At 44.4% G+C, this 144,179-nt stretch overlaps 5 protein-coding genes across 12 annotated transcripts; 4 read left to right on the top strand and 1 right to left on the bottom strand.

Annotated features, from left to right (window-relative positions):
* Window positions 1-25,305: 25,305 nt before the first annotated feature.
* Window positions 25,306-65,009, top strand: trim9 (tripartite motif containing 9; the record flags this gene model as incomplete). Of its 8 annotated transcripts, XM_080532802.1 has the most annotated exons (11): window positions 25,306-26,145; window positions 43,434-43,529; window positions 45,596-45,718; window positions 53,528-53,638; window positions 56,291-56,444; window positions 57,180-57,325; window positions 60,369-60,507; window positions 61,688-61,726; window positions 62,933-63,236; window positions 64,034-64,196; window positions 64,932-65,009. In XM_080532802.1, 11 exons carry the CDS (start codon window positions 25,306-25,308, stop codon window positions 65,007-65,009), a joined length of 2,193 nt encoding a protein of 730 aa, XP_080388928.1. The 8 variants fall into 8 exon arrangements, with proteins under 8 accessions (XP_080388928.1, XP_080388930.1, XP_080388932.1 ...); XM_080532804.1 differs by lacking the exon at window positions 61,688-61,726 and having other exon boundaries at window positions 45,599-45,718; window positions 56,291-56,450; XM_080532806.1 differs by lacking the exon at window positions 61,688-61,726 and having other exon boundaries at window positions 62,933-63,182.
* Window positions 65,010-67,728: 2,719 nt separating this feature from the next.
* Window positions 67,729-78,735, top strand: pygl (phosphorylase, glycogen, liver). The gene is made up of 20 exons (XM_080545161.1): window positions 67,729-67,995; window positions 68,434-68,535; window positions 69,844-69,922; window positions 70,361-70,464; window positions 71,500-71,631; window positions 71,975-72,086; window positions 72,241-72,323; window positions 73,948-74,085; window positions 74,178-74,270; window positions 74,491-74,637; window positions 74,955-75,118; window positions 75,214-75,328; window positions 75,512-75,613; window positions 75,950-76,097; window positions 76,225-76,283; window positions 76,746-76,887; window positions 77,148-77,355; window positions 77,558-77,692; window positions 77,779-77,845; window positions 78,233-78,735. Exons 1-20 carry the CDS (start codon window positions 67,753-67,755, stop codon window positions 78,419-78,421), a joined length of 2,562 nt encoding a protein of 853 aa, XP_080401287.1. The 5' UTR covers window positions 67,729-67,752; the 3' UTR covers window positions 78,422-78,735.
* A 2,007-nt stretch (window positions 78,736-80,742) lies between these two features.
* On the bottom strand, window positions 80,743-98,849 carry LOC308158788 (lysophosphatidylserine lipase ABHD12-like). Its single transcript, XM_080532489.1, has 13 exons — window positions 98,714-98,849; window positions 98,088-98,209; window positions 97,750-97,855; window positions 97,306-97,425; window positions 97,083-97,113; window positions 96,910-96,955; window positions 94,666-94,795; window positions 93,824-93,861; window positions 92,859-92,938; window positions 83,047-83,129; window positions 82,219-82,297; window positions 81,680-81,813; window positions 80,743-81,492 (listed from the first exon to the last, which is right to left on the bottom strand). Exons 1-13 carry the CDS (start codon window positions 98,815-98,817, stop codon window positions 81,465-81,467), a joined length of 1,101 nt encoding a protein of 366 aa, XP_080388615.1. The 5' UTR covers window positions 98,818-98,849; the 3' UTR covers window positions 80,743-81,464.
* A 5,353-nt stretch (window positions 98,850-104,202) lies between these two features.
* nin (ninein (GSK3B interacting protein)) lies at window positions 104,203-133,211 on the top strand (the record flags this gene model as incomplete). The annotated part of the gene is made up of 28 exons (XM_080543968.1): window positions 104,203-104,391; window positions 107,057-107,150; window positions 108,642-108,796; window positions 112,095-112,140; window positions 112,409-112,584; window positions 113,112-113,258; window positions 114,824-114,991; window positions 115,276-115,412; window positions 115,737-115,877; window positions 116,300-116,474; window positions 116,836-116,946; window positions 117,290-117,379; window positions 117,760-117,898; window positions 118,294-118,415; window positions 118,541-119,640; window positions 120,124-120,923; window positions 121,479-122,502; window positions 122,982-123,080; window positions 123,162-123,222; window positions 123,489-123,674; window positions 123,988-124,101; window positions 124,735-124,881; window positions 125,226-125,405; window positions 126,038-126,187; window positions 126,847-126,948; window positions 128,238-128,339; window positions 132,448-132,561; window positions 132,996-133,211. The coding sequence occupies 28 exons, from the start codon at window positions 104,203-104,205 to the stop codon at window positions 133,209-133,211; spliced, it is 6,285 nt and encodes a 2,094-aa protein (XP_080400094.1).
* A 3,282-nt stretch (window positions 133,212-136,493) lies between these two features.
* On the top strand, window positions 136,494-143,604 carry sav1 (salvador family WW domain containing protein 1). The gene is made up of 5 exons (XM_080536910.1): window positions 136,494-136,634; window positions 137,110-137,604; window positions 140,518-140,788; window positions 141,342-141,497; window positions 141,978-143,604. The coding sequence occupies exons 1-5, from the start codon at window positions 136,541-136,543 to the stop codon at window positions 142,189-142,191; spliced, it is 1,230 nt and encodes a 409-aa protein (XP_080393036.1). The 5' UTR covers window positions 136,494-136,540; the 3' UTR covers window positions 142,192-143,604.
* The last annotated feature ends 575 nt before the right edge of the window (window positions 143,605-144,179 follow it).

Below are 144,179 nucleotides of genomic sequence, written 5' to 3'. Positions count from 1 at the left end.
GAGTCGGCGTCTAAAGATCGCAAGGTCGGCAGATCGGAGGTTCGAGCCCCCGACTGGCCACTTGTCGAAGTGTCCTTGGGCAAGACACTGAACCCCAAATTGCTCCCAATGAGCGGGGACGGCACCTTGCATGGTAGCTTGGCCGCCATTGGTGTGTGAATGTGTGTGTGAATGGGTGAATGAGAGGCCGTTGTAAAGCGCTTTGGAATAAGGCGCTATGTAAGTGCAGTCTGTTTACCATTTAACATTCACACATCCTAACATTGGTGCTGACGCTCCCTAGCATGGATGGCAGCTTTAATTGGCAGTTTTGAAGGTGAATGCATAGGTGTCAACCATGTGTGACAGGAAACAGTGAAGCAAATGGCATATTATAATTGACACTTCTGTTATCTCATTTACGGTTAATGACGCCGTTAATGACGCTGCTAATGACGCAACCTACAAATTATAAAGACTTTCAATTTCAACTAGTCTGGAATATTTCTTGTTGCATGTTGGGTTTTTAAATAAAACACAAAAGACATTTCTTACTATTATTTCCCTGTACGAGAAGTGTGTTTCTGTATGGATGTACGCACACATGTTAAAGTGTATACAGGATACATTTCATTGGCCTGTAATATTGATGAAAGTGTCCTGTTGCCCCTATATTCTGTCAGGCTGAGTTAATTGATCGGTTAGTAATAGATTTTGGATCAAAGGCTCAGTGTAACGATGGTCAAACAGGCAACCTTCTTTCATTCAATTCTTTTATTTGACCTGCAGAGAAGACACATAAAACACAATTCTTCTCTGTTCTGCAACTCTTGTAAATCTGCGCGTTCAAAATAACATACAATAAATGTTCTGTTTCACATCATCACAATACATGTAAAAACAAACAGCACAGTACTACACCAACATTTTCACCCTACATTACAAGATTCTCCATACAAACAACAAAACACGAGGAGCATTTTACATAGCGCACATACCCATTAAGATGGCGGCCATGTTCTGGTTCCACCGTAAGTACGGCAACAAGAGAAGGACAAAAGAACGCGCAGACCTGCAGTACACCCAAACTCCAAAGGGGGGGCTCCAACAACAACCAGGGCTGCTCAAGCACGGCGAAACTCATCTACATTCACCACAACTAAACATACATTCCCAACTCTGTTACACCCACCTCCCCTGAATTTCGCCAACCTTGAGCAGCAACTATACATTTAAATACTACTTTTTACTTTTTACACTATTACATAGGGCCGCCAAAGGACAGGACAGCCAACTTGAAAAGTATCCTATAAGGATGAAGTGGAAAGAGAGGTAACCTATCTCTCCAACCAACTACTGGCGGTAGGATGCGTTCTACACCCCACAAGACCCTTTTTTTTTCACTGTGTATTACTAGCCTTCAAGAGGCCACAACCTCTTATGAAACAATCAGAATAACGAACAAACCTATATGTCATAGGATGTCAGTGTGCACAGTGTATACATGCACTGAACTGAGCTTCGGCTTATCTAACTGTGGAAAGCCTGAAACACTGACCTACAAACAGCTCGAATGTTTGACTTAGTGTCTTGGATAATGTCTTGTCCTGACATAGTATAAATCAATCTGTCAACTGGTTTGATAAGGCGACCAAACTTGGACTTGACCTGTGTGACTGTACTAGGATGTTCACACTGTGTAACAGAAGCTAGTGTCAGTACGCTGTGTGTCACTAGCATCATCTATCTGATTCGTGTTACCAGAAACATCAGTACAATCATCAGCGCTAACCACAAATCTAGAATCAGAGTTAATGGACTGATCTACCATTTGCTCCTCAGCCATCTGCTCGGGAACCCTCTGAGGGGCAAACGAGACTGAAGACACTACAGTGTTAGTAGCCCCTGTCCGTGAGTGGTCAGGGAATGGTAACTGGGTGACCCACTCCAGGGTTCTTCCCTTGGGATCCTTGGGCTCTGGAACAGTCAAGGGAACATCCCTCTCCCGAACAGCTCTACCCCCATACTCCATGTCTTCAACCTCCCCTCCCTCACTCCCAGGACAGGAATCCACTCTCTCCGACTCGAACGCGGTTCCTCTACTCACTTCCCCAGGCAAGGAATCCTGTTCCACTTCCGACACGGACATGTCACTTGGCTCATTTGATGTATGAACAGCAGACAGGGATGAAACTGGGTCAGAGATCACACTCGTATCATACACCGGCAGAAAGTTCACCAACCACAATAGATTACGGTGGACTACCTTCTCTCGTCCAGTGACAGTGTCTTGTATCCTATATGTGTGAGTCTCAGAGTTCCTATCCACCACAGTGTATACAGTAGACTCCCAACGGTCAGCCACCTTTCTCTTTCCTCTCTCTCTCTTGTTCGCCAACAGCACACGGTCTCCGACGTCAATGGTGGGCCCTTTCACTCGTCTGTTGTAGAGCTCTGTGTGACGGTGCTGTTCTTTTATGACATGTTCCTGGGCTATGACCATAGCTTCTCTCAGATCCTTCGTGAGAGACATCACATACTTGTCGTAGCTGACCACAGCTGGATCATTCAGGACTGTCCGGAAGAGTATATCGACAGGGAGACGAGGAGTACGCCCAAACATCAGATAGAAAGGTGCATAGCCAGTTGACTCATGCGCTGTGCTATTGTACATGAACGTCAGAGTTTGCAAACGCCTCGGCCAGTTGATTTTTGCCTCTGGTTCAAGCGCTCGGATCATGTTATCGAGAGTTCTATTGAAACGTTCCACACTACCGTTACCCATCGGGTGATACGGGGTTGTGTGCGACTTTCTGACACCGGAGACTCTGAGCAGCTCACTCACTAGTTGACTCTCGAAGCTAGCTCCCTGGTCGCTGTGGATACGTTCTGGGAACCCAAAGACGCAGAAGAACTTGTCCCATAGAACTCTCGCCACCTGTTTGGCTGACTGATCTTTGCAGGGATATGCCTGGGCCATTCTTGTAAAATGGTCACATCTCGTCCAAAATGGCGCCGGTTGGGTGGCTGCCAGTGAAACAGCTCAGTCTTACTTCTACTTTTTAGCCCTTTTTTAGCCCTTTTCAACCTTTTATTTCAAACTTTTATCTTTTATCTTTTAACCGGAGTGCTCAATATGTGCCTGATAAACGGAGGAATGCGGGTGTATTCCAGAGAGGAGCTCATTGCCTTTAGGAGTCGAGCCGCCGCCGCTCCCCCTACAGGAGTGCCCAGCGAAATAAGGACACGCAGACGGGGAACTAGGGCTGGCGCGTACGTGAGGGCGAGGAGAGACAGACAAGCAAATAGGACCTGCCTGCCGTCTGTTCTTATGGGGAACGTCAGGTCGCTGGTCAACAAGGCTGATGAGCTCTCTGCTCTGATGAAGGGACAGGGGGAATATGGGAAATGCAGCCTGCTATTCCTGACTGAATCCTGGCTGAATCCTGGTATCCCAGACGGGGCGATGGAACAAGATGGTTTCACAATGGTCCGCGCGGACAGAACGAGAAACAGCGGTAAGATAAAAGGAGGCGGGATCGCTGTGTTTGTTAATTCCAAATGGTGCAAGCCAGGTCATATCACTATCAAAGAGCAAGTCTGCACTCCAGACATAGAACTGTTGGCGCTAGGTTTGAGGCCAGATCTCTGTCCGAGAGAGTTTTCACATGTTGTGGCTGTGACTAGTTACATTCCACCAAGCGCGAACCCGGCGCGCGCAAATGACGTCATCCATTCCTGTATCGCGGGGATACAGACCGCTCACCCAAACGCATTTATCATTGTGAATGGGGACTTCAACCATGTAAATATGGAAAAGACATTGACGGATTTTACCCAGTATGTCACATGTAAAACAAGGGAGAACAAAATACTAGACAAACTATATGCCAATGTGAAGGGAGCCTACACATCCACTGCCCTCCCGCCACTAGGGGCATCCGATCACAATATGGTCTGGATGGAACCAACATACACCCCTATCATAAAAAGGCTGCCTATCACCACCAGGACTGTCCAGCAATGGTCAGAAGACGTGGAGGAGGAGCTGAGGGCGTGTTTTGAAACAACCGACTGGGGGATGTTCCAGAGAGTCCACGGGGAGGACATAGATGGTCTGCTAGACTGTGTCACAGACTATATCAAGTTCTGCGAGGAGAGCATCGTCCCCATTAAAAAGGTACGGTGCTTTCCTAACAACAAGCCGTGGATAAATGGGAACATCAAGAACCTTCTGAAAAGGAAGAGGAGGCTGTTTAAGGCAGGGGACACTGAGGGAGCCAGGGCCACTCAGAAGGAGGTGAAGAAGGAGCTGAGAGCAGCCAAAGAGGAATACAGGAGGAAATTGGAGGGCGGGCTAGAGGCCCACAGCTCCAAGGAGGTGTGGAAGGGCTTCAAGAAGATCACGGGCCACAAGCAGCCACATCCTGTGGTGGAGGGGACCCGAGAGCAGGCAGATGACCTGAACTGCTTCTTTAACAGGTTTGACCAACCATCCCCCTGCCACCCCCCACAGCCCCCGACCCTGTCACAGCCCCCGACCCTGTCACAGCCCCCGACCCAGCCCCCGACCCTGTCACAGCCCCCGACCCAGCCCCCGACCCTGTCACAGCCCCCGATCCAGCCCCCGACCCTGTCACAGCCCCCGACCCAGCCCCCGACCCTGTCACAGCCCCCGACCCAGCCCCCGACCCTGTCACCCCCCCCATCCCCCTGTCACCCCCCACAGCCCCCGACCCTCTCCTCCCCTCTCCAATGTACCGCACCCCTGGCAACAGTAGCCCCCACTCCCCCTGACACCCCAGCAGCACCCCAGCAGCAACTGCCTCCCCTTACCAACACCAGGAGCCAGGGAGCATGCTTCACACCTGGAGACACCGGTACTCACAGCTTTATAACATCTGAGCAGGTGAGAAGGCAGCTTTCCAGGGTGAATGTGAACAAGTCCAGAGGTCCAGACAACATCAACCCCAGGGTTCTGAAGGTGTGTGCTGGAGAGCTGGCGGACACATTCCAACATCTCTTCAGTCTATCTCTAAGACTGAGGAGGGTGCCACAGCTCTGGAAGACCTCTTGCATCGTCCCAGTGCCAAAGAAGGGACGGCCCAGCACCCCAAACGACTACAGACCTGTCGCCCTGACACCACAGGTCATGAAGATCCTGGAGAGGCTAGTGCTGCAACACCTTAAGCCCCAGGTGAAGGACTTCCTGGACCCCCGGCAGTTTGCATACCAGGAGAGCATGGGGGTGGAGGACGCCATCATTTACATGCTGCACAGGGCCTACACACACCTGGAGAGGCCACAGAGCATGGTGAGGACCATGTTCTTCGACTTCTCCAGTGCATTTAACACTATCAAGCCATCACTGCTGGCTGACAAACTAGCAGTGATGTGTGTGGAGGACTCCCTGACGGCTTGGATCCACAACTACCTCACAGACAGGCGTCAGTATGTGAGACTGCAGGGCTGTCAGTCTGAGGTGGTGGTGTGCAACACCGGTGCCCCCCAGGGAACTGTTCTGTCACCCTTTCTCTTCACCCTCTATACCTCCGACTTCCAGTTTAGCTCCGACCAGTGCCACCTGCAGAAGTTTTCGGATGACTCCTCTATCGTCGGTTACATCACAGACGACAGGGATGAGGAGTACAGGGCCCTGGTGGAGAGCTTCGTGCAGTGGTGCGACACCAACTACCTTTTGCTTAACACCAGCAAAACAAAGGAGTTGGTGGTGGATTTTAGGAGGAAGAGAAGGACCCCAGCCCCCATCACCATCAAGGGGGTGGAAGTCGAGAGGGTGGACTCCTACAGGTACCTGGGAGTACAAATTAATAACAAACTGGACTGGACTGACAACACCGAGGCTCTTCTCAGGAAAGGGCAGAGCAGACTGTTTTTCCTGAGAAGGCTGAGGTCTTTCGGTGTCTGCAACAAGCTGCTGCAAATGTTTTATCAGTCGGTGGTTGCCAGCGTTCTGTTCTTCGCCGTGGCCTGCTGGGGTGGAAACATCTGTGCCAGGGATGCTGCGAAGCTAAACAAACTGGTGAAGAAGGCCAGCTCTGTGGTGGGGACCGGGCTGGACAGCCTAGAGGTGGTGGCAGAACAGAGGATGGGGAAAAAACTGGCGGCCATGCTGGCCAATCCCTCCCACCCGATGTACTGCGAGCTGGCAGGGATGAGGAGCAAGTTCAGCCACAGATTTGTTCTCCCCCGTCAAAGTACAAAAAGATTTGGACAGTCCTTTATTCCAGCTGCACTCCGACTCTACAACCAGGCCCTGCAGGGTGGGGGAGACCTGGAGATGGAACTTTTGGAACTTTTTACTTATTGAGCCTGCACTGTTTTATGTTTTTTTATTGAATGTTTTTCTGTTTTCTGTACTGAATGTTTTCTGCCCTAACTGAGCTGTTTGACAACAAAATTTCCCCATTGGGGACAATAAAGGTTTTCAATCAATCAATCAATCAATCAATCAATCAATCAACTGACTTGTTCCTTGAGTCCTCCGCTGACCAGAAATCAATGCAAACCAGCTGAAGTGGCCTGGTTGATGTGATACTCTGCAAAGGCGCCCTCGCAGCAGGTTCAACAGTCTTACTGACAATACACCGCTGGCAGTTACGGACGTAGTCTCTTACGTCTCTGTCGAGGTTGAGCCAGAAGAACCTCTGTCTGGCCAAGCCAAGACTCCTGAACTGACCTTGATGGCCGGCATGGTCATGAACACCTCTCAGAACTTCAACTTTCTTAGACTCAGGAACCACATACTGGCGGCGTTTTGACTTCACGACTTGATCCCTCGAGACTCTGTAGAGTATCCCATTGCTCACAACAAGTTTCTCCCAGTGCTTCAGGTACCTCATGACTGTGACTGATTCCTTATCTCTCTCTCTCCTGGAGGGTCTCCGATGTCTCTCCACATAGTACAAGACTCGAGAGAGAGTTCTGTCTCTGAGCTGTTCATCCCGGAGTTCCTTCTCACTGTAAGCAGGAAGTGAGTCCTGACCACCTGGGACTAACTGAGGCAAATGGTGCAAGACTGCTACAGCACGCGTTCTTGCTCCGACCTCCCACAGATCGTCATATGACTGTAGAACAACAGACACTTCATCCATCTCCATAGACTGAGCGTGGACATGCAGAGGTGATGGGACACTTTGAGCGTAACTCTCTGCCTGGCGTGGAGTGTCACCACTATCATTGGACGACCGGAAGGCGTCCTGTACAGAAGCACTCGACACATCCTGGACTTCGGAGAGGAGATTCTTGTAGGGCTCTTCAAGTAATCTGTGACTGACTCTCTGCTTGACGAAAGGCACACGACTCAAGGCATCAGCGACAACATTCTGTGGGCCTGGCACGTACTTGATGTCGAAGTTATAGCTCGCTAACTTAGCCACCCATCGTTGCTCGCAGCAGTCCAGCTTGGGCTTCGTCATGATATGAGTCAATGGATTATTGTCCGTCCAAACAGTGAAATCATGCCCCTTCAACCAATGGCTGAACTTGTCACAGACACTCCACTTCAAGGCTAGGAATTCCAACCGATGGGCTGGGTAGTTTCTCTGAGACTGAGAGAGGGACTTGCTGGCGAATGCGATTGGCCTCGCTCGGTCTTCACCCTCTTGGATCTGCGACAGGACAGCACCGATGCCATCAAGGGACGCGTCCGTTGACAGCATGAAGGGACGGCTGAAATCAGGGTGAGCCAGGACAGCCGTCTCAACCAGCGCCGTTTTCAGCTTCTGGAAAGCCTGCTCCGTTTCGGGGGTCCAGTCAGTAACCTTCAACTTCCTGCTTTGTGACCTTTGTTTGGACTGTTTCACCTTCCCTTTTCTCTTCTGGCCCGTCAACAGAGAGAAGAGAGGCTTTGCAATAGCGGAGAAGCTAGGCACAAAGTGCTGGTAATAATTGATCATCCCCAAGAAAGATCTGATTCGTTTCTGTGAGGGGGTTACACCGTCCGCTTCCATCAGGTCAGCACTTGTCATCTTTGCGATGCTCTCAACTTTGCTGGGATCAGTCAACACACCGTTGTCATTAATTATGTGGCCGAGGAATTTGACGGATTTCCGGAGAAAAAAACACTTCTTGGGGGCCAATTTCAGGTTATGACCACGCAGTCTACTGAACACCATCTCCAAGCGTTCCAGAGCTGTCCTCTCATCAGGGGCGTACACCAATAAATCATCCAGATAAACCAGTAAGCTCAGATAGTTCTGGTCTCCGAAAATGCTAGTCATCATACGCATGAAGCTCCCAGGACTATTACAGAGGCCCTGCGGGAGGCGATTATACTCATACAAGCCCATAGGTGTTGTAAAGGCAGAGTACTTTCTGTCATCCTCGTGTAGTGGCATGTTATAAAACCCTGAGGTTAGATCCATAGTACTAAACAAGGAGTTACCTCCAAGTGCAGCTAAGCAGTCGGCCTGGTGAGGGAGAGGGTGAGCATCCTTCAGGGTCCTCTTGTTCAGCCAGCGAAAGTCTGTACAGATACGGAGATCTCCGTTCTTTTTCCATACAAGAACCAACGGAGATGCATATTCACTGGTTGACTTCCTGATTATATCTTTCTCCTCCATCTCACTCAGTACTTGGCGCAACTTCTGATACTGACTGGGGGGCACTCGTCTGAATGGGAGCCGGAATGGCCTGTGATCTGAGAGGTGAATGCGATGTATGAAGCCCTTTGCCTCTCCACAATCCAGGTGATGGCGTGAGAAGATGTCCTTGTAGCGCACAACCAGGTCAGCCATCTTGCTTCTACACTGTTCAGACACGTCACAGGAGTGTATGTCGAGCCCACTCAATCCCATGTACTTCAGTTCCTCATCAACAGTGCGGGCCGCATTTTCACTGGACGGGGTTACTTGACAGCAACTGAGTAGTGGGACCTCAGCAGGTCCGGTCTCATCCATGTCCTCGAGCGCAATGCAGGAGAAGACGTCGGCCAATTTAGCATTGCGTCTTACCAAGACGGGCCTGTCGGACGAGTTGATCAGCTTCAATGGAACCCATCCGTCTCCCCACAAAGGAGTAACAACTCTGGCCACCAGAACCCCTCTTGGAGCTGAGCGACACGATGTGGGCTCTGTCATCACAGCGCTACCAGGAGACACAATAGTGGACTTGGGTAGCTTGCCCCACATCAGGTACTCCCGACCAGGCTCAAGACACACGGCTGAGTTGCACCTGACTGTGCCTATCTTGTCAGGTATGACGTCACCTCGCCAACGGTTCAGACCAGCGAGCATCGAGAGAAACTGTTCAGATTCTGGATCGCCAGCAGGACAGGGCGTAGACACAGCCTTCCAGTAGCCATCACATTGCTTATACTGCCGGAGGATATATTTAATAACATTGGTGCCTAGTATCAACTCATCATGCTGGCCTTCAACTACCAGAGTGGGAACCATAATCCTACAGCCATACACCTCCATTTCCACGTTGAAAGCTGACTCAGGCTTGACACGGCGACCACCACAGCCAACAAGCACCACATTTGAACTGAACTGGTTATGTTCTGTAGCAACTCCAACCTCTCTAAGCTTTCCCTCTGCCGTCTTACTCATTGTACAAGCCATAGACCCACTGTCTAGCATAGCATTCAGAGTCACTGTATTACCAACTGTCACAGGTGTGTAGAAAAGGCTGTCACTACCACTAATTGTATGCGTATTCTGATAAACAATATCTTCAGAGTTATCACTTGAGCTTTTGAGAGCTATATACACTGTCTCAGCACTAGATTCGTCCTCACAATGGGAGTTTACTTGGCGACCTATACTTTCTCCCTCTGAATACAGGCCACCTAGTTTCCCTGAGGCTGAGGTGCTCGGGACGACCTGGTGGAACACTCAACTTTTGTGTGACCTGGGGCTAAACAGACAAAGCACAGCCTCTCTGACATGCAGTGTGAGATGGTAGTGTGTCTACTGTCATCACAGACTCGGCAGGCCTTCTCACGGGCGCCACCCTGGTATCTTCCGCCACGAGGAGCACTGTCACGCTGCTGCACTTTCCCCATCATCTGCTCCAGCCTCTCCATAATGCGAGCAAGAATCCTGTCTTCAGATTGCTGAGTGTTCTGGGCCACAGCAGTCGCGGAGGAGTGGCACGGAAGCTGGCCTAAAGCATGGTCCTGGGAAGGAATGAGGGTAGAAGGCGGACACTGTGTGTGGTACACTGGACCATGGGCAGGAGCAGGGGGGTACTGGGTGGAACACTGCTCAGACACAGACTGAATCGAAGGCTCTGGATGAGACTGCACAGTGTGGAGGGCGGTGGCATGGCTCTTCAATGGCACAGAACTACCGGTCCTGCCAGAGGCTCTCAGCTCTCTCTGATAATTATCAATCTTCAACTGTATGTCTCGTGAGCTCCACTCCTCAATAGCCTTGCATTCCAGAATACGGGATAGTCCAGAGTCCGGGCAATGCCTGACAAACATCCGTGCTACCTCTTCACCCACGTTCTCCATCCTCCTACCTTGTCTGCGAAGGCCCTCACCAGCTACATCAGCTGCTTTGTTGATCCTCAACCAGTAGTCTACAGGGTTCTCATTGGGTCTGGGTAGAGTGGCATAGAAATCTGACAACGGGAGGCATGATGACACATCACTGAAGTACTTGAGAAGGATATCATAGATGAGATCAGGGTTCTGCTTCACATCAAGTGTCTGATCGCTACGCAAACCAACCCTCACGACATCCTTTGCCTTACCCATCAGCCTTGCCAGTGTCTCCTCAGCCTGTTCATGCATTGGACATTTCTGCTTTCTCAGATAAGCTTTAGACATGTCAATCCAGTCCTGGACTGAACACTTATCAGAACTATCACCTCGGAACATTGGTGGTTCCCTGTCTGATTTTACATTCACAGTAACGCGCGGAACCTCCTGTCTAACAACATTAGGATCAGTTACAGGATCTGGAGGCGATGTGCAGTTGAGGTGTGCACTGCTCATACTACTTGAGTGAACTACACCAGCTGAAATTAACTTGGTTACAATGGACTCGCCAATCTGAGCACCTAGCTGACCCATCATGTCTGAAAGGTGATGAAGAGCTTCAGTGTCATTAACACTGGGTGTGGATGTGGGAGGAGCCTCCCCTGTAAACTGTCCGACAGCAGCACAACCTGGGTCCTGACCTGACCCTGTGCCTCTACCACTGTCAGTAGACAACTGGGAACACCCCACCTCCCTACTATTCAACCCACCGATGACAGCACTGTCTGCTCTGCTCTGACATGCCCCCCATGCACCCCTCCCCATAGGCAACACTGGACTGGCAAAAATCTCATCATTAAAACCTGGCCTCTGAGCCATAGTGGTACAGACTTGCGTTGTGTAATATTACTGAATGAAAAAAATAAAATAAAAAATTATGTTTAAAAAAATATATAAAGTTACAGCAGGACATAAAAACCAAACAATCAAAGCACTTTTTAAACTGATGTAATCACAGACCTCAGACTGAATGACCATTTACTATAATACTCTGACCACACTTGATCTATCACACTAAGACCTGGCATCCACGCAGCATCCACGGAGATCGGCGTTCAGCTGATCTTGAGATCGACGTGTCACGGCACCAGTGTAACGATGGTCAAACAGGCAACCTTCTTTCATTCAATTCTTTTATTTGACCTGCAGAGAAGACACATAAAACACAATTCTTCTCTGTTCTGCAACTCTTGTAAATCTGCGCGTTCAAAATAACATACAATAAATGTTCTGTTTCACATCATCACAATACATGTAAAAACAAACAGCACAGTACTACACCAACATTTTCACCCTACATTACAAGATTCTCCATACAAACAACAAAACACGAGGAGCATTTTACATAGCGCACATACCCATTAAGATGGCGGCCATGTTCTGGTTCCACCGTAAGTACGGCAACAAGAGAAGGACAAAAGAACGCGCAGACCTGCAGTACACCCAAACTCCAAAGGGGGGGCTCCAACAACAACCAGGGCTGCTCAAGCACGGCGAAACTCATCTACATTCACCACAACTAAACATACATTCCCAACTCTGTTACATCAGCTCCCCCCAGGTCCTCTCTTAGGAAAGACCCTCGTTCAGCTCTGATCAGGTACCTGTCATGTACATGTTTCTTCCCACTACCAGTGTCGTGGAAAACTTTACTAAAATATTTTAAAATAAAATAAAACAGCTGGGTCGGCTGTGGCGCAGGAGGTAGAGCCGCCGTCTAATGATCGCAAGTTTGGCAGATCGGCGGATCGAGCCCCAGCTGGCCACATGTCGAGGTGTCCTTGGGCAAGACACTGAACCCCAAAATTGCTCCCAGTGAGCGGGCTGGCCGGCGCCTTGCATGGTAGCTTGCCGCCTTTGGTGTGTGAATGTGTGTGTGAATGGGTGAATGAGAGGCTGTTGTAAAGCGCTTTGGAGCAGCAAAAAAGGCGCTATATAAGTGCAGTCCATTTACCATATAAAATAACAAAGACCGGAGCTGTTGGTTTTCCCATAGACCTTTATTGCAAGCAACAAGGCCGAGTTGGTCTGGAGAGCAAACAAGACTCAGACCTCAGTCTTTAGACAGTTTCATGGAGACCCCTCCTTATATGGCCGTCAATAATCTTAGACAGGAGGGGCTCCTTACACAAGAACACTGATTAACTTCCTCTGATCAAAGTCTCCAAGGTAGTCATGTGACCATTGTCTTAACATACAACATTTCTGTGAAACCCACCATACCAGCTGAAAATGAGGCTTATATTGAGGGGAGATTTACTAATTGGTTTCTGTGCTTGTGTAAATGTGTATTGACATTACACATTGGCTGTTGAGCAATTAACTATGGGATGGGGGTGGTTGTATTAGCATTATCACCTCCTTAAGTCATCAGCCACTATCATGTCCATGAAATATGGAGATATGACCTCAGTGATGACCTGCAGATGACCCAACATAAATCAATATACTCTCTGTGAAGGAGGAGTAGCCGCTCACCACAATCATTTCTTTTTTAATTTAAATGGTTGGGGCATAGGCCAACTCTTTCACTATTTCCTGTATTTTTCAATTCAACTGCCTCATCCTTCCCATTTTGGCATTTCAGTAGAATGACAAACAAGACATATCGTGACGTTAGAATTATAAGGTTCTATCTCCATTTAGGGTAGTTCCGAGATATTGAGCGTCAAAGTTTTTACATTATGTTTTGTGAGATGGAACCTTTGTATTTTATTAATTACTAACTCAAAAATGTCAACATTTAAAAAAATAACACCACACAGGAATTAATAAACACCTAATGGATCAGATTATGTAAAAACAAATTGACAAAAATGGAGATAGAACCTTATAATTCTAACGTCACGATTTATATAAGAAAGATATCATTCATAGTTCATCCTTCATGCCCAATGCCCATGTATGTATGTATAGTATTGTACGGTCAGTCAATGACTCAATGAATCGATGACGCATTCAGTATTTTCGTGTTTCTCTGATGTCTGACAGAGTGGGAAATTCGGAAGCAGTCAGTGGGAGGGCAGGAAGTACAGGAATGAAGGAGACAGCTTGAATAGAGGAGGTGGGAGGCACATAATCACTCATAAGCGCACAAAATACACTCACTCATTTTTATCCCCGCAAAAAAATCATATTGGTTATGTAAGGTGCTGCCTGCCTTGGGCAAAACACACAAGTAAATCCTATCCCTTCACAAATATAAAGCCCTCTTTTGAAGCATTGTCTGTGTGACGTGGAGAAGTCTCCTCTTATAGCTCAATCTCCTCTTATGTAGAACAAGTCTCCTGCTAGGAATTTTAAGAATGACTACATTTGTGCTTAAGAAACGCCAATAATATACAGTAACATGTATATCTAACTATGTCAAATCGTCATGAGACGAGAGAGAAAGAGGAGGAAGTGAGAAACTGAAATATGAATGAGAATAGTGCCAATCCCAAAATAGAACACTCTTCCACAAGGATAGCCATTAGAGGTAAAAATGTGTGTAAAATGTTGTCCTTTCGTGCTTTCCTGTGTTTAGTGTAGTCTGTAGTGTCTCCCCCCCCCCTGCAAGTTGAATATAATAACACTGACGGGGGGAGGCCTGTCATTAAAATTTAAAATGTGTTAATCTCCGAGCTTTCAGTGTTGCTTAGTGTTACAGTTCCCTGTCCCTTTGGATCCTTAAAAGGAAAGTTTCTGAAACTCCTTTGGCCCAGTTAAGCCTTCTATTCTTGTATACTTCTCTCCTTAAAGTGGCCTCAAAGAGCATCTTTACCTGACAGGTGTGGCTTCAAAATAGTATAATACTGTGCACTGCCGTAGCACAGAGACTGACAATGGCCCCTGGACTGAGCTGAGTATGATTCACTTACTTAGTCAAATGTATTTGTTGTAAATCACTTTGGTATAAAGCGTCTAAATGCAAAATGCCAAAAATGTAAATGTGAAAATGTAAATGTAAGTAGCAATAACAGGGTTGTCGTGCAAGCCTGAGTGACTGTGCATCTGGCCACTTACACAGTCAAATATTACTCTCTCTCTCTCTCTCTCTCTCTCTCTCTCTCTCTCTCTCTCTCTCTCACACACACATGCCCTGCAGAGGAGGGTAAACTAGAGCAAGGCTATGCTGCAGCAAGGCTCTCTCTCTCTCTCTCTCTCTAGCCCATATACTACACGAGAGAGGGAGACAATGAAAGGGAAAAGAAAAGAGACAGATAAGATGAAATGGCAGAGAGAGAGAGTGCTGAAAAGGAAGCTTGTGTCCTTATGATTACTTCAAGGTTACTATACGAACAACCTATATACAGTATTGTATGTTACAGTATGTAATCTGTTCTGTCTTCTCCTGAGTCGTGGTCTTGACTCTACAATGGCTGGAGTGCAACAAAGAACATGTCCTCCTTGCTTGCAAAGGTCAGGAGAATTTTAACAAGCCCTTCCTCAATGTAATTGCTACGTCGGCCATCATTCCAACGAAAGTGGTGTTTCCAGTCTAATCTAACCCCCTCTGTGGTGCTGATTCCCTGTTCCTCTCGACGGCTGTGTTCGCCAGGGAGGTTACTGCTCCCCGGAGAGCTGGTCTGAGTTGGTGTTGCAGTCGAGAGCCATCAATAAGCAAACCACTGGAAGTGGATCAATGGGAGCTAAGCCAACATCTCTATCCTCCCAGCTAAGTGCATGTAGCAGGTCAAGTCCTACTCCCCCACACTATCACTGCACAGACCTGAGATTACAGGATGATTCAGGGTGGCAGTGTTAAGGCCTGGACTACACATATATGGATATTTATAAGGCCTGGACTACACGTATATGGATATTTATAAGGCCTGGACTACACGTATATGGATATTCTAAAAAAATAACTATGTCCACACCACAAAAATATCACGAAAATCCAAAACTGAACACGATCTGTCAAATACCGTAGAAGAACGCAGGGTTCGAGTTATGTGGGAGCCAATGGGAGCAGCTGAGCTCCCATAAGGAAGGTCTGAGCTCCCATGAAAGCAGTAAAATCATACATCTGTGGGGGTCGCTAATAATAGAGCCTTGTGTACTTGGCCATAGAGACCCTGGACTACACTGTGGATCAGAATCAAAGAGAGAGGATACATGCTGAGTTGCATGAAAGTGCTCTCGCTCTCATTACCACAACCATTATTTGATCAAAAATGTCAATGTAATGAGTATTATTTATATTTATTTATATGATAAATATTCTAAAATAAACACCTTTTCCAAAAGAACTACGCGCACCAGCATTAATCTCCTGTGAATGACAGTATGCCTTTGACTGCCTGCACTTTACCACCAAGACACTATGGGGCGCAGTAGAATATTGTGCAACAGCAGAATATGATCGTTGAGAGCTTGCGAACGTGATTATTGAGAAGAAAACATTCAGTAGCTAGCTATCATGCCGCCCCAAAAAAGGCCACTGCTGCCTACCGAGTCGACAAGCCTGGAAAGTTTCGGGTTTTCTTTTTTTTTTTTGTTTTTTTTCAGATTTTATCCCTTTTTCACCCAATTTGGTAGCCAATTTAACCCAACGTAGCATCCAATTATCCCCTGCCTATTGCATAGGATCCGCCGCACGACCCCGTGGCCGGCAGTCCCAGAGGAGGCCGCCAGGCAGACTAGGCTGACTGGCTCCTCGAGCCCAGTACCGTTATTCCGGCGCCCAGGGGGCGGTGTTGCGCGACGGATCCTAGTCCAGAAATACTCCTATACCCCCCTCGGAAGCGGCTGGCCAATATGCCGCTTCCCGTGTGCCTCGGCCATATCTGGATCTGGCGAGCCGGGATACGAACCCCGGCCCCGGTGGGCAGCATGCACTAGCGGCCAGTGCGTAGACCGCTACACCACCGCGGGGCAAGTTTCGGGTTTTCAACCAAGAAACCAAACTTGAATTCAGCTGCACCTGTTATGACACCCAACCCAACGTTGAAACTGTTGAAATAGCAGAGCTCAAACAAAAGCAAGTGCTTCCGAAGAAAGTAGCAGAACTCACCTCCAGTATGTATAAGGAGACAGCTAGTTCGTTCAGGGAAGCCTATACTGTCGCTAAAGAAAGGATGCCTTATACAAAACTGAATCCAATTATGAAACTTAATGAGATGAATGGCGCGACAGTTAGCCCCTGCTCACCGATCCGATCATTCATGTGCCCAGATTGTAGAGCACATTGCACAATAGATGAAACAAATTCATTTCTAATGTCAAATCACTTGATTCCCGTAGTAGCATAACATTAGATGAAAGCATAATCCATGGACGAGCATACATGATTATTTATGTCAGGTGCGATGTCACTGGAAATGGAGATGTGGACAATGTGTCGTGCTAACAGGGCAAGTGAATGGACTGTATAGCAAAAACAACAAAATTATTGGCCGAGATACCCGTAACTATCGCTTATAGCTGTTGTTTCATGTGGTGCTGTTGATGTGGTGAAATGAGTAGCCTATGGCTAATTAAAACTTGTAAGTCCCATCGCTGTGTGGGCATGATTCGTGCGCGTGCATGAGAACATTTCGCACTGTTATTTTGGAGACCCCCACAAAGCTCAGCTTATAACTCGAACCCTGGAAGAACGTTATGGGCATGCGCAGTCAGTTGTAATCAAACGGCGGCAGTGACTCAAAACGTAAACAGACCAAACTCTCGACAGAAAAGAAAAGTACAAAACAGACAGAAAAGTAAGATTATTTTGTGTGGTTGTTGCTGTTGACAACCGTTTTGCTTCTATGCGCATGTGTGAACAGGCTTGACGCTTGACTCTTGACGTCATTGCATCAACACCAGCTCCGTTTAACATAACCACACTGATCCACTCAATCGGATTTTTAAATTTTATTTCTTCACTTTTTTATCCGTTTCGAGAAATCTCCGTTTATGTGAGTGAGAACGCCGTGTTCATATGGTTGAGAGGCCCAATTGTACATAAAAATGTGCGTTTAGAAAAATATCCATATACGTGTAGTCCAGGTCTTTGGAAGGTAGCCCCCCTCCCCTCTCTGGAAGAGCTGTACAACACACGCTGCCTCAGGAAGGCCTCCAAGATCTCCAGAGACCCATCCCACCCTGGGTACGAACACTTTGCCCGGCTGCCCTCGAAAAGGCGGTACAGGACCATGGCCGCAAGGACAAACAGACTGAAGCTCAGCTTCTACCCCAGGGCCATCCAGGCCCTGAACACAGCAAAGACCTAGGTTCTGGGCCCTGGACAGTCTGGACGGATTGATGGCAGCTGCTGGATTGAAAAATCAGGTGTAGTGCTGAGGCACAAATGTGTACATTTCAAGCCTGCAAACTGCGACACTTGAATGTGCAATAACACTATTTGCAATATGACAACCCTAGTCGTTTTATCTGTACAGTATAGTATAGTGGATAGTGTACATAGCCTTTATTTATGTAAACCAGCTCCTTTCCCTTCTTGTTTTTTTTTTCTTTCCTAGCACCAGGGGAGCCACCCCTCCCAAATTTCGTTGTTTGGTACCTGTACTATAGCAATGACAATAAAGACCATTCATTCATTCATTCATTCAAGGTAGACTACACAGAAGAAGAAAAAAAGATTAGGGGTCTATATGAAGGGGCATCAAGAGGATCCAGTTGTAGGGAATGACATAATAAAGGGTAAACACGGCATGCTGTTGAAGCCACTGCTGGTGAATCCCCTTCATTTGACAATAAAGAGGCAGGACCACTGCTGACAGTACACTAGCTGTGGGGGGTTTGCTACAGTATACAATTGCTGCTTTTATGAGATTTAATCCCAGGGTTTTCCACCGTGGCGAGAGACGGAGCTATATTTTAACCCTGGTGTTGATGGGTCCTCGTCCTCGGATAATAAGGTTTCATGTGCGTAAACCCATGGGCTTTATGATGCGGAGAAAGAACCATATCTCTGAATTCCAGCTCCTGATGGAATTCACATGCTTTATGTCCACTGATGGACACTGCCAGTGGTGTAGTCTAGTTTTTTATAATCTGCGCTCCCTGTCTAACGTTATATATATCTAACATTTAATGTTATAAGGCTGATCTAGTGCATGATAGTGCTGCATTTTGACATATTTCATGTCGCATTTCCCCCCCCTTGATGGTATATGATGCTATAGTTAGTCCCAATGGTCCGAAAGTCAAGAGCTTCGTAACACAGACAGGGTGAATTTTATGAATGAAAGTGAAAGTTCTGTCACAAAACGCTGTTACATATCCTCGCACATTTTTAAGTGGGTATACGGAAATCCTTGGCCTTTCCTAGTGGGTATACGGCGTAGTCCTGCGTATCACGTAGACGACACCACTGGATACTGCCATACCATTTTGTTACCTGTCTAGTGCGGCGAATGTATGCTTGCAGCATTCCACCTTTAAGTGTACGATTGTCAAACCTATAGAAAGGTTTCCTAACGATTTATAGGTTTCCCCAGGGTAGTCATAACTGTACACATTATAACAGCCATGCACCATCATCCGCCAGTTTCTGCAGTAAATTCTGTGGTGTAAATTCTGACCATAAAGGATTCCTTTGGCCTACAACGTTGTCATTAGAAGGCCAAATGATAAATAGTGTACCTCTATTCCACACTGCAGTAAATTGGGTCTCAGTCCTGGCACTAAAAAGACCCTGTTTCATTACCAAACAGTGGCTGTGAGGGATGGGGGTTGGGAGGGTGCTGGGGATGTGATTTAACACTGCATCACATGACTCAATGATCAAGAGAACATTGCATGTTCAGCAGATGATCACCCCCAAGGGACGTGAATCATGCTGCCTGTTGTGAAATATAATACAATAGGTATGTAGCCAATAGTATATCCTATTTCTTTAAACTTGCTTGAATTTGAATTTTTTAATCAGAGCAATTTTTCTAAATAACGCTGGCAGTGATTGGAAGCCTGATGAGTTGGATTCGCAGTGGAAAGTGTAATACTTTGCGAAGGCCGTAAATACGTTTCTCAACATCATTTGTTTCCATTTTCTTGACATTTCCTAGTTATTCCATCATTCCCTGGAGGGAGCGGGGAGGTAACCCCTCAAGACTGACTTCTCCATGGGCCCACTTGAATTGAAAATTAAGCTTCAAAATATTTCATTAACTTTCTGTATACACACTGGCAACCTATTACATTACACATAGTTCAATATAGCTCTCTGCTGTCAAACAAAATACACCAATCAATAGAAAGAGAAAGGGGTTCCCAATTCCCAATTCCTCAGGTTGCCTGGCTGCCTGGGGTTAATAGAAGTTGGAGAACTCCCAATGCAACAGGAGAGCTGAGCTTAGTAACAACTCCCCAACCCACTTAGCTGCATTAGAATAAAAAATCATTAGGCTATTAATTGCCACTCAATTTCCCTGCAGAGCCTGGGTGGATTTGCACGGGGTAGTGGATAGCGCCTAGCCCTGCTCACATGTCTCCAACCAACACACACACATGCATACACACACACACACACACACACACACACATATATAAGTCCTATTATACTTATAGGTAAGTGTTGTTCTCCATTAGCCATGCAGCACGGCGTCGTCTATTCCAGCATGTGATGTGATGACATTAGTTTGTTCACATTATGGAGAAGAACAAAATCACTGTAACATCACATTTAGCTATCCAAAAGAATTGTAGTCTGTAAATGGTTTTTTTAAAACCACAATGACAGTCAATGGGTCCTATCCTTGCAACTCAGTATGGTTAAAATGGTCTAAATTATTATGATCACAGCAACTCATTACTTGCTTTGTTTCTTTTTCACTCAAACACAAATACAAATACAAATACAATTCTGTTTACATGATTGCGTCATAATGAAATAGGATTATTGAATTTAAATTCTGTCAATTCAGGAAGGGATTTGACTTCAGAATTTCAAAATAAATGATCATAATTCATGAGTTCATAAATCAAAAATCTTTTTTTTACTAAAACGTAAACATTTTGAAAACACTTTAATTTCTGCATCTGAGCCATGGGTCGTACAGAGTAGGTAGGACATACAAAGAGACAATTTCATTTCAAATTGCTTTGCATTTGATTGCTACTCTGCTTTTCACATGTTCAACTGTAAGCATCGATGTCCACAGCCAATGAGAGCTGTGATGGGAAACACATCACCATGACATTCTAGTCATCACTCTCATCTCCTGCCAAGGAAAAATGTAATCAGCTTCACCTACAAATTGATGTTTCATTTCAACATGATGAAAAAGGGAGAGATGCAAAGAGAGAGAAAACAAACAGACACCAGGCCACCATACTCTCTCATTTGTACATTAATTGCAATGAACATTGTGGATCAATGATGATTCACCTAATGTTCGTTCTGTCACTGCACAGTGCACATTCATACGCTGATGACTCTCAAGGGCACACAGTGACAGTATAAGGAAGCAATGTACCATGAGAGGAAGGGGGTTGTGGACTCATTTACCACTGGTACAGGGTTGTGGACTCATTTACCACTGGTACAGGGTTGTGGACTCATTTACCACTGGTACAGGGTTGTGGCACGAGGCGAAGCCGAGTAGGAAAACCCTGTACAGTGGTAAAAGAGTCCACAACCCCTGCCCTCCAATGGTCAATTGCTTTTCTACAACAGCCACCACATAATATAAAAAATAAATACACAGTTGTAACATTAAATTCATGTATTTACAATCATTAATCGTTTCAGAATACATATATCCTTCCGCCACAGAATATAGTCCCATAAACAAGATCAACGATTGCATTGTAGGTCAGCACAGGTGTTCTTAATCACATTGATTGGGAGGCGCATTGATACTGTAAATGCGGTCTGAACTGTGGGTTGTTGAGATATTTACCACTGTTGCTAGCCAATCAGAATCCAGTATCCAAACATGCTGTTGTAGAATAAGAAATATCACTATCTATGCCTGACTTAATTATGAAGACACTATCAATTTGTATATAATGATAAGATGATAATGACATGCCAGACTCATGTTTCTTTCGTGTCCATGGTACTGGAGTATAGAGTTGCTTTAGTTTCATAAGCTTGCATTTTCTAGATACTAATACCTTAACAGTATGCGAAAGAAAATGTGGTTAAAAATGATAATGAATGCAACACGTCACACTGTATATCCCATAAGACTGACCAACCAACATTTTAGGTATTCACAATTGGCAGACAAGTTTGCATGAAAATGCATTTTTCAGTGAATAATGAAGGGTATTGTCATCTTAGAGGAGACTTTGAGGCCACAGATGGTACTGAGAGATTTGCTAAACATTCTGCCAGCAGGATGGGAGAGGATGTCTGGGACGGAGAGAGAATGAGGGATCTGTCAGGATGTTAGCAGTGAGGGTTTGGGCTTTTGTTTAGCATGAAAGGTGCCTCGATGGTGACAGGACCCTGCCATACAGGGTCACAAAGCCAGGCGGTGCTAATTTGAGAGCAGTTGTTTTCTAGGTGACAGGGTAACCGTTACAGTAGGCACAGTAGTTCATGCAGTATCTGCAAGACAAGTTCATCCTGGGTTCTGTGTAAATATGTCTACCATTTATTGAAAATTATTGGAGGAAAAGAAGGTATTTGACTGGTTGAGCAGTGAAAAATATAACCACATTGTCAAGTTTTTGACTTGATTCAAGTTCATCAGGACATCAAACATGTTGACACTTCAATCACCTCTTCACTGAGATATCACAGACAGACAGACAGACAGGCAGACAGACAGACAGACGGGCAGGCAGACGGGCAAACAGACATGCCAAACCCCAGAGGCAGTCACGTTGACTCGGGTCAATAGGACAGCGGTTCTACTGTTCTCTGCCATACTCTGCTGTATAATTTTGGACCCAATATAGCAGTCCACTCCACAGTCACAGTAACTTCATACTTTTAGGAGCCAGTCTAGCTTCCGAAACCACTCTAACAAAACAAAACATTGCCATTTAAAGCTTGTCTGTTAACTGACATATTGTCCTTCATTCAGATACTAGACATAGGAGGCACCAACACAACACCATTACGTTTGGTATCTATCCTATATCCAGCAGGCCACAATGGTCAGACATTCTGTGTGTACATTCACAAGAGATCTGTCAGCTCAACGGTGGAGAGTGTGTGGTGGAGAATAGGGAACGGACTCTGAATAGGTCACAAAGGAGCCCATCTAGCCATAACAACGAAGGGCAAACCTAATAAACTACGTGACCTCCATCCGACCACACAGAACCGTGATGAGAATATAATTTACCCTGAGGCTCTGTGATTCTCTATTCCAAGGAGCAGAGTGAGAGACTTGAGTTCTGCTTCTTACTGTGTGTATCTGTGTGTATCTTCTTACTGTGGGGCGGCTGTGGCGCAGGAGGCAAAGCCGTCTAATGATCGCAAGGTCAGCAGATCGGCGGTTCGAGCCCCGACTGGCCACATGTCGAAGTGTCCTTGGGCAAGACACCAAACCCCAAATTGCTCCCAGTGAGCGGGCCGGCCGGCGCCTTGTATGGTAGCTTGCCGCCATTGGTGTGTGAATGTGTGTGTGAATGGGTGAATGAGAGGCCGTTGTAAAGCACTTTGGATAAAGGAGCTATATACCGTAAGTGCAGTCCATTTACCATTTATCTGAGTTCCCATTGGTTCTCACTGTGCCTCTTTCAAATCTGCTCAAAGACCAGTTTATATAAAAGTCTCCAGACTAAAGTTGGTACTTAAACCAAATGAGTAATTTTTAAGAGTATAATAGGATGTGATCTCTGCAGGGGAAAGAAGTCTGCAGAGATTATTTCCAGAGCCGAGTGTGTATATCCTGGCGGGATTACAGTGTTGGCAGTAAAAACAAAAGGAGAAGATACAGGGACTTTAACAGGATTGGCTACTTGCTCTGCACAAAGCCAGCAGGAAGAAGAATCGGGAGAAGACAGAGAGTGATAGAGTGCCCCCATACTAAGTAGATTACACACATAACGTCAACACCCTCCTAGTAGTAGCCCTAGAAACCATATACTGTATACAAAAATAACTACAGTACTTGTCCCTTATTTCTCTGTGCCAACAATTTGGTCAATTTTGGAATTCAACATTGTTATTGCACAGATATTACAATATTTCTGCCTTGACAGTACGACAGCTCGTTGTTTTCATGGATGTTTTACAGTGCTGTGCAGTGCCGTCCTACAGCATTCTCTCAACTCCTTCTCCAATGGTTTGACAATCAAACATAGAAATAGTCTAATTCATAAACACTAGGGGTGGCTGAGGCGCAGGAGGTAGTGCCGCCGTCTAATGATTGCAAGGTTGGCAGATTGGCGGTTCGAGCCCCGGCTGGCCACATGTCGAAGTGTCCTTGGGCAAGACACTGAACCCCAAATTTCTCCCAGTGAGCGGGCCGGCGCCTTGCATGGTAGCTTGCCGCCATTGGTGTGTGTGTGTGTGTGTGTGTGTGTGTGTGTGTGTGTGTGTGAATGGGTGAATGAGAAGCCATTGTAAAGCGCTTTGGATAAAGGCGCTATATAAGTGCAGTCCATTATATAAAGAGCACTGTAAAAAAAAAACTGAAAGAAGCCTATCTTTATCTGCTTATTTCATGCATGAAGACATATGGGCAATACATTTTTTAATTGCTAAAATAGTCGAATTTAAAACATCAACATAATCATCTAATCAGCACTGGGCGCCCTTAAATTGCGCTCTCTCTCTATTTTCACAAGCCACAGTGGAAGACTTTCTGTTGTATATGATTAAGAAGTACAATTTTCCTCTTTTCAATAGCCCCCTTCTTCTCAAGGCTAGATTCTGAGTTTGTTACCATGGACGCATTAGAAATGGATGCACTTGTGGCCCTGCTAAGCCACGAGCATTCTCCTCCAGCATCTCCATCACAGTCGGTTCACGGGGAGATCGCTCTATAGACTTTGTTTTCTCATACAATGTGGTTGTCTTTGTTTTCTTGAGTCCATCAATAGAGATTATTCTTGGTCCTCCAGGTTCATTATATCAGAACCTGGAGGACCAAAAAGAATAATCTCTTTTGATGCACAGGAGTTCCTGTACTTCCCGTGTTCACTTTCGAATTCCTCGTGAATGACGAATTCCCAGATTAATCACTAATTTGTTCGTGTATGGAACCCATAAGTGACGACACACCTTCTGTAGCCTACTTAAAGCAAAGATTATATTATATGAGAATTCAGAATATTATATTATCTCGTATGTATAACTACGTTGAATTTATTCAATTCATTTATCATTCTAAATTATTGTCTAAATTATGTTTTATTCTAAATTATTAAGGTGGCATCAACAATTAAGTATGTATGTCACATGTTGATACAATGTTGTTACTGGAGTAATTAGGCATGCATCATTATTACTACAGGTAATAACAAGAAGAGAATGTTAATTCTTAGTTTAGCATTTAGACAGTGTAATGTCTGCTTCTGATTAATCGTGTTCGGTTTCCAATCAATATCAATTAAAGTGTTTCGTGCCCAATAAGCATATGGAATGCCGGAGAGCGCACGTGACGTGACTGGACCGTAACCGTTCCAGTGACCGCTGCGTTGTCCAATGGCTGCTCGGTATTTCCTGGTGGTTTGCCATCCTGTCTGTCTATTGGCTGACAGTTTGTTGTCTCGGTTTGCTCCACAAGTAGCCGACAGATGCCTTTCCTCCAAGGTTGCATTGCTCTGGTGGATGAGACCGAGCGGGGCTGGACCGCGAGTGCAGAGCGCGTCTTCTAGCCGTTTGAGCGACATAACCAAAACGCAATAATTCGTATTTAAAAAAACGTTTGATTGAGAGATAGGCTTCTATTTCTCTCCGAAGAGACAATACAAAAATGGATGAAATGGAAGAAGAGTTAAAGTGCCCGGTGTGCGGATCTTTTTTCCGGGAGCCGATCATCCTGCCTTGCTCCCACAACATTTGCTTGGCTTGTGCTCGGAATATCCTAGTGCAGACCCCCGACGCCGAGTCTCCGCAGAGCAGTCGCGCTTCTGGCTCGGGGGTCTCTGACTATGACTACCTTGACTTGGATAAGATGAGCTTGTACAGTGAGGCTGACAGTGGATATGGCTCGTATGGGGGCTTCGTTAGTGCCCCGACCACCCCGTGCCAGAAGTCCCCAAATGGGGTACGGGTATTTCCCCCTGCCGTCCCTCAACCCCCTCCCCAACACCACCACTTGCTACAACACCCCGGCTCCCTACCCCCTATCCCCCGCAACTCCTGCATCACCTGCCCGCAGTGCCACCGCAGCCTCCTCCTGGATGACCGGGGGCTCCGCGGGTTCCCCAAGAACCGGGTGCTGGAAGGGGTGGTGGACCGGTACCAACAGAGCAAGGCCGCCGCGCTCAAGTGTCAGCTTTGCGAGAAAAGTCCCAAGGAGGCCACGGTGATGTGTGAGCAATGTGACGTGTTCTACTGCGATCCCTGCCGGTTAAGGTGCCATCCTCCCCGCGGTCCGCTGGCCAAGCATCGGCTGGTACCCCCGGCGCAGGGTCGGATAAGCCGCCGAACAAGTCCCCGAAAGATTTCCACATGTACAGAACACGAACTGGAGAATCTGAGTATGTACTGTGTACAGTGTAAGATGCCTGTGTGCTACCAGTGTTTGGAAGAAGGGAAGCACGGGACACATGAAGTGAAGGCTTTAGGAGCCATGTGGAAACTGCACAAGGTAATGTGTGCCAAATGTTGTTCCATTTTTAAAAACATTTTTTTACAGTTTAGCTACCTCTGTCAGTCTAATCATGTGATAGCAAGACAATGAGGTTATAAGTGAGTAGACCTGTTGTCACCAATTTAGTTAAATGTTTCTTTTATAATGCACTCCATCTCCATGGAATCAAATAGGGTTGGTCGTTTTACTGTGTGTCCTATTGTTGTTGGGTCAGGTCGGAAAAACGTTTGTGTAGCCTACATGTTCTAGGTCTCTATATAGTAACACGCACTGCGATACAACACCAAGACATCAGTAGGCTACATGATTGTACATGGAAAACAAACGTTTTTAAACACCAGAGGCACCATCGTCTCCCGTGCATAGTAAGTTGTCACTATGCATAAGTAACGCAACGAAGTCGAGGCCAGCAGAGGTAAAGTCTTTGAACATCAGTTCCAAGACGCAAAGTGCCAACAGCAAACAAGGTTACTTTTTTTCCTCTTGTAGATTTTGAAGTGTTTCTATATGTCAATATATAGCCTCAAGTCAACACAGCTGAGTATGTGTTCACTGTTCACTGTCACATAATACACCTTATGTCAGCCTGCTCTGGAGTCAGATGCTATTTTGGAGACTGAGGAGGCTGCGTTCGTAAATTCGGGGATAGGGTTCAACGTCATAAAGGAGCCAAGTAATTGGATTGGACAAGAGGCATTCCGTGAGTGCTGATCAGATTTCAGAGCGAATTTACAAACGCAGCCTGAGTTGTTGTGGGCAGGCGCAGGAGGATCCTATACTTCAAAGTGCATTAATAAGCCCAGCCTATATCCAGTGGCGTTTATCTACAGTACGCCTCCACACCATCAACCCTTACCTCCACACTCCCAGAGCCTAGTGGCTGATTGGAAGAGGAGGGTGTGGAGGAGAGGGCCAGATATAGCAGCTATCTCTGGCTCCTACTCACACACACCCACACACATACTGTTACTGTGCAGAAATGATGTCTATCTTTTAGCCTGGTAATATTGGACACTATGCGCAGCAGCAAAACCATGGTAACACAATCAAACGTACATTTTTACACTAAAAGGTGATAGAGCACACACACACACACACATGCACACACACACACACACACACACACACACACACACACACACACACACACACACACACACACACACACACACACACTGTTGCACATAGGTCCATTAAGTAAAAATAAAATAGCAGCAGGGTTAACATTGTTCCATCCCCCTTTCGCTTTATCCACTCCCTGGCCTAATCCATTCAGAGACAGGGTGGTTGGGCAAACACCTGTGATTATATCATACACAGCCTGATCACTATGTATGATCCAACCTTATTCAACCTCCAGGTTATTGGAAACCCCAAGAGGAGATTGGGGGTTTTGTCCATTCAAAGCAAATAGTCAACGCTTGAACCTTGATCATGGGTTTTTATTCTTCTTCATCTTACAAAATGAAACAGAAAGAAAGAAAGAAACATCTTCAAGGACCAAATAAGCGAAGTAGTGAACCATAATACCGGTACTGTACTATTGGCAAGTAGCCTGCCGAGTCTCCTTCCCTTCCCTGCCTGTTTCCATGGCACCTGTTATTTTCAGTGTTATTGTTTGAGGCTCCATTCTGACCTGTTATCTAAAGCTGTTGCGTATGGAGGCTTAACAGATGGCCGTGCTGGGGCCGAGCTGGCAGGACGGATGGGCAGCTTTCCGACCCCACGGGCATTCCTGACCTGGGGCAGTCCTCCTCAACAACTTTCTTAGAAGAGGCTTTTCCACCCATACAAGCTTTAGCTACAGGGTTCCCGCGCTGGTCTTAAAAAGCCTTCAAGTCTAAAATCCAGCAATCGATTTACCGATTTACAAGGCCTAAAAAGGTCTTACATTTCAGTTATTCGATGTAAAAATGAGGTGCTAGGTCTTAGAAATGAGATCCTGCAAGGAAAGTCAGTCCGACCACATCTATTTACGCGGAAATGAATCAAGCTGGAATCAAAAGAATGCCAATTCGCTTCCTTTTTTGTCTGTATGGCAGGGAAATCCCTAATTTCATCACCTCGAGGATGACAAAAAGCTATCATATGGTGTCGCGAATAGGTCTAAAATTATATTCAAAGAGGTCTAAAAAAAGGTCTAAAAAGGTCTTAAATTTTACTTGTTGAAACTTGTAGTGACCCTGTAGCGACAAAATACACTTGGACACACTAAGAATGCCTCACACACAAACTGTCACTAGTAGACACAATGACACACACAAATATGTGCACATATTGTGGATCCGCCCATCTTTTTTTACCACCATTTACTCTCAAATTATTGTCGACTCACTGTTGCTTCTTTGGGAGAGGTTGTGTGAAAGGCTTATAAAGAACTCAAACAGTCAGTGTCGAGTGGATCAGAGCTATATGCAAAGTTCCCATGAAGCACAATGTACTGCTTTGTCAGAAGTGTCTACCATCGCCATGTTGTCATGTTCCCAGGACCACCGGAGCATGGGCTAATAGCCCATTGTCCATTGTTGGTTCCCTGTATTTCAGTGAAACATACAGAATATTAGTACAACTACCAGAAGAGTATTTGATTTTTTTCTAATTGTACATTACTTGTAACATTTGTTTGTGATTTATACAATGATACGGTTGATATTGTATTCCAGTTACAATGTCACGCATTCTTGAACTGCATAGGTCCACCTGCCGCCATAGCAACCAAATCCCCTCTGATGATGTGTAGAGGTCTAAGATGTCATACCCTGGGAGGAATGTATCCCAGATGCATTCCAGCATACCCCCATATTGGCTGGTGTGTGCGTGCGTGCGTGCGTGCGTGTGTGTATGCGTTATGATTCAGATCATTAATCTCTCCCTCCACGCTCCATCTATGAGATTTACACACACGTCATCTTGATTCCACTGCCAGGCGTCGTCTTATCTGTGCGATGTCTTATCAGCCCCCCAAATCAGCATGGCTGAGTCTAATCTGCCTTGTTAATCAATTTCATGTCTCCAAAGTCGATTTCTGTCATGCTAAGCAAACCAAAATTCAAGGGGTTCTAGTATTACATATCCCCCTCCCTTTCTTCTCTCCCTTATGTTTCTGTACAAGTGGGTCCATGGGCGGGGGGGGTGGGGGGACATTTCCATGTCCCAAATCACGTCAGAGTTGGGCCAGAGAAAGACAGATCCTGTGGTGTGTTATTCAATGCTCCACATATCGTGAGCTTAGAATTATAAGGTTCTATCTCTGTTTAGGGTAGTTCAGAGATATTGAGCGTAGGGCTGCAACTAACGATTATTTTGGTAGTCGACTAATCTGTCGATTATTTTTTCGGTTAGTCTCGATTAGTCGTGTGGCTTTTCGCTGCGCGTAAATGGCGACGCAGAAGCATAAATCCGGCTTAACTAGCTATCTAACCTAACGTTACGCCAAGCTACAGCTGCTCACAGAGCTAGTTGATTGGCTAGCTAGCATTGCTGGCTAGACTACAGACAGCTCACGTTAGTAGGCTACGCTTGGCGCTGTTTATCTTACAGACAGCTCGCTGGTGGACTCAACATAATTGAAATAGCATTCACTTATCAAGCATCATTCATGATCATCCACCATGACTACCTGGTATTTTAATAGCGACCACCCCTCACTTCATTTCATCTCGCGTTCTCCTGGCTTCAACATGGAAAACCCCTGCTACGTAACGTTACATACTGTACAAGCGCCTCTGTCTGTCACACGCGTGCCACAGGGCAAATAAATTAATAGCACAAACGCTCATAGCATGTACAGCCCTGTCCATGAGACGTTGTTTTCCAACATGTAACAGTAAAGCTAACATAAACATTACGACCCTAACAATATAACGTTAGCCAGTTGGCTAACAACGTTAGCTAAAACTTACCCAGCTGATTCTTGCATGGCTCCCGTTTTGTTTGTTTTTTTTAATATACGATGCGTCGACACAAAAATTCCACGTCGACGAGTTTTTATGATCGACGTCGTCGATTATGTCGACTAATCGTTGCAGCCCTAATTGAGCGTCAACGTTTTTACATTCCATTATGTTCTGTGAGATGGAACCTTTGTATTTTATTAATTACTAACTCCAAAATGTCAACATTTAAAAAAATAACACCACACAGGCATTAATAAACACCTAATGGATCAGATTATGTAAAAAACTCAATTTTGACCAGAAATTGAGATAGAACCTTATAATTCTAACGCCACGACATATCAAGAGTCACACAGGACTCAAAATGGAATACGGCGTCACAGCGTCAGTTGGTTTTCTGTCAGTTAAAGGTGATTCATTTGTGTGATAAAAACAAACAGTGGTGTGGGTGTCACAGACAGTTGGCAGTTTACTCTGACAAGGGGAGAGAGATTGGGATTGAGCTCGACCCAGATGCCCCCCTGTTGTATGTCTTACCTCTCTTCTCTTCTCAGCTCCAGTAGGGAACTGCTTCTGGGCTCAGTAATGTATGGACTTTGCGGGGAGCTGGACATGTTCCTTCCCCTAGAACTCTCATATATGCCGCTCTTTCATGTTGCCAGGTGTTCTCATTCCCGCCCAAACCTCACGGTATCCAGAGACACCGCTGAGAGACACACTGCTGAGAGACATCATCTTACCCTATCACACAAAACTCTATAAAACACTCATCCTAGTGGCCTGGGGTGGTCCAGTGGTCTAGCAGTCTAGCGGTCTACAGTGCACACATATGCCCATGTCAGCATGGGTTATAATCCGGCCCATGCCCTGCTGACATGCCCTCTCTCTCCCTTCTTCTCCTTACCTACCTCTCTCTCTTCACTATATCTGTCCAATAAAATGAAAAATATGAGTGGGACTGCCCCACTCTGAAAAAAATTACTTAAAAGTAAAAAAAACACTCATCCTAGATGCCCTCTATATGTGAGTAATAAGGATAGACAGAAAGTAGGGCTGCACGATTAATCGATTTTAAATCGAAATCGCGATTTGAAATGATGCGATTAGCTAATCGCAAAGCCTGCGATTTGCCTGCGATTTTTTTTTTTTTTTTTTTTTTTTTTTTTTAAACCTTTATTTTACCAGGAAGTCACATTGAGATTAAAACCTCTTTTGGAAATTTGATCAGCACTCATGGAATGCCTCTTGTCCAATCAAATTACTTGGTCTCTTTATGACTTTGAACCCGGCGCTCTCAGAGCGAATTTACGAACGCAGGCATAGGTTGTGTCACGACAGTCAGTCCAATTATTATGAGACTTTGGGCTAACGTAACGGAGACAATTAGACACCACATGGCTTACTGGACGTATGATAAACGTTAGTATGTTATAATTGCGACAGGTAAGTGTACAATTTCACTATACTAACTGTACCAGCCAAGTGCATGTCGGTGCTGTTAGTCCAGCCTTAAACTTAGCTTAGCTAGCTTGTAGTCTTTGAGACGGTAGCTTAGCTTAGCTACTCATGCTAACCCGGCGTTAAAGTACAGACACAGAGTTGACAGTCTCAGCAACCTGCGGGTTGGTGTTTATATAGTATAGCAGGCTTATGGATACATGGAAGTTAACTGTTCTGTTGTCAAACATGAATGTGTCCTGTATGCATAACCTCATACCATTCGTTCATACCAGCCGGCTTTAAAGACGCAGAGGTTAGCCTAGCCTAGCCTTGGGCTGAAGTATGTCACAGATTCCTAAGTCAAGGTGACGTGTGTCTGTGCTCCATAGTCAGAGACCACCATTCTATCATTCATCAGTTCGACTGTTGACCGAGTCATCTAGATGTGGTCCTTTCAGTTATAGTCACAGTGTATCCCCAAATGATCATTTTAATAGCTGGATCATCTTAGAAAGTAGCCACCTGTCTAGATGAGATGAGGTTATCATATATACAATTCATATCTTTTAAGTTCTCATCCTTGCATTAGAATTAGAGCAGTTAATAGTTTGATGGTATCATGTGGTAATGCTCTCTGAAAATAGGTGATATTCATCCAATCACCTGCCAAGTATTTTTTGAAAGTACCTGCCCTTTTCCAAACAGCTTCCAATTAAGCTTTCCTAGATGGTTGTGTGAAACAAACCACCTGAGTCAGGTTAGTAATGCTCCATCACATGTTTTAATCTGAAGCTTGATTTTAAAGCAACCCAACTTTAAAGCAACCCAATGTAAGTTTAGTTCTTTCACTCGTAGCTCGGGCTGTGGGGGTGCTAGAGGAGGGAGCCTCTAAGTCCCCTGAAGACGTACAAACAAACTGCACGTTGATACGACCTTCCTAGCCGGAGATATGGCCACACTTTACAAAAACTCCCCTTTTTTTTTTTTTTTTTTTTTGCTATTTAAACAAATAATAATCGCAAATTAATCGCAATCGCGATATCTGTCCAAATAATCGCAATTCGATTTTTTCCCCAAATCGTGCAGCCCTAACAGAAAGATGACAAGACGAAATATTAAATGTCTTCTTTAGATTTTGCTGTGGTGTCAGCAGCATGACTGAGGTGATTTGGGGTTGATTCATTGGGAAATTGGGAAAAGGGAAGTTAGTCCTATTAGTCCTATCTCCAGTAGGGATGAAGAAAATCACTGACAAGTCAGACACTCTCAGCAGGATTCCCAGCCTTCTCACCAGCCTTCTCCCCATCTCTCCCCTGGTGAGAGAACAGAGTAATGGGATAGACTGTCAGTCTTGATCCTTTGTGTCCACAGCCCTTTCCACTGTGTAGATTGGGGCGGCTGTGGGGCGGCTGTGGTGCAGGAGGTTGAGCCGCCGTCTAATGATTGCAAGGTCGGCAGATCGGCAGTTCGAGCCCCGGCTTGGGCCACGTGTCGAGGTGTCCTTGGGCAAGACACTGAAACACCCAAATTGCTCCCAGTCAGCGGGGCCGGCCGGCGCCTTGCATGGTAGCTTGGCCGCCATTGGTGTGAATGGGTGAATGAGAGGCCGTTGTAAAGCGCTTTGGATAAAGGCGCTATATAATGGTGGAATGGTGGACAACCCAGAGACAGAGGTCAGAGGTCAGACGAAGACAAAAGGATACAATATGGTTTGTTTTAGAAACTGTAACAGATCAGTTTTCAATCCAAACGTGTAAAGCAGACTCTGCAAGCAGAGGGTTAACAGTTTCATATTCAGATCGGGGGGGCATTTCTGTTCAGACTTAACGACAGTGTCTCATCATACATACATAAACTGGGTCAGTATGTCCTTTTGGCTAAAAGTGTTTTTGATTGCAGCAAAACATAATTATCAGATTCTTAAAGATAGCGAAGGCTGATCCTGTGATGTGAGATGAGGCGGAGGACAAAGGAACACCATGGGAAGGGAATGAGACTCAACAGCAGGGGGTGGGATGTGTGAAAGCTGTGTGGTTTGGTACTAGGCCATAAGAAGCTGTGATATTTACCCCTCCGTCTGCCGTGTAAAGAGATTAACTGTGTAAACATAACTGGGAGAAGGTGACGCAGAGAGAACCGACACTAACAGGCCCCTTATGCCTCATAAACTGTAGAGGTGGAAGGCAGGTTGGTTTTATTTATACACTTAGGTAATGTTCTCACATGAAAGTCTGAATCATGACACGGAGCAAGTGGATGAGATTGCAACATTGTTGCATAAATTATTTCTCTGATTTGCGTTCTCACAGCCCTTTATGTAAACGAAGTAACATACGCAATCGAAGCAACAGTCGTAGGTAGTTGATTGGTCAGAAAATTGCCCTTCCGTCCCGCGGCTCTTATCCAGATCAACACACGTGCGCTGTTGTTTTCCTATGGACTGCCTTGAGCAGCGTTCTCACCAAAAGCGAAGTTGAAGCAAAGTGATGGATGCGTCGTTTCTAATCGGAGCTAAACCACCCTTTTCAAGCGGAGCATCCGTCGGTTGTTTGCTCCGGGAGTGACTTCGAATGCTCGTTCTCACAGCTCCAAATGACGCAGAGCAAAGCGAATTGTATCCTAAACTCCGATTCCAGGTGAAGCAAATGTTCTAGTGAGAACACACCCTGACACTCACCAATGAAGATTGCATGATAGGACCTGACACTGTCCCTGGATTTCATTGATTTTGGTCAGTGGATCAGAAAGCTGTCCTTTACATTTACCAGTGAGCAGCATTGAATACATTGTTTGTTTTTTGCAGCTAGTGGATTGTTTGTGACATCTGTTAGGGAGAGAAACAGAGCATCAGCTGAAGGTTTCAGCTTGCTAAAGGCAGGGAATTAGAGTAAACAATAAATGTCACAAAATCCACTTCATACCTTTTTTTGTTCGGCAGTATCTAACGACAAGAAATGAAGGAAGGAAGTGGGTTTTTAGGACAGATGATGAGTCCCTGAAAGTTGGTATCACAGTGTTCTCGTCTATAACACTACGTCGTTAAACAGGATGGTTTAGGGGAGGCTGTGGCGCAGGAGGTAGAGTCGCCATCTAATGATCACAAGGTCGGCAGATCGGCGGTTCGGCGGCCCTGGCTGGCCTCATGTCGAAGTGTCCTTGGGCAATACACTGAACCCCAACATTTCTCCCAGTGAGCGGGCTGGCCAGCGCCTTGCATGGCAGCTTGCCGCCATTGGTGTGTGAATGTGTGTGTGAATGGGTGAATGAGAGGCCGTTGTAAAGCGCTTTGGAGCAGCTTTGGAGCAGCAAAAAAGGCGCTATATACAGTAAGTGCAGTCCATTTACCATACGGAGTTCGTCCATTCTTTGATACCTTACCGTCCAGAATGAGGCCACTGGTTGCGAATGTGAAAATCAAGCAGCCAGCCTGTGAACTAGCTAGTGTTCACTCAACCCAAACCCAGCCCTGCTGCCTCATCATCACTCTTTGTTATTTCCTCTGATTGACGAGGCGAGGCCAAATGTGTTGGAGACATGCAGGCTGATCTGACTGAGTTCACTTGGCAGCAGAACCACAGGCTGTGTGTGAGTGTGTGTGTGTGTGTATGTGTGTGTGTGTGTGTGTGTGTGTGTGTGTGTGTGTGAGTGTGTGTGTGTGTGTGTGTGTGTGTGTGTGTGTGTGAGTGTGTGTGTGTGTGTGTGTGTGTGTGTGTGTGTGAGTGTGTGTGTGTGTGAGTGTGAGTGTGAGTGTGTGAGTGTGTGTGTGTGTGTGTGTGTGAGTGTGAGTGTGAGTGTGAGTGTGAGTGTGAGTGTGAGTGTGAGTGTGAGTGTGAGTGTGAGTGTGAGTGTGAGTGTGAGTGTGAGTGTGTGAGTGTGAGTGTGAGTGTGAGTGTGAGTGTGCGTGTGCGTGTGTCTCTAACACTTCTTGGTCGTCTTGGTGTCTGCAGGGGGTCGTTAAGAAGCACTTATGTAATTACACGCTTATCCCAGTTAGCACATGCAGCGGGACTCCTTTCCTGTCGTCTGAAAGTCCCAGGGTTAGTGTGTCACCAATGGCTGCTGTCGTCATGGCAACCGCAGTCACTCCTCCTCTGTGGTTAGTCCTCTAACCCAGGCTGTCCTCCTAGGCTCACACCTCCTCCTGGAGGAGGTTTGGTCCTCTGGGTTGGAACAAGGAACAGTGTGGTACGACTCTGCTGTTAGAAGGTAACACAGAGGACTAGCCTAAGAAGAGGGAAAACAAACCAGAGCACAGTACACTACCGTTTTGTATCAGGAGGAGCAACTATGAACTATGAAAATAGGGTAGTAACATTTTTCATTTTTTAAATGTTGGGCATTTAGCAGACGCCTTATTCCAAAGCGACTTACAATCAATACATTTTGACTAAGCAAGTGAATCAACAATCCACCAGTCGTAGCAGGAAGAGTAATCCAGCTCAGGCCTGGGGCCATTGGCAGTCTCAGTGATAGAAGGATTTTTTTTTTTTTTTTTTTTTTATATATATATATAGCAGGCCTCACAGCCTAAACTAACACAGTATTTACCACACAGCTACCAATAAACACACTAGCTTAGGTTAAACTCAGTTCCACTCACCAGCTAGAGACAGATGACAGCTAGAGACAGATGTGTTCACCCACTCAGTCCAAAATGTATACGGTAGTTAAAACCAGGTAGGGAACATAGAAACAACGAGGCTGGAATGAAATAGAAAATGAAGGAGACAGGTTTTATCAGGGGTGCAAACTTGTCACCTTTCTGCTAAATTAGCCGTTTTTATCTCAAAATAGGTCATCCATGTGAATTGTGTAGATCTGCAAAAAAAATATTTTGGGTGGGGAGGGGGGGGGGGGTCTCATCCAAGTCACATTATGCGCGAGCTAACTAATCTCCCTGTCTACTAAACTGCTGTTGAAACAACTTTTAGCTTCAGGGAGCTAGGTACAATTCCAGACAGCATAGAATTTACAGTCACGGTAAACTGTTTTCGAAGTAATTCTGCAGGTGTTAAGGTCACGGCTGCCGCTACTTACACACGCATCATTGTTGCAGTGGTGCGACACCAACTACCTTTTGCTTAACACCAGCAAAACAAAGGAGTTGGTGGTGGATTTTAGGAGGAAGAGAAGGACCCCAGCCCCCATCATCATCAAGGGGGTGGAAGTCGAGAGGGTGGACTCCTACAGGTACCTGGGAGTACAAATTAATAACAAACTGGACTGGACTGACAACACCGAGGCTCTTCTCAGGAAAGGGCAGAGCAGACTGTTTTTCCTGAGAAGGCTGAGGTCTTTCGGTGTCTGCAACAAGCTGCTGCAAATGTTTTATCAGTCGGTGGTTGCCAGCGTTCTGTTCTTCGCCGTGGCCTGCTGGGGTGGAAACATCTGTGCCAGGGATGCTGCGAAGCTAAACAAACTGGTGAAGAAGGCCAGCTCTGTGGTGGGGACCGGGCTGGACAGCCTAGAGGTGGTGGCAGAACAGAGGATGCGGAAAAAACTGGCGGCCATGCTGGCCAATCCCTCCCACCCGATGTACTGCGAGCTGGCAGGGATGAGGAGCAAGTTCAGCCACAGATTTGTTCTCCCCCGTCAAAGTACAAAAAGATTTGGACAGTCCTTTATTCCAGCTGCACTCCGACTCTACAACCAGGCCCTGCAGGGTGGGGGAGACCTGGAGATGGAACTTTTGGAACTTTTTACTTATTGAGCCTGCACTGCTTTATGTATTTTATTGAATGTTTTTCTGTTTTCTGTACTGAATGTTTTCTGCCCTAACTGAGCTGTTTGACAACAAAATTTCCCCATTGGGGACAATAAAGGTTTTCAATCAATCAATCAATCAATCAATCAAGTTAGACCACCGTTAGTGCTAGCGGTATCTATTTAACACCATTAGTGCTAGCTCTATCCCCCCTAAGGTTACCCGCAAAAAAAAAAAGTGTCATCTTTTTGGGCCATCACCAGTTTGCACCCCTGTTTATACTGTACTGTACTGTACAATGACCCTTGACCCCGGCCCTTGATTGCAACGAGCCACACCTGCTGCTGACTGAACATAATGGGCACAATTACCAACAAACTCCACCTTGTTATGAGAGTAACAATGCTATACTTTCACCTCAGGACATCTTGCCAACTCTCTCAGTTCTAGGGTTCTAGTTAGAGAGGGTCCTTTGTACAGTAAGTAGATAAAAGGTACATCATCCACACTGGACAATCATCACCAGCTGTCTAATGTTGACCACGGCTGTGGCGCAGGAGGTAGAGCCAGTGTCTAATGATCGCAAGGTTCGAGCCCCAGCTGGCCACATGTCGAAAGCGTCCTTGGGCAAGACACTGAACCCCCATTTTCTCCCAATGAGCGGGCCGGCCGGCGCCTTGCATGGTAGCTTGCCGCCATTGGTGTGTGAATGTGTGTGTGAATGGGTGAATGAGAGGCCGTTGTAAGGCGCTATATAAGTCAGTCCATTTACCAATAGAATATTTCTCTGTTCTAATTAGCAGCGAACCATCCCAGGTGTTCATCAGATTGGATCTGGATGTGTCTTTAGGCTTTTTAAAGCCTCCTTTATTGACCAGGGGGTGACATTCTGTGTGTGTAGAGTTAATGATTTCGGATGCATTATTGATGACTGCAGAAATAACAAATAAATAATGTATCGGCCACATAGGGTTTTCTTGTGGGGGAGGGGGGATACATTGTATCTGGTTGAACAAGGAGAGGTACCAGAAGCTGTGTTGATCCAAGATGTTAGATGATGTAAGCTCTCAATTTGTTAACATGAGAAGGTTCCCCAAACAGCGAAAGGCTTAAACTGGTCCACTTAATATTTCAAGCCAGCCTCTCTCATCTAAAGGCTGCAGTGTTAGCAAACAGTCGGTTCATCCGTTTGAGCAGTGCTACAGTATATGATAATATCAGCACTTCACAAATCAAGTGTCTAACAGTATATGCTAACAAGCTTATTTATCTGCATATTGAGTGCAAAAAAAAGCTATTTACCGGTACTTGATTTGTGAAATGCTGATATTTTTCCTCAAAAAGTCATCAATACCTCTATTATATATGTTCAACCAGATACAACAAATCCCTTAAAGAAAATTTGTATAAACATTAGGGCTGCAACTAACGATTATTTTGGTAGTCGACTAATCTGTCGATTATTTTTTCGATTAGTCACGATTAGTCGTGTGGCTTTTCGCTGCGCGTAAATGGCGACGCAGAAGCATAAATCCGGCTTAACTAGCTATCTAACCTAACGTTACGCCAAGCTACAGCTGCTCACAGAGCTAGTTGACTGGCTAGCTAGCATTGCTGGCTAGACTACAGACAGCTCACGTTAGTAGGCTACGCTTGGCGCTGTTTATCTTACAGACAGCTCGCTGGTGGACTCAACATAATTGAAATAGCATTCACTTATCAAGCATCATTCATGATCATCCACCATGACTACCTGGTATTTTAATAGCGACCACCCCTCACTTCATTTCATCTCGCGTTCTCCTGGCTTCAACATGGAAAACCCCTGCTACGTAACGTTACATACAAGCGCCTCTGTCTGTCACATGCGCACAGGGCAAATAAATTAATAGCACAAACGCTCATAGCATGTACAGCCCTGTCCATGAGACGTTGTTTTCCAACATGTAACAGTAAAGCTAACATAAACATTACGACCCTAACAATATAACGTTAGCCAGTTGGCTAACAACGTTAGCTAAAACTTACCCAGCTGATTCTTGCATGGCTCCCCCAAAAAAAAAAAAAAAAAAAAAAAAAAAACGTTTTTTAATATACTTTTTTTATGTGATTAGTCGACGACAACATCTCACGCCGACGAATTTTCGTAGTCGATTAGTCGTGATTAGTCGACTAATCGTTGCAGCCCTAATAAACATGTGCAGGTTCCTCTATTCAAGAACAGTAAAAGAAAAAACCTACACTATAGAATCTCTGTAGAGAGCAGTGAACTAATAAAGTGTGTTTAAATTTTTTTCTCTGAATGTAGCTTTTGGAAAAGTAGGTCATGGGAACTAGGAGCTATCTTTGCCCTCCAACTGTTGCGCTCCAGTCAGTGTGAGATGCAGGCATAATGCAGATAGCTACAGCAGCGCTTAATGAGTTCACAGAGCAGAAGGAAGGATTTCACTGCTGGATCTGTTTCCAGGCTTAATAAGTGACATTATTACACCTACACATTTCTGTTCTTCCTTGGTGGTACAAAACAGGCCACTTCCTGTTGGGGGGGTTTTATTCCAAATTGGCTCTGACACCTCCCTGACATCCACGCTTTTCCTGTGACAGATTCGCTTGTTCGCTCGACTGTGGAGGGAAAATGGAACATAGCAGAATGGCCCCAGAGCTTGGAGTGAATAGTGAATTATTCATGACAAGCACGTGTTCTATCTCAGGCTTAATTACTGAGATGATTACCCCCCCCACCCCCACCCCCCTCCCCAAATAGCAGGGACATCCTCAGGCCCCCCTGTGAGACCACGATTGGGTCTCGTTCCAAACATTCCAACATCCTTGTCAATGCCCCTAATGTGGCATACGAAATGTATGTTTATGTTTATGTACGCCTGTCTGCCATAATTCGACCATCCTAGTCGAAGCTAGTTTTTCTTGCCAGGGCTTAATGCGTTCTATTTCCCTCAATGAAATAAAAATGCAAATCCAAGGGATTATGAGATGAATATGTCATGTAAGATAAGCCATTGCTAATACCCTACCACTGATGAGTCAGTCTGAGAAGCCACTTAAAACCACTTAAACCACTTCATTACTGCAACCATCGCAAGTCAAACATCTGATCTCAAGCTGTGAAGTGAGGGTTCTACTACCCCGTCGAGATCTTCCACCCCTCCATAGCTCGAAGGTTGTTTTTTTCCGTACGCTGACCTGCCAACCATGCAACCAACTGTCATCTTTTCCGAAAACAGCCAGTATCCTTCCTTCATTGGTGGAGAAAAAAAACTGACTTTAACTTGCATCACACGTTTTGACCTGGTTTCGAGGAGGCGCGCGCATGCTTACTAACAGACACTGCGGAAAAACGCCTCCAGACAATCAACCCACCGTGTTCATTTCATCAGTGTGGCAGAGAGACTCTGTCTCTCTCTGCTCTGTCACCGAACGCACAGTGACTGTTAACAAGGCGAGTGCACCCGGATTTCGCTTGTCATTGATTCAGAGAGGGAGAGAGGGAGGGAGAGAGAGAGAGAGGGAGAGAGAGAGAGAGAGAGAGGGAGGGAGAGAGAGAGAGAGGGAGAGAGAGGGAGAGAGAGAGAGAGAGGGAGGGGGAGGGAGAGAGGGAGGGAGGGAGAGAGAGGGAGGGAGAGAGAGGGAGGGATGGAGGGAGAGAGAGGGAGGGAGAGGGAGGGAGAGGGAGGGAGAGAGAGAGAGGGAGGGAGAGAGGGAGAGAGAGAGGGAGAGAGAGAGAGAGAGAGAGAGAGAGAGAGAGAGAGAGAGAGAGAGAGAGAGAGAGAGAGAGAGAGAGAGAGAGAGAGAGAGAGAGAGAGAGAGAGAGAGAGAGAGAGAGAGAGAGAGAGAGAGAGAGAGAGAGAGAGGGGGAAATGAGAACAGTCTGGGTGAGATAACAGGAGGTCCAATAAAGCACGGCTGAAAGGGCAGATGTGCTGGACCGGTGTGCCGACGGACTGAGTGTGAGGAAGCGATAGGAGGTTGGAGGAGAGGCTGTTTTGGGGAGAGCATAGATTTGTTTGGGGAGTATGATTGACGGGATCTCTAAATCTTTGTTGGCTGCTTGCTTGGCGATCCGGTGGAAATGGAGTAGATTGAGTTTGTGATGCAGAGAAGGACCCAGAAAGAGACTCCTCCTCGGAGACTCACAGAAACTAGGCCTCACCAAAACGATCCTTGTGTCCAGCCAGTCTCTGTGTGTTTCATTTCGTCCCATGCCCCATAATCTACTAGTCTGCGGCTGTGGCGCAGGAGGTAGAGTCGCCGCCTAATGATCGCAAGGTTGGAAGATCGGCGGTTCGAGCCCCGTGTCGCCAGCCACATGTCGAAGTGTCCTTGGGCAAGACACTGAACCCCAAAATTGCTCCCAGTGAGTCCCAAGCCGCAACAGAGGAAGTTCTCTGAAGTCTCTACATGATACTTGAAGTGTACGTTCACTCTTTACACAGCTGCTGCCACTGACAGTCCCATGGCACATCGGGGTCACTCTTAGCAGCAGCTGCTGCCATGGTTTCCCAAACCCTGGGGGGGTCAAAGGCCATCTTCTCCTCCCTTGCAGACTCTGAATACTCCATAGACTTGGCTCACACGAGATGCCTAGAGTTGGGTTGACAGACAGTGAGGGGGGTGGGGTTAACATATAGAGGAGGGGGGGGGTTGACACAGTGAAGTGGGGTGGACATACTGTAGATAGAGGAGTTAGGTTGACATAGAGTATGATGGTTTGTTCTCACAGGGTTTTTCACTGTATCAGCTCGGGGCTGGTTTTATTGCTGCATTCCGGAACTACGGTTATGTTCTGGAACCGGCTAAAGCCTCGGTCTTTCCCTGAAAGATAACAAGCTCCTCACTTGGCGGCTTTCCAATCTACTCAACTGAACTGGGTTCCCAGCGCCGCGTTAGGAGGGTGGGGTGGCAGGCCACGGCCTCTCACTTCATCACCTCTGTTCACACAACCCCCGTCCGTTTATGTGTGTGCTCGACCTCCTCCTCTCCCCTCAGCTCCATGTTATCCAAACAGGGACGTTTGTGTGTCATAGCAACACAACTACAGCGAAGGCATTTCCTGTTACGTTCAGGATATGGAACAAATGTCAGCATCGGCGCGGGCTGCCCACAGAGCTCAGCTCGCACTCGTCATCCCTGAGGGAGGTCAAATATCGTTGGAATAATAATCGTGATGTTAGAATTATACGGTTCTATTTCCATTTTTGTCAAAATTGAGTTTTTTACATAATCTGATCCATTAGGTGTTTATTAATGCCTGTGTGTTAAGTAATTCATAAAATACAAAGGTTCCATCTCACAATACATAATGGAATGTCAAAACTTTGACGGTCAATATCCCAAAAATACTCTAGACGGAGATGGAACGTTCTAAGCTCACGCAATGACAAAGTGAAGCTTGTAAGGAAGCTTCACTTACAAGCACCCATTCACTTACAGCACCCATTCACTTACAAGCACCCATTCACTTACAGCACCCATTCCACCTGCATTCAGACATCGTTGCAGATGATAGTTTTGTCATGTTTTTTTTTTTTTTTTTTTTTATTATGAGTATGCCTAGCACTGATGTCCACAGATCAGAATCAGAATCAGAATGACTTTATTCGGCAAGTGGGTTTTCACATACAAGGAATTTGCTGTGGTAGTTGATGCAAACAGGCAACATATGAATAAGAAGAAGAAGGATTAAAAAGCAAGTAGTGCAAAAAAAACATCAAGAAGCATAGATATTAAAATAAAGTAAGATATAAATATGAGTGAATATTTACAATATATAGTGTCTATGGGGGCGGGGTAAGAGTCTGTGTCAGTGGGGGTCCCGGGCCTTGTTGATGAGGCTGACTGCAGATGGAAAGAAACAGTTTTTGTGGCGAGAGGTTTTGGTCCTGATGAACCGCAGCCTCCTGCTAGAGGGAAGTCGTGAGCTTAGAATTATAAGGTTCTATCTCCGTTTAGGGTAGTTCAGAATATTGAGTGTCAAGGTTTTTACATTCCATTATGTTTTGTGAGATGGAACCTTTGTATTTTATGAATTACTAACTAAAAAATGTCAACATTTTTAAAATAACACCACACAGGCATTTATAAACACCTAATGGATCAGATTATGTAAAAAAACTCAATTTTGATAGAGCCTTATAATTCTAACGTCACGAAGTGTCCACGTCTCTGCCTCTCCTCCTCCTCATGCTCTCTGGCTCTCTCCTCATGCTCTCTCCCCCTCTCCCCCGCAGGGCCAGCTCTCCCAGGCTCTCAACATCCTGTCGGACAGAGCCACGGAAGCCAAGGAGTTCCTGGTGCAGCTGAGGAACATGGTGCAGCACATCCAGGTACCGTCATACAGCAGCTCCTCCCTCTACATACTGTAGCTCATCCCTATTCGGTTGTTAAGTCTGACGTCAAACGTGACGTTTAGCAATTTCCGGGTCCAAACCAAAACTTCCCCGCACCAGAGTACCAGTGTACTACAGCGGTAGAATGACAGTTCAATCGTTTTTTTAGACTTGGATCTGTTCATACAACAAGGGACACAGCACTTTCCAGTTTTTCCCATATTTGTCAGCGTCTTTGAGCCTCGCAAAAGCGCTATACAAATATAATGAATTATTATTATTACTGAGGCATTTTCGAAGAGAGCGCCTCAGCCAACGTTGGACCCGGAAACACGTCACGACTTAACAACCGAATACTCTCCCCCCCCCGCCCCCCACCTTTCCATTTTCAAGCCCTCCTCTCCCCTCAGACTCTCCATCACTGGCATACTCCAAAAGACAGACACAAACAAACAAGCAAACAAACACCTCACCCCATATCACCCTGTAGGCGTTGTTTACTCATATGGATATTACATAAGGTCACTCCATATGTATTTATTTTTAATTAACTTTTCAGACTTCACTTTGCTCTGAGTGTTATAGAACCACTCAGCAACGTTGAATAAAACATTTGGGTGTCATACCGTATGTTGTGCTCGTCTCCCGATATGTCTAGTCTCCCGACATGTTCCACTGTGTGGGAATAAGGCCATCACACGGCCAGATTAGGAGGGTTGGGAATGGGATTAGATATCCTAAATATTAGATATCCACTCTGATCCATCTTCTTCGTCACACAGCCTGCCGACGCGCCGGGGCGACCCTTACTAGTGACGTCAGGGTGGGGAACATTGAAGGTGAGGTCACCACCAGGTGGAAGAGGAAGAGTGGAGAGGAGGAGTGGAGGAGTGGAGAGGCGGAGTGGAAAGGAGGAGTGGACCTGGGTGGGATGGCCAGGGCTGAACATACGTACTGATTCTACTACACAACACTATCAAATACCTTGGTGCCTCTTCACCTTGATGGTTGTTCTCTCTGCCCTCTTCGTATGAGTACACCAGATAAGTTGTCACGACCCCAACAGCTCTGCATGTACATTGAAAACCAATTGGCTCGTTCCCACACAGGGCCGAGGCCAGACACAGGTTGTGAGCTTAGAATGCTAAGGTTCTATCTCCGTTTAGGGTAGTTCAGAGATATTGAGCGTCAAGGTTCCCCCCGCGTGGGGGTACCGGACAGCCCACTCGATAGTTAGCAGGGTGTCCCCTCCCCTCCTGTTCAGTATTTAACATATAACAAAACAACAACGACAAAACAAAACCGGACACGACACGACTTCGGGGGGTAATCCACTACTACTCCAAACAGTATAGTCTCTTACAATCAATATCCTCAGGGGGGTTCTCTTTTAGTATGGCGTCTGAATCAGTTCTTCTCTTCCTACTCCTTTTTGAGTGTATCTGTATGTCGTCTGCCTTTACATGTTCTCTGTCTGGCCATGTCTGCTCAAGGATCCATTCGCCCCCATGTTTCTCTGTCAGAGTCTCTGCCTGTGTCTGTGCCTGTGCCTGTGCCCAAGCCCCTGTACTGTTGTACTACAGTGTCCAATCCTCCCCCCCCCCCCCCTCCACACACACATATGGTGTACAATGACTCTCAGTATCCCCTCCGGCCACTGTGATCAATCCAATTGAGCCTTTGCACTACTGCTAGTTGCACACAACCCTGGTCAATGTGATCACTCAATTACCCTTTGCACTACTGTTGTTTACAAATACTACCTTTGCACATACCATATTTTGCACATTGCACCTCTTTTTGATATAGCCTCTATTTATACATCTGTACATACCACACTGTACATAGCTACCTTAACTGTACATATATACATTGTATATTATACCTCTAACTGTACTATACCCATACTGTACCTATCACTATCACTGTTTTATATATCATGTTTTTCTATCACAATTTGCATGCTAAACTGCATTTCGTTGTCTGGTACTTATACTCGCGCAACGGCAATAAAGTTGAATCTAATCTACCGGTAATCTAATCTAATCTAATCTGTCCTGTAGGAGAACGGGGTGGAGTTTGAGGCCTGTCTGGTGGCGCAGTGTGACGCCCTTATTGACGCCCTGAACCGTCGCAAGGCCCAGCTGCTGTCCCGCGTCAACAAGGAGCACGAGCACAAGCTGAAGGTGAGCGGCCGTGGCCGAGCCCCGGGGCGTTGAAGGACTTCTGAATCTGATGAATAAAGAAACACACAGAATTACCATTAGCCCTCCGTTTGAAATGTCCTATAATGAAGCCTGAGTACTGTGTTATAAACTCCTCGACTCACAATTAGAGGAGTGTGGTACTGTAGGTGGGGAAGTCTTACTTCATACCAAGAAGATTTTCCCCCCAAGAAGAAAGATGTCATATTTATATTCAATGTCATAATTCATATAAGTGCAGAGATGGTAAAGGTAAATGGACTGCACTTATATAGCGCCTTTTTTGCTGCTCCACAACGGCCTCTCATTCACCCATTCACACACACATTCACACACCAATGGCGGCAAGCAAGGCGCCGGCCAACCCGCTCACTGGGAGCAATTTTGGGGTTCAGTGTCTTGCCCAAGGACACTTCGACATGTGTCCAGCCGGGGCTCGAACCACCGATCTGCCAACCTTGTGATCATTAGACGGCGGCTCTACCTCCTGCGCCACAGCCGCCCCCTAGATGTACGACTTGGAAGAGTGAGGTTCTCAGAACATGATTTTATAGCTCCAGTTTAATCCCCCAGTATTTTGTATCTCAAGAGTCGACACAAGAGGAGGTGGGGGAGATACACTGGTGCCGTACAACCATCCAATTTCATGCCTGGGTGGTCTGTGGAATTAAGGTTTCATACATGTGGGGTTGTTTGCCCGAAACACAGCATGTACATGCATTCATGTGTGCATGGACACACACACACACAGCCACACACACGCACACAGACACACACACATTTCATGCTTCGCCAAAGGGGGTTGCACATCTCAAGTAATGCTTCTTAATGAACTACACATAAAGACTGTTCCACATACAAAACACTGTTCTAGAGACGGCGTCTGCACATCCTCTATATCAGAGGATAATCCTGGTTAAAGCTCCTCCCTGCTTTGTTAAACATGAGACACGGGGCTCGGCTTCTACGTGCAGGAAGGTTAATTTGAGACGTCCTGACAGGGCCAGTTGAGGGGATGTTTTCTGGTCCATTAACATTCGACTAATGAAGGGAGATTAATTTACCTCTCTCTAGATAGGCTGTCTATGAATGAAGCTAGTATTTTCACCCTGAAAATGCCAGAATAAAAAATAAAAAAGAAGCTCTCAGGTCTTCTGACGCTGGTTTTCTCTGTGTACCACATGTACAAAAGAAGAGATTTGGTGAGGCTGCATTCTCATTTTATGCACCCAGATTGTGTCTTCACTGCCAGTTTACATTAGAGATGCAACCTCAGCAAATATGTTCAAGTCAAGACTAAAAACCCATCTTTTTAATATTGCCTTTAAATGACTAAATAATTAAATTAAGATTATAAAAACCCATCCTTTAAAAAAAATAATTAAATTCAGATTATATAATGATTAAAGCACTTTGAGCTGCAACGTTTGCAGGAAAAGCGCTATACAAATACATTATTATTATTATTATTATTATTATTATTATCTATGCATTACTGCTACATAACTACATTACTACTACATATAGCTGCTTTACTTTGAGACTGATTGATGTTCTCCAGGTTGCTTATGTAAACATGGATTATATATCATGCTGTGAACAAACCTTAAAAACCACAGAATTGGGTAACTGCAGTTGCTGTAGCCTTGTAGCTGGTCTGTCTGTCGTCTCATAGAGAGAGCTATTCAAGCTTGTTGCTCGGTTCCTCTCCTCTGGTCTCTGAGACGAGCTCGCTGACGCCAGAGGCTCGTCTCCATGGTGACCAGGATGTGGAGAGCTTGTTGTCGAAGCTGTGGAGGCGAGCGGTCCTCAGTAATATGAGTCAGGTTCATTTTTCATAACGTCAGGATGGGGTTCTGCATGGCTGTTATTGATAGCAGAGGCGCTCGTATTCTGAGGCGTTATGAAAGCCTTCAGTTCTCTTTTTCCCCTCCCCTCCATTTGTCTTAAAGGTCAAGTACGAGAAAACACACACACACACATTTTAGTATCTTTATTTGCATTCACATTTTACAATAAAATTCTTGAACACAAACATTAGTAGCTGCATCAGCATAGGACACTCGGTTGCTCAATGTGTTTCAGTCTGAGTCTAAGGGTACAGGTAACACCTTCAGCTAAGCCGTAGCATACGCAAGGGCTCTCCCAATTTATACTTCTGCGTCGCGTTGATCCGCTCCGTTGGAACGGTGTACTCATAGTGGCATAATCGCGATTTTTCTTGTTATGCTTGTTGTAAAGAAAATGTCCATAATGCATTGAAATGACATTAAACTAAGATAATACGATGGTTATCATATAAAATCTAATCTTTATTAATAAGTAATTACAGAAAAGGTCAATGACATTTCTGTCATGGCTTCCGCATTCCTACGAGAGAGTCGGAATGTGACGCAACTAAGCAGACCAATCATAGTTCTTATAGATAACTTTACATTAAATATGTCTATCATAAATATAATTTAAACCCAACGAACAGCCATGGGGCTCCCTGTAACTAATAATTTATTTCTAAATAAACAGGATTGTACATCTCGTAAATGTGAATCGCGCTCCTTATAGGAAGGCTGTGCCTGACGCTTCCATAGGGCGCTCCGTTGGAACAGTGTACATTGGTTATGCTTGTTGTAAATAAAAGTTCTATGATGCATTGAAATGACATTAAACTAAGATAATACGATAGTCATCATAATTTTTCTAATCTTTATTAATAAGTAATTACAGAAAAAGTAAATGACATTTCTGTCATGGCTTCCGCATTTTGGCCTACGAGAGAGTCGGAATCATATCGGAATCATGTGCTACCAAGCGGACCAATCACAGTGCTTACGGTTGAGTAGGCACTGTCGCGTAGTTACATTTTTGGAGAGGTGCGCGTCAACCTACGCCGTAGCCTACGGCGTAGTCTGCGGGCCTACGCAAGCAACGGCGTAGGTTACGTCGTCGATTTTACGCAGAAGCATAAATTGGGCTTTAGCCAACCAATCATAGTGCAGCATACCATCCGTGCACCCTCTGGAACACTCTAGTTGCCACTACACTGTCTTCCTCTGGGATGAGGAGGCCCTTCTCTTAGTGTGGATTAACCGTAGGCTCGGCCCTAGCTGCTAATAGGGTCAGCCCTAGCTGCTAATAGGGTCAGCCCTAGCTGCTAATAGGGTCAGCACTAGCTGCTAATATGAACGTCTCACCATGTCCGTTGTGCCAATGGATGGTACACACATGAGGTTTGCCTTGATGTTGAGAGTGGCATGGGAGCTGTATCTCAGACATGGGAAGGATGTACATTTCGGGACACATCATCAGTAGTGTACCTTTGAATCATGGGGTGTTTTCGGCCTTTCAACACTAGACACCCCCATCTAAGGTGGCCAGCTACAGGGTGATCAAGCCTGAGCTTGTGTCCCATTGCCCAATCATGAGAATTGCCTGGTTGTTTAAATGGCGCAGCCCACGGGACTATGCAAGGCAGGGGTGTCCTCTTCCCCTGAGTCAGGCCTAGAGCTGACCGCATACCTTGTTCACCCTCCTCCTAAGTACTAGCCCAGCTCCCTGTGATTCCATTGAGGGGTGATCAGAGCAATACCCATAAGGCACTGCACCGTAAGGCTGTCCCCTTGCTGTGGTCTTAGCCGTTCCATACCCTGAGGGATGTGCAGCCAGGTTTCTCTAATACGAATAACTTTTCTTCTTTTTTTTTTCTGAGTGGGGCAGTCCCACTCATATTTTTATTTTTATTGGACAGATATAGTATAGTGAAGACAGACAGGAAAGTAAGGAGAAGAAGGGAGAGAGGGCGTGTCAGCAGGGCATGGGCTGGATTTGAACCCATGTCGACATGAGCATATGTGTGCACTGTAGACCGTGGTGCTAGACCACTGGACCACCCCAGGCCACTAATACGAAGAACTCTGAGGCTTTTTTTAATTCTCTCTTTAAAATAATCTGCTGTCTGTTCACCCGTCCACTCCTGTGTGACAGTGTGTATATCCCTGGAGTCCCCTTCTCCCCCTGCAGCCATCATCAATGGCTCTCTGCACTCACTCAAACAGAGGGAAGGTGTTCTGTGGCTGATGGATGGAGATGAGAGTCTTCTGGGAAAAACACTGTATAGAGTCTTCTAGAAGGAACCATTTTATTCTATCAGTGTGAATGGAATTTTCACCGGCAGCAATACCCTAACCCTGAATGATGACTGTTTCTCTATTCATTGATAGGAAAAGCAAATGTCCAAAAGAGTGTTTTTCATTATCGCTGTTTATGGAGTAATGACAATTCATGGTTATTACTGTCTGTCACCTGTGTGTGCTATGGTCTCACAGCCCTGCAGGATGTCCCTGTTGCTGTAGGATTCAAAGCAACACTTCTATAAAATGCATCAAACATGGATACAGTAGGAGGAACGGGGAGATGATGAGATCAGAGTGTTCAGAACAGGAGTGCAGAATAGAATAGGCCCCTATAGAGGTGTTAGAGAAGCAATGTACCATGAGAGGAAGGGGGTTGTGGACTCATTCACCACTGGTACAGGGTTGTGGCACGAGGCGAAGCCGAGTAGGAAAACCCTGTACAGTGGTAAATGAGACCACAACCCCCTTTGCCCTCGAACGGTAAATTGCTTTACAACAGCCACCACATAATATAAAAAATAAATACACAGTTGTAACATTAAATTCATTTGTTTACAATCATTAATCGTTTCAGAGTACATATATCCTTCCGCCACAGAATATAGTCCCATCAACAAGATCAACGATTGCATTGTAGGTCAGCACAGGTGTTCTTAATCAGATTGATTGGGAGGCGCATTGATACTGGAAATGCGGTCTGAACTGAAGGTTGTTGGGATATTTACCACTGTTGCTAGCCAATCAGAATCCAGTATCCAAACATGCTGTTGTCGAAAGAACAGTTTCCCATAGTTGTAGCTGTGATGGGTGCTCACTGCTCAGCAACCTCTAGATACACACTCACACCTGAATATCAGTGTTGACAGATCACTCTGACCATCCCAACCTCATCAGACATTGAGGGAACAACATGTTTTTTACATGTATTTATCCAACTTAGTCTCATTGACATCAAAATCTATTTTTAAAGAGATCTGGTTGAAGAGAGAACCTCAACACTGCCAATCTGAGTGGTTTAACACTAGAAGATCCGCGAGGGGTCACGGTGACCCCTGTGAGTAAACATTCTATCTTTGCACTCTATCAAATTTCAGGACCCTCCTTTCATGACTTTTCCTACATACAGTATGTGCGTAGAAAAAAAAGAAGCGCCCTCTAGTGATCTCTGTGTGTAAAATAGCAGGTTTACATTCTAAAAAGGGGGGTCTATTTGACCCCCAAGGCGGCTCTAGCTCTCTAGTAGGTAAAATAGGCACGGCTTGTTGTAGTGTTAAGCTTAAAGATGTGACCGTGGGAGAGAGGTACCTGGATGTGAGCCTGTGCTGCTGTGTAGCAGAACGGCCTTCTGAAGCAGTTTGAGAGGCTGCAGGCAGCTACTCACTGTCGTTCTGCCGCAGTGGCCTCATAATTACAACAGAGGGAACCGGAAAAGCAATTACAGAGATACACACAATCTAACAAAACCACAAATGCATAAACTGAGAGATATAGAGGGGGCGCGACATTGGCTTTATACAGTACATATCCCCGTTTTATAGCCTTCTCCTCTGGTGCTATTTTGGTTGACTTCACACAGGCAGTGACTGCTCACTGTACTGTAATCAATGATTCTGTTCAAACCAGATGTGATATTATTTGTATGTGGTGAATGTTCGTTCTACTGGACACTCTTACAGTATCACAGTCTCTCTCTCTCTCTCTCTCTCTGCTCTTATTTCGGGCCTGCCCTGTCTCTGGTTGGGACCATTTTAGAGGTGCAGCTGAATTTGGTGTGACAGTGTTTAATTACCCTGACCACGTGTGTCTCAGAGAGGACGTGTTCCCGGCCCCGCTGGCTCCGATCGCCATTCATCTCCTCCTCCTCCTCTCTCCTTCTCTCTCCTCCTCCTCTCTGCTGCAGAGACACTGGCCCACTTAGACAGCTCTGTCCTCTACACCTCTCCTTCTCTCTCTCTCTCTCTCTCTCTCTCTCTCTCTCTCTCTGTCTCTCTGTCTCTCTCTCACATGCACACACATGCTCACATTTGCTCTCTCACACACACTGTCATCCCCCATCTCGTTCGTGTGTGTGTGTGTGTGTGTGTGTGTGTGTCTCTCTCTCTCTCTCTCTCTCTCTCTCTCTCTCTCTCTCTCTTTCTCTAAATTAAATTCCCTCCCCCTGACATAACACAAAGAAGAATGAATCCACCTTGGCCTGCGCTGGTCATCAGCTGATCAGCTGGGGTGGGTGATATTATTGCCTGTAGCAGTTTAATATCTTTGTCTCAAGCTGATGTGGGTTTTCAAGGCTGGCTGAATGAGGAGGAATGTTGAGAGAGAAACTGCTTTGTAAGCAGATCACTCTGTGCTGGGATTGTCTGGATGGCGATGTGGTGGGGTTGGGAGGAGGAGGGGGGGAGGAGAGGGGGGAGAGGACAGGAGAAGGGGGGGAGGACAGGAGAAGGGGGGGAGAGGACAGGAGCCCAGGGGGTTTTCTTTTTAAATCTGGCCGTTAAACAGGCAGCACCAGCGGTGAGAAGCACCACCTGGACCTGTGCCAGCCCACTGCAGGGGTGTGGACGGTCCGGCCCTGACACCGGCACCGCAGGCCGGGCCCGGGGCCAGGGGAACACAGACAAGCCCAAAATCATCCAAGTCCCGGGGTGAGGATATATACTGTATAAGGGGGCGGCTGTGGCGCAGGAGGTAGAGCCGCCGCCTAATGATCGCAAGGTTGGCACATCGGCGGTTCGAGCCCCGGCTGGCCACATGTCGAAGTGTCCTTGGACAAGACACTGAACCCCAAATTGCTCCCAGTGAGTGCTATATACGTGCAGTCCATTTACCATTTACTGGGGTGAGGATATACGTCCTGTATATGAAAACAGGTGGAACTTTGTGACAATCCTCCACACGTTGGCTATTGTTGAATAGATTGATTACAGTGATACGGAATTTATCACAATGATATTTAGCTGTGTTTAGCCTGTGCCTGTGCGTGCCTGTGCCTGTGTCTGTGTGTGTGTGTGTGTGTGTGTGTGTGTGCCTATGTGTGTGTGTGTGTGTGTGTGTGTGTGTGTGTGTGTGTGTACCCATGTGCGTTGCATGCCTGTTTGCATGCAAGCGTGCGCGGTTCACATCAGGTTTATTTTAAAGTCGTTTCATCACCACACTGAGGCTCTTCCTAGACCCTGGAGCTGTTTGGATAGAAGCAATGAAGTGCTGTTACCTAGCAACCCAGGTCCAGCCACCTCCACTGGTTTCTTAAATGTTGAAATTGAGGCAGTTGGACATTAGCGTGTGCAGTTCCCCCCACAGCAGAATGTGAATCTCTGCCACTCAAAGCAGCTGATGAGTCAGTGACGGTGACGAAGGTGACAAAGGTGTCTATGAAAAATGATGTGTCACTTCCTGTCCTCTTCCTCCTCCCCTGACAACCTGTCTCTCTTCTCTCTGGTGTTCAACCTCTGAGACTAAGTCATCTCTTTATCCAACTCTGTCCACCGTTCATCTTTCATTAACAACCCCCTAACCCCGCCCCCTTCTCTCCTTCTCTCCCCTTCTCTCCCTCCCCCCCTTCTCTCCCTCCTCCCCTTCTCTCCCTCCTCGCCCCTTCTCTCCCTCCTCCCCTTCTCTCCCTCCTCCTCTTCTCTCCCTCCTCCTCTTCTCTCCCTCCCCCCAGGTGGTAAGAGACCAGATCTCCCATTGCACGGTGAAGCTGCGTCAGACCACTGGGCTGATGGAGTATTGTCTGGAGGTCATCAAGGAGAATGACCCCAGTGGTTTCCTGCAGGTGGGTCCCCCTCCCTCTTCCCTGTTGTGTGTCTGTTTAGCTACACTATCACATACAGTACAGCTGATCGGATCATATCTGCTGGTTCACTGGAACCCCAGTCCTGTAGCTAAAGCTTGGTACACATATGTGACAGGGCATGGTTAAAAAGTCCTCAACTAGGGCAATATCTTTTTTCTGTTTTTTCGATTCGAAAATTAGGCAAGATACAATTGAGTAATACAATAATAGAATGGTAAAAAAGAATAATGTTGTCCGTGTGCATGCATTTATCATTATAGTCCATAAAGCATCTAGTCTAGTGGGACTTCGGCGTAGTTCCTTCCCATCCCATCTGGGCATCAAAGCTGTAATAAAAAAAGAAGACAGTACATTTCAAATGATTGCCCACTGTTACCAACACCACTTTTACGAAATAGCCTACTACTATCTTCATGAAATAGAATTGCTTATACAATGACAAATACCTGAAGTGCTGGTGACTCATCAAGGTGTCATCTCTCAGAACCTCTCACCTCCTCATTCTGTAACACAAATTTCAGGTCAGAGGTGTGGACACTTCTCTAGTGTAGGTTTTCCATAGACTCAGTGTACTGTACTTGTACTGAAGTAGGCTAGTGAAATCATTTCAATTCACAGTATTATTCTACAGCAAATCTACATATCAATGAATTAATCATTATTTTTGATTCCACATAACATTACCGTTCATTACAAAAGCATTTACTTTTTCTATAATCTATTACATCTCTAACAAAGCTAGCTAGCTATCTAACAAGCTAACACTTGTTTGGCTAGCTGGTACACACAAACACACTAAAATGGTGCATGAAACATACTGTACAGTATGTTGCATGTTTAGTAGGTCTGCAACAAATGTATTTATTCATTATGTTTTATCTTTGACAACGTATTTCTTCCTCCCACCATCTCATTAGTTTTGGAGAGGGGTGGCATGATTGTGGTGAGCAGTTTCAGTGGTTTGATAACTGATGCTAACAACGGGGCTATCTACCTTACTCACAAAACAACAAATAACTGTTTGGCTATCGTAAGTAAACAACACAAAATCCTAGTATACAACACATGTAACTCACTAAAACTTACCCAAGAACACAGCAGAAGGTCTGTCTGCAGACGACTGTAGCATAAAAGTGAAGTGGAGATCAATGTCTGAAATTCTGTTGTCATCTGTCATCGTCAGATTCGGAGTTCGGAGTTCCCGTTATGTATAGTCCAATATGAAGGAGTTCATTAATTGCCCACTGTCGATATTTCTGCCTGCTTATGAAATTCTGTTGATAGCATTAGCGAGAGCTTGAGCCTCCATCTTGTACATTTGTAAACAAACGCAGATGGCTCCTTACATACAGCTGGGGTGGGCGTGGCTACACACACTGCCACACTAATACGAATAATACCCCCCACCCGACTTTGCTAACTAAATGTATATATTTAATGAATGTAAAACTGTTGGATATGATATCGAGTGGGTTCTTCATCGCTTCGTTTGTCGTCCTATGCCAAAAACCGGAAAACACATTTTTCACAACAAGACTTGTTTGGCTCGATTGTGAGCTTTCAAAATTGCCGAGATGGGGACCTATTAATGAAACCCTGTCACATATAAGGATTTTCTAAATCTTAACAGATTTTTTATCTGAGACAGACCCCACACATGAAGATAAAAAATCATGGATTGAACAGTTTTGATCGTATTGTGTGTGGTGTGCGCCGATATTCCCAATACAGCACACCACATACATAAAGATCTGTCGTTACAACAGTCTAGAGTCTCGTTCCCCAAGCCAGAAATCCGCTAATTCCACCAAAAAAACCGAGCCCATCTAGCAACCCTGCTCGGGAGTTGCCGGGAGTCGGAAGTTGCTCACACACATGAGGATTTTTGGTCGTAAATATTGAACACGTTTAATATTTACGATTGTCGGCCCCGACCATTTTCCGAGCAGATTGTCGGGAGAAATGGACTCTTAACACACCTCACACCACAGGATAATCTTGTAGGATAATCTTTAGAGCCATCTGATAATCGGGCGTTTGCCGTCCTTGGTCGGAAGGGGGAAAATCGGCCCAAAATTGGCCAGATTATCTTTGTGTGTACCGGGCTTTAATCACTGTTGCTGAGGTGATCTGATCTGGTCATTTGTAGTGATGGTAAGCTCTGCCAGGAAGGTTTGTTTTGTGCTATGTAGATTAGGCCGTTTGTTTTTTTATTCCGTTGGTTTTGTTTTGGGATGTTCCTGAGAATCACCTCCTGAGATGGCACTGTGATTTAAGTGTTTAATATTATGCCAAATGTAAAATTGTATAACGTATGATATATTTTAATGTTTGATATTGTAATTTAAAGTATGTTTTATATGCTAAATGTTATTTGTAATATATCTTTTAAATGTGGACTCCAACTAGATGTGATTTATATTATGCCAAATGTAAAATTGTATGATATATTTTAATGTTTGATATTTGTAATTTTAAGTATGTTTTATATGCTAAATGTTATTTGTAATGTATGTTTTAAATGTGGACCCCACTAAAAGTAGCTCATGCCTATGGGTATAGCTAATGGGGATTCTTCCAATAAATAAACAAATAAACAAATAAACTGTGATGTCACTGTGCTCCCCTCAGATCTCCGACGCCCTCATCAGGAGAGTCCACATGACCGAGGGCCAATGGGGGAAGGGCACCCTCACCCCTAGGATGACCAGCGACTTTGATCTGACCCTGGACAGCGGCCCCCTCCTACAGACCATCCACCAGCTGGACTTTATGCAGATGAAAGGTAGAGGTGGAGTATGTTATGTATATTGTAGACGTTTGGCCAGAGAACTGTCTGGTGTCTATAGGAGTTGAGCCAAGTTCAGTTCAGTAAAGTACAGAGCACTTAGAACAAAGCTGAACTTCATACAGTAATGCTGTAAGCCGGTAAAGATTTCAAACATGTATACCGTGAGCTTAGAATGATAAGGTTCTATCTCCGTTTAGGGTAGTTCAGAGATATTGAGCGTCAAAGTTTTTACATTCCATTATGTTTTGTGAGATGGAACCTTTGTATTTGATTAATTACTAACTAAAAAATGTCAACATTTTAAAAATAACACCACACAGGCATTAATAAACACCTAATGGATCAGATTATGTAAAAAACTCAATTTTGACTAAAAATGGAGAGAGAACCTTATAATTCTAACGTCACAAACTTTTGGTGTCTATAGGAGTTGAGCAAGTTCAGTTCAGTAAAGTACAGAGCACTTAGAACAAAGCTGAACTTCATACAGTATACTGTAAGGTAAAGATTTCAAACATGTATACCTTTTCCTGTAGTACAAGATCGTTAACCCTGAATATTGGCCATTCATTCTTCCAGAGAGGGGTTGTTGATTAATGGGCTGTAGTTACAAAACAGGTCAATTGAAAGTCTGCTTATCAAAAAAAAAAAAAGGCTTAATTAATTGCAGAGTCATGCAGTGCCCCATTATGGGTTGTGTGTGTAATCTGGCCTCATTTCCCTCCTCAGTCCCAGCTGCCCCCATGCTCCAGCTAGAGGAATGCTGCACCCAGAACAACAGTGCTACGCTGTCATGGAAACAGCCGCCTCTCTCCACCATCACCGTGGACGGATATATCCTGGAGCTGGATGATGGGATGGGGGGCCAGTTCAGGGTGGGTGTCCATCCCCATGACAACAACCAATCATTCTGACTCTCTCTACTGTCTGTATCTGCGTAGAATCTTGATTTGGGTTTTAATTCTTCTTCTGCCTTCTACCTGTGCATAGCAGCATACATTCACACTAACTCTCTCTCTCTCTCTTTCAAGGAGCTTAGACAAAGGTTCCTTTATGGGGCGCCAGGGAGGGCATTCAGTGCATCTAGGAGACTGTGAAAGCGATGTATTGTCATCGAATCCTATTCCTCTAGGGTCGATTCATCATTGCTGGTGTTTTGTCACTGCTGGTGTCGTGTGTAGAGCCTGAATGCAAGGCTCTGGTTGATATATACGTTGCTCATGTGACTGAGAGGGAATTTAATGCAGGGTTCCCGCGCTGGTCTTAAAAAGCCTTTAAGTCTCAAATCCAGCAATCCAATTTATAATGCCTTAAAAGGTCCCAAATGTCAGTTATTCGGTCTAAAAATTAGGTGCTAGGTCTTAAAAACGAGATCCTGCAAAGAAATCAGTCCGACCACATCTATTTACGGGGAAATGAATCAAGCTGGAACCAAATAAATGCCAATTCGCTTCCTTTTTTGTCTGTATGGCAGTGAAATCCCTAATTTCATCACCTCGAGGATGACAAAAAGCTATCATATGGTGTCGCGAATAGGTAAAGAATTATATTCAAAGAGGTCTTAAAAATGTCTAAAAAGGTCTTAAATTTTACTTGAAACTTGTAGGAACCCTGTTCATGACACCGTGTCAGAGGGAAGGAAGGGCGTGTAACACAACTGACAGCTGGGATGAGCCCACAGAAGTGGGATACCATGATCAAAGCTATAGACAGACACGCACAAAGGTTAGCTGTGTAATCCAGCCTTTTAAGTCCCTCCCCGGACCCCCCCGGACCTCCCCTTGGCTTTGATGTACCGGTAGTTAGTTCCTTTTTCCTTTTGAACAATGCCCCAAGTACAATAGCAGGGGTATCTGTGGCAGGCTCCTGAACTTCTCACTGGATCTAAACTTTCTCTTGGCAACACTGGCGGACTCAAGGGGGGGGCAGGGGGGGCGACCGCCCCTCCTGGTGCCCCCACGTTTTAAAAACGTCTCGCCTGAGTGCCCTTTTGAGTGTCAAAAATGCCCTTTTGAGTGGCGAAAATTAGAGGACGTGCCCAATACCTGCTGCTACTATAATAATAATAATAATAATAATAATAATAATAATAATAATAATAATAATAACTTTAATTTATATAGCGCCTTTCAAAAAAAACAAGGACGCTTTACAAGGGAGTGAACAGACAGACAAAAACAGAAAACAAACAAAGCAAAAACTGAAACATTGACTAGGGGCCAAAGGCCTTGGAGAACAGATGTGTTTTGAGGGCTAATTTGAAGGAGTCTAGGGTGGGGGCGTTGCGTATCACTATGGGGAGGGAGTTCCAGAGAGTAGGTGTATGCTAAACTGTCTGTCAGTTACCAAAGTTAACTGGCTGAGTAAACCTCCATTCCTAACCGCCCTTCCCAATCCCCCCAGTGTCCAACTGAACTCATCTGCATTGTATATTTCTCTCTCTGGATTACAGCTCCCAAACAGAGGGGCTAATTTACTTAACAGGAGACAGATGCACAAAATGGAGGCGCTAGGTGTTAATTGGTGGGGAGTCTGTGCCAAACCGCTGCTGCACAGCTTGGAGTCATTTTGCTCCTGGCATTTGCTCTGGTGTATCCTGTGTTGTCCTGCAATTTGGCCACACATACCAACCACTCACATCATGCACGGATATGCAATACACCTACACACATGCACACTAAATATACTGTATAGTAAAGTATTAAACTGTAAAAACTCACAACAAACAAAAACAAAGTGTGTGGTGGAGGGGCGTAGTTCTCCTCTGATATCTGACTAATGCTTCATCACCAACACACATAAACTCTATTTATACTGTCTCTACCGTGTTCATTGCTTTTTTCTTTGAAGGTTCAAGTCGTGACGTTAGAATTATAAGGTTCTATCTCCATTTTTGTCAAAATTGATTATTTACATAATCTGACCCATTAGGTGTTTATTAATGCCTGTGTGGTGTTATTTTTTAAATGTTGACATTTTTGAGTTAGTAATTCATAAAATACAAAGATTCCATCTCATAAAACATAATGGAATGTAAAAACTTTGACGCTCAATATCTCTGAACTACCCTAAACGGAGATAGTACCTTATAATTCTAAGCTCTTCAATATTCCACCTTACCTGTCCCTCCTAAAGACCTCCTCATCCTCACTACCCCCACAGTTCCTCTACTATAAATACATTAACAACCAAAAAATAAGTAATGCTTCTTCTTCTAGCATTGTAACTGCTAATGGCCCCTGTTCATAGCATAGATGACTTTCTTATGATGACTGATGGATAGATGATTCACTTACTTGTATTTGTTGTAAGTCGCTTTGGATAAAGGCGTCTGCTAAGTGCCAAATGTAAAATGCTAATCTTTACCCACGCTTTAATGTACAAACTCACTCTCATCACTACTACCTCTCACACCCACTGTGCAATACACCAATGCACCCGAGTGCAATACTCATGACATTTCTACTTGTACTATTTTATTTTACTATTTGTACTGCTAATTGTATCCTGTCTTATGTGTCTTATCTGTCTCCCACAACTTGTCACTTGTCCAATTGTCTCACTTTTGTCTTGTACTATTGTCACTTTATTTATCTTGACTTACCTTGCCTGTTGCCTTATTGTCTTGTGCTGCAATGTCCGGAACCGAAGCCTAAGAATTTTACTCTCTTACACTTGTGTAATGTGACGTAACAATACAACTTGGTGCGTGAAAACTACCAATTTTAAATGTGTCATTCTAGAATTATAGATAACGCTTGAACTCTCTGTTCGTCTTGGGTGCCAACAAGCTACAATGTATACACGTGTTATCTCAATGTTAGGTTCTGAAGATACAAAGATCTCTGTGCCAAGTATACCGGTCAGGTCATCATCAAAGTGCATCTCGCTAACAGGAAGTTTGAACCTCCTTTACAGGAAGTGTATGTAGGAACGGAGACCATCTGCACAGTGGACGGGCTACACTACAACAGCACCTACCAGTCCAGGGTTAAGGCCTTCAATGCCAGCGGGGTGGGCCAGTATAGCAAGACACTGTTTATGCAGACCTCTGAGGGTAAGTGTTCTTCTCTCTTCCCATTCGTATGTTAATGTATCACGTTGTAGAAAAGGGCTTTTAAGCACTAAGTTCCCATGCGCCTGCTTTGCCATTAGATATGCCGCTGTGCTCAGACAGGGGAGCTTGTCATCCTTCAGTGGACCTGTGTGCCCTGACACACCTTTCCCCCAGGGGGCCTCAGCACCTGCTATGGGTTGCTTCATCAGCAGAAAAAGCTTTTTTCTCTCTCACCTTCTGTAAATCCTATAGGCTGTATGTATGGTCTTGACATCTCTCCTGAAGTTATTTAAGTGTGCTTGCAGGATGCAAGGCACACTTAATGTTCTTGTACATATATATTTATTATTATTATTATTATAGCTAAATTTTGCCCCGGCTACTCGTCCCACAGTTTTGGCACTAGGCAGACATGAGAGGTGTCAACTCGCGTTGCTTGTATGGGAATTATACGGTTTACATACGGTTTACCCACAATGCCCCGTTTAGCGGCCCCAAAAAAATCCCGTAGACAATTAATGGGGCAATACTCAAAACGCCACAGCTCGGCCTCTGGATGACGTAAAGACACCCGGTCTTCGCCGGGGGGGTGCAGGGAAGTTAGCTAACTAGCTAGCACTAACTAGCTAGTGCTAGTTAGCTCGGCCCCTGGGTGAGCTAGAGAAACGCTGTCTTCGCCGGGGGATGCAGTGGAGTGGCCCGGGGGGGGGGGCAAGCACTCTTCACAATGTCCACAGGGATTGTCCACAGTCTAGTTTTTCTATGCTATTGATAAACACCTTTTACAGGTCAGCCATGATTTAGAATAGGTGGCAAAAAGGGCTGTTGACTTGGCTATTTTTGAGCGTGAACAATAATGTCCTTCTTCTATTGGAGCTCTTTGACTTAACCCTCAGGATTGTGCTGTGATCATCCCTCTGATGATGATACGCCCTCTGCGCTGAACCAGCTTCCCTGATCAAACCTGCTTTTACCCTCTCCTCCACTCTCACCACCTCTACACTGTGTGCTTTTCCACATCGCTCTCTCTCTCTCTCTCTCTCTCTCTCTCTCTCTCTCTCTCTCTCTCTCTCTCTCTCTCTCTCTCTCTCTCTCTCTCTCTGTCACTCTCTCTCTCTCTCTCTCTCTCTCTCACACACACACTCACTCACTCAATCATTCCATGCATTTCACATTTCAGCTGGACTCGCCCCATGCGATATTCAAACTGTAGCCACAGGTATGGATGGGTCACTTTTAAACATGTCAGTGCTGAATGTCTCTCGCTGCTCTGCACCTGTACAGAATCCTCCTCATTTCCTGTGTCATCAGAGTTGCTCATTAACTTGAGAAACAAGGAGTTGGCACTGTGCTGTCATAATGGGCTACGGTGGACATCCAATCAACAGCTTTGTTACTCTTGAAACACCCAGATATGATAGTTCCAATTACTATAACAGGGTTCCCGCGCTGGTCTTAAAAAGCCTTAACGTCTACAATCCAGCACTCCGATTTATAAGGACTAAAAAGGTCTTACATTTCAGTTATTAGGTCTAAAGAATGAGGTGCTAGGTCTTAAAAACGAGAATAGCTGATCCTGCAAGGAAATCAGTCCGACCACCATCTATTTAAGCGGAAATTAATCAAGCTGGAACCAATTTACTTATTTATTTTTATATGAATTATCCTTCAGACTTTCTTGTCTGTATGGCAGTGAAATCCCTAATTTCATCACCTTGAGGATGACAAATAGCTACCATATGGTGTCGCGGATAGGTCGAGGTCTAAAAAAGGTCTAAAAAGGTCTTAAATCTGACTTGTAGGAACCCTGTATAATGATATCATGTAAGAATCTTAAGATAATATGCTGAAGTCCTCTGCTGCCCATAAAGAAAGCAACTGTCCACTCCTTGAATGGTTCCTACTGTAGTTGTTTATAATGTAGGCATTCAATTGCCTCTACTGTATAGATAGAAGTGTTATGTATTACATTTTTTAATCTATCTTAGGTGATCATTCTCATAATTTGGTCTTGTTACATCACAGGGTGGCCTAGTGTTACTCCACCTCCCCCCTACCCCAACTTCTTGTCTCATAATCTGTATGCAGTGTTCAGTATGTGTTCAGTACAGTATGCACTGTTGGTTCTAAATGGCCGATGTTTCCCAGTGAGCATTGTGCTTTGCTTGTGATGTAGTTATGGGTCCAATTTCAAAAGAAAACCATATTAGACAAAATATGTCAAGCTTTGATTACAACATTATCATACAGCAACAACCAGAAAATTAACCACAGAATAGTACATACACATCTCAATAATCATCTAACAGCAGATAGTTGACATCCATCTGATAACACCCACCTTGAACTCTGTTGTTTATGGCAATAAACGGTTAATGAATGGATATGTCTGACAAATATCTGTGTGTCTGTCTGCGTACTGCAGTGGCCTGGTTCACCTTCGACCCTGCGTCGGCCCACCCTGACATCATATTCTCTAACGACAACCTGACGGTGACATGCAACAGTTACGACGACAGGGTGTTGATGGGAAACTCTGGCTTCTCCCGCGGAGTCCACTACTGGGAGATGACGGTGGATCGCTATGACAACCACCCTGACCCGGCCTTCGGGGTGGCCCGGGCCGACGTCCTGAAGGATGTGATGCTGGGGAAGGACGACAAGGCCTGGGCCATGTATGTGGACAACAACCGCTCCTGGTTCATGCACAACAACTCGCACACCAACAGGTACAATAGACAGACGACCAGCCAATCACGCTAGCTACGTGAGCTACTGAATTCTCTACTGGATTCAGGGTCTCACCTTAACATACTGTGTATTATACAGGGTTTCCCGCGCTGGTCTTAAAAAGCCTTTAAGTCTAAAATCCAGCAAACCGATTCATAAGGCCTAAAAAGGTTTTACGTTTCAGTTATTTGGTCTAAAAATGTGGGTGCTAGGTCTTAAAAATGAGATCCTGCAAGGAAATCAGTCCGACCACATCTATTAACGCGGAAATGAATCAAGCTGGAACCCAAAAAAATCCAATTCGCTTCCTTTTTTGTCTGTATGGCAGTGAAATCCCTAATGTCATCACCTCGAGGATGACGAAAAGCTATCATATGGTGTCGCAAATAGGTCTAAAAAAAAATCTAAAAAGGTCTTAAATTTGACTTGTTGAAACTTGTAGGAACCCTGTATATATCTATACTATTTACCCCGTGCCTCATGTTTAATATGTCGGTAATGTGTGTGGGTAATTGACCTGTCGCTCACTCTATGGTTAATGCTCTATGGTTTCCTCTACCTAGTTTAGCCTAATCCTCGACTTCTTTCGATTTTGTCCAGAACTTTACCCTTATTGGCTGGTTTCCTGGACACAGATTAAGCCTATACTCCTAGACGAAAAGGCATCCTCAGTGGAGATTCTGCATTAAAACAACTGCAATTTAGTCCAAGACTTGGTTTAATCTGTGTTTGGGGAAATTGTCCTTATATGTACAGTAGTGTTTAGATGAATCTGTGTGTGTGTGTGTTGTGTCAGGACCGACGGGGGCATCAGTAAAGGCTCTACGATCGGCGTGTTGCTGGACTTCACCCGGGGGCTCCTCCTCTTCCTCATCAACGACGAACAGCAGGGTCCTGTGGCGTTCGAAGCAATCGAGGGGATCTACTACCCTGCCATCAGTCTGAACCGCAACGTCCAGGTTAGTCCCAACCCTAACCCGAACACAGAAGCAACATCATATCAACCACAGATAGTCCTCTAACACAGAAACAACATCATATCAACCACATTTAAAAATCTTGGATTGAACAGCTTGATCAGGGTAGTAGTACCCAGACTGACCTGTAGAGGCAGCCATGTGTGACAGGAGAAATAAAGTGCAGAAGAACGAAAAGAAGAAGACGCGTCAGTCAGCTCGCTTCTTGATTGGCTACATTCCATTTCACATCACAATCGGACTCAGGTGTTGTTAATTTCGCCCCCACACACATGAGGATTTTTGGTCGTAAATGTGTCGGCCCCGATCATTTTCCGAGCAGATTGTCGGGAGAAATTGACTCTTAACACACCTCACACCACAGGATAACCTTGTAAGGATAATCTTTAGAGCCATCCGATAATCGGGTGTTTGCTGTCCTTGGTCGGAAGGGGGTAAATCGGGCCAAAATCGGCCAGATTATCTATCTATGTGTGTACCAGGTTTACGTTGACACAGTCTCACCATATGAAGCCGTGGCTCAACAGCTCCACCTGTAGGCCAAACATTTTTTTTTTTTTATTATATTGAAAACGATCTCTCCACCTCAGTTTGTTCAAAGAATTATCACGTGCAGTGTAGGCCCCATCAATGTCTAATTAAACCTAAATGACATCAAAGTAATCAAATTATTATTACAATATTTGTTAATGATGTTGTTTTTCTTGTGTTGTGTAGGTGACCTTGCATACCGGCCTGCCCATCCCAGAGTTCTACACTCCAGGAGAAGGCGACCCCTCCGGCTCTGTGTGTTAAACATCCCTGGGCTCTCTAGGACTCTCCCAACCCCTCTCCCCTGCAGCTACGGACCATCTGACCCCCCCCAGCCATGACATAGAAGGACCCCCCAGGGTTGAGCCACGTTTAGACCGCTACACAACTGGACTTCTGTCATTGGAACTCTGTTTTTGTTTGTCATCTTTACTCTGTACATAATTCTGATGGTTTGAAAGTGAACCAGCCTCACTCAACTGCTCATCACCAGACTACCGTCTCTAGAGGACATCAAATGGACATCATAGTACCACAACTACTCCGGGTGCAGTTCAAAGTAATAGCTCACTGAGAAGCAGTTGATATTCTAACTTAACACCACTGTGCTCCAGTCAAGAACTTGTTACTTCACATCCATGTACACACACACACACACACACACACACACACACACACAAACACTAAACTTCCTCATCCACAAATGTCTCAGTTACCATCAATATGTGATATATATGAAACTGACAAGCGCACAAAGGTGAATTTCCCTTGATAACCAGGGGGAGCAGGTTGAACAGGAGAGGGCGCTAGAGTACACTAGTGTGCCTGCAGATCAGGAGGACTGGCTGACGGACGCAATGATTCCTGGCAGAAAAGCAAATGGACTCTCGACTGTATTACTACTACTGTTCCCTCATTGATGTACATGAGATGCTATCCCTGGCTTTGCTTGTGTGATCCTTAATCCTTATAGTTTGTAACTGCAGTCTACTTATATTCAGCTGGAAGCTGGGCCATCTCGTCAGCCTTTCTCTACAGTGAAGCTCTCAGAAAGGATGGTACTGTATAACTGTGCTGCATCTGTTATAGAACAATTATTCTGCTTATTGCTAAGAATATGAACATTGTATAGTGAATATGACGATGGTGGGTGGTGGTGATGATGAAGATGGTGATGACGACGATGATGATGAATGATGCTGATTGATATTTCACTCTTAAATTGATTGGCTATTTGAATAAGGTGCTACTTGCAAATTGCTTACTAATGGCTCTCTCACAGTAGGTGACCGGATCCCGATAGGTTTTGTACTGTCGTTGATGATATGCTCTTATGTAAAGAGGTGTATAGATAAGTTATTGATGTTTAGAGCATCTCTGTTGTGGCTTTTCCCACGTAAAGTCATTGTTGTTCTTTATGTCAACTTTAAAATGAATTTAATGAATGGAATATTCTAATAAGTGAAGGTGGTTGCCTACAAACCCGTTGTTTTCGTGTGATCTTTGATGTGTGCTCTTCAACTGTACAGTAAACTATAATTCTAGCAAGACTATGTGCTAGTTGATGGGCTCCAAAAGCAAAAGTTAAACTGTACTAAAGGTGCTATCCTCTGTTGAAGCGTCATGGGTGTGCCTTTCCACCTAGAACCATAGACCTAAAGTACCTTTGCCATATAGTCACATCACATACATAATGACCTCAGTAATGCCTGACCTTTCACCTTGCCAACACCTTCATATAGGCAACAAGTACAAGGAGCCAGTCATGTTATGGTACACAGTAGGCCTACAGCCCTTAGCTGGACAGTATTTCAAAAATAATCTAAAGTATGTCTAGGCCAGGATCACACATTTCTCTCTTGAGACATCCTTTTTGTAAACATATCTATTGATATATATATATATATATATATATAAGTCATTAGGAAGATACTACTACAGGGTGGGTTAGACTCTGACATTTCACTAGCATTGTATTGCGTGTGCGTGCGTTTTAGAGGGTTAGCATGGTCTGCCAGGTTGACTTGCTGCATGACTGAGTTAATTCTTCATTAATCACCACATCACAAACAGTTTAATTGGTTGTTTTTCTGTGTTTCCTCCTTTGTTGAGCCATAATGGAGACTAGACACTGTCTCAAACACTGCCCAAAATATCTACAAAGGCCCATCTCTAAGGGGTCACTACTGGATGACTAGTGTGACAGAAGGTTGGCCTCTATTCAGGCCAAATTAAGACAGGCATGGTCATTATTATCCCACGGTTACATAAACCAGGAAACAGTGAATTATTATTCTGTCTGCTAACAATCCTCATTTTTGAAAGCCTTGTCTTTATATAATGTTTGAAATCGAAGTATTTTTTATTTATATCAACCAAATACACTTAGTACACATCAGTGGTTAGACAACAGAGACAACCAGGTCTATTAAAAAACCCTTATCCCACCTGTTTCACTGTCATAAATGATCATTCTAGTAATGACATACTGTCGCTGAGCGACTTGGCAATATTCTCAAGACAATAATATGATGTTGCGCGTGCAGTGCGTGCGTCCTCGTGGTCCTCTACTGTAACTCCAAAGTGATTCATTGTGCTCTGCTTGACGGATAATGTAAAGATGGGGTTTTCCTAACAATAATGCTAATTTCGGTCATTCATATGTCTGTACCGATTACTATTATTATTATTATTATTATTATTATTATTATTATTATTATTATTACTATTATTATTAGGAAAAGTTCAGCTCTTCGTGTTTTCTGTATTCGTGAATATTCAATAAATGATAGGTGTCCTACAATTCCTCTGGCTCTAATAAGGTTTTTTTTCTGCTCTGCTCTGAATTCTGTGGAGGAAGTTGATGAGAGACACACCCTCTCCTTCACTCACCAATAGATGCGAGAGGAGGTGTCGCCTGCAGCCACATGCAACTATATAAAACTCTGAACAACTCTCAAACATCTCTTTAGTTTGACAGCAGACAGTGCAGGACTGTTTGGTCAGTATGGCGGCACCTCTGACTGACCAGGAGAAGCGCAAACAGATTAGTATTCGAGGGATAGTCGGGGTTGAGAATGTGGCCGAGCTGAAGAAGGGTTTTAATCGCCACCTGCACTTCACCTTGGTGAAAGACAGGAACGTCGCGACGCCGCGGGATTATTACTTCGCTCTTGCCCACACGGTCCGGGATCACCTGGTGGGAAGATGGATCCGAACCCAACAGTTCTACTATGAGGCAGATCCCAAGGTAAAGAAGTTATACACTTTTTTATTTATTTAATCATCCAGTATCAGATGGTCAATGCCCCGTCCCTCTGAACATGGATTATGGTATGACTGACTGACAGATAGCAGGTTACTTTTTTTTCAGTATCTGCTTTTTAGTGTGTTCGAGATTCTGAGAACATAATGTGCTTTTATTTGCCGATGAATATATGTTTTTTCAGGCAACTCTCATCTTACTCAATCATATGCTTGCTACAGGGGATATGTTACCCTCTATTTCTCTTCATAATAATGTAGCATTAATTATTGTATTTACCGCACCCTGATAGATCTGTACATACATGGCGTCATTTAGGAGTACCTTCTTCTCTGCATCATGATTTTCCAAAATGATTGACTAACATGCATTGGATCTCAGTTGCATTGTCCTGTAAAAAAAATGGCCTTTCCCTCTGCCCAGCGGGTCTACTATCTCTCTCTGGAGTTCTACATGGGCAGAACCCTGCAGAACACCATGATCAACCTCGGGCTACAGAACGCCTGCGACGAAGCTATCTACCAGGTGAGGCCTGACGAGGAAAGAGGAACATGTAAAGGCCAATGCACACGGCGTGCGATTGTTGTTGCACCACAACATTCCATTTTCAACTCACACCATTGAAGTCTATGAGAAAATCATAAAAAATCTCATCCCAATGCACACGGCGTGCGAGATTTTGTTGCACCACAACATTCCATTCTCAATTGTTACTTTATTGTTACCTAGTCGGACCAGGCAGGCTGATTACAATAGGCTCTACCAATATTGCTTGCCTTGCTTCCACAATTTCTACAAGATACAACTGGACATATTGTGATAAAATATGTGGGTCCCCTGATTTAGGGGTATTGGTAAAATGTCAGGAGGGAGCGCACAAAACACACAGCCAGAAAGGTGTATTATAAAAGCCACTTTATTATTATGGGCGATGATCAGGCAGACATGGATTCGGAGGACGGAGACAGTCATCAACGAAAGGAGACAAACGAAAATGGGTGAGTAGCAATGTTAACGTTGATATGCTTTTATGTAATGATGGCAAGCTTTTTTGCTAAACTATAACTATATAAAAGGTATGCTCCAGTCTCTCTCCCCGTTATGAGTGACTCAATTAATTTAGATAGACCAGTTGAAGTTTTCCCAATTGTCCCATTGTGATGCAGTAATCCGTCGCACCACAAACTTTTACAAAATTTGACAGTGCGACAACTCGCACGCCGTGTGCTTTGTCCCATTCAAAACGAATGGAATCGAATTTTCGCGGTGCGATGAAAATCGGGGCCGTGTGCATTGGGATGAGATTTTCTCATAGACTTCCATTCAAACTTCAAAATCGAATTTTGTCCGGCAACAAAAATCGCACGCCGTGTGCATTGGCCTTGAGACTAACTTCTTGGGTAAGAGTAATGAAGTAATGACACTCTGTTCTTCACGTTCAAGTTAGATCTTTACCTTTTCTTTTTACTGTTTCCCCCTGCTTTTATATTCATTCTATGCATGTATATGTTTTTATACATGTTTTTTATTCACTTTATGTTCTTATTCCTGTTGTAAAGCACTGAGCTGCATTTCTTGTATGAAAGGTGCTATATAAATAAAGCTTTACTTACTTACTTACTTCACAGTTCTGCCCTGAGAAAACCAGACCCCAATGCTCTTCTTTGCATTGATATGTGGCTTCGATCGATTAGCTGAAATCCATTAAGAATTACATTATTTCATGAGGCGGGGGGGGGGAATATGAATTGGTCTTTCATTTGATTTATAAGCTTTGTAAGACAAGGCTGATGTGACTGTGATAGCTAGAGGTTGTTGTTGTTTTTCTTCTAGCTTGGCTTGGACATGGAAGACTTGGAGGAGATGGAGGAGGATGCAGGGCTGGGAAACGGGGGTCTGGGCAGACTAGCAGGTATCTTGCAGTAGTTCAGACCAAGGCCTTTTACAGGCCTATTTGGGAAAAGTGCTGCAGAATACTTTGTGTTGTGGTGACTGGAGATGGAAAACTACAGCCTGCCTCACCTCTACGAGCCCCAACAGGAAATCCCTGCTATGTAATAAATGCCATCCACAGGAGGCTCATTCTGCCAGCCTCACAGATACACTTTTTAATAAATTTCATGTTTCATTGTTGTATAGTTTTCCCTCTGAAAATGTGTGCCTCGTTCAAGACTGCAGCCTCTCACATACTTGCAATATCATCCAACCTCCTCAAACTCCACAAACAAAGCATTTAAAACCTTTGCCCTAACCCCATACAAACACCTGTCCCTTATCACACTGTAATTCATTCTCACTCACAGTTTGAGTTTTGTATGGTGTGTTACTGTTTACACTTCCTTTTGCATAGCGTGCTTCTTGGACTCGATGGCCACCCTGGGTCTTGCTGCGTATGGATATGGCATCCGCTATGAATACGGCATCTTCAATCAGAAGATAAAAGAGGGTTGGCAGGTAAAACCCACTTTACATTGGCTAAAGTCGTCTTTTTTTCTTTTTTTTAAGTGAATTTAAAGATAGGTTTCTCAGAATAAAGTTCCCTTGTTCATAGTGAATGGATTCAAGCATTCAAGTCTTCAGGATTGGCCATACACAGTAAATACTATAGCCTCCCATTCTAAAGGTCGTGGTGCCTATTTTTATCGTTTAGAATGAGGTGAAGGTTCTAAGAGTGTGGTCCTGCTGCAGCACAGTTCTAGAATCTAGATTGGATGTGGACCGTAAGGAGAGAGGAAGTGTGTCACCACTTCCAGCAGTGTGGGCCAATCAGCAGTGTGGGCCAATCATTAACAGGAAGAGATTGCGTCCTGCCCTCCTAGCCCTGTTGCAGTGGTGAAACCATGCTTGCGATAGCGGGTGGTTGGTTGGCTCAGGGTTGGGAAAGCTCATTGCATTTTACTTAAGCTGATAACAGCTTAAAGCTTTTGCCTTTTTTGTTTGTCCTGTGTTTGCAATGCAAACCCTGAATGTAAACATGCACTTTTGAACACTGAGCTTGATTTGGTCTGACCTAAACTACTGATGTGGAGAAGCATGCAACTAGTGACTGGACTCAGACTGGACATAAAATAATAAGGAATTGTTTGAGAAGCTAGATAAACACCTTCAATCCAATAAGCCTGTATAAACAATGCTGTGGACCATTATGAGTGCATATTACAAGAATGTTTTCATATTGACTCAGTTTTGTTTGGTCAATAAAGTTGTTTATTTGCGGTATAGTGTACGTAAATGCCGCTGTCTAATGATTGCAAGGTTGGCAGATCGGCGGTTCGAGCCCCGGCTGGCCACATGTCGAAGTGTCCTTGGGCAAGACACTGAACCCCATATTGCTCCCAGTGAGCGGGCCAGCGCCTTGCATCGTAGCTTGCTGCCATTGGTGTGTGAATGTTTGTGTGAATGGGTGAATGAGAGGCTGTTGTAAAGCGCTTTGGATACAGGCGCTATCTATGTGCAGTCCATTTACCATTTAAATGGACTTGTTCTCAGGTGGAGGAGGCAGATGATTGGCTGAGGCATGGTAACCCCTGGGAGAAGGCCCGTCCTGAGTACATGCTGCCTGTCCACTACTACGGTCGAGTGGAGGAGTCTACGGAAGGCAGCAAATGGGTGGATACACAGGTACAGCACTTGAGTCTTACGAGAGTACCTAAGTGTTTTTTAAATTGATATGTACAGTTATCCTTGCGGCTGTGGCGCAGGAGGTAGAGTCGCCGTCTAATGATCACAAGGTTGGCAGATCGGTGGTTCAAGCCCCGGCTGGCCACATGTCGAAGTGTCCTTGGGCAAGACACTGAACCCCATAATTGCACCCAGTGAGCGGCCCAGCACCTTGCATGGCAGCTTGCCGCCATTGGTGTGTGAATGCGTGTGAATGAGAGGCTGTTGTAAAGCGCTTTGGAGCAGCAAAAAAGGCACTATACGAGTGCAGTCCATTTACCATTTACTATCCTTGACTCTGCAGGTGGTTCTGGCCATGCCCTATGACACCCCCATACCCGGCTACATGAACAACACCGTCAACACCATGAGGCTGTGGTCTGCCCGTGCTCCTAATGACTTCAACTTGCGGGACTGTAAGTGGATAGGCCGATCATCGAAACATCTTTACATTTGTTTTAAAGATTTTACCCTTGCTTTATGATCTTGGCCAGACATCTCTTGTTAGCTGTTAGCTGTTCATTCTCTTTGGGAAAACTGAAATGACTCTGGAAAATTTACTCTTCACAGTCAATGTTGGGGATTACATCCAGGCTGTTCTGGACAGGAACCTAGCAGAGAATATCTCTCGTGTGCTCTACCCCAACGATAATGTGAGTCCAACATCTACTGCCCCCCAGCACTGCGTCTCCTGAAGAAACCCACTTTTCCCCTCTACTGTGTCCCTAAAAACTTCTATTGCCCCCTTGTACTGTTTCTCTGTTTCTCTGTCTAAATATAAAAAGACTAGGGCTGTGTTCGGAATGGTATACTAGCATACTCAATGAGTATATACTGCATACTGCCTACTAAATTCATAATATGTGAAAACCAGCCGACCATTTACACAGAATGCATACTGCCTCCCAGAATGCATTTCGCCGGGAGCGGCGAATTTAAACCTCCATTTTAAAATATGTAATTTTGGCTTTACAGGTGTTAACATGTCATTTTATGAAGTTTTAATGTGTTTTCAGGCGAGAAAGTAACCACATATATTCCCAAAATGTGTCCAGTTTACCAAAATAACCCGTTTATACATCTGATCTGACGATTTTTTGCGTCTTCTGTTCGCTAGCTGCGTTCGTAAATTCGCCCTGGAAATATGATCAGCACTCATGGAATGCCTCTTGTCCAATCAAATTACCTGGTCCCTTTATGACGTTGCACCCAGTGTGCGCTCCGGCACTCAGAGATTTTACGAACGCACCCTACGTTGCTTACCTTCACTCACTCGACAGAAATATCGTAACATAATTACAACACGTTGTAAAATGATTTGGGGGGCCAATTTTAGCTCAAGTAACTAGCTTACTATATTGTTGTCTTAACAGTTGGTAAAATAACATGATTAAAATAAATATATATGAGCAATAACATATCGTGGGCAAGCACTACAACCAACTTGTCCGTCTGAAGCTACAATACTGGGATCATTCGTGATTGGGCTACAAGCAGTCAAATACTAGGTGAACATGTGTGTAAGACACAAATAAACTTGGATTTCATGCATTTCAAGTGGCATATTTGTAATCATGACTACTAGCCTGGTCTAAGAATGCGTTTCACCATGTTAATTCCCAGTATAGTGAAAATACCACGCTCATCCGTGATCAGACTTAGCTGGGGTGCTTTTGTACAGTTTGTATGACGCAGTTTGACGAGGCTGAAAGCGCACAGGGTTGCCAGATGGGATTGACAATTTACAGCCTAAACTTTCTATAACCTCAAAATCAAGTAGCCCATTCGACGGTAACCCGCCCAATCTGGCAACCCTGGACGCGAAATGCATTTTGGGAAATAGGACCCGAGCTAGTGTCCATCGTAACTGACTTAAATTTTTCCGGAAGTAATTGCTCACATACTAAATTTCGCGCATACTCAAATCTCGCATACTGTACTGTGAACGTACTACATACTCAGTCATCGTCATATCTAGTATGCTAGTACGCTATTCCGAACACAGCCTAGGTTTAGAAGAAGGTGATAGAAGAAGGTTTTTCTTCTATCAATGGCCCCCAGCCTGAGCTGGATTACTCTTCCTGCTACGACTGGTGGATTGATGATTCACTTGCTTAGTATTCAGATGTATTGATTGTAAGTCACTTTGGAATAAGGCGTCTGCTAAATGCCGTAAATGTAAACATTTGCCACATAGGTGTGAGCGATTTTTGGCGCACGTTGGTTTGTTTCTAACAGTCAGTGGATTTCTCGTCTTCTCGTGCTCTTGTGCTGTAGTTCTTTGAGGGGAAGGAGCTGCGTCTGAAGCAGGAGTACTTTGTCGTGGCGGCCACCCTCCAAGATATTATCCGCCGCTTCAAGACGTCAAAGAAGGGTTCCACTGGTCCCATCTCCTTTGACACTTTCCCAGACAAAGTAGGTCACTTCCTGACTAGCCATGACTGAATTGCAACAAAAAGAAGACAACAGGCTCAGTTTCCTAAAGCTGTACATAATTGTGTTGACAGGTTGCTGTCCAGTTGAACGACACTCATCCTGCTATGGCCATTCCAGAGCTCATGAGGGTCTTTGTGGACATTGAGAAACTCGACTGGGATACGGTATACGAGATTTAAAAAACATGCGTTCATTATGAAAATCCTACTTTGAATTTTGGCGTACAACGTACATTACAGTACATCAGTAAGCACCATGAGACACAATTGTATCATTCAATGGACATAGGATAGTTATTCAAATTAAGTCCACTGTTCTCAAACCTTGGTCCTGCCTTGGTCATTCAATGTGTATTTTTTAATATAAACCCTTCTTCTTTCTCAGGCCTGGGACATCACCAAGCGTACGTTTGCCTACACCAACCACACCGTGCTTCCCGAGGCTCTGGAGCGCTGGCCTGTGGAGCTGCTGGAGACCCTGCTGCCCAGACACCTGCAGATCATCTACAAGATCAACCAGATCCACCTGGATGTATGCATCAACTCACCAGTGAACCCTCTCCCCCTCCCTTTCCCATGTGTCCCCAGCTCTACCTTAATTAGGCCCCTAAACTTTCTTTTATTTTTTGGGTCTTTTTATTATTACTACTCAATCTTTTCAGTTTGTAAAGTGTCTGAGTGTCTAGAAAAGCGCTATATAAGTCTAATGTATTATTATCATCATCATCTCAGTGCTCTGTTTGAATGCATTGATATCGTATAACTTCTCTTGAATTGTGCTCTGCAAGACTCATGAGCACTATTTACAAGACTCGTTAACACTGACTGTATTTTCTATCGTTGCCCCAGGGAATTACAGCCCTCTTTCCTGGGGACATGGACCGTGTGCGCAGGATGTCTCTGATCGAGGAAGATGGCGGCAAGAGGGTCAACATGGCTCACCTGTGCATCGTGGGATCTCACGCTGTCAATGGAGTTGCTCAGATACACTCCAACATCATCAAGACTGATGTGTAAGAGGGACTACTCCAGAGGTGTCATCATCGGCCGTCCAGATGCGCTCTCTTGAGTTCCACCACTAGAACAATCTTTGTTCTTCTTTCTATAGATTCCGTGACTTCAGTGAAATAGAACCAGACAAGTTCCAGAACAAGACCAATGGCATCACTCCTAGACGCTGGCTCCTGCTCTGTAACCCAGGATTGGCTGAGCTCATTGCTGAGGTTTGACACATGCATATGTCTCACTCAAAAGTATTATCAAACCAAAAACCAAGTCGACCAATTACAAATCTGTTTCTCATACAAAATGACTGCTAAACTTTGAATGTCAGGAACACTGTAATGAAGGTTGTTTTGTCTAAACATTTTTTTTTAAATATTAAAAATTAAACTTCCCATTTAAAGGCCATTGGAGAGGAGTATGTCAAAGACCTGAGTCAGTTACAGAAGCTGAATGACCTGGTCGATGACGAAGCCTTCATTCGAGACATCTCAAAAGTGAAACAGGCAAGTTCAGACTTCCCCATATTTTCATTACATTCCTCTTAGTGACTATAACACACTGGTATTTGATTACTTTCCTGTTACTGGGAACAATGCAACCAACAGAGTACACACACACACACACACACACACACACACACACACTTCTCTGTTACAACACTGATCATGAGATTTGACCATGAGATTTGACTATTGAAAGATTGTTGGAACATTGCCGTTTAGCTGTTACAGGGCATGTCAAAACATGCCATGGCTTGAGCTATGACTTTATAACTTTGCTTACTTCACTCTATCAAATGATCTCATTGTCACTCACCAGTCATGCAATTATGTTCCCAGGATAACAAAGTCAAGTTTGCCCAATACCTGGAGAACGAGTACAAGGTGAACATCAACCCGTCCTCCATGTTTGACGTCCACGTGAAGAGAATCCACGAGTACAAGCGGCAGCTCCTCAACTGCCTGCATATCATCACCATGTACAACCGTACGTACTCACACACTCACACACTCACACACACACACACATACACACACACACACACACTCACCGCTGCCCAGAATCACACTCCCTATTTGTCTGACGGATGTTTTGTTTGTTTGTTTTCCTGCAGGCATAAAGATGAACCCAAACACACCTTTTGTTCCCCGGACTGTGATCATTGGTGGCAAGGTAAATGGCTCATCTCAAAACCTGGTACATAAATAGGTCCGCAATGTTTCTTTTGTTTTTTTTATTTAACCAGGTGACCTCATTGAGATAAGGAATCTCTTTTTCAAGGGGGACCTGGCCAAGAGGGGCAGCACAAGGACACAATCATACAATCAATACACAGATGATAAGATAAGAATAAGAAATTAAAAGCAGGTTAGGACGGGCACAGATACTGAAATTAAAAGCAATGACTTCCAATAAGATGCATAATACAAAATAACAAGAAATTAAAAGCAGGTTTGGGCGGGCACGGATACTGAATTAAAAGACAATTTCTAATACTTTCACCTTCTAAGTCCTTTAAGATCGTTATGAAAGCATCATAACTGATTAGTTCTTTTAGTAATTTAAGTCATTCTGGAGAGTATTCCATGTAATTCCATCATGTAATTATTCCCCTTAATCTCTCTCCCCCTACAGGCGGCACCAGGGTACCACATGGCCAAGATGATCATCAAGCTCATTACAGCCGTGGGGGAGGTGGTTAACAACGACCTGGTGGTGGGCAGCAAGCTGAAGGTCATCTACCTGGAGAACTACAGGGTGTCTCTGGCAGAGAAAGGTACAATCTACACAACTAATTCAGTGGGAGGTATCAACAGGGTTCCCGTGCTGGTCTTAAAAAGCCTTAAAGTCTAAAATCCAGCATTCCAATTCATAAGGCCTAAAAAGTTCCCAAATTTAAGTTATTAGGTCTAAAAATGAGGTGCTAGGTCTTAAAAATGAGATCCTGCAAGGAAATCAGTCCGACCACATCTATTTACGCGGAAATCAGAATCCAGTATCCAAACATGCTGTTGTAGAATTCCTGTTTTCCTGCAGTGATTCCAGCCACAGACCTGTCTGAGCAGATCTCCACTGCTGGCACTGAGGCCTCCGGCACGGGCAACATGAAGTTCATGCTGAACGGCGCCCTCACCATCGGCACCATGGACGGAGCCAACGTGGAGATGGCTGAGGAGGCAGGCGAGGAGAACCTCTTCATCTTCGGCATGAGGGTGGATGATGTGGCTGAGATGGACAAAAAGGGGTATGGAAGTCCTATCTGCAATGCTATAATATAGCATATTATGATCCAAGAAATTAACTTATAAAAAAAAAAAAATGTATGTCACTACTACATGATGGCCAGCTAAGCCCTGTGTTTACAAATTAATTAAAGGTTTGGAGAGGTGACTATTATAGTTATGCCGGTGTGTCTGTTGTGAAACATTTTGCCTCTCTCTTCGAAGTTACGAAGCCATGACGTATTACAAGAAGGTCCCAGAGCTGAAACAAGTCATTGACCAGATCAAGAGTGGGTTTTTCAGCCCCAAAGATCCAGACCTTTTCAAGGAAATCACTGACATGCTGTTCAACCATGACCGGTGGGTATTGTCTGTCTCTGTCTGCTTTGGTTCCTCCTGTGTACTTCCTCAACGAGGCTGGGTATTGATTATCTTTCTCTCCTCAGTTTCAAAGTGTTTGCAGACTATGAGGAGTACGTGAAGAGCCAGGAGAAAGTCAGCCTGCTTTATCAGGTATTCTGCATATATCAAAGACTTATAGTTAATGAACAGGTCATAATACCTCCTGTGTCTCAGGAGGTAGAGCCGCCGTCTAATGATCGCAAGGTTGGCAGATCGGCGGTTTGAGCCCCGGCTGGCCACATGTCGAAGTGTCCTTGGGCAAGACACTGAACCCCAAATTGCTCCCAGTGAGTGGGCCGGCGCCTTGCATGGTAGCTTGCCGCCATTGGTGTGTGAATGTGTGTGTGAAGGGGTGAATGAGAGGCTGTTGTAAAGCGCTTTGGATAAAGGTGTTATATAAGTGAAGTCCATTTTTAGTTAATGTACAGATCATCATTGAAATTCGAGCGCAAAGGCAGTAAACCAATTAACATTTGATCATGCTTTTTTGTTTGAAAGAACCCGAAGGAGTGGACCAAGATGGTGATAAAGAACATCGCTGCCTCTGGAAAGTTCTCCAGCGACCGCACCATCACAGACTACGCCACGGAGGTGTGGGGGGTGGAGCCCACGGACCTGAAGATCCCGCCTCCGAACGAGCCCCGTGAAGCCTTCGAGGAGACCGCCAGGGCTGTGTTACAAATGTGAGGTTGCCTTAACTCCTAACGGACAGGGGCATTCATTCACCAGTAGTTAGATTCTTAGCATTCATATCTTCATTGAATGTACATGAGTGAATAACGGTGATGAAGTGGTTAGATTTCAATCCCTCTGATTTTCTCTCTCTGCCATGTTTTGAAAAATGACCTTACCATGACAAAAGCACTTATACAATAACAGCCTGTTACATGTTTTCTGCACCAACAAATGTTATCTATTTCACCCTATCTGTGACTCCGATCAATGGGAACACTGCTGTAATATTCAGTATTGTCATGTCAATAAAAACCAGTGTGCCTGATCTTAAGTGTTTAATTGCATTCTAATTATAAATGTACACGAGGTTACTGACAAGGATGTGAGGGACTAGTGCTATTCCACTGACGCCGACCTCAGGGAGGTTTAAAGGGTCATAATGCTCTTTTTCCACAAGCAGGGGTCACCTTTCTGCTAAATTAGCTGTTTTTACTTCAAAATAGGTCATCCACGTGACTCGTGTAGATCTGCAAAAAAATAATATTTGGGATGACTATTCTTCTAACTAATCTTCCTGTCTGCTAAACTCCACTGCTGTTGAAATCACTTTTAGCTTCATGCAGCTAGGTACAATTCTAAACAGTGTGGAGGACAAACACAGTAATGGCGCTTTTCCATTGACCGGCACGGCTCGCCTCGGCACGCTTTTGAACAGTTCTGGGTACGAGACGTTTTCCACTATACAGGAAAGACCCGGGACTGTAGGAGGAGTTACGTGTCATAAGATTCCCCCCGCTATACAGATCAGCGGGGGGAAATGCGATAGGAATTGTCAAAATGCAGCACTATCGTGCACAGATCAGCCTTACAACATGTAACGTTAAGTGCCTGTTACTTGCCGCTTTCAGTTCTAGTAGACTAGTTTAGATCTCGCAACCAGGGAAATGCCGAAGCCCCGATTCTATTTTTATTTCTCCTGACACGTTGAGCACTGTGCTTTTTTTGTTGGTGAACTACCGTAATAAGCCTAAAAAAGTTCAACTGTTCAAAAAGTGCAACTTCTCTGCTTTCAGAAACTGTTTGAATTTTTTAGATTGGGCATAGTTCATGAATTACGATTTGAAGTTTGAAGGAACGCTGTAAAATCCTGTCTGCTGCCGGCAGCTCCGGTTTCGGAGCAAGACGCGAATCTATCGGCATTAGTCAAATACATGCTCACATCCAGTCATCCGCTCACTGCTCTCCATCAAAAATGGCACATCCATCAATAATATTACATAATAACTGCTGATTAGATTGCTTAGATTGTTTAATACATCAACGGGGGGAAAAGCGAGGAGGGAGGAACTCGCGAGTATCATGCTTCCTCCATTGAACGGAAAGTCCTATCTATTCCATTCAAAGTGTTTAAGCCTTCCCCCTTTCCACTGGTAATAAGGAATTGGCAAGAATAGATCGATATAAATAGATCAACATAAAGCAGCACTATCATGCACAGATCAGCCTTAAAACATGTAACGTTAGATATATAATGGAGCGATGTATTTCTACGGAAAGGCTGACTGACGCGGGGCTCATACAATCAAGCGGACGTTTGTTATAGATACGAGTGCTCCGGTGTCTTGCTGGTAGTCAAATATATGTATTTATATATACAGCATATGGATGTTATGTGCCTGTTACCTGCCGCTTTCAGTTCTAATAGTTTAGATCTCGCAACCAGGGAAACGCCAACATGTATTAAAGGGAGCAAGACGCGAATCTACCGGCATTTGACTGCCGCTGGACTGAGGAACAGCATAGGCACAGGACATCGCCATAATAGCGATTTTTTTTGTTATGCTTGTTGTAAATAAAAGTTCTATGATGCATTGAAATTACATTAAACTAAGATAATACGATGGTTATCATAATTTTCCTAATCTTTATTAATACGTTATTACAGAAACAGTAAGTGACATTTTCCGAGAGCGAAATCTGTTGTGGTATTTAAAGATGGCGGTTAGCGAAGAAATCTATGAACATGGGATGACGATTTCCATTGACCAATCAACGGTGTGCAGCGTCACACGCAGCCTGGCAAAAAGGTACCTTTCGGCCCTGTAGTTCCTGCTCGTGAAGGGTAGCTAAAGAACCGAGCCGAGCCGAGCCGACCGACAAATGGAAAAGCGCCAAAGAAGCAGGCCAGCCCGGGTCGACCCGGGCTGGCCCTGTAGTGGAAAAGCGCCATAAGAAACCTGTTTTCAACAGCTGCTGAGAACCATTGAGACCACCATTAGTGCTAGTGCTATTCCCCCCCCCCTCCCCCCGCATCAACAAAAATGTTACCCGCGCATTGATAATTGCAAAAAAGTGTCACCTTTTTGGGCCATCACCAGTTTGCACCTCTGCACAAGTTAATGTGGAAATGTGGTCTCATCTATAGGGGGTCCCTATAAGATGTCATTGAAGTTTTCTGTTGAAAATACCACTCCGATTTGAATCTAAAGAAATTCTATCATGCCTCTAAACCGCTGTTTCTCGACGGATTGTTTTTTGTCTCGTGCAAATGAGCGGTTTCATTAGGCACACCTTTTCAACTGCTCGTTAACGCAAATATCTAATCAGCCAATCACGTGGCAGCAACCCAATGCACGTAGACATGGCCAAGAGGATCTGCTGAAGTTCAAACCAAGCAGAGATCGTGAGCTTAGAATTATAAGGTTCTATTTCCATATTTGTCAAAATTTAGTTTTTTTTTTACATAATCTGATCCATTAGGTGTTTATTAATGCCCGTGTGGTGTTATTTTTAAAATGTTGACATTTTTGAGTTAGTAATTCATAAAATACAAAGGTTCCATCTCACAAAACATAATGGAATGTACCAACTTTGACGCTCAATATCTCTGAACTGCCCTAAACGGAGATAGAACCTTATGATTCTAAGCTCACGAGATAGCAAAAGTAGTGAGAACGTGAGTTTTTCATAATATGGGACCTTTAAGTGAGATCAAAGGAAACATGTTGTAGTGGAATGGATGTCTTCCATTGTTTATCTTGTCTTCCTCTGTTGGTTACTGTCCCCGGCCCTCAAGAAAGCTCCTGCAGGGATGAGAAAATAGGAACACAAACACTGCAGTTTAATAGATACCCCGACACGACCCCATATTCACCTGAATCACATTAATTGAATTTGGCTTGCAGTTAAATCTCTTTAGGAAAAAACGGTATTTGTACTTGTACTGAACTTCAGATGGATACAAGTTGTTTATCATGATCACAAACATACGTAATCACAGTAGTCAGATTAGGATCCAAGTAGATGTAGTTGTGAGAGTATCCCAATGATGCGCTGTAGGATACCATTTGAACCTGGCCCTCTACATTTCTGTCCCTCTGGGCTTGAAGTGCTATCTGGTACAGCTGGGGATACAAACACAGAGCGTTGTCTGTCACATGGTATACTGAGTCCAGATACAGTCATGTATTCATTATTTGGATGACATCTACTGCCCCCCCAGCACTGCGTCTCCTTAAGACACCTGCTTTTTCCCCTTTACTGTGTCCCCTAAAACTTCTATTGCCCCCCTATATAATAAAAAATAAAAAGTCTAGGTTTAGAAGATAGAGATAGTGATAGAAGTAGATTTTTCCTTCTATCACAGAGACTGCCAATGGCCCCGGGCCTGAGCTGGATTATCCTTCCTGCTACGACTGGTGGATTGATGATTCACTTGCTTAGTCAAATGTATTGATTGTAAGTCGCTTTGGAATAAGGCGTCTGCTAAATGCCAAACATGTAAAATGTAAATCCATGACAGGTGTTACCTCCTGGCCCATGTGGAAGGGAACCATGTGGTCATCCTCAGCATGTAGAAGCAGGACAGGACTGGTCAAAACCTTCAAACTGCATAGACACATAAAGGCAACAAACGCACACACACACATTAACCATATCTAATGTCGTGGATTTAATTGATTCTTATAGATTGAGTAAAACTTATAAAGCACAAGCAGCTTAAATCAATTGTCTCCAAAGAGGCCTTTTATTAAGCAAAGTTACATGAGCGCAGAGAGAAACGAGCAGACCAATAAGCAAGAAGCAAAAGCCAAAAGCCCCCAACGATGGGCGGGACTCATATTTATAGAACTGTCCTTGGTCATGAGGTCACTATTCTTGGGAACCAATCATATTATACAAATCTGTGATTACACAAGTTATGGGCCCTCCTGTCCATAGTCAGAATTATTCACTGCGCCACAGATCTTGGCCCATCCCTTCCAGGAAGGAAATGGGCCTTCCTTGAGTGCTGCTAGATTCGCCAAACTGTAGAGAGACTTACATTTTTCAGTATAAAATGATATAAAACCACAACACTAACATCACCTGAGAGATGTACCATGCCCAGAAACACTTTTCACAAACCCTGAATATATGGCCTAGCGTCACCAAAGTAAAGTTTAATGTATTCATTCATTCAGTGAGATTCTTTCCTCAGTTGTGGCCAGCTGCCTCTGAAGAGTCCAGTTATTATAGATGATTAAACAAACAGACCAAATATGGCTCCAGCATGAAACACATGAAAAAGCCTGCTTGTGCTTCTTGCAGTATATAAGGTATTTGTAGCATTGCCAAGAAGATACTTAAACACTTACTTTCTGTTGTTAGCAAACACTATGTTGTTCATTTCTATGATGTTCCAAAGTAAGCTCTCAAAACCTGGAACAAACAAATACATCTAAAGGGGGGGGGGGTTCAACAATTAGATCAATTCAGGAATGTTTTGAGGTAAATCACATTCAGTTACATTTAAAGGATAAAATGGTTTGAGAAATGAAACCACTCTCAGTTTCCAGAGCTTTTGATTTGATTTGATTTGATTTTTATTAGGAAATTACATAGAATCATTTAAGCATCATGACACTAAGTAATGTCCAGAGGATAGCACTTGAAAGCATTATTTAAAACACTTATTTCCAAAGTGGTCCTCGATGGAAACATAAAGTGAAATAAAACAAAACATCATACAGCATAAAACAGCATAAAAACAGCATAAGAACACAGCATAAAAAACACACATTATAACACACAACATGGAAACATAAAGTGAAACAAAACAACTCGGAATCACCCTCCCTTTCTTAAGGGTGAGCCATTAGTTCTCCCCATAAATAAGACTTCACTTTTGTTTTAAAGATGGCTTTGTTTTGGCTTTGCTTAATATGCAGAGGCAGATGGTTCCATAAAGAAATCCCAGTGTAGAAAAAGGAGCTTCTTGCTGTTTTACTTTTGACAAGAGGAACACTGCATGACATAATACTTCCTCTTGTATTATAATCATGTATACTTCTCTCCATATCTATGTTACAATTCATATATTCAGGGGCCCGGTTATGAACTATATCAAACATATGGTTGAGTTTTAGTTGTTTTACTCAGAGCTATGTATGCAAAGACTGGCCATCCAGACCAGAGATCAAAATGATCATGTTTTAACCAATCCCAGATTGCCCCTTTTAGTATGTGTGTAACAGAGTTGGGAATGTATGTTTAGCTGTGGTGAATGTAGATGAGTTTCGCCGTGCTTTGAGCAGCCCTGGTTGTTGTTGGAGCCCCCCTTTGGAGTTTGGGTGTACTGCAGGTCTGCACGTTCTTTGTCCTTCTCTTGTTGCCGTACTTGCGGTGGTGCGTCAGAACATGGCCGCCACCTCAATGGGTATGTGCGCTATGTAAAATGCTCCTCGTGTTTTGTTGTTTGTATGAAGAATCTTGTAATGTAGGGTGAAGGTGTTGGTGTAGTACTGTGCTGTTTGTTTTTACATGTATTGTGATGATGTGATGTATTGTGATGATGTGAAACAGAACATTTATTGTATGTTGTTTTGAACATGCAGATTCACAAGCAGACCAGAGAAGAATTGTGTTCTATATGTCTTCTCTGCAGGTATGTCGCTCCACATGTTGTTTGTAATTGTTATTTGTAATGTTTGAGGGAAGTTTGTGTTCTTTCTGTGAACAAATTGTCCTGATGTGAAATGTACATAGACGGTGGTGGGAGAACATGGCCGCCACCTCAATGGATTCACAAGCAGACCAGAGAAGAATTGTGTTCTATATGTCTTCTCTGCAGGTCAAATAAACGAATTAAATGAAAGAAGTTTGGCTGTTTGACCATCGTTACACTGGTGCCGTGACACGTCGATCTCAAGATCAGCTGAACGCCGATCTCCGTGGATGCTGCGTGGATGCCAGGTCTTAGTGTGATAGATCAAGTGTGGTCAGAGTATTATAGTAAATGGTCATTCAGTCTGAGGTCTGTGATTATATCAGTTTAAAAAGTGCTTTGATTGTTTTGGTTTTTATGTCCTGCTGTAACTTTATATATTTTTTTAAACATTATTATTATTATTATTTTTTTCATTCAGTAATATTACACAACGCAAGTCTGTACCACTATGGCTCAGAGGCCAGGTTTTAATGATGAGATTTTTGCCAGTCCAGTGTTGCCTATGGGGAGGGGTGCATGGGGGGCATGTCAGAGCAGAGCAGACAGTGCTGTCATAGACATTGACAGTGCTGTCAATAGTAGGGAGGTGGGGTGTTCCCAGTTGTTTACTGACAGTGGTAGAGGCACAGGGTCAGGTCAGGACCCAGGTTGTGCTGCTGTCGGACAGTTTACAGGGGAGGCTCCTCCCACATCCACACCCAGTGTTAATGACACTGAAGCTCTTCATCACCTTTCAGACATGATGGGTCAGCTAGGTGCTCAGATTGGCGAGTCCATTGTAACCAAGTTAATTTCAGCTGGTGTAGTTCACTCAAGTAGTATGAGCAGTGCACACCTCAACTGCACATCGCCTCCAGATCCTGTAACTGATCCTAATGTTGTTAGACAGGAGGTTCCGTGCGTTACTGTGAATGTAACATCAGACAGGGAACCACCAATGTTCCGAGGTGATAGTTCTGATAAGTGTTCAGTCCAGGACTGGATTGACATGTCTAAAGCTTATCTGAGAAAGCAGAAATGTCCAATGCATGAACAGGCTGAGGAGATACTGGCAAGGCTGATGGGTAAGGCAAAGGATGTTGTGAGGGTTGGTTTGCGAAGCGATCAGACACTTGATGTGAAGCAGAACCCTGATCTCATCTATGATATCCTTCTCAAGTACTTCAGTGATGTGTCATCATGCCTCCCGTTGTCAGATTTCTATGCCACTCTACCCAGACCCAATGAGAACCCTGTAGACTACTGGTTGAGGATCAACAAAGCAGCTGATGTAGCTGGTGAGGGCCTTCGCAGACAAGGTAGGAGGATGGAGAACGTGGGTGAAGAGGTAGCACGGATGTTTGTCAGGCATTGCCCGGACTCTGGACTATCCCGTATTCTGGAATGCAAGGCTATTGAGGAGTGGAGCTCACGAGACATACAGTTGAAGATTGATAATTATCAGAGAGAGCTGAGAGCCTCTGGCAGGACCGGTAGTTCTGTGCCATTGAAGAGCCATGCCACCGCCCTCCACACTGTGCAGTCTCATCCAGAGCCTTCGATTCAGTCTGTGTCTGAGCAGTGTTCCACCCAGTACCCCCCTGCTCCTGCCCATAGTCCAGTGTACCACACACAGTGTCCGCCTTCTACCCTCATTCCTTCCCAGGGCCATGCTTTAGGCCAGCTTCCGTACCACTCCTCCGCGACTGCTGTGGCCCAGAACACTCAGCAATCTGAAGACAGGATTCTTGCTCGCATTATGGAGAGGCTGGAGCAGATGATGGGGAAAGTGCAGCAGCGTGACAGTGCTCCTCGTGGCGGAAGATACCAGGGTGGCGCCCGTGAGAAGGCCTGCCGAGTCTGTGATGACAGTAGACACACTACCATCTCACACTGCATGTCAGAGAGGCTGTGCTTTGTCTGTTTAGCCCCAGGTCACACAAAAGTTGAGTGTCCCACCAGGTCGTCCCGAGCACCTCAGCCTCAGGGAAACTAGGTGGCCTGTATTCAGAGGGAGAAAGTATAGGTCGCCAAGTAAACTCCCATTGTGAGGACGAATCTAGTGCTGAGACAGTGTATATAGCTCTCAAAAGCTCAAGTGATAACTCTGAAGATATTGTTTATCAGAATACGCATACAATTAGTGGTAGTGACAGCCTTTTCTACACACCTGTGACAGTTGGTAATACAGTGACTCTAAATGCTATGCTAGACAGTGGGTCTATGGCTTGTACAATGAGTAAGACGGCAGAGGGAAAGCTTAGAGAGGTTGGAGTTGCTACAGAGCATAACCAGTTCAGTTCAAATGTGGTGCTTGTTGGCTGTGGTGGTCGCCGTGTCAAGCCTGAGTCAGCTTTCAACGTGGAAATGGAGGTGTATGGCTGTAGGATTATGGTTCCCACTCTGGTAGTTGAAGGCCAGCATGATGAGTTGATACTAGGCACCAATGTTATTAAATATATCCTCCGGCAGTATAAGCAATGTGATGGCTACTGGAAGGCTGTGTCTACGCCCTGTCCTGCTGGCGATCCAGAATCTGAACAGTTTCTCTCGATGCTCGCTGGTCTGAACCGTTGGCGAGGTGACGTCATACCTGACAAGATAGGCACAGTCAGGTGCAACTCAGCCGTGTGTCTTGAGCCTGGTCGGGAGTACCTGATGTGGGGCAAGCTACCCAAGTCCACTATTGTGTCTCCTGGTAGCGCTGTGATGACAGAGCCCACATCGTGTCGCTCAGCTCCAAGAGGGGTTCTGGTGGCCAGAGTTGTTACTCCTTTGTGGGGAGACGGATGGGTTCCATTGAAGCTGATCAACTCGTCCGACAGGCCCGTCTTGGTAAGACGCAATGCTAAATTGGCCGACGTCTTCTCCTGCATTGCGCTCGAGGACATGGATGAGACCGGACCTGCTGAGGTCCCACTACTCAGTTGCTGTCAAGTAACCCCGTCCAGTGAAAATGCGGCCCGCACTGTTGATGAGGAACTGAAGTACATGGGATTGAGTGGGCTCGACATACACTCCTGTGACGTGTCTGAACAGTGTAGAAGCAAGATGGCTGACCTGGTTGTGCGCTACAAGGACATCTTCTCACGCCATCACCTGGATTGTGGAGAGGCAAAGGGCTTCATACATCGCATTCACCTCTCAGATCACAGGCCATTCCGGCTCCCATTCAGACGAGTGCCCCCCAGTCAGTATCAGAAGTTGCGCCAAGTACTGAGTGAGATGGAGGAGAAAGATATAATCAGGAAGTCAACCAGTGAATATGCATCTCCGTTGGTTCTTGTATGGAAAAAGAACGGAGATCTCCGTATCTGTACAGACTTTCGCTGGCTGAACAAGAGGACCCTGAAGGATGCTCACCCTCTCCCTCACCAGGCCGACTGCTTAGCTGCACTTGGAGGTAACTCCTTGTTTAGTACTATGGATCTAACCTCAGGGTTTTATAACATGCCACTACACGAGGATGACAGAAAGTACTCTGCCTTTACAACACCTATGGGCTTGTATGAGTATAATCGCCTCCCGCAGGGCCTCTGTAATAGTCCTGGGAGCTTCATGCGTATGATGACTAGCATTTTCGGAGACCAGAACTATCTGAGCTTACTGGTTTATCTGGATGATTTATTGGTGTACGCCCCTGATGAGAGGACAGCTCTGGAACGCTTGGAGATGGTGTTCAGTAGACTGCGTGGTCATAACCTGAAATTGGCCCCCAAGAAGTGTTTTTTTCTCCGGAAATCCGTCAAATTCCTCGGCCACATAATTAATGACAACGGTGTGTTGACTGATCCCAGCAAAGTTGAGAGCATCGCAAAGATGACAAGTGCTGACCTGATGGAAGCGGACGGTGTAACCCCCTCACAGAAACGAATCAGATCTTTCTTGGGGATGATCAATTATTACCAGCACTTTGTGCCTAGCTTCTCCGCTATTGCAAAGCCTCTCTTCTCTCTGTTGACGGGCCAGAAGAGAAAAGGGAAGGTGAAACAGTCCAAACAAAGGTCACAAAGCAGGAAGTTGAAGGTTACTGACTGGACCCCCGAAACGGAGCAGGCTTTCCAGAAGCTGAAAACGGCGCTGGTTGAGACGGCTGTCCTGGCTCACCCTGATTTCAGCCGTCCCTTCATGCTGTCAACGGACGCGTCCCTTGATGGCATCGGTGCTGTCCTGTCGCAGATCCAAGAGGGTGAAGACCGAGCGAGGCCAATCGCATTCGCCAGCAAGTCCCTCTCTCAGTCTCAGAGAAACTACCCAGCCCATCGGTTGGAATTCCTAGCCTTGAAGTGGAGTGTCTGTGACAAGTTTAGCCATTGGTTGAAGGGGCATGATTTCACTGTTTGGACGGACAATAATCCATTGACTCATATCATGACGAAGCCCAAGCTGGACTGCTGCGAGCAACGATGGGTGGCTAAGTTAGCGAGCTATAACTTCGACATCAAGTACGTGCCAGGCCCACAGAATGTTGTCGCTGATGCCTTGAGTCGTGTGCCTTTCGTCAAGCAGAGAGTCAGTCACAGATTACTTGAAGAGCCCTACAAGAATCTCCTCTCCGAAGTCCAGGATGTGTCGAGTGCTTCTGTACAGGACGCCTTCCGGTCGTCCAATGATAGTGGTGACACTCCACGCCAGGCAGAGAGTTACGCTCAAAGTGTCCCATCACCTCTGCATGTCCACGCTCAGTCTATGGAGATGGATGAAGTGTCTGTTGTTCTACAGTCATATGACGATCTGTGGGAGGTCGGAGCAAGAACGCGTGCTGTAGCAGTCTTGCACCATTTGCCTCAGTTAGTCCCAGGTGGTCAGGACTCACTTCCTGCTTACAGTGAGAAGGAACTCCGGGATGAACAGCTCAGAGACAGAACTCTCTCTCGAGTCTTGTACTATGTGGAGAGACATCGGAGACCCTCCAGGAGAGAGAGAGATAAGGAATCAGTCACAGTCATGAGGTACCTGAAGCACTGGGAGAAACTTGTTGTGAGCAATGGGATACTCTACAGAGTCTCGAGGGATCAAGTCGTGAAGTCAAAACGCCGCCAGTATGTGGTTCCTGAGTCTAAGAAAGTTGAAGTTCTGAGAGGTGTTCATGACCATGCTGGCCATCAAGGTCAGTTCAGGAGTCTTGGCTTGGCCAGACAGAGGTTCTTCTGGCTCAACCTCGACAGAGACGTAAGAGACTACGTCCGTAACTGCCAGCGGTGTATTGTCAGTAAGACTGTTGAACCTGCTGCGAGGGCGCCTTTGCAGAGTATCACATCAACCAGGCCACTTCAGCTGGTTTGCATTGATTTCTGGTCAGCGGAGGACTCAAGGAACAAGTCAGTTGATGTGTTAGTTGTTACTGACCATTTTACAAGAATGGCCCAGGCATTCCCCTGCAAAGATCAGTCAGCCAAACAGGTGGCGAGAGTTCTATGGGACAAGTTCTTCTGCGTCTTTGGGTTCCCAGAACGTATCCACAGCGACCAGGGAGCTAGCTTCGAGAGTCAACTAGTGAGTGAGCTGCTCAGAGTCTCCGGTGTCAGAAAGTCGCACACAACCCCGTATCACCCGATGGGTAACGGTAGTGTGGAACGTTTCAATAGAACTCTCGGTAACATGATCCGAGCGCTTGAACCAGAGGCAAAAATCAACTGGCCGAGGCGTTTGCAAACTCTGACGTTCATGTACAATAGCACAGCGCATGAGTCAACTGGCTATGCACCTTTCTATCTGATGTTTGGGCGTACTCCTCGTCTCCCTGTCGATATACTCTTCCGGACAGTCCTGAATGATCCAGCTGTGGTCAGCTACGACAAGTATGTGATGTCTCTCACGAAGGATCTGAGAGAAGCTATGGTCATAGCCCAGGAACATGTCATAAAAGAACAGCACCGTCACACAGAGCTCTACAACAGACGAGTAAAAGGGCCCACCATTGACGTCGGAGACCGTGTGCTGTTGGCGAACAAGAGAGAGAGAGGAAAGAGAAAGGTGGCTGATCGTTGGGAGTCTACTGTATACACTGTGGTGGATAGGAACTCTGAGACTCACACATATAGGATACAAGACACTGTCACTGGACGAGAGAAGGTAGTCCACCGTAATCTATTGTTGTTGGTGAACTTTCTGCCGGTGTATGATACGAGTGTGATCTCTGACCCAGTTTCATCCCTGTCTGCTGTTCATACATCAAATGAGCCAAGTGATATGTCCGTGTCGGAAGTGGAACAGGATTCCTTGCCTGGGGAAGTGAGTAGAGGAACCGCGTTCGAGTCGGAGAGAGTGGATTCCTGTCCTGGGAGTGAGGGAGGGGAGGTTGAAGACATGGAGTATGGGGGAAGAGCTGTTCGGGAGAGGGATGTTCCCTTGACTGTTCCAGAGCCCAAGGATCCCAAGGGAAGAACCCTGGAGTGGGTCACCCAGTTACCATTCCCTGACCACTCACGGACAGAGGCTACTAACACTGTAGTGTCTTCAGTCTCGTTTGCCCCTCAGAGGGTTCCCGAGCAGATGGCTGAGGAGCAAATGGTAGATCAGTCCATTAACTCTGATTCTAGATTTGTGGTTAGCGCTGATGATTGTACTGATGTTTCTGGTAACACAAATCAGACAGATGATGCTAGTGACACACAGCGTACTGACACTTTAGCTTCTGTCACACAGTGTGAACATCCTAGTACAGTCACACAGGTCAAGTCCAAGTTTGGTCGCCTTATCAAACCGGTTGACAGATTGATATATACTATGTCAGGACAAGACATTATTCAAGACACTAAGTCAAACATTCGAGCTGTTTGCAGGTCAGTGTTCCAGGCTTCCCACAGTTAGATAAGCCGAAGCTCAGTTCAGTGCATGTATACACTGTGCACACTGACATCCTATGACATATAGGTTTGTTCGTTATTCTGATTGTTTCATAAGAGGTTGTGGCCTCTTGAAGGCTAGTAATACACAGTGAAAATAGGGTCTTGTGGGGTGTAGAACGCATCCTACCGCCAGTAGTTGGTTGGAGAGGTAGTTTACCTCTCTTTCCACTTCATCCTTATAGGATACTTTTCAAGTTGGCTGTCCTGTCCTTTGGCGGCCCTATGTAATAGTGTAAAAAGTAAAAAGTAGTATTTAAATGTATAGTTGCTGCTCAAGGTTGGCGAAATTCAGGGGAGGTGGGTGTAACAGAGTTGGGAATGTATGTTTAGCTGTGGTGAATGTAGATGAGTTTCGCCGTGCTTTGAGCAGCCCTGGTTGTTGTTGGAGCCCCCCTTTGGAGTTTGGGTGTACTGCAGGTCTGCACGTTCTTTGTCCTTCTCTTGTTGCCGTACTTGCGGTGGTGCGTCAGAACATGGCCGCCACCTCAATGGGTATGTGCGCTATGTAAAATGCTCCTCGTGTTTTGTTGTTTGTATGAAGAATCTTGTAATGTAGGGTGAAGGTGTTGGTGTAGTACTGTGCTGTTTGTTTTTACATGTATTGTGATGATGTGATGTATTGTGATGATGTGAAACAGAACATTTATTGTATGTTGTTTTGAACATGCAGATTCACAAGCAGACCAGAGAAGAATTGTGTTCTATATGTCTTCTCTGCAGGTATGTCGCTCCACATGTTGTTTGTAATTGTTATTTGTAATGTTTGAGGGAAGTTTGTGTTCTTTCTGTGAACAAATTGTCCTGATGTGAAATGTACATAGACGGTGGTGGGAGAACATGGCCGCCACCTCAATGGATTCACAAGCAGACCAGAGAAGAATTGTGTTCTATATGTCTTCTCTGCAGGTCAAATAAACGAATTAAATGAAAGAAGTTTGGCTGTTTGACCATCGTTACATGTGCAATATGATTAACTTCAGTTCCTCCCGCAACCCTTACACTGTACACTCTATATACTCTATAGTTTTTATTCTATTTAAATTATTATTTGATCACATGAAAACAAAACATACAAAAGCATTGAAAAACATTGATGTCTGTGTTTTCAACATAACAACGCCAATATAAGGAGGCCGGATGCTAAGACATTCTTTTGACAGAACAAAGGGAAATTGAGACATCTGTGGGTTGCACAGTGCAATAACAAAGTGGATTGGTACACAGTACACACACCCAGGCCACAGAGCAGGCATGTTGATATGTCTTACCAGGGTTCCTACACGTTTCAACAAGTCAAATTTAAGACCTTTTTAGACCTTTTTTAGACCTCTTTGAATAGCATTTTAGACCTATTCGCCACACCATATGATAGCTTTTTGTCATCCTTGAGGTAATGAAATTAGGGATTTCGCTGCCATACAAACAAAAAAGGAAGCGAATTGGCATTTTTTTGGTTCCAGCTTGATTAATTTCCAGGTAAATAGATGTGGTCGGACTGATTTCCTTGTAGGATCCCATTTTTATGACCTAGCACCTAATTTTTAGACCGAATAACTGGAATTTGAGACCTTTTTTAGGCCTTATAGATTGGAATGCTGGACTTAAGACCAGCGCGGGAACCCTGTCTTACCTTAAAGAAGGGGTGGCTGGCCGCTTCCTCTCCAATATCTGTGTATGGAGCCTCAAGAATGACAGCATCAACACCAGACCCTGACATTAAAAACAACACGACACAACTGTTTACCATACAGATTGGTCAGATGATAATTGTGACAATTGTGACAGAAATGATTATTATTATTATTATTTTTATTATTATTATTAATCCTTTATTTAACCAGGGTAGTCATATTGAGAAGGTAGCCTCCTTTTTAAATGAGCCCTGGCCAAGAAAAGCAGCACTTAATTAAAAAGACACCACATACAGTATAAAAACATACAATATACAACATAAAATAACAACAGAAACAGTGAGCAGATACCCTAACCACATAGATAACCTATAAGCACATTTGCATGTATGATTCAAAGTCTCTGTAACACACAGTTTAAAGACAGAGAGTGGAATGAACATGTTAAGTTTAAACTTTTTCTGAAGTACATTCTACGCTGAAGGAGCATTGAATGTGGTTTTACTAAATTCAGATCTAACATTTGGCACATTAAAGAGAATTCTGTTATTAGACCTGAGGTTATATATACTGTTTACTGCCATTGAAAAAACTGATAAGTAAGAGTAAGTAAAATTGAATAGTAGGGATAAATAACTTGCTACGTATTGAACAGTAGGGGGCGTTAAAGACAAACCCATGAACAATTACCTTCTCCTAACAAGCAAACAAGTATTTGCTGCATAATACAGTGTAGAATCGTCTGAGCACATTTGTATACTTGCTTTTCACAAAACAGATGGCAGATCATTTGTAAAGATGGAATACAGGAGTGGTCCAAGACAGCTAACCTGCACCAGGCCACAGTCTAGCCTTTTACAAGGCTTATGCTCAAACTCTTGCACAGGGATGGTGTTTTATCCATCATTTAGTTTGTGAAAAAACAGTATTACAGTAAAAGACCCACAAAAATATACTAACTCACCTTGCGCCTGAGCTTTCAGAGCAGCATTGGTTGCCACCCTGCAGAGAGATTTTACAAATTAGAATGTTGAGTCTATCATGGGACGGCTGTGGCGCAGGAGGTAGAGCCGGCGTCTAATGATCGCAAGGTTGGCAGATCGGCGGTTCGAGCCCCGACTGGCCACATGTCGAAGTGTCCTTGGGCAAGACACTGAACCCCAAATTGCTCCCAATGAGCGGGCCGGTGCCTTGCATGGTAGCTTGCCGCCATTGGTGTGTGAATGGGTGAATGATAGGGCTTTCACACAGGCAAAGATCCGTGCCGATTCGCGTTCGCGTTCGGAGGCTAGCATCTAGTCTTGTTCAGTAGCAGCAACAGAGACATTTCAGCACACCATTGAAATGTTCTTTTCTGATACTGTATATCATTTAATTCGTCTACTGTAGCCTGTAGGTAGTGGGACAAACTGAATGGTTATTGCAATATTGTCAGTATCATGACACACATCTCTTCCATTAACATGTGCCTTTTTTGCCTACTATAAGAGCAGCCTCGGGGGTCAAATTACCATAGTCTTTACAATGGAAAGCTGCTATTTACACACAACGACCACTAGCTGGCCAGCTTGTAAATTAGCCTACACTCCTACACAGAAAAATATCTTTATACTAGCTTATCCTGATGTAATTTTGAAAATGTAAGGATACTGGGTGGTAGAATGCACACATCTAGGAAAAGTCATGAAAGGAGGGTCCTGAAATTTGATCGAGTGCAAAGATATAACACATTTTCTACTCACAGATCAGGTCACATGACCCCTCACGGCTGTTCTAGTGTTAAAGACTAGAGAATGAGGCACTCACCCAGTCCCCAGAGAGTGACCCCACAGACAGACCAGACTCCTGCTGCTCCAGGCCTTTACCCACTTGTACAGGTAGAGGGCGTCAGACGTCATCCCGGCCTCACTGGGCTCCCCAGTAGAATCTCCATAACCTACGGGAAATTAATTAAATAGACCTAAGATTCATGACATCATCATATTCTACTCCACTATTATTACAATCTGATTGGGTAGTGGTGGCCTAGTGGATAGTGAGTTGAACTGGTGATCAGGAGGTCATGACTTCAAATCCCACCTGGGAACTCCACTAGTGTGCCCTTGAGTAAGACCTGGGAACACCACCACTGGTGTGCCCTTGAATAAGACCTGGGAACACCACCACTAGTGTGCCCTTGAGTAAGACCTGGGAACACCACCACTGGTGTGCCCTTGAATAAGACTTGGGAACACCACCACTGGTGTGCCCTTGAATAAGACCTGGGAACACCACCACTAGTGTGCCCTTGAATAAGACCTGGGAACACCACCACTAGTGTGCCCTTGAGTAAGACCTGGGAACACCACCACTAGTGTGCCCTTGAATAAGACCTGGGAACACCACCACTAGTGTGCCCTTGAATAAGACCTGGGAACACCACCACTAGTGTACCCTTGAATAAGACCTGGGAACACCACCACTAGTGTGCCCTTGAATAAGACCTGGGAACACCACCACTAGTGTGCCCTTGAGTAAGACCTGGGAACACCACCACTAGTGTGTCCTTGAGTAAGACCTGGGAACACCACCACTAGTGTGCCCTTGAATAAGACATGGGAACACCACCACTAGTGTGCCCTTGAGTAAGACCTGGGAACACCACCACTGGTGTGCCCTTGAATAAGACCTGGGAACACCACCACTAGTGTGCCCTTGAGTAAGACCTGGGAACACCACCACTAGTGTGCCCTTGAATAAGACCTGGGAACACCACCACTAGTGTGCCCTTGAATAAGACCTGGGAACACCACCACTAGTGTACCCTTGAATAAGACCTGGGAACACCACCACTAGCGTGCCCTTGAATAAGACCTGGGAACACCACCACTAGTGTGCCCTTGAGTAAGACCTGGGAACACCACCACTAGTGTGCCCTTGAATAAGACCTGGGAACACCACCACTAGTGTGCCCTTGAATAAGACCTGGGAACACCTCCACTAGTGTGCCCTTGAGTAAGACCTGGGAACACCACCACTAGTGTGTCCTTGAATAAGGGACTCCGCCCTAAATTACTAAATTTCTGTAAAGACTACTGTTCCTGTAATCTCTAATTGTAAGTTGCTTTGGATAAAAGTGTCTGCTAAATGGTTAAAATGTAATGATTTTTTAATGTCTATGTAATAGTGAAGGGCAATATTGATGGGCTTTTTCCCCTTTACTGTGTCCCCTAAAACCTCTATTGCCCCCCTTGTACTGTTTCTCTGTTTCTCCAGTGTCTATATAATTAAAACAATTATTTTTTAAAAAGTCTAGGTTTAGAAGATGGTGATAGAAATTGATTTTTCCTTCTATCACAGAGACTGCCAATGGCCCCGGGCCTGAGCTGGATTATTCTTCCTGCTACGACTGGTGGATTGATGATTCACTTGCTTAGTCAAATGTATCGAGTGTAAGTCGCTTTGGAATAAGGTGTCTGCTAAATGCCAAAAATGTAAATGTAAATGTAATGATGACATAAGGGTAATAGGTGTATGTAGCTGAGGAATATAATGATGATGCAGAATCGTTTTTGTATAATAAGATGAGAAGAAGATACAGTATTTGGATATTTTAGAGAGTGCTCACTGTTCTGTCTGCACACAGGATTAGCAGTGATGCCTCTGAGTGTTCGATTGTTCTGCTATCGTGGTGTTATGCCTGAGTGATGATATCTGTGATGTGTCGCTCTGTCCTGTCAGTTAATATGAAGTAAAGCCACATTGAGGTTTATGCTGTGATTGTGTTGTGTGTTTCGTGAGCTTAGAATGATAAGGTTCTATCTCCATTTAGGGTAGTTCAGAGATATTGAGCGTCAATGTTTTTACATTCCATTATGTTTTGTGAGATGGAACCTTTGTATTTTATTAATTACTAACTAAAAAATGTCAACATTTTAAAAATAACACCACACAGGCATTAATAAACACCGAATGAATCAGATGATGTAAAAAACTCAATGTTGACCAAAAATGGAGATAGAACCTTATAATTCTAACGTCACGGTTTATTATTACAAACACAATACTCACCTCTGTAGTCTAGAGACAGCACATGATACCCTGCGGCACTCAGGACCTACAACACACAAGCTGTTGGTTTGGAAAGGTCACACATTTCATACACAAAATTAATTATTGGGAATTATTTTATATTATATTATATAATCATATTTTATATTATTATATATTTGAATGCAATGTACCTTCACAAGTTTGACTCTGTGACTTAGTGCCCTTTGAAAACAATCAGATTTTCAGTTTTAGGATTAGAACACACGTTGAAACAAAATCTGAATTAGTTCTTCTAATTCTAAGAACACAAGAATGTATCATTGGCACAAACAAAGGTACGTCACTGATCATGTAATACCTACTGGACTCCATTAGTCTATACAAGGGTCTCTATCCTCCAAACACTATTCCCACCTGGTTCCCACGTTGCCATGGAGATAGATAATAACAGGGTGGCCATCTCCCAAAGTCTCACTGTACCACTCCACGCCTCTCCCTTGGGCTTCTTGCCATTGGCTGTCAGGAACTGTATGCCTACGAGACACAAACACAGAGACACAAACAAATACTGTAGTGTGTAAGTAAGTAAGTAAGTAAAGCTTTATTTATATAGCGCCTTTCATACATACATAATATAAGATACATACATAATAAGAACATAAGGTGAATATAAAAACATATATAAAAACATATACAAGCATTGAATGAATATAAAAGCAGGGGAAAACAGTAAAAAGAAAAGGTAAAGATAAAGATAAAATACAATAAAAATAAATTTCAATGAAACAATGTACAACCTCTGCCTTAAGTGTGATGGGGAATGGGGACAGAGGGCAAGCATAATGACAACAGACTCACCATACTCCTACTGAGATGCCCTCTTCTGGAGTGAGGTAGAAGTTACATGTGTGGTTCAGGGCCAGCTGTGCAGGGTCGCTGAGGTCCGTAAAGAGTGGAATCCTTACTGCAGCCATGACAACAAAGGCACAAACAGCTCCCTAGTTCAGTTTAACATGCCTGATAATTCTACACAACAATATACGGTAGGCCTAGTTGCATATGAACTCTTTATTGTATTCTGTACTGTAATGTGTTTTCCTAACAAGCAACTTACCATGCATGCATTTAATTATTAGAAACATATTGATCAAGATTCAATTTATTAGAGTCAGGCTGAAATGTTAGCCTACACTTACACAAGTGGGAATAAACGGCATAGCCTAGTGTCCATGGGAACAGGTAGAGGACCACAGGCACAGAGATGTAAACGACGCACAGCAACACAGCTGCCTTCTTCATTCTTGGCATCCACCGACATCTTATTAAAGAATATCACAACATGATCTTGTGAATTCAGACTGTTACTGTATGAGGGGGGAATATGATTATGCAGTTGAGAAAGGTCTGCGCAAACTACAGTACATCCACATTGGAGAGGCCTAACAATAGGCCGATAATACATAGTTACAATACATTTCTGATTTACCATAGTTTCCTATAATGTCTTATTTATTTGATAAAATAAAACATATTTTCGGACATGTTAAGTAAATAGTGTTTTTTGTTTTGTTTAGTCTTTTGTTGTTTTTGTTTTGTTTTTTCTTGTTTTTGTTTTGTTTTTTGTTGTTATAACTATTTCTTTTTTCACATGTTCGAAATAAAGCTTTCATTCATTCATTCATTCATTCATTCATTCATTCATAACAACCGATAGGCTTACAACTGTTGCATATGACAACACTGTCACAACAAGTGCAGTATGTAGGGCAAAGTGTAGGGCAATAATAGCTACCGTAAAACTGTATTGAGAAGCTGTACTCACAGGTGCTGGTCTCTTGAAATCATTTTCAATTTGCTTTGTGACTTCTCCTCTTCAGATCTGTCTGCCCTGCTGCTGTCCAAGGTCTTGAATTCTCTTTTTCTCATTCTGAAGTGTAGACTGATTGCAAATACTTTGTGTGTGGTGTATTTCCTGAGGACATGACAGTTTGTGCAATACAGGAAGTGAAATAGGAGGTGAAAGGCCAATGTTCAAAACTACTCTGCTCTGATTGGCTCATAATTACTTTTTGAAGTGAAAGCATGATAATGATAATACTGTATATTAATATCACGTAGCCTATCATCTTCTGTACATTTGTCTGAATGGTTCAGGTTGTTTAACACAATGTTAAGTCTTTTCAGACACAATCATCACTTGGATGAAGGATAGTATCCTATACACTGTTATTCTTATGCTAAAATCGACTGTAAATCCAGATTTTAAAGTTGATATTCTTCCCCGTGGAGCATGCCCCCATAACCTGTGCCCCACCCAAAATTTTTAGCACCAGCCGCCTCTGAAGGATACAATGAAAAATATAGCCTCGAACAGCCATTCCCAGGGTCTTCTCTGGCACAATATCACACCACATTTTCCCAATGTTTTAACAGACTTTTAACATATTTTCCCTACAAAGCCATTTTGCGGATAGGCATTCAATTTGGCATACATGACGATTATGGGCAGACATCTTTCCATGTTTCATTAGATTAGCTAAAAAAAAATATCTTGGCCGCTAAACCATAAACTCTCAATAGCGCTATCCTGTGGACTAAAACCATAGAGGTTAGTTCACCTCATACACCTTTTCTCTATTGATAGGAAGTGGAACATAACTCATTGCATCCTCTCGTCCGTCCTCTACTCACTTTTGAGAAAAGGCTAATCTATACCAATAGATGTGCGATGTCTGAATTCTCGGTCATACGGGGCCTTTTTAATTGGGGGGGGTCCCCTGAGAAAATCTAACTAACCTCTATGATTTGATTAATAAGACACACATATTTGTATTGAGAGTTTAGACAAACATTGTTTGTGTATCAATTAGAGCCTATTTTAGGCGATTTAGGAAAACATGTGGACATCCTTATTATGAGTTGGCATAGGATGTAACGGGTCAGATGGGAACAGCCTCTGCGTCTCCCCGTCCCCGCCTCTTCCTCTATCAGGAGCTTTTCAAAATCCGCAAGGCGAGATGTGAGGAGGACACACAAAGCAGACAGTTACTGATCGCAAATCGTTGAACACCGCCTGGGCTATAATATAATATAGGTTTTACAAGGCAGACTGGAAGTGAGTCCAATCATCAAGTTTCGGAACCGGTAATTTTGAAAAGAATCACGAACTATTTTGTTAGAGAAAGAATGTTGTAAAACTTTCACCAGTCGAGGAGGGTATCCCCAAGATCAACATCTGTCCAGTCAGAGGAGTCGGGTGAGTTTCTCACACTTAGTTATTTCCTTAAATGTGTCCGTGGGGTACTTAGTTAAAACTAGCCGGTCTTGTCGGTCATGACTCATGCTTGTATCATTGCAAATGGATGAACCACCGCCGCCGCCTCCAGCATGTTGTCCTCAGCCGCCTTCTGCAGTGATTTGAAGTTTTTCTAGCGCCATATTTCTGCTGTTTATGCCTAAGTATTATCATCGCTTTAAAACTAGTGGACAGGGGGGGGGGCGGAGGATTCAAAGACGTGTTAATCAAACATGATACAATGTATCAATGTATCAATCGTCCTGTGTGATGTACAGGATTATGTTCTACAAAGTAACCCATCACATTTAGACAGGCCTTACCTTTTGCAAAAAATATTTATGCAAGTTATTCCTTTGCAAAATGACATGTAAATATGACCAGCAGTAGCCTACACCTTATGCACATTCGTAAGAAAGTGTTGCAAACCTAACACTAGAACTAATATAATTTCTTAGATATATACCGTAATAGGTGGTGAATCTATGAATATGGATACATTATTTGAGGCATCTCTATTTGTACTGGTTGTGCTAATAATTCAAGCACATGTTCTACTTGTTGATTTTTTAGATTAAACAAACTTGATGTTATTCATTAAATACCTGGGTGGGTGACTATGTCAATATGATCAACATTTAAAGAGTAGCCTATACCTTATGAGAGATATTACGGTTTTCTACAGTTTTTATATATTTGTTTTGCCTCACTGTATGTAATAGATATCAGAAATCATGGTCAGATCTTTAGTTAGTTTTGGATGCAATCTAAGCTGTTACCCTGCACACAGTGAAGCATGACTTCTGTGGGTAGCTCAGTGAATACCGACTGGGACACTCCCATGAATTAAGTGTCAGGGGGATTAACCTCTGTCGTTTGGCTCGCATGGCCTAGTCTGGTGTGTACTTTACAGCCAGCTGTCAATCTAGAGGGGTCACCACCTGAGAGCTCGTCAGAAGTCCATTGCTCTGCTGACAGCTTACTGGAGAAGTCATAGGTGCAGAGGTGCAGCTGGAATTACATTTTTACATTTTTGGCATTTAGCAGACGCCTTATTCCAAAGCCACTTACAATCAATACATTTGACTAAGCAAGTGAATCATCAATCCACCAGTCGTAGCAGGAAGAGTAATCCAGCTCAGGCCCGGGGCCATTGATAGAAGGGAAAACCTTCTTCTATCACCTTCTTCTAAACCTAGGTTTTATTTTTTTTAAATATTTTTGTATATCTAGACACTGGAGAAACAGAGAAACAGTACAAGGGGGCAATTAATAGAAGTTTTTAGGAGACACAGTAGAGGGGAAAAGCGGGTGTCTTCAGGAGACGCAGTGCTGGGGGGCAGTAGATGTCTCAGGAGGAGCAGTTAAGGTAACATTTCCCATGCATTGTTTAATCATTTTAATTTCCAAAGAAATTGATGAATGTTTTTTTGTTTTTTTTAAGTGAGTCATGATTGAGAATGAGCTATTCATTGGCTTTATGGTCATTGGTCCGGGGTTAGCTTTTAGTTCTTCACTCTTGGCAAAGTTGGTTAACTCTCAAAGTCCCTTTAGGTTAGTTTTGGGTTATTTTAGTAGAATAGGAGACGGCTGTGTCTCAGGAGGTAGAGCCGCCGTCTAATGATCGCAAGGTTGGCAGATCGGCGGTTCGAGCCCCGGCTGGCCACATGTCGAAGTGTCCTTGGGACAAGACACTGAACCCCAAATTGCTCCCAGTGAGCGGGCTGGCCAGCACCTTGCATGGTAGCTTGCCGCCATTGGTGTGTGAATTTGTGTGTGGATGGGTGAATGAGAGGCCGTTGTAAAGCGCTTTGGATAAAGGCGATATATAAGTGCAGTCCATTTACCATTTACCAGTTGAAGGGCTTTATACATACATATCTAGGTAGTTATTTAGTTATATAGATAATGTGCTCTGCTCTCAATTTATGTTAAAAATGCTTGGATCATTTACTTTCACAGGGAAAGGCAAGAGTCCAGTCTGGCATTATCTTGTGTTTGGCTGTAAGCTAACAGGTAGGGGATAACTGTTTGATTAGCTGCTCTTTCTTTCAATCCTTAAGATGGCCATAATGCTAATATTAGGCATGGCTCATTCATTTGATTAGCTGCTAAAATGTGCAGATGCAGAAGCCTGATTTGGGTTTGGACAGCCTATTGTCCGTGTTGAATGGGGCTCGTCTGGCTAGTGGGGACACCTGGCTGACGCAGGCCAAGCTCCATGAGAGACCATAATGATGTCACTGACAAAGAGCAGCTGGATGGTGGGGGGGGGCTCTGTTGACACTCCCCCTGGTCTACCCCTGCTCAGACGTGTGTGTCGTCTGAGAGAGAAAGGGTTTATCTAGCCATGCTCGGAATCTATATTTGTCTCCCTTGATTACATTATTATAGAACCCAACATCACTAAACCTGAGTAAAGAAGTGCTGATGTAATGTGTACATGCTGAGGACAGTTAAGCACCACAGCCCAGGAAATTAAATCCTGTTAGTCCCGTCGCCTTGCCAAGTAAGGTGTCTATTTCCAGTCTTGTGCAATTATATTTACCTGTCGTAAGCTTACGGCGGCTGACCTTAGGGAGCAACTATTGTCGCACCTATAAGTTAGGTCAACATTTGAGCATGTTTTGACCTGTCCTTCCCCAGAAACTGGCCTAGCTAGGGTGACATTTACTTCTCTCTAGTCTTGGCTCTTTTGTTTGTGACAGTTAAATTAGGCTAGCTCTATACATCATATTCTGCTATTGAAATAAAGTTGTATTTTGTTTTATGCACCAAGAAGTCTCATCTTGTATTTACCAGGAAGTCTTCCAGTACCATTTAGCCCACTAGGAAGTATTTTAGCACGCACATTTATCAAACACAGAATCCCAGAAGCAATCATATCCAGTTACCAGAGGACACATCATTGTTATTGTCCTCTAAAGCTAGCAACGACCTCTCCCACTGAGGATCACAAACAATGTCCATGTCCCTGTCGTTGATGCTGTCACTGATGGACTAGTATGTCTTGGCTGTGCTGAATTAGTGGCTCACTGGGATGGGGGTGCTCCATTTGTTTCTGTGGCCTTTCTCCCTGGTCTGTTCTACAATGAATCTAGGCCTACATTGAATCACGTATTAGCTGTTAGCATGGTTTTTCACCTCTATTCCTCTCAAAGCTAGTGTTTTTACTCAACCTCCAGTTTCCATCACCTCTTTGCAAAACTCTCTGGAGCTGTCATGAACACTTGACTTAGGCAGCCATGACGAAGGCTCTGTTTGTATACAGATCTGGTGAAACTGCCTGTCGCATCTCAAAGGTGAAATGTATCTTTTTGTCAGATTAGATGGGTGTCTCGCTGTGGTCATGAACTACCCCAATGGCATAGCTGAGAGTCATTGGAGGGAGGGGACTTGTCCGGACTTGGCTATACCTACAGTACCTGATTGTCTAATCATCCATTAGGACTAATTGGATTAGTAAAAGCCTTACCTCTCCAACACAGAGTAGTGTGGCAGTAGATCAAACAGTCAGTGATCGATGACGGTTTACTGAGGAACTGACGCTCAGGATATAGGAATGTTGCCCACCTTCCTAGTAAGTGTTTAACAGGTGTGCAATGTGCACAGGTTTTTGTGAAGATGATTATTTGTTAACCGTGTGTGCGTGTGTGCGTGTGTGTGTGTGTGTGTGTGTGTGTGTGTGTGTCTGTGCCTGTCTCTGTCTCTGTCTGTCTTTCTCTCTCTCGCTCTCTGTCTGTCTGTCTGTGTGCGTGTGTCTGTGTGTGTCTCTCTCTCTCTGTCTGTCTCTCTCTGTCTGTCTCTCTCTGTCTGTCTCTCTCTGTGTGTCTGTGTGTGTCTGTCTGTCTCTGTCTGTGTCTGTCTCTGTCTGTGTGTCTGTGTGTGTGTGTGTCTGTGTGTGTCTGTGTGTCTGTCTGTGTCTGTGTCTGTGTCTGTGTGTGTGTGTGTGTGTGTGTGTGTGTGTGTGTGTGTGTGTGTGTGTGTGTGTGTAGGACAGGGTGCTGTCCTATGGGATGGATGACGCCCAGCAGGACCAGTACGAGGAGCGGCTGAGAGAAGTCTTTGATAGTTTTGATGCCAGCGGCTCGGGGTCCTTGTCCCCAGAGGAGCTGTCTGAGCTGTGCCTGTCTCTGCACCTGGAGGAGGCCACCCCCGCCCTTCTCCGTACCCTACTGCAGAACCAGGACCGCCTCACACGCCGGGTAAGTAAGTCAACACCAGACAGAGAGCTCCACAGCTTCTGAAATACTTTGTGTGAGCGTCAATGGAATACTGGTGACGTTAGAATGATAAGGTTCTATCTCCGTTTAGGGCATTTCAGAGATATTGAGCGTCAAAGTTTTTACATTCCATTATGTTTTGTGAGATGGAACCTTTGTATTTTATTCATTACTAACTCAAAAAATGTCAACATTTTAAAAATAACACCACACAGGCATTAATAAACACCTAATGGATCAGATTATGTAAAAAAAAACTAAATTCTGACAAAAATGGAGATAGAACCTTATAATTCTAACGTCACGTGATGATATAACCCTATACATCACTCAGGGTTCCCACGGGTCCTTGAAATCCTTGAAGGTTTGTGAATTTGAGAAAAAGCCTTAAAGCCTTAAAAGTTTTTGAAAATAGACATGGGTCATTAAAAGTGCTTGAAATCCCCTCTCTCTCTAAAAAAAAGAATATATATATTCAAAAATGTTTTACTTTCAAGCCTCTCTTTTTAATTGTTGTCTGTGAGCGGATAGTTCCTATTATATATTCTCATCTAGATCTGTCTCAAACTATGCCGTGTTGGGTCTTGGAATTTGAGGGAATTGAGTCTTGAAAGTCCTTGTAAGGTGCTTGAATGTGATGTTTCAGAAGGTGTGGGAACCCTGGTCACTTTAGTGGTACAACATTAGATTACAGGTGGTTTACCTCTAGCTGTCATGTCAAGTTTGAAAAGAGAACAGATGCTCGGTGTACGACTTAATCTTCTGGAATCAACGAGTACTAGTTGTAAGTTTTGGTCTCTATTTCAGGGTCCCCTGTGCTGGTCTTAAAAAGTCTTAAAGTCTAAAATCCAGCAATCCGATTTACAAGGCCTAAAAACGTCTTACATTTCAGTTATTCTGTCTAAAAATGAGGTGCTAGGTCTTAAAAACGAGATCCTGCACGGAAATCAGTCCGACCACATCTATTTACGCGGAAATGAATCAAGCTAGAACCCAAGAAAATGCCAATTCGCTTCCTTTTTTGTCTGTATGGCAGTGAAATCCCTAATTTCGTCACCTCAAGGATGACAAAAAGCTATCATACGGTGTCGCGAATAGGTCTAAAATTCTATTCAAAGAGGTCTAAAAAAAGGTCTTAAATGTGACTTGTTGAAACTTGTAGGAACCTTGCTGTTTTCAGTGAGAGCCAGAGGAGCCCGGACACATCTGTGAGCTGAGGTCCTTGTAGTGCCTCTTCAGAGCCCAGGTCTTTGTCCGTCCAGGGTTTCAGCGCTTTGTCAGCCCTTCTTGTTGTCGAGAGAAATTGTGCCCCATCAACCCTCATCCCAGGATTCTGTTGTCACGACAACTAAACTAATCACCATTCACAAGTGTGTGCGTTTGAGGGTGCTTGATGAGGAAATGCCCGCCTTGCTTAGTTTGGTATGAAACAGGGAGGAGGACACTGGTTGAATTTATACAAATCAGATTGGTGTTTTCTTCTATGTCCTTCACGCCTAACCCCCCCAAAATTCCCTACATTTTTAATCAGTGGTGTAGTCTAGTTTTTTCTAGTGGGTATACTGTGATTTTCCCCTCCCAGCCTCATATCGTTCATTTCGGAACGCCATAAAAATACATCTGTGCTCCCTGTCTGTATATATATATATATAACATTACGGGCCGGTTTCACAGACAAGGCTTAAGCCTAGTCCTGGACTAAATCACACTTTCAATGTAAAATCTCCATTGAAGATGCTTTTTAGTCCAGGATTAGGCTTAAGCCTTGTCTGTGAAACTGGCCCTACATGTTATAAGGCTGATCTGTGCATGATAGTGCTGCATTTTGACATATTTCATGTCGCATCTCCCCCCTTTGATGGTATATGATGCTATAGTCAGTCCCAATGGTCCAAAATTCAAGTGCTTCGTAACACAGACGGGGTGAATTTTATGAATGAAAGTGAAAGTTCTGTCACAAAACGCCGTTACGTATCCTCACACATTTTTAAGTGGGTATATGGAAATCCTTGGCCTTTCCTAGTGGGTATACGGTGTAGTCCTGCGTATCACCTAGACTACACCACTGTTTAATGGAAGGTTACTTTGCTCATAACTGCCTTCTACCAAACTCTGTCATTTTAGTTTCTTTGTATGTTAGTGTGGGTGGATGGATGGATGGATGATCATTGTCTATGGTCATGGTCAGCACGTGGGGAGAGAGAAATGTTAGCACAGAGGCAGCGATCCGCTTGCCTACCCATAGTACCTCACAATAATGGCCGAAAGGAAACCCCCCACTGTAGCGGGCAGCCGTCGATATGGAACACAAAGAAAATCTCCATAACCATTGGGCTCCGGGCCGCCAGCTGTTGCTTCTTGAGAAGTGTGACCTCCTCTCCCCCCCAACCCCACCCCTCAGTCATGTCATTCAGGGACACCCCACCCCCACCCCCACCCTGCATCCTGTGAATCAAATCTTAGGAATTTCATGAGCTAATATCTTATCTGGGGTGGAATGTTTTATTTCAATTTTTTTTTTTTTTTTTTTTCGGCCACACAATCCAATCCAAGTGTATGTGATTAAATATTAGATGCAGTATTTTTTTGGGTCTCTGAATCCTCATATTAAGGAAGACTGAATATTTCAAATCCTTTGTGTCTATAGGTTGATTTCGACCAATTCAAGAATGCTCTGATTTTGGTTTTATCGACGACCATAGCAGCGTCTCCTCCCAGTCAGGACCCTTGTGCACCTCCAGGTAAGGATCCCACACGCTTGTATATTTGGAATTAATTGCACAAGAACTATAGTGTACAAAATGTCCACCATGTCAACCTTGACTCATTATCACAGGAGTGCAGACCATTACAACCCTGTCCTCGTCACTCAAAAACAACACGACACAATGTTCATGTTAAAATAGGATCCTGACATTAGTCTTCTATATTACTTCACTAAAGGAACTATATTGTAGACGTATATATTGATAGATATAGTCTTTGTCCTATGGTATATATGGTATATATGTTCTATTGTAAAGTGCTTTGAGTTGCATTTCATGTACGAAAGGCGCTATATAAATAAAGCTTTACTTACTTATTTTACTTACTATGGTACAGCAAACTATTCTCTTTAAAAACCTTCTGACATGTTATCATCCAAACTGTAAAAGAAAGAAGTGAGTCACTGAAGAAGAGAGAGGATGGTCATTGTGCAAGATTAATCAGTGGAACAGTTAGCCAACAAACTGAGTCAGCAGTAAATCTACCGTGTTGAGGCACAAAGCCAGGAGAGCATGGGCCCATGAAAAGACACCGTCATGGTTGAGCCACTAGCATTGTTGCCATGTAATATGGAACTTGGCGTCAATGTTAAGAGCCTGTTCGTCTGTTATGTATTATGTCTGATGATAAATCATATATTCTCTGGCTATTTGGGATCCTTGCCTTTGCAGTTTTGTCTGATCTGCAAAGTGTTATGTACAATTTATTTTTGGAGAGTTGAAGTGTCCTGCTTAGGCCGTGGAAAAGGTGACCTAATAATAAGAGCCTTCCTCTTATAAATGGACTGCACTTATATAGCGCCTTTATCCAAAGCGCTTTACAACGGCCTCTCATTCATCCATTCACACACACACATTCACACACCAATGGCGGCATGCCATGCAAGGCGCCGGCCCGCTCACTGGGATCAATTTGGGGTTCAGTGTCTTGCCCAAGGACACTTCGACATGTGGCCAGCCGGGGCTCGAACCGCCGATCTGCCAACCTTGCGATCACTAGACGGCGACTCTACCTCCTGCGCCACAGCAGCCCCCTCTTGTTGTTGGTGTGGTGCTGTTCGGTCATGCCTCTCATCATTTCAGACTAAATTAGCTAATCAGGGGGGCGGGCGGGGGGGTTACATTGCGAAACTTGATAATAAGAGGGAGGATGTGGTTAAGACTTAAATGAGTTTACCACAGTGTCAGAGTTAAATCGGTGTCAACTTTTTAGGGCAGGAAATCATTTCTTAATCTTAATTTAAGTCTTAACTTAAACTAGTCCCCCCAAGTCAGAGCTAATGTGTCTACCTCAAACTGAACATTTACCAAGTTTCAAATGTGTTTCCTTTCTTCGTGAAAGGATCCACGTGAGTTTTTAAACGTCAAACATTAGAGACACACAACAAAGGCAGGATATATATTGTTATAATTCATTTAGTTTTTTTCGATATTGATTTCATTTCCTGATCACGTCATTCTCTGCAGACTCGCCAGAGGTCCACCCAAAGTTTGTGAGGGGTAGCAAACGCTACGGCCGCCGCTCCACCCCAGAGTTCATCCCTGACTGCTCAGAGGCCGTCAGCACAGAGGCCGCGGAGGAGGACCCCGAGGAGGAGTCCACTGTGCCTAGGAAGCGTGAGGTACAACCACTCTCCACGTTCTCCTTTCACACCTGAGTATATACATATATCCTTCCGCCACAGAATATAGTCCCATAAACAAGATCAACCATTGCATTGTAGGTCAGCACAGGTGTTAGGGTTAATCAGATTGATTGGGAGGCGCATTGATACTGGAAATGCGGTCTGAACTGAAGGTTGTTGGGATATTTACCACTGTTGCTAGCCAATCAGAATCCAGTATCCAAACATGCTGTTGTAGAAGCAGCTTTATTCTGCATGTTCCCTGAACTCCTCTCCGCTTTTCTACACATCAGCGCTTCCACAACATGTTTTTTTTTTAAAAGACACTGACATAACCCACCTCAAACAACTTCAGGAGACACGGCAGCTCTTGCACTGAGCCACCAGATCCCAGGGCTGCGGTCGGTATCTCTTGCTGTCCTCGCATGTTTGGTATTTCTCAGCACCCAAAGGCTGGTTGAAAGGTATTCTTAGCTAATCAGCTTAGCGGTATGCAGGGCAGATCTTACATTGAAAGGCAGATTCACCAACACAGCTTTCTGAGGGGCTCTGCTCACTGCCATAATGCCACAGGGCCGATGCTCTCTTATAATAACAGTAAACAGGTCTACATCCCCCAAAATGTATGAGTTATACATATACATATAGGATATAATAAATATAACAAATAAATATAGCTTTATTAGTTTGTTGTTACACACATTCATTGCCCTCTTCATGTTGCCCTCAGGAGTTATCAGTAGCTGATTTCGTCTCTCTAATGCAGTGGACTAAACTGCTGCGTACTGAGGGGAGGGAACATGAACCACTGTACTTTTTCCATCTGATAGGATGCGTTTTTCATTGTACATAGGTAAACTCTAGACACTATGTATAAACTCATCAGTAAGCATAATCAAGCTGTAATATCTAAGTTGTTGACAACTTCCAGCCAGCCTCTCTGTCTCATGCCATGTACCTCAGCATGTAACTTGACTGGGGGCCAGTGTAGAGACTGGGTCAATAGGTCAGTATATTTAGGACCAGCCAACCAGCTGACTAGACTCGAGTGACTGGGTTGTCATGACGACCAGCTCCTTATGGGATATGAGGACTTCTAGTCAACAACTCTATCTAGACTCAATGACGCCCTGTCTGTAGAATGATTTGTGAATGTTTGCTTGATCATCAACTATTGCCTATAAGAGCCACTGTAAAACAACATACTGTGTGCGTTCTGTGCCTGCGACTGAATACACCCAGCGCTGTGAATAAACTTTATCTTAACTGTCTACCTTGAGCAATCTCAAAATAATTACTTTGGGATCAATCAATCTTGGCCACCGCCCATCATCAGGGAACCATCCAATAACACCATCATTAACGTGGAAGGCATGCCTGCTTCTGTGACGATGTACACAGCATAGTACCTTGTAGGGTGCCCCTCATCAGTAGCTTGATCTTCAGATAGATAATCCTGCTCTGCGTTGTAGAAAGTACCTGATATAACAGGGTTCCCACGGCTGGTCTTAAAAAGCCTTAAAGCCTAAAATCCAGCAATCCAATTTACAAGGCCTGAAAAGGTCTCAAATTTCAGTTATTCGGTCTAAAAAATTTGGTGCTACGTCTTAAAAATGAGATCCTGCAAGGAAATCAGTCCGACCACATCTATTTACACGGAAATTAATCAAGCTGGAACCAAAAAAATGGAAAATGTTGCCTTCTTTTTTGTCTTTATGGCAGTGAAATCCCTAATTTCATCACCTCGAGGATGACAAAAATCTATAATATGGTGTGGCGAATAGGTCTAAAAGCATATTCAAAGAGGTCTAAAAAGGTCTTAAATTTGACTTAAATTTGACTTTTGGAACCCTGTATAAGCCGCTTGTTGGGGTTCACCTCAAGCGTGATCTTGACCCCCTCACACAGACATTAGTTATCCCTGCATCAGTGTAATAAGATATTTTCCCTCAATAACCTATTCTCTTTCTTTATGGTGGTAGTGTATGCAGAGGTTATATGAATTGTAGCCAACAATTGTGACCAAATCACTCTGCGCTGTGGGGGTGGATGCTTGGGTATAATGAGTATTGTCTGTGCCTCTACCCCAACCCCAAATGTGAGCCCTCTTTGCAAAAATGCTTTTTTGCTTCTTTTAAAGACCTATCGTGAGCTTAGAATTATAAGGTTCTATCTCCGTTTAGGGTAGTCCAGAGATATTGAGCGTCAAAGTTTTTACATTCCATTATGTTCTGTGAGATGGAACCTTTGTATTTTATTAATTACTAACTAAAAAAATAACACCACACAGGCATTAATAAACACCTAATGGATCAGATTATGTAAAAAAACTCAATTTTGACCAAAAATGGAGATAGAACCTTATAATTCTAACGTCACGCTATGACGATGAAGCGTATGACGCGTGTCCTGGTGTTGTTGACTAATCTGGGTGGGTTGAACAATGACCAGCCAGCAGCCGGGGGACCAGCAGATGGGGATGAGTCAGGGGGCTGTGGGATGGGAGACTAGGGGGACTATGTAGAATGGGGGTACGTTTGACAGGGGAACAATGTTGCCCTTCCACCCCCCCCCCTCTCACCTCTCAGATGCCTACACACACACCATGTGATGGAATAGCGAGTGGCGGAGGAGACCCCATCTGTTCTCCATTCCTTCACTAAGTTTCCCTCTCAAACAATAGACCCCCATACTGGGCCAAACCTCAATGCATCACAGCCCAGTAATCCCCCCCTCCCCCTGTCATATCGTGACGTTAAAATTATAAGGTTCTATCTCCATTTTTGTCAAAATTGAGTTTTTTTACATAATCTGATCCATTAGGTGTTTATTAATGCCTGTGTGGTGTTATTTTTAAAATGTTGACATTTTTGAGTTAGTAATTCATAAAATACATCTGAAAAGAATGTTAGTTTATTATAGAGTACTTCTGGGATTCTATGTAAAATAATGTTTGTGTGAATGAGTTACCCTATGTATGTCATGGGTCTGTGTCCTCTTTAAATGTCTCTTATGGATCACCATGTCTAGCCTGACCCCTGACCTTCCTTGGGGCCCGTGTCAACACAATAGCTCTCTTGTCCTTTTTGTTAGATACCCCCTCGTCCCTTGTATCAACCTTGGCCAATACAAGTTAGCTCGTTTAACAGCTGACATGCACATGAAAAAGTCTATCATCCACATGATGAAAATTGACGATTTTACTCACTAAGTAAACAGAGTCAAACAGGATTTCCTTCGCCCATTATGTGAGTCATCAAAGACAATTATGTATTTTCTCTTTTTTTTGTCACAGCGCTGGAACGCTCATGAAACAAACACAGAGGAGTATGAGGCGGAAGGTAAAACTACAATACTTACAATGTCCACTTCTCTGCTGTTTGTCATAATTTAACAATCTAAACAATATGAGATGTTTTTTGTTTGTTTGTGTGTGTGTCTGTGTGTCTGTGTGTGTGTCTGTCTGTGTGTCTGTGTGTCTGTGTCTGTGTGTGTGTGTGTGTGTGTGTGTGTGTGTGTGTGTGTGTGTGTGTGTGTGTCTGTGTCTGTGTCTGTGTCTGTGTCTGTGTCTGTGCCTGTGCCTGTGGCTGTGCCTGTGTGCGTGTGTAGGCCAGCTGCATCTCTGGAACCCAGATGATCCCGCCGCCCCCCGTGCCTCCCTCGTACCCCTCTCAGACCACCTGGAGGAGAGGCTGCGCCGGGCCTGTGAGGACCTGGCAGTGTCGTGGGATGGATGTGCCAATTACCACGAACTGCTGGCCGTCTGTGAACACCTGGGTCTGGAGGTGAGAAGGAAAGAAAGAATAATAATAATAATACATTTTATTTGTAATGCACTTTACATAAAGAAATCTTAAAGTGCTACAGATTAAAAACAAGAAAAAAGATAAAACAATAAACATTTTCTAATTAAAAAAGGCTAATAAAAGGCTCTATATAAAAAGAAGAAGTTTTAAGGCCTCGTTTAAAAAGCATCCACAGACTGTGGTGCCCTTAGGTGGGTCAGGGAGAGCATTTCACAGCCTGGGAGCAGCCCAGCAGAAAGCCTGATCCCCCATGGTACGGAGCTTGGTGGTCCTGGGGGTCTTGAGGAGATTGGTGGCAGTAGAACGGAGGGTGCGTGAGGAGGTCTGAGGGGTATGGAGGAGTTCCTTGAGGTAGGGGGGGGGGGGCAGTTCCGTGAATGCACTGGTGGGTGAGGAGGGAGACCTTGAATTCAATTCAAGAAGGGTCAGAGTGAGCCTAGAAGGGAGGATGTCTGAGTACATACTGAGTAGAGCCAGCTTGCTGATTTGCATGCCTGTGTCTCTAGGTGACAGAGGATGAGCTCCAGTCCCTGGGTGGTGAGGGAGTCCTGGGCGTGCAGGAGTTTCTGACCCGGGTCCAGAACCACAGCAAGCCCTCCACACCCTCCGCCTCCACACCTTATAGACAGCTCAAAAGACACCACTCCACACAGGTAAGCTCCGTCTCCTGTACTGTTAACACTACAACAGCCGTGCCTATTTTACCGACTAGTAGAGCCGCCTTGGGGGTCAAATAGACCCCCCTTTTTAGAATGTAAATCTGCTATTTACACTGAGAGATCACTAGAGGGCCACTTAGCCTGCCTCCTACACAGAAAAACTGCAAAACAGCTTTATACTGTCTTATCCTGAAGTGATTTTGAAAATGTAAGGATACTGGGTGGTAGAACGCACATATCTAGGAAAAGTCATGAAAGGAGGGTCCTGAAATGTGATCTAGTGCAAAGATATAATTTTCGTTTTACTCACAGGGGTCACCGTGACTCCTCACGGCTCTTCTAGTGTTAAATACCATAGACTGTATAGATGGAGCTTAACCTCATCTTATCCACCTAATTTTTCTGGTTTTCTGCTCGAAATGACATGCCCACAGTGAATATAGAATATCTCCACAATCACAAGGGCCTTCATAATGAAATTGTTATCAAATGAAAGCTAACACCTGTGGGGTGGCTGTAGAAGTGTCAGAATCAAAATCTATGTTACTGTGTCAGAGCAAATAGAGCTAGAACATTATAAAACATCTCAAATTCAGTCTCCGCCTAAAAAAACAACAGCTTTTACAGTGAATATCACCTTGGAAACCTGATGAATAAGCCCAAATCATCTAGAAATCAGTACTCCAGGGTCTTATTAGTACTTGTGCCAAAGTCGATGCTAGTAATGTGAGCAAATGCAACTTTGTACCTGTTTTAGTACAGGTATGTTTAGGCGGACACCTATATGTTTAGGCCATTTGGAGATATGTTGGCACCATCTTTGACCTTTGACCTTTCTCATGTATCAGATTTTTTATTTTATTTTTTTTGGGGGGGGGGATTTTTTGGGGTTGGCCGACCAATGGTATGGAAATTCGGCGTTGAAACCGAACATGACACATTCTCCAGTTGGAGAAAACTGGATGTGACTTAGGCTGTGTTTACCGTCTCTGGAAAAAAATGGTGGCATCGTATAGCATGCAAAATGTGATATCTTTGAAGAGAATTGATCGAGGTAAACTCTTTATATCACTTCGGATGCCCATGGGGGTCCGTTGGCTCCTATGAGGTTTAATAAGAGGCTAAAATAAGCATTGACACTTCTTTTTATGAATCCTTTATTTAACCAGGAGAGTCATATTGAGACAGTAGCCTCTTTTTCAAATAAACTCTTAATACATGCACATCATACCAGGATTTATATTTTATAATGACATGAGGTTCTTTTTTTTAAAGTTCTTTTTTTCTGAGTCCCACTGGTTTTAAGTAATTTTTTTCTGAGTCCCACTCATATTTTTCATTTTATTGACAGATACAGTAGAGATTTAGACAGGAAGGATGGGTGAGAGAGAGAGGAGGGATGACATGCAGGATATGTCCCCAGCCGGAATCGAACCGGGGACCCTGCGGTTTCATGGTCAATGCTTAACCCGCTACGCCACCTAAGCGCCCCGTGAGATGCTGTTCTGAGTTGCCCTGGCCTTGTTTGAGTTGCCCCTCTGTTGCCCCTCTGTTTACAGCCGTTTGATGAGAGCGGCCGCAGGATAGCCACTCCCTCAGCCATGACCGGCACCATCGGGCTGCGTCTGTTCTCCAGCCTGGATGATGGGACGGGGTACGCCCCAGTGGAGTACGTCCTGGACGCCTGGATGGAGGAGGGCATCGAGAACAGCCCAGAGATCTTACAGGTGCCGCCATTTTACCATTTTACCACACTTCACAGTTGTTCAGTTGTTTATTTATTTATTTATTTTTGTTTGTTTGTTATTGTCAAACTAGTGATATTGACATTTCCTGTCTGTGTATGTGTGTGTCTGTTACTCTGTCTGTCTCTGTCTCTCTCTGTGTCTGTGTCTCTGTCTCTGTCTCTGTCTCTGTCTGTGTCTCTGTCTGTGTCTGTCTGTGTCTGTCTCTCTCTCTCTCTGTCTCTCTCTCTCTCTCTCTCTCTCTCTCTCTCTCTCTCTCTCTGTAGGCGTTAGATTTTAGCCTGGATGGAAAGGTAAACCTGACTGAGCTGACTCTGGCTCTGGAGAACGAGCTGCTCGTCACCAAGAACGGGATCCACCAGGCTGCCATGGCCAGCTTCAAGGCTGAGATCAGACACCTACTGTGAGCACAATCCTTGAATTCATTCTAAAAGGTTGCTTTAGACAATCCGTGACGTTAGAATTATAAGGTTCTATCTCCATTTTTGTCAAAATTTAGTTTTTTACATAATCTGATCCATTAGGTGTTTATTAATGCCTTTGTGGGTTCCACACAAAGGTTCCATCTCACAAAACATAATGGAATGTAAAAACGTTGACGCTCAATATCTCTGAACTACCCTAAACGGAGATAGAACCTTATAATTCTAAGCTCACGAATCCTTTATATCATTCTTGCCAACTATCAAGAGCTTTGATGTAACTCTCCGCGTGGCCTGCTCCTCAGGGCGTGTGTGGACGGTGAGCTCAGGGAGAAGGAGAAGGTCCGCTCCGACCTGGAGAAAGCAGAGAAGATAAAGACTCAGCTGGCCACGGAGGTGGACGAGCATCACTCTGCCATCGAACACATGAACGACCTCAATCTCAGGTAACCCATCTAAATGGTAAATGGACTGACTTATATAGTCGCCTTATTCCAAAGCGCTTTACAACAGCCTCTCATTCACCCATTCACACACACCAGTGGCGGCAAGCTACCATGCAAGGCGCCGGCCCGCTCATTGGGAGCAATTTGGTGTTCAGTGTCTTGCCCAAGGACACCTCAATGCGTGGCCTGCCGGGGCTCGAACCGCTGATTTGCCAACCTTGCGATCATTAGACGCTGGCTCTACCTCCTGCGCCACAGCCGCCCCCCCCATCTCTTCTGCATTCCCATCTTCTCCTGCTCCCCTCTCTCTCTCTCTCTCTCTCTCTCTCTCTCTCTCTCTCTCTCTTTCTTTTTCTCTCTCGCTCTCTCTCTCTCTCTCTCTCACTGTTGTTCCTCTCTACTCCACACCTGTGTGTTTGTAGGAAGCTGGAGCAGGACCATAAGGAGAAGCTGGCAGCGGTGAGGTCAGAGCTGATCGGAGAGATGGATGTGATCCAGGTGCAGGCTGGCCTGCAACGTGAGGAACTGGAGGCGGAGATAGAGAAGATCAGGGATGACGAAACCTTTCTGAGAGAACACCTCTCCATCACTGTCAAGGTGTGTTAGTAATAGACCTGAGGGATCTAGTGACCAGTACCTAGAGGACCTGAGGGATCTAGTGGTAGACCAGTACCAGGGGACCTGAGGGATCTAGTGGGTACATATCTGAAAACCATGTCAGACATGTAGTCGGGAAGCGAGACCATAAAATAAATTCTACAACTAAGGTAGCCAGTGCAGCGATTTTAAAACAACACATTATAGATTTAGGGCCAACATATAGTAAAGTGTGACCTTTTAAACTAGTAAACCTTACTATACAGCCATACAGACGTCAGTAGTGCTAAATCAATAAAACGTGTGATTGAGTCGGTGTAAGTATGATGTGGAAGGTCTGATGTCAGTCTGTATCTCTCAGGAAAACAGGCGTCTGGAGCTGGAGCTGTTTGACAGCACTGAGAAACTGGTGGAGGCAGAGAGCCAGGTCAGCAAACTGCAGAAGAACCTGGACAATGTTCTCAAAGAAAAGGTGAACAAGAAATACTCAACCTATACCAGGGTATCAAGATATGGAAAGTTTGATTCATGAACCGAGGTTGTACATTGTTTCCCTTTTTTAAATGTATTTATTTTATATATGTTTTTATATTCACTTTATGTTCTTATTCCTGTTGTAAAGCACTTTGAGCTGCAATTCTTGTATCAAAGGTGCTATATAAATAAAGCTTTACTTACTTACTTACTTACTTACTTACTTACTTACTTACTTACTTACTATCAATATCCAGCCAAAGCACAAGTCCTAATTATAGTACTCACTGTATGTTTCACACATTGTATGATCGTGTTAATAAAATAAAATGTTTCCTCAGTTCGGGGACATGGACCCAGGCAGCGCAGAGTTCTTCCTCCAGGAAGAGCGTCTCCGACAGCTTCGTGGCAGCTATGAGGAGCAGTGCAGGGTATGGCCATTCACTGCAACCACATAGATAGCTTAGCATCAGAATGGTAAAATGGTAAATGGACTGCACTTATATAGCGCCTTCTTTGCTGCTCCAAAGCGCTTTACAACGGCCTCTCATTCACCCATTCACACACACATTCACACACCAATGGCGGCAAGCTGCCATGCAAGGCGCTGGCCCGCTCACTGGGAGCAATTTTGGAGTTCAGTGTCTTGCCCAAGGACACTTCGAGCCAGCCGGGGCTCGAACCGCCGATCTGCCAACCTTGTGATCATTAGACGGCGACTCTACCTCCTGCGCCACAGCCGCCCCATAGAAAGATGATATTCCACTTCAGCATACATGTTTTGTATAATTTGTTTTAATGTGTTTGTCAGGCGCTGCAAGATCGTATCGATGAGCTACAGGCCGAGCTGCAGGACTTCCACAGCCTGGGTCGGGTCACTCAGCTGGGCGTCAAGCCCTTCCTCTCAGAGGAGTTTGAGAACAAGAGCCCCGGTATGGAGTCAGATCCAGGTAACCCACAAAACTCTGATGTGAAAATCATAGAGACCTTTTGTGGACAGCTGAGGCGCTGATGAGAGCATCATTGGGCGGCTGTGTCTCAGGAGGTAGAGCCAGCGTCTAATGATCGCAAGGTTGGCAGATCGGCAGTTCGAGCCCCGGCTGGCCACATGTCGAAGTGTCCTTGGGCAAGACACTGAACCCCAAATTGCTCCCAGTGAGCAGGCCGGCGCCTTGCATGGTAACTTGCCGCCATCGGTGTGTGAATGTGTGTGTGTGTGTGAATGGGTGAATGAGAGGCCGTTGTGAAGCGCTTTGGATAAAGGCGCTATATAAGTGCAGTCCATTTATCATTGGCTCACTGAGTCTTGTTTTTTTGCTCATGGTCTGTTTGTCTGGCTCCCCAGGTATAGGCTCAGAGGAGGGCCAGCCTTTCAACATGAGCTTGGAGGCAGAGATGCTGTTGGAGCAGCTGAAAGAGCACCACCTTCGGGAGATGGAGAGTTTGCGCGCTCAGCTCGAGACCAAGGTGAGTCAAATATCTAGGAGTCTTTCACTGCACTTAAAAAAAAAGCTTAAGTACTGTATTGTACTGCACTATACAGTCAGTACCATGTTTCTCCTTCTGAGCCAGATTTGATGGTGTCATTGCAGGTCAGTGAATTCGATGAGAAAGTGGAGGAGCAGAGGACGGCTCATGATGAACAGAAGGCAGCCGTGTCCCTCCAGTACCTGAAGGAGATCCAGTTTCTGAGGGAGGAGATGTCCAGTGTTCAGAACCGAGCCCATGAGCTCCAGAGCCGTCTAGAGCAGGCAGAGCTGGAGCGGGCCGATATGGAGCAGAGGCAGGCAGGGGAGAGGGAAGACCTAGAGAACCAGCAGGAGGAGGAGATCAGCAACCTCAGACAGGAGCTGCTGGAAGCCCACACGCACGCGGCTGATCTAGAGGAGCAACTCAAGGCCCTGGAGACTCAGCAGGCTGAGGCTGAGCTGGGTGTTGACGCTAAGATGGAAGAGCTGAGGAGGCTGCACGCAGAGGCGCTTAACAGGCTGGATAGGGAGCATGAAGAGCTGCTTCAGGTCAGGCTGGAAGAGGAGAGAGGGGAGCTACAGTGGGAGAGGGCAGAGATAGAGAGGAAGCTTTTGGAGGAATGGGAAAGTGAGAAGGGACAGTTACAACAAAGCTACAAAGAGGCACTGAAGGCAAGAATAGAGGAGCTTCAGGCCGAGCGTGAGGAGCACGAAATGAGGCTCACTGAGGAATGGGAGAAAGAGAGGGCTCAGATGGATGAGCAGGGTAATGCGTCTCTGCAGGTGGTGTTGGAGGAGGAGATGTTTAGACTGGCGAAAGAGCAGGAGGAAAGGGAAAACAGGCTCACTGAACAGTGGGAGGTCGAGCGAGCCCAGCTTCAGGACTACCAGGAGGTAGCTCTCCTTGCCAAGATTGCAGATGAAAGGGAGAGGCTACAGCAGCGGCATGAACAGAGGGTGAAGAAGCTAGAGGAGGAGTGGGAGAAGGAGAGGCTGCAGCTGGAGGAGGATTATGAAGGGATGCTCCAGGACAGGCTGAGTGAGGAGAGGGAGGAGAAGGAGGTGCTGGAGAAGAGACTTGGGCAGCTGATGGAAGAGGAGAAGACTCATCTGGAGGAGAGCCATAGAGAGACCGTGCATGAGCTCAGTGCCAAGCACACAGAGGAGAGGGACAAACTCAGCGGTCTACTAGACAAACTACGAGAGGACATTGCTGAGGAGAGGTGAGAGGTTTTGGGCTTTTGAAGGCCATAGTGAAATGCTTTTTGGATTTTGAAGTGAAATGGCCATCAGCTTATATCTAAGATGTTGTCTTTTGTTAAACTGTTTTAGGATATATTCATGTCCCAGTAAAATAAAAGCCTAAAGCCTACAAGTACTTGTGAGCTCAGAATTATAAGGTTCTATCTCCGTTTAGGGTAGTTCAGAGATATTGTGTGTCAAAGTTTTTACATTCCATTATGTTTTGTGAGGAGGAACCTTTGTATTTTATGAATTACTAACTAAAAAATGTCTACATTTAAAAAATAACACCACACAGGCATTAATAAACACCTAATGGATCAGATTATGTAAAAAACTAAATTTTGACAAAAATTGAGATAGAACCTTATAATTCTAACGTCACGTACTGTAATACATCAAATGCTGTGCTATCGGGGGTGGGAACTGTGGGGCCATAACTGTTGCTGATTAACCATGAACAGGAAAGAACTGGAGAACCACTTCTCCCAGAAAATCAAGGAGGTGGAGGCTCGCTTCTCAGGCGATCAGGATGCAGTTTCGACGCGTTTTGAGACCGACGTGTCCAACATAGAGCAGCACTACCAGAGTGAGCTGAAGGCCCTTTCGGACAGTCATGCCGAGCAGAAAACCAAATGGGAGGCAGAGATTGAAAACGCCCACCAGGAGGCTGAGGAGCAAAGGACAATTCTGAAAGAAGCCATGGCCGCAGAGCAGGAGCACCTCAACCGGGAGTTAGCGAAAGAGCAAGATCAGCTGGAGAGTATTCATAAAGAGAAAACGGATGACTTGATGGCTAAGAACCAGGAACTCCAAGTGGAGCTTGACAGTTTCGTTAGCTTAGCCCAGACAAAAGAGATTGAGCTGAGTAGGCGGCTTAATGATCTTCACAATAGGTTTCAGGAGAACGTAGACACCAAAGATGAGCTCCTGGCCCAGTCAGAAAAGAAGGCACTTGAGATTGAGCTACTTCTAAACCAGGCAGTGGAGGATTTTAAGCAGGAGAGGGCGGAACTTCAAGGAAGCCTTGCTGAACTTGAGGCAAAGCACACTGAGGTGCTTTCCATGGCTGATAAGCAGTTTGAGGAGAGGGGCAAACTTTTATCAGAGTGTGATGACATGAGGTTAAAGATTCAAGAGCTGGAGATACTCCTAAACCAGGCAGTAGATGATTTTGACCGTGAGAGGCAAGAGCTACAAGAAAATACCTTAGAACTTGAAGTTAGGCTAAAAGAGAAACTTTCCTCCTCTGAACTGCAGGAGAGTAAGAGAGTGAAGAATGAGAAAGTGGGACTTATGTCAGAGAGGCAACAGCTTAGTATTAGAATTCAGGCGATGGGAGTTGAGCTCAATCAACTTTTAGAATCTACAGACACAGCAGAGGACAAAGAAATCGAAGAATTGAATGAAATAAACTCACCACGTGAGGAGGAAGAAGAACTAAAGGCTGAACCTTTGATGACCTCATCTCCTGAAGAATCTCCTGAACCATGTTCAGAACACATTAAAGTTAGTGGTGGTGGTGAGATATGTGACAATGAAGCAATAGCTATTCCAGTGGACAGGGATTTCATTGCTGTCCAGTCTGTCGCTCCTGTGGAGCAGGGACAAAATAATGTGGTTGAGATGATTGAATCCCCTCATGAATCAGAGGGCAGTCCTGAAAACATTATCGTGGAAGCATGTGATCGAGAAGTGACTGTCTCAGATGGCCTCGACGACCTAATAGTGGAATATGTAACGTCTGCGGAAAAAGGACAAGATTATGATGTAGGTGAGGGAGGGACTGAATCTCCTGAAGATGGGTGTGCCGTTCCAGGAGAAGACGAATTCCAAACTGCTGAAGATCAGGGTGAAGCAGAGGACAACTTTAATGAGTATTCTAACGAGGATGTCATAGAATACCTTTTCCCAGAGTATGAATCATTTGCACTAGAGGACAACCCTCAAGTTGTTGATGCTGATGAGGATGAAGGCTCTTCTCCTCATAAGGAAGTGAAAAGTCACGTGACTGTAATTGACCCGTCTTCCCCGGAGGAAAGAAATTATACTGACTTCTGTCTTCAGAAGGAAACTCAAGATCTAGAAAGTGACATAGAACTGATTCCTCAGCTGCAGCAGGAGTGTGACGAGGCAGGAGACGAGGTAGATTTGTGTGAGATTATTAATCTGGGTCAGGTTCAGGGCCAGGCCAGCTGTTTGGCTGAGGTACAGGACAAGTATGACACTGCCACAGAGGAGGACCTGCTGTTACAGCAAAAGATTACCATACTGGAAAGTCTTTTAACGGTCAACGATGAAAAGATCGCAGCTGGCCAGCAAGCACTGGAAGACAACTGCAAACTCAAAGCTAAAATGTTGGAGCAGGCCACAGAGATGGAGATGAAGGCCTCCGAGCTGACAGACCTTCAGATCAGATATGAGGAGTGTATCTGTGAAAATGTCCACCTGGGGGAGCAAAACTATACGTTGGAGAAGAGGGTTATGGGCTTTGAGAGCAAAGTGCACATCATCCAAGACTTCCAAGATCAGCAAGTAGCGCTGGTGGGTGAAATTGCCAGGATGAGAGAGGAGAACGGCAAGCTGACTGCCTTAGTCAGTGAGTTAGAGAGGCAAGATGAACTTCTACTGGCCCTCCAGCAGGAGGCTGAGTCCACTGAGCCTGCCCCAGAGGAAGCTCCTTTCCTGGACCTTAGCGCCCAACTGGAAGAAAAGACCCAGGCAGTGTCCGACCTGGAGGACTGCTGCACAGAGTTTGAGAAGCAAAACGGCATGCTTCGCAGAGCACTCACTGACCTACAGGACAACTCACTGAGGATTCATGAGAAGATGCAGGCCCATAGGTAACTTGGAGGAAAAGTAGGATCCCATCCCTTTCCACTGCAGCTTGCTTAACCCCATTACTTCTAGCTGTGCTTGTCTTCTTAATGCAGCTTCCTCTAGCACCAGATGTAGTGCCGTCACTCCTGTAACGAGGCTCTCCAGACACTCCAAGACTTGCATGTGTGAAGTGATATTGATAGACATTTTGTGGCTGTGCTACAATCCCATAGAACACCCTTGTGAAACTGGCCAACCAGCTTGTACTGTGTCAGTGTGATATATGCATGTCGTTTCTCTTTACAAGAGTGCCCCTCCCACCCTTGATGTACAGTATGGATTTCTTTTGATGTGCACCTCAAGAAATGGATACTGTTTTGTATACTATTGTTACCGTATTATTAACAAACTTTCAACGTACGACACTGTGCTAAATGTGTTTGTCAACATGTGACATGTTGATGATGTGCATGAATAATGTGAGTTTCTCTGTTTGGTGTAGAAATGAGTCTGGTCGTCTCACAGGGGAGAATCTCGTACTCAGACACAAGATCTCTTCATTGAAGGAGGAAGAACTAAAAGAGACCCAGGAGGAGATGCTGTAAGAAACATGATCTTAAACTGTTGAGGATATGACAGAATTATTTGGGCCATTTGACTTACCCCATCTCCCTTGTTTTAGTTTGAAACTCAGGAAGGAGAAGATTGCTGCACAAAAGATGGCAGAGAGTTTAAAGAAACAGGTGATGGCATCTAAATCAACCCAAACTTAGTTTTTATGCCTAAAAAGGCTTTTTCCAAATGTGGTACTATGTGTTGAATATGCTTGACTCGCCTGCCAATTCTTTCATTAAAGCCTGTAGACTGCTTTCAAGACAGAAGACAAAAGTCTTAAGGCTAAAGGCAATGCAGGGAGCTATGTAACTCACTACATTTTAGCTTCTAATGGAACCAGGTGCTTTTATATGTGGGGGGGTAATGGTCAACTTAAATGCATCTACCCCTTTAGGTCTCAGATCTACGCCTCCGGAGTCAGCAACTGGAGGAGGAGAACGGACTCCTGTCACAGAAAAACGCTGAAAATGCAGCCGGTGTTGAGGGACTGAGCCAGCAGCTGAATGAACTGCTCAGACAGAGTGAGAGACAGGAGGCAGTTAGAGATGCTGGTCCTGTGTCTGCTGATGAGAAAACAAAGGTAAGCAATTGCTAAGTAGTTTCAAGGCTGATGTTTGCACATATTTTGTCTTAGTGGTACCTAATTAGTGGCTGTTGTGTTAGATGGCAGCCTGTGTGTCTGCTTTGGAGACAGAGTTGACAATGGCTCTGGAGGCCCAGCTAAAGCAGCAACTCTCTGCCCATAGAGAGAAGGTGAGCCTTGGGAAAACAAACACCATAATGAATCCAATATAAACATCATACTATGAAGAACTTAACTTAAGTTTATGGATTGTTTTGTAAAAGAAAAGAAAATGTACCTACACATTCTTGCGTTCTCTGTGTATCTCCAGGTGGCTAAGATGGGTTCTCTGGAGAGCCAGTTGACCCACCTCATGCAGGAGCGTCAGTCTGCGGATAAGATAACCCAAGGCCTGCGCAGCCAGCTGTCCAAGGCTCAGGAGAGAGTAAGACTTCTCTAATTACATACAAATCACAAAATGGTCTTGGACCAAAATACATATCAGATCTCCTCCCACCCTATTCCCGCAAGGTCCCTAAGGTCAGCTGAGGCTAATCAGCTAATCATTCCAAGAGTAAAAAGAAAACACGGTGCAGGAACAAACTCCCTGAATAAATCAAACAGGCCCAAACCCTTAAAATATTTAAATCTAAGCTAAAAACCTTCATGTTTTGCAGCACTTATGATTAAACACAAACACTTCTATCAATGTATTTTATCTATTAACCATTGTCTTCTTAAATGTTATATCTATTTACTTCTTATATTTGCTTGTATTCATTGTAATGTTTATTTTCTTACTATGCTACTCTTGCTGTATTTTTAAATAACGTATGTAAAGCACTTTGAATTGCCCCTTCATTGTATGAAATGTGCTATACAAATAAACTTGCCTTGCCTTGCCTAAGCACTCTGACAACCTTTAACAACGTTCTATGAATCACTCTTGGTCAATATGATCAACAATTTGTTTAACAACAAAAAGATAGTGTTCGACAGTGCATGATTGCAGTTGATACTGTTTTGTGTTGATGTGCTGTGCAGTGTGTCAGTATTAATCGCCATGGTTTCGTTATAGGTCCAGACATTGGACGAAACTCTTCAAGCTGTCAACCTACAGAGCGGCCGCCTCAGGTCAGACCTCCGTGTGTCACAGCAAGAGAAGGACGCCCTGAAACAGGACGTGCTGTCGCTGCACAAACAGCTGCAGAATGCCAATGACAAGGTAAACCATCTAACATTTCATTCAGGAGGTGCTAATCTTTTCAGGTTATTGCTACATTGGGGCAGCTGTGGCGCAGGAGGTAGAGTCGCCATCTAATGATCACAAGGTTGGCAGATCGGCGGTTCAAGCCCCGGCTGGCCACAGGACATGTTGAAGTGTCCTTGAGCAAGACACTGAACCCCAAATTGCTCCCAGTGAGCGGGCCGGCGCCTTGCATGGTAGCTTGCCGCCATTGGTGTGTGTGTGTGTGAATGGGTGAATGAGAGGCCGTTGTAAAGCGCTTTGGATAAAGGCGCTATATAAGTCAGTGCATTTACCATTGACCTCTTATTTTTTAACTTCAGAACCAGGTCCTGGAGATGGCTCTGCACTCGAGTGGCTTTCAGAGCCAGCACAAGAAGCTGTACCGGGACGAGCTGGCCCGGCTGGTGGAGCAGGAGCAGCAGATGCTGAGGCAGGAGAACGAGAGGCTTCAGCTTGAAGTCCACAACACCAAGGGAGACCTCATTCACACCAGGGAAAAGGTGAGCTCCAGCCACATAAAGTTAAGCAATATCACACAAGAGAGAGTGCTGTTATACTGAATATCAGCACGGCTGTGATTCGGTCGTAGATACGAGGCCGCAGGCCGGGTAGGAAGACAATCACAGCCGTGCTGATATTCAGTATAACAGCACAACCTCGAGTGTGATATTGCTTTTATACAACAGTTCTACAGCGCAATTTATTCGTTAACAGTAATAAGCGACAACAGATTATGATTTGTTCGTTTATTTAATCATTTATTTTTTATATTTCAACAAAAAATAGTTCCGCAAATGAACTTCAACTGGACTGTTAAGTAACCTGAACACAAACATCCACAGGCTAGCTACTTTGTATTAACAGTCATTTCATCAACGGAACACCTGTGCTGCGGAGTGATACATATAGTTAAAAGTCCCAGTGCTGTTATACTGTATATCGGCACTCATGGAATGCCTCTTGTCCAATCAAATTACTTGGTCGGAACTAACTGTTGTATAATAAATAATACAAATTGAGACACTCCAGAGGTTTGAAGGGCTTCATCATATCGTGTTAGATAATTTGGGGAAAGTAGTGCAACCTGTTACACCGTTTTTGACAGGAACCCCTGTGTGTTTTCCGTCTGTAGACTCGTCAGCTTGAGGCCACCGTCCTGTCCCTTAAGCAACAGAGGCAGCAGGCCCAGTCCAGCCTGGTGAAGGCGTTAGAACAGGACAAGGCCTCTCTGACGCGGGAGCTGGACACTCTGCTTAAAGAGCTGCTGTCTGCCAAGAACAAGGTAAGAGCTGTGGGAATCAAATTGTTGGTGTGTTGAATACAGGGTTCCCGCGCTGGTCTTAGAAAGCCTTAAAGTCTAAAATCCAGAAATCCGACTTACAAGGCCCAAAAAGGTTGCAAATTTCAGTTATTAGGTCTAAAAAATTAGGCGCTAGGTCCAAAAAATTTGATTAGCTTGTCCTGCAAGGAAATCAGTCCGACTACATCTATTTATGTGGAAATTAATCAAGCTGGAACCAAAAAAATGCCAATTCGCTGCCCCCGGGAGAAATTATTGGCGAACGAAGCTACGGCAGGATGACAAAAAGCTATCATATGGTGTCGCGAAGAGGTCTAAAATTCTATTCAAAGAGGTCTAAAAAAAGGTCTAAAAAGGTCTTAGATTTGACTTGTTGAAACTTGTAGGAACCCTGAGAATACTTATTTCCCCCACTGTATACTGCTGCTGTATCCTGTACTGAGTGAGGGGTCTGGCACGGGTTTTAAAAGCTACACAATTATAAAAGCAACACAATTATACTGTTGTTTCTTTCAACAACCCCCGCCCCCCATCCCCTGAACATTCCGTACTTGTGGTAGCTGTAACTGTGTAGAAAACATGTCTGAATAAATCTGCTTAGTTTTTATGACTTCTCTGATTTGCCTTTTGCTCATTTGCAGGCGTGTGAGGATGGTGAGAGGCTGAGAGAATTGGAGAGCCTTCGGCAGGAGAACGAGGGTCTGAAGACCCATCAGACCCGACTGCAAACCCAGCTGGTCGAGGTCAGTTGGTTGAAGCCAGTTGGTTCAAGTCAGTTGGTTGAAGTCAGTTGGTTGAAGTCAGTTGGTTGAAGCCAGTTGGTTGAAGTCAGTTGGTTAAAGTCAGTTGGTTGAAGCCAGTTGGTTGAAGTCAGTTGGTTAAAGTCAGTTGGTTGAAGCCAGTTGGTTGAAGCCAGTTGGTTGAAGCCAGTTGGTTGAAGCCAGTTGGTTGAAGCCAGTTGGTTGAAGTCAGTTGGTTGAAGCCAGTTGGTTGAAGACAGTTGGTTGAAGCCAGTTGGTTGAAGTCAGTTGGTTGAAGCCAGTTGGTTGAAGCCAGTTGGTTGAAGTCAGTTGGTTGAAGTCAGTTGGTTGAAGTCAGTTGGTTGAAGTCAGTTGGTTGAAGCCAGTTGGTTGAAGCCAGTTGGTTGAAGTCAGTTGGTTGAAGTCAGTTGGTTGAAGCCAGTTGGTTGAAGTCAGTTGGTTGAAGCCAGTTGGTTGAAGCCAGTTGGTTGAAGCCAGTTGGTTGAAGCCAGTTGGTTGAAGCCAGTTGGTTGAAGCCAGTTGGTTGAAGTCAGTTGGTTGAAGCCAGTTGGTTGAAGCCAGTTGGTTGAAGTCAGTTGGTTGAAGCCAGTTGGTTGAAGTCAGTTGGTTGAAGTCAGTTGGTTGAAGCCAGTTGGTTGAAGTCAGTTGGTTGAAGTCAGTTGGTTGAAGCCAACTGAAGTCAGTACTGTGCCAAACATTCTCACCTCTTATCTTCACTCATACTCATTCTCATATTACTGGATCTATACATTCATCTGCCTCTCTCCATCAGACACCTATCAAACTTTCTTTTTCATTTTACATATTCTAATATTATATATATATATATATTATTTTTTTCTCATTGCAAGGTTCCCGCGCTGGTCTTAAAAAAAGCCTTAAAGTGTCAAATCCAGCAATCCAATTCACAAGGCCTAAAAAGGTCTCAAATTTCAGTTATTCAGTCTAAAAATGAGGTGCTAGGTCTTAAAAATGAGATCCTGCAAGGAAATCAGTCCAACCACCTCTATTTATGGGGAAATGAATCAAGCTGGAACCAAAAAAATGCCAATTCGCTTCCTTTTTTGTCTGTATGGCAGTGAAATCCCTAATGTCATCACCTCGAGGATGACAAAAAGCTATCATATGGTGTCGCGAGTAGGTCTAAAATTATATTCAAAGAGGTCTAAAAAAGGTCTTAAAAGGTCTTCAATTCGACTTGTTGAAACTTGTAGGAACCCTGTCATTGTCTCTCGTCTCTTCTGACTGTGTGTCTCCTGCTGTCTCTTCAGGCCCTGCAGGGTCAGTTCGGTGGCCTGTTGCCGGCCTCGCCTCACAGGATGCCTGGGGAACGAAGAGGACATCACCGTGGTGACGATCCAGAGAATGTCCAGGTAGGAGGGATCGCTGCAACCGTCACACCCTTGTTAGCCAATCACTTCTCTGCTGTTCCTGAACCAGCATTCCATATGTACATACATACCGTGAGCTTAGAAGGATAAGGTTCTCCGTCTAGGGTAGTTCAGAGATATTGAGCTTCAAAGTTTTTACATTCCATTATGTTTTGTGAGATGGAACCTTTGTATTTTATGAATTACTAACTCAAAAAATTCTACATTTTAAAAATAACACCACACAGGCATTAATAAACACCTAATGGATCAGATTATGTAAAAAACTAAATTTTGACCAAATTGAACCTTATAGTTCTAACGTCACGATACAGTCTACGACTGTAGACGTATGTATGTACGTATCTCAACATGTTCTTCACTTTATTTTCAGTTGCTCCTCCTCATTGCTCCTCATCAGACTTTCCCTGTTTTCCTCTAGTTTTTCATTCTCACAGTCCTAATTCCTCACACATTATCCTCTTGATGAAGCCCTCCTCTTGAGAACACCTCACTCTTCTCCTGGTCTTATATGCCTTGAATATACAGTATATGCAGCCTGCCTTTTGATGGGATATAATGGGAAGGTAGTGAACCACAAGCACCCTACATGCTGTCTCTCCGTTCTCACTTTGATGTGAAGAGTGAATGTACTTTATTCAAATCAAATAGACATCTGTTTTCTTGGGATACTTGACTAGCTCTTACTAACAGTTAGAGCATGTTTCTGAAACCCGATTCTTAGCAGGATCTCATAATTTACATATCCGTGTGCGTGTGGGTGTGCGTGTGCGTGTGCGTGGGTGTGCGTGCGTGTGTGTGCTTTCTGGGTTTGGTGTTTAAGGTGTGGTTTCTGTGTGCTGTATTCTTTATGATTTGTAGCTCACTGTCACGACACTGTCCTGCTCCACCTTGATGTGTGATGTGTCCTGGGGGTGGTGGTGTGTGATGTGTCCTGGATGTGGTGGTGTGTGATGTGTCCTGGAGGTGGTGGTGTGTGATGTGTCCTGGAGGTGGTGGTGTGTGATGTGTCCTGGAGGTGGTGGTGTGTGATGTGTCCTGGAGGTGGTGGTGTGTGATGTGTCCTGGAGGTGGTGGTGTGTGATGTGTCCTGGAGGTGGTGGTGTGTGACGTGTCCTGGAGGTGGTGGTGTGTGACGTGTCCTGGAGGTGGTGGTGTGTGACGTGTCCTGGGGGTGGTGGTGTGTGATGTGTCCTGGAGGTGGTGGTGTGTGACGTGTCCTGGGGGAGGTGGTGTGTGATGTGTCCTGGGGGTGGTGGTGTGTGATGTGTCCTGGGGGTGGTGGTGTGTGATGTGTCCTGGGGGTGGTGGTGTGTGATGTGTCCTGGGGGTGGTGGTGTGTGATGTGTCCTGGGGGTGGTGGTGTGTGATGTGTCCTGGAGGTGGTGGTGTGTGATGTGTCCTGGAGGTGGTGGTGTGTGATGTGTCCTGGCGGTGGTGATGGGGGATGGTTTTCAGTGTTTCATCCCCTTGTGTCATGAGGCAGAATCCTCTTCCTGCTTGTTAAACATAGTGTGTGTCCTTCTGTCCTATATTATATATGATGTGTCCTGGATGTGGTGGTGTGTGATGTGTCCTGGAGGTGGTGGTGTGTGATGTGTCCTGGAGGTGGTGGTGTGTGATGTGTCCTGGAGGTGGTGGTGTGTGATGTGTCCTGGAGGTGGTGGTGTGTGATGTGTCCTGGAGGTGGTGGTGTGTGATGTGTCCTGGAGGTGGTGGTGTGTGACGTGTCCTGGGGGTGGTGGTGTGTGATGTGTCCTGGGGGTGGTGGTGTGTGATGTGTCCTGGGGGTGGTGGTGTGTGATGTGTCCTGGGGGTGGTGGTGTGTGATGTGTCCTGGGGGTGGTGGTGTGTGATGTGTCCTGGAGGTGGTGGTGTGTGATGTGTCCTGGAGGTGGTGGTGTGTGATGTGTCCTGGTGGTGGTGATGGGGGATGGTTTTCAGTGTTTCATCCCCTTGTGTCATGAGGCAGAATCCTCTTCCTGCTTGTTAAACATAGTGTGTGTCCTTCTGTCCTATATTCTACAGTAGCTCGAGCCTTTTTGGGTGATTCCTCATTCGCTACACTCTTGTTATTTAGCGCAGTCGAGCTCTCTAACTTAAGTAGAAGTTCCCTACTCCCTAGTATACACTATTCTACAACTATTTAGCATAGTTTTGAGATGCTTATGGAAAGTGATTTTTAGTTTTTCAGTTCCCTCTGCAGACTGACTATTTAAAGCATCTGTGATGGTTTTGGCCTTTTGAAGGTTAAAGGGGTTTAGAGGAGGGTGGAGCCCTGGTGAAGTGTACCTGCCTTCTCTCTCCAGGGTCCCGTGGCAGAGCAACGGGCAGCTCACGCAGACAGCTACCGGAGGATCGGTGGACTGTGACAGCAGCTTCTTAAACCCAGCACGCACCTTTTCCCCCTGCCCCGACCCTCCTAAACCTCTCCCCTGAACCCCCTAACCTTCTCCCCTGAACCCCCTAACCTTCTCCCCTGAACCCCCCTAACCTTCTCCCCTGAACCCCCTAACCCTTGCTTGAGCACTGGAAGCAGGAACTTCAGGGTGCATGCTACCGTCCATCCTCATAGAAGACTGAAAATGATCTGAATATGATCCAGAAAAGGACATGAATGTGTAATGATGTTTTACTGCCGCTAGGTGGCACAGTACCTGAGGAAAATGGTGAACAACTTTCTAGTTGTTGTTTTTTTCTTTTTTTCTTTTTTTCTTTTTTTTTTACAAGGGATATCTAAAAGATAACATCAGCTCTACACAGTAAATGTGCTTTTGTTTTGAGTCAAAAACAAGATATTCTCTGATTACAGTGAATAGAAAGTTTCAACAAAATACATTGGACATCTTTTTTTTCAAAATGCTCTTTCAATTGATATTTTTGCACTTAACTGTATTAATGTGCATATCGATATACATGTACGCTGAGAGGCCAATGATGAAACGAAATTAGGCGATTGATTTACTTCACATCAGCCCATTGTGAGTTATACTTATCAATTAGGTCCTGTTGTGGGTTACTGCATAGTACTCATTTTTATACTGTAGGATCACAACTTCAAAATAACTTACTATGCTGTCCCATGCTCAATTTTGTATACCGTCCTTTTTAATGCTCACTTTATTCAATCATGCTTCAGCCACTTTGGATCTGAATAGTGGATTGGAAGCAGATGAGACAGAATGTCACTTAACAAACTACTGTAATTCAGTGTGTATTATGAGTACGTTAGTTATGTTTTGTGTTTGACAACTGTTCATTTTGCACTGTTGACATACAGTAGGATGTATGTATGTATGCCACTTGTTATTGTCAAGTCACCTCATCAAGTCCACCAAAGCTAATTAGTTTGTTTTACTGGGGGGTGGAGTCCTCCTCATGAAACAGGCTGGTGTCAGTGTGCATAAGCATAAGACTCCACGACTAGCATTCATCAAACATTGAGTCACATGTCATGCGTGCTTTACATTGTTTCAGTTCTGAGGACGATTATCATCTGGTGTTTGTGTAGAAATGATGATGGATGTGTGTGACATGGTGATGGTTCCCACAGTGGTGTAGCCGGCCACATGATTGACATTTATTTGTCCTTATTTTAAATGTGATTGTTTTAATGTTGATGTAGCAGCCAGGTTTACTCCAGGTTTACTCTCATTGGCCAGACAGAACCTTCATTGTTAGGTTTAATTATGTTATTTATTTATGTTGTTAGAATGTCTGACATTTTTATTTATGCACCTAAATTATGATTTTATATTATTTTGCAGAGTTTATTTAAGTTGTTGGATCAATGAGAGAAACCTAATTTTATAAGAATTTTGTGTTTTATTCATTTATTTATGTAATGGTTGCATCAAGGTACTTGAAAGTATTTTAATGGAAATAATAAGGACCAAATAAAGCATCTAGTTTAATCTGAGTTGTGTGTGTTTTTTTGCCTTGGAAATCTATCCTCTTATGGGATCCTCTCGTGGAGTATATTGGCATACACTTACAACATGTCTTTAGAATGGCAACCCATTACAAATCCGCTATGGTACACTGTTGATAATATCCTGTGTCTGTCTGTGTATATTTGTTCCCTCACCAGGATGAAAGGAAGATGCATATGATGAATATGGTGGGACGCATGCGGGAGATTGAACTGTCGCTGCATAATGTCAAGTTGCTGCTCAAAGAGAAGGTCTCCCAGCTTAAAGACCAGGTACGTGTTCATCTATAGTAATACTCTTCCTTTTTTGTTGTTGTTGGAAAGCAAATGAAATACTGTATCAGTTTGCAAGGTGATGAGGGGCTTGGGCGCAATTCCTCCCCCTCTCACTTGAAAAGCGTCAATCAGTGGTCTCTACAGTATTATGATTTCGTGACGTTAAAAGGTTCTATCTCCATTTTTGTCAAAATTGAGTTTTTTACATAATCTGATCCATTAGGTGTTTATTAATTCCTGTGTGGTATTTTTTAAATGTTGACATTTTTTAGTTAGTAATTCATAAAATACAATGGTTCCATCTCACAAAACATAATGGAATGTAAAAACTTTGACGCTCAACATCTCTTAACTACCCTAAACGGAGATAGAACCTTATAATTCTAAGCTCACGATTTGTTTACTGATGTCCCCTCTCCACTCTTGTCTAGCTGCACCGGAATGGCAAAGCTGACGTGTTGATCAAAGACCTGTATGTGGAGAACTCGCAGCTGCTGAAGGCCCTGGAGATGACCGAGCAGAGGCAGAAAGTGGCCGAGAAGAAAAACTACCTGCTGGAAGAGAAGATCTCCAGCCTCAACAAGATTGTCCGTGACCTGAGCCCCTCGCCCCTACCTACGGTCCCCTACCACTTCACCTGTTCCTAATATGCCTCTGCTCAATCCCAAGACTGAGAAATATGTGTCACGTTCTAATGCTTGGGTCCGCATGTCAGGATCTGATGGACTTTTCTTTCGAAAAATGTGAATACGTTTCCGCGTTGTTGAAAATCAACGACACATCGCTAGTCAACTAACACAGCTTGTTTTAGTTTTGTGAGCCTACTAACCATGTAAAGTAGTGTTATAGTAAACTAGGTAGCAGTGAGGATTACTCACCGAATCCATTGCCTTGTCGCAGTATTTTGGCTTAACTAGCGAGTTTGTGTTGTGATTCTCAACAACGTTGAAACGTAGTTCAGTGTTTCTCAAGTAAATTCGGAACATTTTGATTGGTTGCTGACATGCGGACCAAAAGACTAGAACGTGTCACATCACATGAAGCGCTCCGATTTCCTGAGCCTCTTGAATGTTACGATATACTACCAGCAGCACTTGCTTTACCACTGCCAGTGACCACAATCATCTTATTTATTGAAAACTTATGGGACATTTAGGCCTACCGATGTCTCAGTGGATTGTATTGGGTAAAGCAAGAGCTTGATACACTGTAGACTTAATGTTATGCCTCGATCATCTTTAGTTTTTAGAGCGTTTTACAAATGACCTATTCATTCTCATCTTTCTCACCGTAACTACCGGTAGGTATTATATTTTACTGTGGTTCTAGAGTTTTAGATTGTCTATGGACAAGAAATATGCCATTTTATGTCCCACATATCATATTTAAACATTTAGTATGACTTTTATTTTACAGGCCCCATGTTTTAGCGTTAAGCAAGTAAATTAAGGTTAACTACGTGTTGGGCTCAGTTTCTGTCCAAACAATGTTGGTTAATCATAAAACAGACAGATATACTGTATATATATGATACGGTTTTAATGGCTTTGAGAAAGCCAGAAAGGAAGACATTGATGAGTCATTTGATGTCATGGAAGTCATTGATAAGTCACTGTAACAGAAAACATTCCTGATACTGAAGTGCACTTTACCCTTTCCAAGTGTTCTTTTCTCTTGGTTTTCTGAGAGATCAGTCATTTTACGCTGCCTGTCCAACTATCAGAAGCAATATTCTAACATGTTCTGCTTTCACATCACAATTGTTGTAGTTTGATAAAAAACTGCTTAATCTATGATCTGTGTAAGTGCACTGGAGGGTACAAACAGCTTTGTAAGTCACATAAAACTGCTGGCAAAATGTGTTTTGCTATGTACATACACTACAGCCTTACCAGTTTATGTAATGGAACTAAAGGGAAAGATTGTGTCTACTTAATGTAAATTAATGACAATACATACTACCTATGTGAACGGAATTAAGGGTATACAACCTATAGCTATAACACTATTGTAGTAAAAGTGAAATTAAACTCACGAAGACCTGTTTTATTTGGAACTGCAGTATTTTATGGTTCAAAGGACCAGGGATGATTGTTCTCTTGCCATTGTCCATATTGGAAACATCCCAAGTTCAAATGGAAGTCCTGCCTTTTGTGTAAAAGGAATGTGGGCTCCAACAATAGGTGCTATTTGACCACAAAGTGATTTTTTTGTAATTGTTGCAAATACAACAAAGGTGACAGGGGGGGGCCTGACTGAGATTGTGTAACAGGAAATAAAAAGAATTGTCAATACAGGGAATGTGTTGATTTGTTTGTGAATCCCCCACTGCAACATGGTTCAGCACAATTTCTACTGTTGATTTTGGGTTTTAATGCAAATAGATTTATTGTATTCAGGTATTACATGCAGACACCAGTGTGACATACAACTAGAACACATTATGGGCCAGTTTCACAGACGAGGCTTAAGCCTAATCCTGGACTAAAAAGCATCTTCAATGGAGATTTTACATTGAAAGTGTGATTTAGTCCAGGACTAGGCTTAAACCTTGTCTGTGAAACCGGCCCAAGATTGGGCCAGTTTCACAGACAAGGCTTAAACCTAATCCTGGACTAAAAAGCATCTTCAATGGAGATTTTACATTGAAAGTGTGATTTAGTCCAGGACTAGGCTTAAGCCTTGTCTGTGAAACCGGCCCAAAGAAACTTAAGTATTATCATCAGAGAGGTCATGTTCAGCAAGGTATGACAGATTTGCTTGGGAATCAAAAGGCCTTTCTTCATGAGATCATAACGCATTTCGTGAGCTTAGAATTATAAGGTTCTATCTCCGTTTAGGGTAGTTCAGAGATATTGTCAACGTTTTTACATTCCATTGGGCCGGTTTCACAGACAAGGCTTAAGCCTAGTCCTGGACTAAATCACACTTTCAATGTAAAATCTCCATTGAAGATGCTTTTTAGTCCAGGATTAGGCTTAAGCCTTGTCTGTGAAACCGGCCCTATGTTTTGTGAGATGGAACCTTTGTATTTTATGAATTACTAACTCAAAAAGGTCAACATTTTAAAAATAACACCACACAGGCATTAATAAACACCTAATGGATCAGATTATGTAGAAAACTCAATTTTGACAATTCTAACATCACGATTTGAATCATTGGAGCCTGGCTGCCGCCCTGACCTCCCCATACCCCTGGCTGCACCCCGATTCAAGTGTGAACCGTGGTATGTAGTCATGTTTATTTGAGGGTCCTATGATCATGCACAACAAGCCACGGAGAGGTCTCTGATCTTTAATGTCACAGAAAGGACAGGAAGAGCAGTATAAAATAAACGGAATTGCCTTTCCATCCAAAACATCCCCATGAGTCCAGATTCTGTTTATTCTGACTTTTTGAAAGACAGCCCAAGTCTCAAGAGGGATATTTTTAAGCATCCATGGGATGGCCCCCAGGGACCAGTGATGTGCAGAGAAACAGAATCATTCCCACAAGCCTCCGCGAGTTGGAATGAATTGAGGAGGCGTTGGTTTGGTGGAGCTGGGTAGCCGGAGTGGGCTGATGACATGGGCAGGCTGGATACGCAGCGCACTCAATGGAAAAACAGCCTTGGCTTTTCTGCTAGCAGCTACTTAGCTAGCAAACTTCCTGGCATAAGAGAAGTGTTTTTGGTCAAACAAATATCTGCTTCAGCATTAACTGGCTGGATTTCGTCAGTGGAAGCGATAGTTATAGCCAAGCTGCTGGTGTTTTTGTCCAGGGCAGACTGACTCGGAGCAGAAGAGCTACGTCGCTAGCTCCGACTAGCTAACCGAGTCAGCTAAGTTAGCTCGGGCTATCAAGTGTAGAATTGGCTACATAAAAACATGTACACTATCCACTCGCTGCGTGCGGTTGAAAGGGACAGTGGCGAATTTCAGGAAACTTTTCCGTGAGTTTCTGACATTGCATTGATGTCTCCTCTGTTTGAGAGATGCTCTCGAGAAAGAAAAGTAAAAACGAAGCGTCGAAACCAGCCGAGGTACACGGGAAGTATGTGAAGAAGGAGACATCACCACTCCTGAGAAGTAAGTCACTGACTAAGTGCTGGTTAAGTTCAGCTAGCAGATCAATCTCCACCAACTTTGAGCTTTGAGATTGTCAGTGTGTTTGTGTACACTTAATGATCATATCCACGCGTATCGTTAATGGTCTACCTTCTCACTTGGTAACGCTATGGGGTATGCCGAACTTGGAGCTTCAATGGTGTGATATGTTGCCAAATAGCTTGCTAGCTGCAGTAGCTAGCTCTGTTGTAGTCCTACATTTATCATATCAAGCTAGCCAATCAGGAGTCAGGGGGGCCAGTATAACTAGAGACTAACACAGATATAGAATGGTTGTAGCTGGTTATACATGCTCAGTAAAAATGAGTGAATCATGGGTGATTGTGTTGAGTTGAGATTGATTGATTGATTGATTGATTGTCTGTTATGGATGGAGACTTCTTATCACCTGGCTGTTGTTGACACTAATATTCACTAATGCTCATCCCGGTTTCAGATCTTATGCCCTCATTCATCCGTCATGGACCCACTATTCCCAGACGCACTGAGGTCCCTCTGCCAGAACCAGGGCCATCCGCCTACCCTGTGGGTGTGGGGGCCAACCCCGAGCCAGTGGTGGCCCGCAACAAGAGCTTCCTGCGCCCCCCAGTGCAGAGGCCAGCGCACGAAGTGGCCCGGAGGGAGAGCCACCGGATGTCAGCACCTCCGTACCTGCCTCGCAGCCTCGGAGATCTGCCCCACGAGTACGGAGGCTCGTCCCAGTCCTTCCTCACTGACGTGAACCCCATGGCTGAGAACGGAGACGCCGCACGCTACTATTACCCTCCGGAGCCCTACTATGACAACCAGCAACAGCGCCAGCAGCGGCCGAGGCGTGTACCAGACCGCTTTCAGGAGCCGGACTATAGATACTATGAACACAATGAACACAACTTCCAAAGAGTACCACAGCATACTCCCCCGCCGGCCCCCCCGAGCAGACAGCCTGCAGGTAAACATTAAAGTGTTCCTCTTAGATATCGCTGCTGCTGGATCCAGTTCATCAGTTTCACCTTGTGAACTTGGACTTTGTCGGATACTGGGGCCACGAAATGCTTCATGTTGTTGTTGTTGTGTGGTGAAATTCAGTTGGGGGAACTGTGCACTTTCCTTGTGCAGTTCTGAGCAAAATATGTAATGAGGAATGTTAAAGAAGCAGTGCAATGGCACGGCTTGTTGACTTTTAGTGATGTAGCCGCCTAGGCCCTATATGTATTCGTAACTTTCTTGTAAAACAAAAAGAAATGTCCTACCTTAAGCTCAGATAACATCCATGTCTGGATGGAACCGTAGCAAACAAAAGGGGCGGGGCCTTTTAGATCTACAAGTGCATTCTGTCTGCAAACTAGTAATTAGCAGTCCGCCCCCAGTCAAATGGCTCAACCTCAGACTGCTGCAGATCATGTCTTTACTTTAGTCTGCTGTGTATGTCGGCTGTGGCGCAGGAGGTAGAGTCGCCGCTAATGATCACATGGTTGGCAGATCGGCGGTTCGAGTCCCGGCTGGCCACATGTCGAAGTGTCCTTGGGCAAGACACTGAACCCCCCAAAATTGCTCCCAGTCAGTGAGCGGGCTGGCCGGCACCTTGCATGGCAGCCATTGCTGTGTGAATGTGTGTGTGAATGGGTGAATGAGAGGCCTTTGTAAAGAGCTTTGGAGCAGCAAAAAAGGCGCTATATAAGTGCAGTCCATTTACCATTTAATGTACACATATACATTAGGCTAATTCAATAGAACACGCTTGGTTAGTATAGCCTCTGGGGCATTCTGCTTGAATGTTGCTGGTGAATGAAGATGCAAGAGAATGTCCTTTGATATGGTCTTGTGCATCCCACCATATTATGTCCTATCATCCTGAAGGCAACAGAATGTTTCATTGATGTATTGATCCAATTTTTTATGCTCACTTGGAAGCAGCGCCCCTCTTTTTAAATGCGTTGGAAATTAAGTGCAAAGTTAACACTGCTAGGCCTGTGTGAAACAGCCCTGGTCTAGAGTCTAGACATTAACAATCTCTTCAGTCTGGACCTGTTCTCTAGCAATGGATGAGCTTAGAATTATAAGGTTCTATCTCCGTTTAGGGCAGTTCAGAGATATTGAGCGTCAAAGTGTTTACATTCCATTATGTTTTGTGAGATGGAACCTTTGTATTTTATGAATTACTAACTAAAAAATGTCAACATTTTAAAAATAACACCACACAGGCATTAATAAACACCTAATGGATCAGATTATGTCAGAAACTCAATTTTGACAAAAATTGAGATAGAACCTTATAATTCTAACGTCACGAATGGATGAGCTGTCTCCGGGAGAAGACTAGGCTAAGCTCAGCGCTTCTGTTTCCTTGGAGGAGGGTGGGGAAGATGAGGAGTAGGAGGAGGAGGAGTTGGAGGAGGAGGGTGTATTTCTGTGGAACGCTCGCACATTCCAGAACTTCACTCACCAGCTGGCAAAGAACACTTGTGTTGTTGCCGTCACTCTCATGCAGAATTTATCAGATTTTTCTGGCTGCCATTTTGCTGCCATTCTTCAAAAAAAAAAATCACATTATTTTTGTTTTGCTTTATAGTTGCTGTTTTTACAAGGTTATTTTTTCTGAGTGGGGCAGTCCCACTCATATTTGTACATTTTATTAGACAGATACAGTGAAGACAGACAGGAAAGTAAGGAGAGAGGGTATGTCAGCAGGGCATGGGCCGGATTCAAACCCATGCCGACATGGGCATGTGTGTGCACTGTAGACCGTGGTGCTAGACCACTGGACCACCCCAGGCCACATAGTTGCTGTTTTTATCATTTGAGGCAAACTGTTGGGTGAACCACATCGATAGCCCTCACTCAATCTAGCCCCTTTCAAGTTTCAACCATGACTAGACTGTTAGAGCAGTGAGCACCCATGTCCTTTATCTTAGTCTGACTCTTCCTTATGAATCGGTTAGTGCTGCTCTCCTTTGGCTCTCTGTCTGAGTGCATAAATCTCTGCTTTCCTGTTATGTCCACTGAGTAGAATCACTCTTCCATTTCCTACCATTCACCACCAATACTCCAGAGAGATTGGTCAGAGTCTCTGAGGGAGAGGGCCCAGGAGTCAGTGTGTTGTTAAAAAGTCATCAGCAGTGTCTCACTTCCATTGCGTGAATGCAACTTGTCCCCTTCCAGGGTTCCCGCGCTGGTCTTAAAAAGCCTTAAAGTCTAAAATCCAGCAATCCGATTTATAAGGCCTAAAAAGGGCTTAAATGTTAGTTATTCGGTCAAAAAATGAGGTGCTAGGTCTTAAAAACGAGATCCTGCAAGGAAATCAGGCCGACCACATCTATTTACGCGGAAATGAATCAAGCTGGAACCCCAAAAAATGCCAATTCGCTTCCTTTTTTGTCTGTATGGCAGTGAAATCCCTAATTTCATCACCTCGAGGATGACAAAAAGCTATCATATGGTGTCGCAAGAGGTCTAAAAAAAGGTCTAAAAAGGTCTTAAATTTGACTTGTTGAAACTTGTAGGAACCCTGCCCTTCCATCCCTGTGTTTGTACAGTTGGCTAGATAGAATGTCATTTTAAATGGTGGACATTCTGTCCCTATAAACGGTGTCTGTTCCCAGAGGACATGCATGCAGGCGTTTCTTAGGCCATTGCTGGAACTGCTCTTTTCCCAAAACAACATTTTGTCCCAGAGAGGCGTGTGCGTGTGCGTGTGTGTGTGTGTGTGTGTGTGTGTGTGTGTGTGTGTGTGTTCAGGAGGGGCAGGTGAACAGCAGCAGTTGGAGGACAGACATCCTGGTGGAGTTGTTTACTATATGTTTGGTCAGACATCTCTCCCTTTCCCTCAAGGTTTTTAATGTTAATGTTTGTTTTCTTTCCTTAGGCATTGGTCGGATGCAAGCCAAGTCTCTGGGGAACCTCTCCAGTCCGACCGGGGAGGACCTCCCTCTGCCGGGCGGCTGGACGGTGGACTGGACCATCCGTGGCAGGAAGTACTACATCGACCACAACACCAACACCACACACTGGAGCCACCCGTTGGAGCGGGAGGGGCTGCCCCCAGGCTGGGAGAAGGTGGAGTCGGCTGAGTTTGGGGTCTACTATGTGGATCACATCAACAAGAGGGCCCAGTATCGCCATCCGTGTGCCCCTAGGTACGCCTTTACACACACACACACACACACACACACACACACACACACACACACACACTAAGACACATGTTGTACAGTGTTTTTCTGATATTGCAAAAATATACATGTACTTTCTTTTGTTTTCTTCTTTGTTCTTATACCAAACCTCCCAAAACAAAGTACAAAAGTAAGAAATCGATAAATCGATATAATAATAATAACTTTATTTATATAGCGCTTTTCCTGCAAACGTTGCAGCTCAAAGTGCTTTAATCTTTATATAATCTTAATTTAATTATTTTGTAATTATTAAATATTATATTTACATTATAGTCATATTAAAAGGATGGGTTTTTAGTCTTGACTTGAACATATTTGCTGAAGTTGCATCCCTAATGTAAACTGGCAGTGCATTCCACAATTTGGGTGCATAAAATGAGAATGCAGCCTCACCAAATCTCTTTTTTGTACATAGATATGTACATAGATATGTACAAGTTTGCTCCTTGACCCCTAACCCTCCCTAACTGCAGCCAATTCTCACATCTGTGTGTTTGTAAACATTCCTACCCAGTGTGCCTCGCTACGACCAGCCCCCGCCCTTACCCCCGCCAGTCACATATCAGCCTCGGCCCATAGACAGGAACCAGCCCGTGCTGGTGCCAGCCAACCCATACCACACAGCGGAGATCCCTGATTGGCTGCAGGTGTACGCCCGTGCACCACTCAAGTGAGTAACGTGCACCTGGCTGACGTGCTTCCATATACTCTGTATGTATAAGGCTCCTAGTTTGCTAGATTTCATAAACCAAATCTGTATAAATAGAATAAGTAGTTTACTCTTGTGAAGTGTCTTGCAATTTATTGATGATTTATGATGACACCTATGAGGTTAATAAGACCATAGTCTTATTGGGGCGGCTGTGGCGCAGGAGGTAGAGTCGCCGTCTAATGATCACAAGGTTGGCAGATCGGCGGTTCGAGCCCCGGCTGGCCACATGTCGAAGTGTCCTTGGGCAAGACACTGACCCCCAAAATTGCTCCCAGTGAGCGGGCCAGCGCCTTGCATGACAGCTTGCAGCTCGCCATTGGTGTGTGAATGGGTGAATGAGAGGCCGTTGTAAAGCGCTTTGGAGCAGCTTTGGAGCAGCAAAAAAGGCGCTATATAAGTGCAGTCCATTTACCATTTTTACCATTTACAATTGACCAGGTACGACCACATCCTGAAGTGGGAGCTGTTCCAGCTGGTGGACCTGGACACGTACCAGGGCATGCTGAAGCTGCTCTTCATGAAGGAGCTGGAGCGCATCGTCAAGTCCTACGAGGCCTACCGCCAGGCGCTGCTGTCCGAGGTGGACGCTCGCAAACAGCGCCAGCAATGGTACGCCCAGCAGCCCGGCAAGAACTTCACAGGGAACATGTGAAGTGTGTGACTGTGAGCCTGTGAGCCTGTAGCTGGGGGGCCTCAAGGACGGCCTCTTCTCCCTCGCTCGCTCGTATGAAACTCAGCCACACCCCTCTGAGGTTTCTACAGTAAGGGAGTGGTCAGGGTTTCTTTTGATTCGACGATTCGACGCCTCTCTTTTATTGCCTCTCTACCAAACACATCTGTGCCTTTGCTTGATCCAAATATATCAGCCAAATGTCGAGATGCAGCACATCTGCTCCCAGAGCGACGTTAGGCCCCTCCCCCCTGTGGTAGGCCCCTCCCCCCCTGTGGTTGTGACGGTTGGTCAAGTGATGGAGTGACCATGTGACTGAAAAACACTCTAATGAAGAACAAAAAAAATGAAAGAAAATGTACTACAGCTGGAAAGAGATGGGAATAATGTGTTTGTAATTAAAGTCACTAACAGCAAATGCCCACAGAGACCAGAATTGCTGTGTAGAATCATCTGATATGTTTTAAGACTGAGGGTTAAATGGTCTAAAAGACCTGTTTATATGTTATAATAATGTCCATGAGTGACTATAAGATTACATTTTGAAAATTGTGCCTTTTCGTCAAAAGAGCAGCACTTGTACAATGCTTGCTCTTTTGTTATGTAAAATAGCTACTCCGTAATTTTTTCCAGTGGGAGAGAGAGACAGGCAGCTTCCTCTTACTCGTGTTTCCATATGAATCGCTTCATACATGTTTTTGTAATCGTTATTTTATTCTTTTCTAGCCTTTGTAAGCCCCTTAACAGAAAAGATATCCTTTTACATTCAACAGTAAAGTGTGATGATGTATTGTGTTTGTGTTTCAAAATGACATATCCTTTATAGAAGACAATCCTCCAGAACTTTGAATAGTCTTGCACAAGAATTTTTAAGTTTTGATATGGAATATGTCTTTATTTTAAAGACCTTTAAACTTGTAGGATGAAGCGTCACCTCTGATGCAGCGGTCTGCACCCCTGGCCTTAACGTCAGTCAGGAACATTCTTACTACAGTCTATAATTAAACATAAGCTGGAAACATTTTTTAAATAACACTAATGGTTTCAGATGTCACACTATGTGTTAGCTTTGCCAAAAATGTTAATAAAAAAAACTATTGCAGTGCATTACCTGTGGTTATTTGTAATGTGATGATTTTGTAATACCTAATATTTTTTTATGGACAAATTGTTTCTACTCTGTTCTTGGTGAGGCCGTAGCTATGAAAGAATAGCTACAACACATCTGTTAAGGATGACGTCACTAGTTTGTATTAAACTCATGGAATGCAGATACAGGACAAAATCAATCAACTCTTCTGTGAAAAACACATTCTCAAGCATGGAGAGAGGGCATAGAACTAGGCTCCATTGTATTTTTCATTAAAAACTCAACTATGCACTCCTATGTTCACACACGCCTCTTATTGGTTGTCATTTTCTATTTCTTATTTTGAATTTGTACCAATATTGCCTTTTGTTAAAGCAACTATCAATAAATTATTCAATTCTGTTTGGAGATAATTTGCCTGTTTTGTTTTTTCTTTCTCTAAAACAATCTCCTTAGCCGATTTAGTTTTTAACAAGACCACTTTCTTGTCTTTAAAGGGGCAAAATGGGATTCAAACAATAACAAAACAGTCTCCCAAAATAGTTGAATTAAACTCACGAGCCATGTTTAAGTATCCATGGCTATACTGTATCACATTTAAGTATAGAAAATGTTGTACCATTCCCAGATTGCGCCTTTAAGAAGTCAATACTGGTTATGCATACTGTATATGCAAAATCCTTGTCAGTCTTTATAAATATCACTGGGTATTGAAGCTCACACCACAACAAGAGGATTTTTCTCCCATTTAATAAAAATGGTGATCATGAAGCCTCGTGAATGATGACATAACATACTGTGGAAGACCGTGAACAAACACCTGTGCTCCTGTATACCTGTCTGTGACCGTACAAACCTCTTTGGTCAGACCTAGTGACAA

Source organism: Nansenia antarctica (genome assembly GCF_963989245.1).
Source record: "Nansenia antarctica genome assembly, chromosome: 1".
NCBI lineage: Eukaryota > Metazoa > Chordata > Actinopteri > Argentiniformes > Microstomatidae > Nansenia > Nansenia antarctica.
This window is presented reverse-complemented; position numbering and strand designations above follow the sequence as displayed.

Coding starts and splice junctions, on each gene's coding strand:
- LOC308158788 (XM_080532489.1), bottom strand. CDS start 98,817: ATGAGAAAAAGAGAATTCAAGACCTTGGACAGCAGCAGGGCAGACAGA. Junction 94,796..96,909: donor GCTGTCTCTAGACTACAGAG/GTGAGTATTGTG, acceptor AATTTCCCGTAG/GTTATGGAGATTCTACTGGG. Junction 81,493..81,679: donor AATCTGACTACTGTGATTAC/GTATGTTTGTGA, acceptor TCATCCCTGCAG/GAGCTTTCTTGAGGGCCGGG.
- sav1 (XM_080536910.1), top strand. CDS start 136,541: ATGCTCTCGAGAAAGAAAAGTAAAAACGAAGCGTCGAAACCAGCCGAG. Junction 137,605..140,517: donor CCCGAGCAGACAGCCTGCAG/GTAAACATTAAA, acceptor TTCTTTCCTTAG/GCATTGGTCGGATGCAAGCC. Junction 140,789..141,341: donor CGCCATCCGTGTGCCCCTAG/GTACGCCTTTAC, acceptor ATTCCTACCCAG/TGTGCCTCGCTACGACCAGC.
- pygl (XM_080545161.1), top strand. CDS start 67,753: ATGGCGGCACCTCTGACTGACCAGGAGAAGCGCAAACAGATTAGTATT. Junction 74,638..74,954: donor TCAACCAGATCCACCTGGAT/GTATGCATCAAC, acceptor TCGTTGCCCCAG/GGAATTACAGCCCTCTTTCC. Junction 76,098..76,224: donor TATCATCACCATGTACAACC/GTACGTACTCAC, acceptor GTTTTCCTGCAG/GCATAAAGATGAACCCAAAC.